Source organism: Brassica rapa, chromosome A05 (assembly GCF_000309985.2).
Source record: "Brassica rapa cultivar Chiifu-401-42 chromosome A05, CAAS_Brap_v3.01, whole genome shotgun sequence".
Lineage (NCBI taxonomy): Eukaryota > Viridiplantae > Streptophyta > Magnoliopsida > Brassicales > Brassicaceae > Brassica > Brassica rapa.
This window is the reverse complement of record NC_024799.2, coordinates 1,082,167-1,201,954: the sequence shown is the minus strand read 5'-3', so window position 1 is coordinate 1,201,954 and position 119,788 is coordinate 1,082,167. Positions and strand designations below refer to the sequence as shown.

General features: G+C 35.7%; 20 protein-coding genes, 3 long non-coding RNA genes and 1 other non-coding gene across 28 annotated transcripts; 12 read left to right on the top strand and 12 right to left on the bottom strand.

The window, feature by feature from the left end:
* The first annotated feature begins 6,090 nt into the window (after positions 1-6,090).
* LOC117134548 lies at positions 6,091-6,197 on the top strand. Its single transcript, XR_004458732.1, has one exon. It is a non-coding gene; the product is annotated as a small nucleolar RNA R71 (small nucleolar RNA).
* A 2,789-nt stretch (positions 6,198-8,986) lies between these two features.
* Positions 8,987-13,009, bottom strand: LOC103866540 (phosphatidylinositol 4-phosphate 5-kinase 5). The gene is made up of 8 exons (XM_009144483.3): positions 11,826-13,009; positions 11,539-11,706; positions 11,264-11,429; positions 11,055-11,171; positions 10,776-10,969; positions 10,556-10,686; positions 10,403-10,475; positions 8,987-10,315 (listed from the first exon to the last, which is right to left on the bottom strand). The coding sequence occupies exons 1-8, from the start codon at positions 13,007-13,009 to the stop codon at positions 10,027-10,029; spliced, it is 2,322 nt and encodes a 773-aa protein (XP_009142731.1). The 3' UTR covers positions 8,987-10,026.
* A 2,467-nt stretch (positions 13,010-15,476) lies between these two features.
* On the top strand, positions 15,477-18,512 carry LOC103866539 (amino acid transporter AVT1A). The gene is made up of 11 exons (XM_009144482.3): positions 15,477-15,844; positions 15,928-16,202; positions 16,318-16,532; positions 16,743-16,766; positions 16,849-17,029; positions 17,114-17,333; positions 17,442-17,577; positions 17,672-17,837; positions 17,917-17,960; positions 18,052-18,114; positions 18,216-18,512. Exons 1-11 carry the CDS (start codon positions 15,675-15,677, stop codon positions 18,309-18,311), a joined length of 1,590 nt encoding a protein of 529 aa, XP_009142730.1. The 5' UTR covers positions 15,477-15,674; the 3' UTR covers positions 18,312-18,512.
* A 3,075-nt stretch (positions 18,513-21,587) lies between these two features.
* LOC103866537 (sigma factor binding protein 2, chloroplastic) lies at positions 21,588-22,327 on the bottom strand. Its single transcript, XM_009144481.3, has one exon. It carries the CDS (start codon positions 22,254-22,256, stop codon positions 21,834-21,836), a length of 423 nt encoding a protein of 140 aa, XP_009142729.1. The 5' UTR covers positions 22,257-22,327; the 3' UTR covers positions 21,588-21,833.
* Positions 22,328-26,918: 4,591 nt separating this feature from the next.
* On the top strand, positions 26,919-28,972 carry LOC103866536 (F-box protein At2g41170). Of its 2 annotated transcripts, XM_033292536.1 has the most exons (5): positions 26,919-27,082; positions 27,113-27,809; positions 28,092-28,171; positions 28,235-28,479; positions 28,581-28,972. In XM_033292536.1, exons 2-5 carry the CDS (start codon positions 27,147-27,149, stop codon positions 28,766-28,768), a joined length of 1,176 nt encoding a protein of 391 aa, XP_033148427.1. In that variant the 5' UTR covers positions 26,919-27,082; positions 27,113-27,146; the 3' UTR covers positions 28,769-28,972. The 2 variants fall into 2 exon arrangements, with proteins under 2 accessions (XP_033148427.1, XP_009142728.1); XM_009144480.3 differs by having other exon boundaries at positions 26,968-27,809.
* Positions 28,973-29,401: 429 nt separating this feature from the next.
* Positions 29,402-32,399, top strand: LOC103866535 (rhomboid-like protein 18). Its single transcript, XM_009144479.2, has 8 exons — positions 29,402-29,623; positions 29,736-29,845; positions 30,794-30,934; positions 31,044-31,110; positions 31,318-31,469; positions 31,569-31,670; positions 31,774-31,881; positions 31,960-32,399. Exons 1-8 carry the CDS (start codon positions 29,599-29,601, stop codon positions 32,125-32,127), a joined length of 873 nt encoding a protein of 290 aa, XP_009142727.1. The 5' UTR covers positions 29,402-29,598; the 3' UTR covers positions 32,128-32,399.
* Positions 32,400-32,596: 197 nt separating this feature from the next.
* Positions 32,597-34,785, bottom strand: LOC103866534. Of its 2 annotated transcripts, none has more exons than XM_033292535.1 (5): positions 34,012-34,785; positions 33,673-33,908; positions 33,388-33,490; positions 33,080-33,309; positions 32,597-32,997 (listed from the first exon to the last, which is right to left on the bottom strand). In XM_033292535.1, the coding sequence occupies exons 1-5, from the start codon at positions 34,390-34,392 to the stop codon at positions 32,775-32,777; spliced, it is 1,173 nt and encodes a 390-aa protein (XP_033148426.1). In that variant the 5' UTR covers positions 34,393-34,785; the 3' UTR covers positions 32,597-32,774. The 2 variants fall into 2 exon arrangements, with proteins under 2 accessions (XP_033148426.1, XP_009142726.1); XM_009144478.3 differs by having other exon boundaries at positions 33,673-33,906; positions 33,995-34,767.
* A 359-nt stretch (positions 34,786-35,144) lies between these two features.
* On the bottom strand, positions 35,145-38,448 carry LOC103866533 (CDPK-related kinase 1). Its single transcript, XM_009144476.3, has 11 exons — positions 37,963-38,448; positions 37,525-37,655; positions 37,403-37,444; positions 37,218-37,326; positions 36,735-36,813; positions 36,362-36,658; positions 36,165-36,277; positions 35,977-36,084; positions 35,845-35,907; positions 35,600-35,767; positions 35,145-35,510 (listed from the first exon to the last, which is right to left on the bottom strand). The coding sequence occupies exons 1-11, from the start codon at positions 38,446-38,448 to the stop codon at positions 35,373-35,375; spliced, it is 1,734 nt and encodes a 577-aa protein (XP_009142724.1). The 3' UTR covers positions 35,145-35,372.
* Positions 38,449-44,796: 6,348 nt separating this feature from the next.
* On the bottom strand, positions 44,797-46,419 carry LOC103866532 (transcription factor bHLH106). The gene is made up of 2 exons (XM_009144475.2): positions 46,072-46,419; positions 44,797-45,494 (listed from the first exon to the last, which is right to left on the bottom strand). Exons 1-2 carry the CDS (start codon positions 46,363-46,365, stop codon positions 45,036-45,038), a joined length of 753 nt encoding a protein of 250 aa, XP_009142723.2. The 5' UTR covers positions 46,366-46,419; the 3' UTR covers positions 44,797-45,035.
* Positions 46,420-47,083: 664 nt separating this feature from the next.
* Positions 47,084-49,615, bottom strand: LOC103866531 (pentatricopeptide repeat-containing protein At2g41080). The gene has a single exon (XM_009144474.3). The coding sequence runs from the start codon at positions 49,402-49,404 to the stop codon at positions 47,449-47,451; it is 1,956 nt and encodes a 651-aa protein (XP_009142722.2). The 5' UTR covers positions 49,405-49,615; the 3' UTR covers positions 47,084-47,448.
* A 1,296-nt stretch (positions 49,616-50,911) lies between these two features.
* On the bottom strand, positions 50,912-55,328 carry LOC103866529 (ABSCISIC ACID-INSENSITIVE 5-like protein 3). The gene is made up of 3 exons (XM_009144473.2): positions 51,388-55,328; positions 51,234-51,305; positions 50,912-51,128 (listed from the first exon to the last, which is right to left on the bottom strand). The coding sequence occupies exons 1-3, from the start codon at positions 52,078-52,080 to the stop codon at positions 51,048-51,050; spliced, it is 846 nt and encodes a 281-aa protein (XP_009142721.1). The 5' UTR covers positions 52,081-55,328; the 3' UTR covers positions 50,912-51,047.
* A 287-nt stretch (positions 55,329-55,615) lies between these two features.
* On the top strand, positions 55,616-58,144 carry LOC103866528. 2 transcript variants are annotated; one of them, XM_009144471.3, is made up of 10 exons: positions 55,616-55,799; positions 56,105-56,290; positions 56,383-56,425; positions 56,503-56,529; positions 56,614-56,703; positions 56,800-56,966; positions 57,049-57,211; positions 57,283-57,605; positions 57,692-57,782; positions 57,870-58,142. In XM_009144471.3, exons 2-10 carry the CDS (start codon positions 56,127-56,129, stop codon positions 57,948-57,950), a joined length of 1,149 nt encoding a protein of 382 aa, XP_009142719.1. In that variant the 5' UTR covers positions 55,616-55,799; positions 56,105-56,126; the 3' UTR covers positions 57,951-58,142. The 2 variants fall into 2 exon arrangements, with proteins under 2 accessions (XP_009142719.1, XP_018514258.1); XM_018658742.2 differs by lacking the exon at positions 55,616-55,799 and having other exon boundaries at positions 56,080-56,290; positions 57,870-58,144.
* Positions 58,145-58,977: 833 nt separating this feature from the next.
* LOC103866527 (probable protein S-acyltransferase 2) lies at positions 58,978-61,216 on the top strand. Its single transcript, XM_009144470.3, has 5 exons — positions 58,978-59,303; positions 59,792-59,971; positions 60,049-60,354; positions 60,437-60,661; positions 60,733-61,216. Exons 1-5 carry the CDS (start codon positions 59,193-59,195, stop codon positions 61,108-61,110), a joined length of 1,200 nt encoding a protein of 399 aa, XP_009142718.1. The 5' UTR covers positions 58,978-59,192; the 3' UTR covers positions 61,111-61,216.
* A 630-nt stretch (positions 61,217-61,846) lies between these two features.
* Positions 61,847-65,020, bottom strand: LOC103866526. The gene is made up of 2 exons (XM_009144469.3): positions 64,807-65,020; positions 61,847-64,193 (listed from the first exon to the last, which is right to left on the bottom strand). Exons 1-2 carry the CDS (start codon positions 64,811-64,813, stop codon positions 62,134-62,136), a joined length of 2,067 nt encoding a protein of 688 aa, XP_009142717.1. The 5' UTR covers positions 64,814-65,020; the 3' UTR covers positions 61,847-62,133.
* An 8,922-nt stretch (positions 65,021-73,942) lies between these two features.
* On the top strand, positions 73,943-75,620 carry LOC103866525 (transcription factor MYBC1). The gene has a single exon (XM_009144468.3). The coding sequence runs from the start codon at positions 74,666-74,668 to the stop codon at positions 75,407-75,409; it is 744 nt and encodes a 247-aa protein (XP_009142716.1). The 5' UTR covers positions 73,943-74,665; the 3' UTR covers positions 75,410-75,620.
* Positions 75,621-77,855: 2,235 nt separating this feature from the next.
* Positions 77,856-83,210, top strand: LOC117134303. The gene is made up of 2 exons (XR_004458548.1): positions 77,856-79,382; positions 80,448-83,210. It is a non-coding gene; the product is annotated as an uncharacterized LOC117134303 (long non-coding RNA).
* On the bottom strand, positions 80,067-83,458 carry LOC117134300. The gene is made up of 2 exons (XR_004458544.1): positions 80,998-83,458; positions 80,067-80,922 (listed from the first exon to the last, which is right to left on the bottom strand). It is a non-coding gene; the product is annotated as an uncharacterized LOC117134300 (long non-coding RNA).
* Positions 83,459-85,064: 1,606 nt separating this feature from the next.
* LOC103866524 (WAT1-related protein At2g40900) lies at positions 85,065-88,560 on the top strand. The gene is made up of 7 exons (XM_009144467.3): positions 85,065-86,475; positions 86,567-86,629; positions 86,739-86,855; positions 87,008-87,242; positions 87,495-87,653; positions 87,763-87,914; positions 88,014-88,560. Exons 1-7 carry the CDS (start codon positions 86,288-86,290, stop codon positions 88,282-88,284), a joined length of 1,185 nt encoding a protein of 394 aa, XP_009142715.1. The 5' UTR covers positions 85,065-86,287; the 3' UTR covers positions 88,285-88,560.
* Positions 88,561-88,809: 249 nt separating this feature from the next.
* On the top strand, positions 88,810-94,486 carry LOC103866522 (cytochrome P450 98A3). Its single transcript, XM_009144464.3, has 3 exons — positions 88,810-91,735; positions 92,355-92,752; positions 93,198-94,486. The coding sequence occupies exons 1-3, from the start codon at positions 91,255-91,257 to the stop codon at positions 93,840-93,842; spliced, it is 1,524 nt and encodes a 507-aa protein (XP_009142712.1). The 5' UTR covers positions 88,810-91,254; the 3' UTR covers positions 93,843-94,486.
* On the bottom strand, positions 94,307-99,598 carry LOC103866523 (4-alpha-glucanotransferase DPE2). The gene is made up of 22 exons (XM_009144466.3): positions 99,366-99,598; positions 98,832-99,200; positions 98,636-98,753; positions 98,504-98,559; positions 98,170-98,424; positions 97,897-98,093; positions 97,734-97,812; positions 97,614-97,652; positions 97,409-97,528; positions 97,212-97,313; positions 97,049-97,132; positions 96,706-96,948; positions 96,506-96,631; positions 96,306-96,380; positions 96,104-96,175; positions 95,863-95,982; positions 95,637-95,734; positions 95,356-95,515; positions 95,162-95,260; positions 94,890-95,087; positions 94,711-94,804; positions 94,307-94,620 (listed from the first exon to the last, which is right to left on the bottom strand). The coding sequence occupies exons 2-22, from the start codon at positions 99,195-99,197 to the stop codon at positions 94,496-94,498; spliced, it is 2,826 nt and encodes a 941-aa protein (XP_009142714.1). The 5' UTR covers positions 99,198-99,200; positions 99,366-99,598; the 3' UTR covers positions 94,307-94,495.
* A 27-nt stretch (positions 99,599-99,625) lies between these two features.
* LOC103866521 (probable E3 ubiquitin-protein ligase RHC1A) lies at positions 99,626-101,790 on the bottom strand. The gene is made up of 2 exons (XM_009144463.2): positions 101,633-101,790; positions 99,626-100,869 (listed from the first exon to the last, which is right to left on the bottom strand). Exon 2 carries the CDS (start codon positions 100,770-100,772, stop codon positions 99,822-99,824), a length of 951 nt encoding a protein of 316 aa, XP_009142711.1. The 5' UTR covers positions 100,773-100,869; positions 101,633-101,790; the 3' UTR covers positions 99,626-99,821.
* Positions 101,791-105,043: 3,253 nt separating this feature from the next.
* Positions 105,044-108,932, top strand: LOC103866519 (stomatal closure-related actin-binding protein 2). 2 transcript variants are annotated; one of them, XM_009144461.3, is made up of 13 exons: positions 105,044-105,312; positions 105,705-106,012; positions 106,094-106,222; positions 106,308-106,400; positions 106,491-106,637; positions 106,725-106,793; positions 107,149-107,232; positions 107,314-107,497; positions 107,611-107,727; positions 107,822-107,880; positions 107,977-108,108; positions 108,192-108,341; positions 108,441-108,932. In XM_009144461.3, the coding sequence occupies exons 1-13, from the start codon at positions 105,249-105,251 to the stop codon at positions 108,465-108,467; spliced, it is 1,563 nt and encodes a 520-aa protein (XP_009142709.1). In that variant the 5' UTR covers positions 105,044-105,248; the 3' UTR covers positions 108,468-108,932. The 2 variants fall into 2 exon arrangements, with proteins under 2 accessions (XP_009142709.1, XP_009142710.1); XM_009144462.3 differs by having other exon boundaries at positions 105,271-105,409.
* A 7,019-nt stretch (positions 108,933-115,951) lies between these two features.
* LOC103866517 lies at positions 115,952-117,852 on the top strand. The gene is made up of 3 exons (XM_009144460.3): positions 115,952-116,497; positions 116,923-117,195; positions 117,396-117,852. Exons 1-3 carry the CDS (start codon positions 115,952-115,954, stop codon positions 117,660-117,662), a joined length of 1,086 nt encoding a protein of 361 aa, XP_009142708.1. The 3' UTR covers positions 117,663-117,852.
* A 251-nt stretch (positions 117,853-118,103) lies between these two features.
* On the bottom strand, positions 118,104-119,089 carry LOC103866518. The gene is made up of 2 exons (XR_632543.3): positions 118,841-119,089; positions 118,104-118,338 (listed from the first exon to the last, which is right to left on the bottom strand). It is a non-coding gene; the product is annotated as an uncharacterized LOC103866518 (long non-coding RNA).
* Between the last annotated feature and the right edge of the window lie 699 nt (positions 119,090-119,788).

Genomic DNA, 119,788 nt, shown 5'->3' with positions numbered 1-119,788 from the left:
CGTGAGAGCTGAGACAAGAAGGAATAAACATCAACTTAAATTAAGCTTTTGTCAACCAACACACACATACCTTTCTCATCGTGACCCATATCCACTAATAATAGCAATCCCAATTAATTCCAAAGGTTATGAGTCCACTTATGTTGAAAGGTTGTGTCTTTTGAAAAAGAAGTGTAAAGGATTGTGTCTTTTCTAAAAGTTCTATGTTGAAATGTTGTATCTTTTCCAATTAATTTCTAAGGTTGTAAATCCACTTATGTTGAAAGGTTGTGTCTTTTGAAAAAGTAGTGTAAAGGGTTGTGTCTTTTCTAAAAGTTCTATGTTGTAAGGTTGTGTCTTTTCCAATTAATTCATAAAGTTGTGAACTTCAATTATGTTGAAAGGTTGTGTCTTTTGAAAAATATGTGTAGAGAGTTGTGTCTTTTCTAAAAGTTATATGTTGTAAGGTTGTGTCCTTCTAAAAATAGTCTAAAAGTTGTGACTATTCACCAGTATCTTTTAAAAAGTGAGAAGTTGTGAGTATTAGAAGAATGCAACTATTCATATTGAAAGGTTGTGACTATTCAAATAGGCTTTAAAAAATCTATAAATAGTCTCTCCCATGCATTTTTCAAATCAAATTTTCACTAATCTACTAATAATAAAATGGTGAAAAAAATAATGTCAAAATTGCAACTTTTCATCTAAATAAGGTGTCTTTTCATCTCAAAGTGGGATTGTTTTTCTACTAATAATAGCAATCCCAATTAATTTCAAAGGTTGTGAGTCCACTTATGTTGAAAGGTTGTGTCTTTTGAAAAAGAAGTATAAAGGGTTGTGTCTTTTCTAAAAGTTCTATGTTGGAAGGTTGTGTCTTTTCCAATTAATTTCTAAGGTTGTGAATCCACTTATGTTGAAAGGTTGTGTCTTTTGAAAAAGTAGTGTAAAGGGTTGTGTCTTTTCTAAAAGTTCTATGTTGTAAGGTTGTGTCTTTTCCAATTAATTCCTAAGGTTGTGAATTCAATTATGTTGAAAGGTTGTGTCTTTTGAAAAATATGTGTAGAGAGTTGTGTCTTTTCTAAAAGTTATATGTTGTAAGGTTGTGTCCTTCTAAAAATAGTCTAAAAGTTGTGACTATTCACTAGTATCTTTTAAAAAGTGAGAAGTTGTGAGTATTAGAAGAATGCGACTATTCATATTGAAAGGTTGTGACTATTCAAATAGGCTTTAAAAAAATCTATAAATAGTCTCTCCCATGCATTTTTCAAATCAAATTTTCATTAATCTACTAATAATAAAATAGTGAAAAAAATAATGTCAAAGTTGCAACTTTTCATTGATGTTAGGAGTTTTCAAGGCTCCTAAGACAAATGTTATAGTATAAATGATTGTCGAACCAGTTCTGAGGGATATCAAAGCACTGAGAATGCAAATACTCACTTAATCTAAGTGCAACCAATGATTTAGATGGGTTTTAAGCTATGACTAAAACTAAAAAGCAATAACAGAATGATACTTTCTTGACTAAGGAAAAAGAGAACTCATGGGCATAGGGATTAGACCTTGGGTGATCAAGTATCGAACTAAGGATGGAAAATGATCAATCAAACTATCAACCTTAAGCCTAGACACAATTCTAAGCAAGCTCTATGTCTAGATGAATGCTCATTTGCTAACATATCTCAAACATCAAATGTCTTTGGTTGAGTAATATGAAAGCAATCATTACTAACAAGTCTATTAGCTATCTTAGCACCTTTAACAACAAATGTCTTTGGCAAAGTATACTAAAAGCCTAGGAGAGTTGTCTCGGGCATTTCATCGAACACCTTTCGGGTGAGAAATGCCTAAGGATCAACAACTGAGTGGCCAACTCAGAAGATGCATTATGATTACTCTACTAGCAAGGAAATATGAATGATCTACACTAAAACATCCTAGCTCTAACCTAATCACCCTTAATCTCCCTAACCCATGAATTCCAAAGGTGATTACTCACTAATCTCCATGATTCCTCTTAAACCCATATTGGATTTCAGATTAATCATGTAGAGAAATACAGGAAATAAAAGGAACACAGAATTTCAATAACAAAATTGATCAATTCATTCAAAGAGATCCACTTTCCAAAGGTTTTTGGTGGTTTTCTAAAAACAAAAGATGATCTGCCTCCTGGTGGCTTACAGAGTATTAAAACATAGGTTTAGAAAATAAAAACGTGCATAATGAAATGACCAAAATGCCCTTGAAAAATCACAAGTTCGAGCAGAAACAAAACACGGAGCGACCTCAGCCCGTCGCTCCGACAAGTCGCTCCAGGCTTCGGGAGCGACCTCGCTGTGTCGCTGCGAGAGGTCGCTCTGGGCTCGTTCTCGCGTCTCCGGGTGATGAAAACGCGAGCGACTTCTCCCTGTCGCTCTGGTATGGTCGCTCTGAGCTTCGGGAGCGACTTCAGCACGTCGCTCTGGAAGGTCGCTCCGAGGTGTAAATGTGTGTCTCCAGACGTGAAAACGCGAGCGACCTTGTGCAGTCGCTCTGGATGAGTCGCTCCGGGATGTGGTGCACAGCGACCTCATGCCGTCGCTCCGAGAGGTCGCTCCGGCAGTGCTCGTCCAAAGATCACTCTAATCACCTCCTTTTGAGCTCCAAATGCACCCAAATGTCTCCAGAAACTCCATGTGGTACTCAAATACCTGATAGAGACATATGCATGCAAAATGCAACCTAGACATGGCTAAGTCCTAATCTATATGATGAAGATGCACATGAATAATGGATAAAACAATGCAAATATGCAAGATATCAACTCCCCCAAACTTGTTCTTTTACTTGTCCACAAGTGAACTTTCTAGAACTCATAGGGAGAGAGGTTGAAGGAGGGAGCACATAGCCAAAAGAAACACAACTAGCACACTCTCTTATTACACTCTAGCTTCTCTAGGCCTATCTTAACTCTTTTTGTTCTTACACTCATCATCAAGCATCCACACATTCAAATCAACCAACTCTCACATTCATTAAGCACAAAACATCAGGTGAATTCTTGCAAATGGTCAGTTGGTCCAAGTCATTTGGTTGGGTAAGGGAAGGCTTTTATTCAAGTGATTCAAGAGGTTCAAAACATATTATCTTTAAGGTGGTTTACTCTCAAAACAAGTAGCCTTGACATTGCACATAATATATCTAAGAAAGGGACCAACTCATGCATACAATGCTCAATCTCCATTGTTCTACCCTTTTCTCAAACATACAAATCACACAATCATTTCCCAATGTCAAACCCAACTCACATCTCTCATCAAAAGATCCTAAGAACTTTAACTCCTTCTCTTTGAAATCTACAAGGGATTTTTTTCACAACCTCAAAACATTTCTTAGCTCCTAACAACTTTGCTAGCCCCCTTTTCTTTTTTTTTCTCTTTTTTTTTTTTTTTTTCTCTTTTTTTTTTTTTTTTTTTTAGGCTGGGGGCCAAGACTTTTCAAAACTTGAGCTAGAGGCTTCTATACTGGTCCCAATAAAACAATTCACTTAAGCACAAAGAGTCTATTCTTTTCCTTTTTCATTTCTCCCAAATCATAATCACAACACTCACCCCCACCTATAGCTAGACAATAGAGTGTCCAATCTAGCAAGAATGAAGATCAAGCATTGTCGTTCCCGATACTCTCAACATTATGCACATGTAAGACTTTCCGAAAAAGGCCTCACTCATCAAACAATGAAAGCTTAAAAGGAGGAAAAGGTTTTGGGAGTGGTCTACCACTAGAGTTTGTCAAAAAAGATTGGTATAAAAGATGTGACAACTCAAGTGTGTATAGCCATGACTCAGTACACAAGGGACCATGAGCAAGAAGCATTAAGTTCGTTCAGTTCAAATAAGGTTGTAGTTGGCTTCAAAGACTGAGTTTCAGCAATCAACAAGTTTCAGGAAGAGTTTTCAAGGCTCGAAACATACAAGTCTTTTTGAGAGGTGCAAAAGCTAGTCAAGTGCAACGTAGTGTTCTTTTCAAGGCATTCAAAATCATTGCTCCCAATGCAAGTGAATGCAACCTATATGCTCTAGACTCTCCTGAAAATGCAAATGATGCAAACTAAATGATTGATTTTTTTTTTTTTATCTATGCAAATAGGTATGCCATGCATGACTCAATGAAACAACATCAAAGCAAACATGATCAAATACTTGGTACCTCCCCCAAACTTGAGTTACACAGTCTCTGTGTCGTCAAGTAGAGAGAGATACCGAAAAGAAGACTAATATGCAAAAATGAAATGGTATATACAAGGGAGTGTGGTGGTTTACCTTCTATGGGGAATGAGTAGAGGGAGATGCTCCCTCCTCGTCGTCCTCAGGTGGTAACTCTTCAAGATGCTCATCAGCAGGAGTGACCATCTCTTCAATGTAGAAGGCTTGCCCGAACACAGTTGGTTTCCTCATTTTCTCCTTGATGTCAAAGTGGAGGATGTTCTCTTTACCCAAATGGAGATCAATCGTGCCTTCCTTCACATTAACAATAGCTCCTGCTGTAGCTAAGAATGGCCTTCCTAGAATCAATGGGTCTTGAGCCTCCTCACCCATCTCAAGCACCACAAAATCTGTAGGTATCTCATACCTTCCAATCTTCACAGGGAGGTCCTCTAAGATGCCCACAGGGTACTTCACTGAACGATCAGCTAACACCAGAGAGAGTCTACACTTCTTGTACTGAGTGAATCCAAGCTTCTTTGCAACAGACAAAGGCATCAAGCTGACACTAGCTCCCAAATCGCAGAGACTTTTCTCAAATACCATAGGTCCAAGAGCACAAGGTAGTGTGAAGCTTCCTGGATCCTCTAATTTCTCTGGAACATCAAGCCTCTGGATGATGGCATTGCACTCATGGGTAAGAATCATCATGCCTTCCATCTCCTTCTTCTTTGCAGCTACAACATCTTTCAGGAAATTGTTGTATTGAGGAATCAACATGAAAGCATCGATGATGGGCATTGCAACCTGAGCTTCACTCATTTGCTTCTCAAACAGAGCTTTGTACTTCTCTAGCAGCTGCTTCTTGAATCTACCAGGGAATGGAAGTTTGGGTTCATAGGGAGGAGGAACAAAAGAACTTTCACTTGCTGGAGTAACAACTTCACCATCCTTTACTGTCTTCTTCTCTTCCCCAACCTTTCCTTTACCTTTGGCTTCCACTATCTTCTCCAAGATCTCGTCATTGATCTTCTCATCAACAATCACCACTTCATCATCTATGTTGATGGCAACCCCCTCACCTAATTTCTCAGCATCCTTGGTGAGGGTTCTAGGAGGTAACTGCTTACCACTCCTAAGGGTGATAGCTTTGGCCTCCTTGGGATTTTGGTCAGACTTTCCAGGTAGAGATCCTTGCTGGCGATTCTGGTGAGTGTTCATGGAAGCAAATTGATTCTCTAAATTCCTGACTGTAGAAGCAAGGTGTGAGAATTTGTTGTTGAGCTCATTGTAGCTCCCATCAATCTTGGAATGAAGGTTCTTCAACTCATAACCAACTTGCTTCTCACTTCTAGTCTGAGACTCCAAGATTTGTTTCAGTAAGGTATCAGTGCTGCTCTCTTGAGGAGCAGAGGAACCAGACGAGGGGTTTTGCTGAGGCTGATAGCTGCCTTGCTGGTTGTTTCTAGGCGGATAACCACTCTGTTGGTTGTTGGGATAGGATTTCTGTTGGTAGTTGTTGTACTGAAAGTTGGGCTCCTTTTTGTACCAGCTACCATTGTTGTTGATGAAACACAACTCCTCTTGACCTTCCAAACCCTCAACCTCATTGACAGCAAGTGGATCTTCCTGCTTGGAGTTACCAACAAACTTCAGCTGCTCTTGGGTTGCTTTTTCAGCAATGAGGAGGTCGATCTTGTCTTCCAAAGCTTTGATCTCTTTCCTCGTCTGCTTATCATCTGTTCTACTGCCTCTGTCGTGGTCTCCACTGTAGACTGCATCACTCTTTACCATGTTGTCAACCAGCTCTTCTGCATCCTCCTCAGTTCTCCCCAAGAAGAACCCATTGCTAGCTGTATCCAGTCTGGCTCTGTACTTAGGAAGAGCACCACGGTAGAATGTGCTCAGCAAGCTCTCCTTAGAAAAGCCATGGTGTGGGCATTGAGCTTGGTAGCCCTTGAATCTCTCCCAGGCTTCACTGAAGCCTTCCAAGTTCTTCTGTTGAAAGCTGGAAATCTCGTTTCTCAGCTTAGCAGTTCTTGAAGTAGAGAAGAACTTCTCCAAGAATGCTTTCTTGCAGTCATCCCAAGTGGTGATGGAGTCGCTGGGTAGAGACTTCTCCCACTGACGTGCCTTATCCCCCAAAGAGAAAGGGAATAGCTTGAGCTTTAAGGCATCTTCGGACACACCATTGGTTTTTGACAACCCACAGTAGCTGTCGAACCTGTCCAAGTGATCAAATGGATCCTCTAGAGCCAAGCCATGATACTTGTTGTTCTCGATCACGTTGAGGAGTCCTGATTTGATCTCAAAGTTGTTGGCTGCCACAGCGGGTGCTCGGATTCCCAATCTATGACCATGAATGTTGGGGCGGTCGTAAGTGCCAATGGGTCGAGCTGCTCGCTGTTGGTTTTGAGGTATGTCTCCCATATCAGTACTCAATCTCTGCAAGTGAGCCTGTTGCTCTTCTTCTCTTCTATTTCTAGCACACTCTCTCTCTAAAGCTCTGATGTCTGCAGCTATTGGAACTAGGTTTGATGGACCCCTGCTCCTCAAGTTCATACACCTGTAGATTAAAGGGAGGTGAAGAAAGAGAATCAGTAACAAAAGAAAATAAAAATGACTTAGTCTCAAGCAAGTGACTAAATCTCAATGTTCAAATCTACTCAGAATTTGGCAACGGCGCCAATTTGATGTTAGGAGTTTTCAAGGCTCCTAAGACAAATGTTGTAGTATAAATGATTGTCGAACCAGTTCTGAGGGATATCAAAGCACTGAGAATGCAAATACTCACTTAATCTAAGTGCAACCAATGATTTAGATGGGTTTTAAGCTATGACTAAAACTAAAAAGCAATAACAGAATGATACTTTCTTGACTAAGGAAAAAGAGAACTCATGGGCATAGGGATTAGACCTTGGGTGATCAAGTATCGAACTAAGGATGGCAAATGATCAATCAAACTATCAACCTTAAGCCTAGACACAATTCTAAGCAAGCTCTATGTCTAGATGAATGCTCATTTGCTAACATATCTCAAACATCAAATGTCTTTGGTTGAATAATATGAAAGCAATCATTACTAACAAGTCTATTAGCTATCTTAGCACCTTTAACAACAAATGTCTTTGGCAAAGTATACTAAAAGCCTAGGAGAGTTGTCTCGGGCATTTCATCGAACACCTTTCGGGTGAGAAATGCCTAAGGATCAACAACTGAGTGGCCAACTCAGAAGATGCATTATGATTACTCTACTAGCAAGGAAATATGAATGATCTACACTAAAACATCCTAGCTCTAACCTAATCACCCTTAATCTCCCTAACCCATGAATTCAAAGGTGATTACTCACTAATCTCCATGATTCCTCTTAAACCCATATTGGATTTCAGATTAATCATGTAGAGAAATACAGGAAATAAAAGGAACACAGAATTTCAATAACAAAATTGATCAATTCATTCAAAGAGATCCACTTTCCAAAGGTTTTTGGTGGTTTTCTAAGAACAAAAGATGATCTGCCTCCTGGTGGCTTACAGAGTATTAAAACATAGGTTTAGAAAATAAAAACGTGCATAATGAAATGACCAAAATGCCCTTGAGAAATCACAAGTTCGAGCAGAAACAAAACACGGAGCGACCTCAGCCCGTCGCTCCGACAAGTCGCTCCAGGCTTCGGGAGCGACCTCGCTGTGTCGCTGCGAGAGGTCGCTCTGGGCTCGTTCTCGCGTCTCCGGGTGATGAAAACGCGAGCGACTTCTCCCTGTCGCTCTGGTATGGTCGCTCTGAGCTTCGGGAGCGACTTCAGCACGTCGCTCTGGAAGGTCGCTCCGAGGTGTAAATGTGTGTCTCCAGACGTGAAAACGCGAGCGACCTTGTGCAGTCGCTCTGGATGAGTCGCTCCGGGATGTGGTGCACAGCGACCTCATGCCGTCGCTCCGAGAGGTCGCTCCGGCAGTGCTCGTCCAAAGATCACTCTAATCACCTCCTTTTGAGCTCCAAATGCACCCAAATGTCTCCAGAAACTCCATGTGGTACTCAAATACCTGATAGAGACATATGCATGCAAAATGCAACCTAGACATGGCTAAGTCCTAATCTATATGATGAAGATGCACATGAATAATGGATAAAACAATGCAAATATGCAAGATATCATTCATCTAAACAAGGTGTCTTTTAATCTCAAAGTGGGATTGCTTTAAAAAATATTGGTTTTATTTAAGTATTGTGTTAGTTTATATAATAAGTGTTGGTATTTTATAAGAACTCTCCCAAAAATTAAAAAAAATATTATAAATGAGACGGGTTATATTAACGTAAATCAACATATATTTATTACAATATTCAATTTTCTGGATATTCATTTTCAATAAATAAAGCAGGTAGATAAATATACAAAATAACAATTACCAACATATAAATTATAATTGTTTAAAATTATAAACTAATAATTTTAATATTATGTCTTAAATAGGAAAAAAAAATTATATATCATGCAAAAAAATTGCATTTTGTTCAAAAAGTGGTTGAAGATAACTATCATGTGAAAAATGTATGAAAAAACTTAAAAATGATGAAGACATAATTGTATGCAATATGTGTTTTGATAAAAAAATTAAAGGAAACATTAAGGTTTATAAAATATATATATATTTGAATACTTTGTAAATCATATTTTAATCATCAAAATTAAATTTAATTATTTATATGATTTATTTTTTTTATCAGGCTATAAAATTATAAATTATAGATTATAATATATTCTTTATAAAATGAGTTCCCGTGCGATATCGCACGGGCTCTTTGCCTAGTTACCCATAATGGGGGACCAACAGAAGTACCAGTTCAGGAAAAAATTGAAGTATTAAAATTTTAAGCGTTCAACGTATAAAGAAAATATAAGACCTTTTTGTCAGAATGTAAAAACGTATAAGGAATCTAATCTTTTATTTCAACGTAAAACTTTAATACGATTAACTCAAAAGTTGAATTCAAAACCAAATTAAGCAGACAAAAATTTTGGAGAGGAATCAAAACCGGGCGTAGAGATTGATAGGACTAGGAGGATATGTCATACGATATGAAGAACTGTATTCTCTCGTAAGAATAATAGTTATGAACTTATGATACATTCATACTTATATTAGTGATATTTCCTAATCTAGATATTTACAAATATATGTAAATGTCTTATATAATAAATATAAAATATTTATTAACAATATCTATTATATTATATATTCTTCAATACCGGGGGTTTGATATTCCCATGAATACAAACATGCAGGATATCCTCCTTTTATTACGTTCTTTTATCACTAACGACTGGACGAAGTAAACCGAAAGATAGCCGAATCCAGACCGAGTTAGAAAAGAGAATAACCCATGCCAAAATCAAATGGAGAACTTGCTGTAATGTAATAACTAAGAAACTGAGAGACTTTGACTATGCAAAGAAGAAACTACACACATGCTGGGATAGTTGGTTTCTGGTGACCTAAAGCTTGGTGATTCAGATGATAAATGGTACCCAACAAGCCATATACCATCTCAAGATTGTGACAATCATTCCGCAGAGCCCTTGCTCAACATATATGTAAAATGACTTTGGTGTCGCATGTTTGTTTAGAGGTACACAAGAACAACTGAACTGAATGAATACATACTACTAATTAATACTCAAAAGGTAATTAATATAGATAAATAAATGGGAAATATTGGAATCTTTACTCTATTTCTTTATTGAAAAAAAGAAATAAATTAGGAGTCAAAAAATATAAGTAAAATTATGCATCCTTATTTCTTGGGATACAAGAAACCTAAAAAAAGCACAAAGACAATAGGAACCCTCTCTCTCTCAATTGTCATCAGTGAATACCTTGAAAATAAAGTCACGGAAACGCCTCGAGTATAATCTTGGATCAACTGCTGAAATAGAGGTAGGATCATATTGTATGCTCTTGTAAGCGTGTTCAAGCTTTTTGCTGATATCATAATCTTGAAGAATGTCAATAATACCAAAGATCATCACCACATCGTAGAACTCTCCCGTAGGCTCTCCCACAAGCTCAAGCTCACTGTCATTTTTCCTCATCGTTCTCTCTGCACGCGCTGGCATGTTGGTTCCCAGTCTGATACTAGCACACCTACAAAACATAACCAAAACCAATGTTAAGTGTTTCTCTTCGGAGTTTGAAAGGTGTTGGTATTGTTTTCTTGTGTTGTATTATTACCTTGAGGGTTCTGAAAGTAGGTCATCAACCTCTGATCTAGAGAGACGATGGCCTGCGTCTTCTTCAGATTCACCTGTAAGTAAGAAACCAATCTTATTTTTCCTTAAGTGAATGATTCAAAACCAAAGGTTATTTGATTTAACAGAAGCAAACCAATAGGTGTTTGAGCTCCAGAAGGAATCAGCTCTCCAGCGACAGAAGCTTCTCTGAAGTGAATCCCAACTAGAAGACTGTAATCCATGATCCTCTCCTGTTCTAAAAACTCGCAGTCTTTATCAATTTGCCTGTAACGAGGACAACAAGCCATGAGAAATGAAACAATCATGTATACCTAATGAAGAGTTGAGAATAGTGGTGTTCTTAAGTTCTTTACCTGATGAATTCTTGGTACCATGCTTTTTGCAATCTGAAAATGAAACCTAGGTCTTGGTCTTTTAAGATGGTGTTTGAGTCTATTTCTGATTCAGGTTTGTCAGTGGTTCGACCAAGAGATGATCCTTTCAGATCAAAGCGTCTGTGAACAGAGTACTTAGAACAAAACAGATTACCCATTATGACAAACCGCACCTGCATTAAACCAAGAGAGATATGAGATCAAACCAGCCCTTTCTAAAAGTCATGTCACACTAAACGCTAATGTTTTGTATCTAACCTTCTTTTGTGTTGGTCCATTCAATTTCACACAGTGTAGACCAAAGAATCTGATGACCAATGAGTTTTCAAATGCTCTAACATGGTTATAATATGCTGCAAGCATCCTTAGAAGCACCTAGACATCAAGAAGAACCAAAAAGAGACGTTTTAGTATATGCAACACAAGCACTTGGTAATATCAACCGATAACTTGAAAAAAAAGCTCACTTTTGTTTCAGACTTCTTCATTGTTTTTATCATGTAACGATCATCATTTGTTAAGTAAAAGAAGCTCCCACTTTTACCAGGAGATGAGAGTTCTCGGAGAGCATCATCCCCACAGATGGATAACATATAATCAGCTGGGTCTACTTTGAATAGCTTCCTCAAGCTCCTGGAAAAATTAAATCATAAGCAAAAGTACAACAATTTAAGCACAAGAAAGACATAACTATTAGCAATGTGGAAAAAAAAACAAGAGTAGCTTTTTAGGTATAATTAACCTGAAAACTAGTGGACAATAGTCTTTCCATTTGAACTCAGTAGATTGATGTGGAGGTGTGTACTTAGTTCCTTCACGTGGAAACCTCCTCCATATCTTATCTTTTGGATCAAAGGCTGAAGGCTTCAGATCAAGAGATGCAGATGGAGCTTGTCTTCCCACAGAATGTCTGTAGAAACAACATCACTAAACTTGACACCAAAAACACAAGCATTGCTCCAAGTGCATATATATAGTAACAAAGATCATATTATATAATTTATAATATATAGTTTCTCTAATTGGTACCTGATTCCTAGTTGTAGATTAAGCATAAGATCGTAATTGCGATGGCCTTTGGATATAGTCTCCCCTTGCTTCCTCCCTGCCTTTGGCAGTTTCATAGGCGCAGGGCTTGGCTTGAGACTATGAAGACCTTCAGCCTCCAATCTCATCAACTCCGCATCCAACTCCTTCCTCATATCAGCACCTCCTTCACTTGTATCATTCCCCCACATATTCATCTTCTCAAACGCTCTATTGTCTACACCCACACTTACCCTCCCATCAACTGACATCCTCCTAGGCTTCTCTATACGCTTAGAAGAGTTCCAAACAGAAAGTTTCTTCTGTGAAGGCAGCATAGGTACTCTCTCACCATTGCATATAGTGTACTCACTCAAATTATTGAACAAATCTTTAGGATCCCACTCAAGACTCCCTTCGTTTCCTGATGGATAATAAGTACCATTCATTTCCTCTGGATCTTTAGACCAGTTACCAACATAGAAACTCCCATCATCCCATTTATAAGTCCCATTACCTCTAGGGAACCCTTCATCCCAACACCCATCGTATCTATTCCCATTTGTCCATACAAAGCTCCCTTTACCAAAAATAGTACCGTTCTTCCACTCACCAGTGTAATGGCACCCATCGCTCCATTGATACTTCCCTTGACCTTCTTGTAAACCTCTCCTCCATTCACCATCATATGCATCTCCGTTTGCAAAACTCTTGACGCCATGTCCATGCTTCAGGTTCATCACCCACTGACCTTTATAAGCATCTCCACTTGGACCCGTGTATGTGCCTATGCCATCCATGTAACCACTTTTGAACTCTCCTTCGTACGTTGCACCAGATGGCCACCCGAACTTTCCATGCCCCATGGTTTTTCCATTGTACCATTCACCAATGTACATGCATCCGTCGGTCCATAGGTATTTTCCTTGACCGTGAGGGAAGTTGTCGTACCATTGTCCTGTGTAGTAGTCCCCATTGGGAAGTACTCTCTCTGCATGGTAAAATTCTTCTAAGCTGCTCCTGTTTGTGGTGGTCTCGTCATCATTTTCATCACTTGTGACATCGTGATCGGCATGTGGAGCTACCGATACTGTCCCAAAAACGCTGTTCGCCCGCTTCTTCGCTTGTTGGGTCTTTCGCAGGGTCACTTCCCATGCTTTTAGAACATAGCTTTGCTCCTTGCTCATTGTGCTAAAAAGAAGAAAAATTTATCTAAAAAGTATGTTATTAGCACCTAGAAACATGTCCTCATAAAACATGAACGTTCCTGTCTAGATAACGATCTTAAAGATGTACCACATACCCTAAAAATCAACAAACATGAGTGTCATAGATCTTTTTTTTTTTACAGATTAGGATTGAATATTGCTCTGGACCATGTTCCAAACCAAACAAAGAAAAAGAGGGTAAACAAATGGCCAAAAAAGAGTTAAAAGAAATCAAATGTCTCCGAGATTTCATCTTTTCTTATCAGTTTCTTTTTCAAACTAATTTTACCATTGTTCAAAGAAGAACTCGTTCATGTCCTCAAATCAATGAAAGCCTTGAAAATTAGAGAAACAAGCAAGGCCCTCAGATTCTCTATATTTAGCCTCTCCTTGCTTCTCTCACACGCAAAGACATATTTCTTATAAAATACAATGAAGTTTAATTTACAAGTAACTTCTCAAATTTGAACTTGTCAACGGTCAGAAACAGAGTTAACTTCTCAATTTTTCATGTTTTCGAAAACATGAAAATTCAGCTCCCACTCATCCTTGTTTCTATATATTTCAGATACACGCATAATCATCATCCAGTACAGATTCTTTTAAAACACAACGCAAAGCTATAAATAGTTAACAAATAGATTCGTATGTTTTTGAGCTTGGCGAGGAGGAAAGCAGTAGCTGAGGTGCAGATAAATATACAGAAAATAAATAAATAAGTCTAAACAAATAAATATACAATTATTATAATCACTTTTAGAGATAATATGAATGAAATTTCATGAAAATGTCATGTTTTAGCTCTCCTTTGCTTTGGCTTTTTCAGTTTATGGTCTAAAAACCATCGTCTTCTTGTTTCGCTGTTTTTTTGTTTGGTTTGTTTTTTCTTGCTTCGCTGTTTGAATACCCACTAGTTTAAGATTTTTTTTAGTATAGGAAAAGTTATATAATGAAATTGATGACTTTACCTCATAAGCTTCTTGTAAATTATCAACACTTGGCACCTTAAGTTGGGTACTACCGAGTCTTCTAATAATTTATCACGGCACATGGAATCTATCATTAGGTTGATAGTAGCATATTCATAATACATATCCTGATGCCGACTATTTGCCTCGAAAAAAAAATTCTTTTTTTTTCATGTTGTGACGCATTTGAATTATAATATTGAGAAATAAATGTTGGAGGCGTGACTTGTGACTTGTGAGAGGTGGGCTCAGTATCTGGGCATTTCCTGATCGATAAGCCACGTACCGGTAACGTGACAGGTGAACATAAGATCAAGAGAAAAAGTGGAGAGTTAGTTTCATTTTTTTTTTTGTAAACTAGTTAGTTTCATTTTCCCTATAAAGAAATAATATTTTCTTACTTATTTTAGGATTAGTTTATGCTTTTTTTAATATTCGGTCACTTTATAACTTTTGGAAGCCAAATTGTAGTAGAGTGACTGAAATAATCCGTTATTATTTCTTTTGTAACCAACAAATTTTTTTTTCTTCTAAAATGACATGCAACATCATAAGGAAGAGATTCTCCTGACTTTGCAAAATATCAACGTGGAAGAGACATGCATGATGCATATCTATCTTTAATAAGTCCACGTTTAAAAGTTCATTGGAGAAAGTTAACCAAAATACATATGCGTCAAAGGACAAATTGTTAAAAACGAAATGACCATATGAAGCTTTGACACTTGTAGAAAATCACATGCCACGACACAGAGATAACGTATTTCTATTTCTTACTGACAACGATTACAACTACACCCCATTCCCTCGTCGACTTCGCGTCACTCAAATCTTTTTTCTTCTTCTTAATTTGGACTCTTTTGAGACATTAAGATTCAAATCAACGAATGAGTTTTTAGTAAGTACTAAGCATAAGAATCCAGCAACATTCATGATGATTAATTAGTTGTTATCAGAAACAAAAAAGAACAAACAGATTTACAAAAATAAACTCAGTCTCTCTATGCTATGATAAAGTAGAAGTTGTTCATGTACTTGAGAAGAATACTAAAACATTTAACACATAATGGAATTTTGATTTTGAACATGTTAAACGCGATTTTACAGACGCGTGGACGGTGGTCCCACCGCAAAACCATCTCATCTCACCACTTGTTACCGTCTTAAATATCTTGCTTTTTTTTAATTGTCATCTCTTTCTTTAAAAACAAACTCTCTCAAAAATAATATATCTATATAATATAAATTTTCTTAATACAATTCAATTTTGTTATTAAAAAATTAAACCAATCAAAAAATAAGAAATATCTAAATATTCTTTTGAAAGTTTGTTTTAGTGAATTTTTTTTTCTCTTTCTTTACTACATTTTCATTATTTATAATCTTAAAATAATAATCTAAAATCTCCACCGTTGTTGCCAAGTCACCACTTCCCGCCTTATAACAAGGCAAGTAACTCGCAAAACAGAGTCAGATAATTTTAACTGTTTTCCATTTCGTCTCTCTCGCCACCTCCTCCTCTCTTCTCTTTGCAAACTCTGTTTCAAAAACAAAAACACCAATCAAAGTAGATCGAGATCTTGTTTGATTGATTTTGTTTCCTTTTTCTTGTATGATCTTTCTTTATATATCCTCTACCGTTTCTCTCCTTCTTTAGAAAAAAAAAACACTCGCAAATGGAGAAGAAACCAGAGTTTACGTTCGACGACGATGAAGACAGCAGCAAATACGAGAACGACAGCGAAACTGATCGTAGCGATGTCGCAGATCTTCCTGGTGACGATGACAACAACAACAACGACGAGGATACTTTCGTTTCCCAGGTTCAATGGCCTCAGAGCTTTAGGTAATAAATAATAGTAACGTTTTCTCTTTGTAAAGATCGTGAAAAATGTCATTACCCATCTGATCATGTTGCATTTGATTCAGGGAAACGACTGATTCGTACACGATAGCTGCATCACCAATCTTCGGATCTCTAAGGAGCAATCCGAGTTTCTACAATACGAGTCAAAAGCCGAGTTTCTACAGACAGAGCAGAAGTAATCTTGATGTTGAGTCTAAAGCTCCTTTCCTCCCTGAGAGGAACGAAGAATCCGACAAAGCCTCAGCTGCACAATCTGTTTGGTCTCGCAGAGGCTCATTTGCTGAAGAGTTAGCCATTGGAGGCTACGGCTGCAGCTTAACTCAAACCATTTTCAATGGTAACTCCAAGAAATATATATACATCATATAGAGTGTAGAACCGATAGTTTCCAGGGAGAAATAGATGTCACGCCTTGTGATTTTTTTATTCTATAACTTTGTACTTTGTTACAGCGATTAATGTAATGGCTGGAGTTGGACTTCTCTCAACACCTTATACACTGAAAGAATCTGGTTGGGCGGGGATGGTGATTCTTGTCTTGTTTGCTGTTATATGTTGTTACACTGCTACTTTGATGAAAGAGTGTTTCGAGAACAAGACTGGCATCATCACTTATCCTGATATTGGAGAAGCAGCTTTCGGGATATCTGGTCGTATTCTCATATGTGTAAGTCACTAATTAAAATTCCATAAATTAATATCTGTAAGATTTTTTTTTGTTATGCTGATATGTTTTGAATATGGTATGACTCGGTAGCATTAGTTGACTATGTGGACGTAGCTGATTTGATGAATCATGTTAAATCTCTATATCATTCTTATTTTTTCATTTATCTTTTTTCCGCATTGTTATAACATATGAAATGTTTTCTCGCAGGTGCTATTGTACACAGAACTATATGTAAGTGAACCTTTTTTTCTAAAGCTTGTTTCTGTATGTACAATGTGAATTTAATATAAATCTTTTTCTACTTATTTGGTAGTCATATTGTGTGGAGTTCATCATCTTGGAAGGTGATAACCTGACCGGGCTTTTCCCTGGTACATCACTGGATTGGCTCGGTATCCATATCGACTCTCAACATTTATTTGGAATCTTGACTGCTCTCATTGTTCTTCCAACTGTTTGGCTGAAGGATCTTCGCATCATCTCCTACCTCTCAGGTATAATTTAACTGCTCTTTTCTTTCTTGTATTACATCTATTTCTTTAGTCAAGAATCTTGAATCAGCTTCTTTGGTTCTACAGCTGGTGGAGTTCTTGCAAGTGTGTTGATAGCATTGAGCACGTTTTTCCTCGGAGCAACGAGCGGGATCGGGTTTCATCACACTGGTCATGCTGTGAAATGGAATGGAGTACCGTTTGCTATTGGTATCTATGGATTTTGCTACTCAGGCCACTCTGTGTTCCCAAATATATATCAGTCCATGGCTGATAAAACCAAATTCACCAAAGCAGTGATCATAACGTAAACCAAATAGATTATCAACTCTTATATAAGCTTTTGATGTTTTGGTCCAGTTTTTAAACCAAATAGTTTTTGTTGTTGTTGTGTGTGTGTGTGGCTACATTGCAGTTTCGCTTTATGTGTTTTGTTGTATGGAGGAGTTGGAATCATGGGTTATCTCATGTTTGGTGAAGCCACTTTATCTCAGATTACACTAAACATGCCAAAGGACTTGTTCTTTTCCAAAGTGGCTCAATGGACAACGGTTAGTTGTTTCCCTCTCCATCATCTTTGGAAGTTGCATTTTTATACACTAAACACTTCATCTTGGTTTTGTTTTTATTTATTTTTATCGTCAGGTAGCGAGTCCGTTTACAAAATTCGCTCTTCTGATGAACCCACTAGCTAGGGGTATAGAAGAATTATTACCAGAAGGAATGCCAGAGAACATATGGTGCTTTCTTCTTCTAAGAACAGCACTGGTCGCTTCTTCCGTTTGTGCTGCTTTCCTTATTCCATTTTTTGGTAAGAACGTCAAGCTTATGAAGTTTTTTATAATCAGCCTCAAGACTCATTATTGTTTTGGTTGCAAATTGGGTATTAGGTCTTGTGATGGCTCTGATAGGATCTATACTTAGTATACTTGTGGTTAGTATTCGTTATCTTTCTCTCCCTACTTCTTTGATATCCTAATAACATTGTTCGTATGAAGACACACATTCTTGTATGTGTGGGTCAGGCAATAATAATGCCAGCTCTATGTTTCATGAGGATAATGGGTAACAAAGCTACAAGAACACAGGTATATATGTCAACTGAGCTTTTAAGTCTCTTCTTGACAGTTCTTTCTTGGAAGTAATTTTGGGGGCGATTATTCTGACGTGTTGTGATATGTGATACCAGATTATTCTGAGTTGGATAATAGTGGCAATTGGTTTGGTAAGTGGGACCTTGGGGACATACTCTTCGGTTGCAAAGATCATTAAAAACTATGAATGAAGAAGCCACCATAGTCTCTCTTTTTTTGAGTTTAATGTTTATGTTATGCTAATAAAAATCTTCATTAAGATTAATTTGGACTTCAAGTAATAAGATTAGTGAAATTTTTGCTTTCTCAAAGTTGTCATGTTTGCTTTTTGTAATTTTATGTATTTTGAAAATACTATTTTCTTTATTTTGTGGCCATAATTCTTCTGCGTACACGTGATTGGTTATTTCATTCGCAAAACATTAAAACTTCAGCAAGATGACAGTAGAATATTGGGCCTAGCTTGTTTCAAAATTATGATATTTTCTAAGATTTCTCTCTCTACACCAGTTTTATTTTAGAGAGAATAAATCTTAGAAATTTTTTTTTTTGACTAAAGGTTTAAATCTTAGAAAATATCATAATTTAAGAATTGAAAAAATCAATTTTTGTTTCGAAATATGCTTTAGATAATTAATAAAAAAATATAAACTTGAATATTATATAATGGAAACTTTTTACTTAATCAAAATGTGCACATGATTAATCGAACAATTTTTAAAAAAATTAGTGCAAATATGAAACCAAAAAATTAGTAGTATTATCCATTAATGATCAAGCCTTCAGTAAAAACAAAAAAAAAACCCTAATTTTTCTCTCAAGCTCTCCTAGCGCCGCCAAGACTTTTGTTCTCTGATCTGGGTCTCTCCGGTGGCTGGTGCTCTTCGCCGGCGCCGGAGGAGACCCCATCCTCTTAGTAGTTGCTTTATTTTCTTCTTTGTGTCTTGTTGTTTGGTGTTGAAGCTTGATTTTCTCTGAAATGTACGAAGTCGAGATCTTGCGTTTTGGTGGGGTCACGGCGTTCTGCTTTCAGGTTAGCAGGAGGATCTTCAAGTGGTGAGACTCTGTGTGAGCAGGAGGTGCCCGTGTTTCTATCACGGGTTGAAGCAGCAATGCTTGTATCTTTATTGTTGTGCTCCTCGTCTCGAAGGTTGGTGGGGAACTTTTTCTAGTTCCAGTATCTTTGTTGTTTCAGCTCTGTTTCAGAGAGTTGGGTCCGGTGGTGCGTCTGGCGCCAGATCTGAGATCGGGGATCTCTTGACGGTGCGGTGCAGCCGCTTGGTGCGGAGCACGCGCTTTCGCTGACGGCATCACTGTACTTTCTTCAATTCTAGTTCTGAGTCTGTTCTTCCTTGTGCAAGATTTGAGTGGTGTTTGGGTTCTTCGTCAAGAGACCAGGAGTTCTCCTTTTCCCATCTCCAATTCGTCTCCACCTTGCTTTCGTCATCGATTTGGCTTCCATGATGTAGTCCTACTGTCTTGATACTGTCTGGTTTGTGGGTTTGGGTTTTTAAGGCCTTTATACAGCAACGGGTGAAGATAATTGCTTGGATTTTCTTGTTGGTTTATTCCTTATAATTGTGGAGTTTGCTAGGTGGGCAAATGTCTTCTTGGGAAAGGGTTTATCCTTGTGTGATCTTATCTTCTCAGAACATGGTTTCTATACCAGCTCTTCTATGGTATCTTGAAGCCTTTCCCTAATATCGGTCGGTTAATCTTGCTTGTTTCAGCTTTGATATTAGTTTGGTTATTAGTTGCCTTGATTGGGCTGTTGTTTCCAGGGATATATAGTTGTTCCGCTGGCTTAGTTTCCGGGGATGTACGGTTGTTCCGCCGGCTCTGTTTCCCTAGTATGGGCTCTTGTTAAACGTTGTTTCATGAATAATATAATTTCAGATGGAAAAAAAAAATCCATTAATGATTTGATCATTTACCCAAATATCCCAAGTCTCATCACAACCGACAAGACATGGTGGATGCCTGGATGGAAGTAACGAGACTTGAAGGTTGTCGGTCCTGCCAAATGTTGTAATTGTTCAACCAATAGTGTTTCATAAATACATACTATAAATATTTTCACTGTTAGTTGACTTTTTATTATTGCTAGATGACGTTTGTTATGAATATTGGTATTTCGTTTCTAATGAATGCAAGTTTTTTTTTGACAAAAGGGCTGTGATTTCATGGAATATCTCATGAGCGAGTCACAGTGACTTTCAGAAATTATAAAACAGTGGTTTAATGTATGTTCTGATATACGATGGATGCTCTTCTCTATGGAATTGGTGGTGTTCATATACCTTTATTGACAGCAAGGTACTTTCATTTGAATACAAACTTATTAGATTTCTTAAATCAGTAATATGATGGAAAGATGATGACACGTTATAGATAGACATAGAATTACGTATATAGATAATAAACTATGTACTAACAAGTCAATTCTTGTTGACAAATACTTATAAACAAGCTGGATTTATTGGCCGTGCGAAACAAGCGTCAAGACACTAATCATCCTTTTGTCAAACTATAAGCGGTTCCGAATGGATGCTACAGTCTACATCTTTTATTATACTGAAGAAGCTAATTCATATCTTACATCGCCTTCAATGATATATAATTTTCATCCAGAAATGTTCGATAAATTATAGAAAATCACCTTGAGGTTAACAGACTAATGTATTCAGGATATGAACATTGAGGACATTACATGGTACCTTGTAAGAACTAGAGTGTCCAGAATTTCAACTGAGAAAAACTTACATTTCTTTGTGTTTGTATTATGAAATATAACCTTTCACCGTGAGGAAAGTAATTATAAGCTTAAAAAACTTTATAAATTACAGAAGAACACAACCGAGTTAAGCAACATATTACTTTTGTTTCGGGGTTTTATGTTTTAAAATCGCAAAATAGTTACACAAACTGCATAAGACTTCATATATCCTAAATGTTCTACTATATTAGACTACTATATAACCTTTCACCATGAGGAAGTAATTATAAGCTTAAAAAACTTTATAAATTACTGAAGAACACAACCGAGTTAAGCAACATATTCTTTTGTTTCGGGGTTTAATGTTTTTAAATCGCAAAATAGTTACACAAACTGCCTAAGACTTACATATAAATGTTCCCTATATTAGACTACTCTATATGATTTCATGGAAATTTTAAAAACAACAATTTATTGCTACATAGTTATACTTCTATTACATAAAGATGGGGCCATCCAAAAATAAAAATCTTTCAAAAATCCAAAAAGAAAAGGGACACATCATACACCTATGATCTCTATCCAAATGTTCTACTAAAGTCCATAATGACATAAAAGCTTTAGATGTTTCTTTTTCCGTTTCATTCCCGATCATTTTCTGCATTGGAGATCGAACTGATTACAGAATTATTACCACCCAACTAACGCAATATGCCATATGTTTCAATAATGAAAATGTTGATACTGCATGTTACTTTAAAATTTAGATTATTAACCAAAAAATACAATATTTCTTCCTTGATGTGAAAACGATTTATTTACTCACAACCGCAAATAATTCGCCACAAACCAAACGAAATAAGAAAAACAGAACTCCATATGTTATAGTATATCCATATATATAGGTATCGACAAAACCCTAAACTATAAGACGATTTCTTCTTCTGATCGGTGTGACACCTTTTAAAATATATATATATATATATATATAAGATTTTCAGAGAGAGCCAATGCTCCCTAAGGCATTCACATTGTAAAACCCAGACGAGAAAAACGCAGACAGACCTGCCGACATTTGAGGAGCACTAAAAACTTCTTCATCCAGCGGTGAATAATACTCACTGACCCCTTCTTCCAACGGCTCAGGATTTATCTCCTCTTGTTGGGGATCTGCGGCGGCGTAAGTGGTGGGCTCCGGAGGTAGCTCGGCGGCGTCTTGACCGGTGAGTTCTTGAACAAGCTCTCTGAACTTAGAAGGGCAAGTCTCTACTCTCATGGGATTCGATATGTAACGGACTTTGATGGGTTTGTTATCGTTCGACGTCGTTGCCTTCCTCTTTTGCTTCGGTGGTTTTCTCGTCGGAGATGAAGATGGCTGTATCTGGTTTAAGCTTGTGAGCAACGCCGATGATGACTTCATCTTCTTGATTCTTTGTAAAGAACCTAAAAGGAAGAAGAAAAAGAATATCCAGAGTGTGAGGTCTCTTGTTTTAGCCTAAATATATAAATACTATAAGCTTCTTTTTAGGGAGGACAGTGGAGATGAATGCGAAGGGAAAGGAAGCAAACAAAAATTTAATGACAAGTGTCACAAATCCCATTGAGTCCTCGGCTGCTGTTAGCCGACGGCGCGTTCGCTCTACGCGCCATAATACTCATTTACTCACCGTTATTTGTCCATGTGATTAGTAGCTTTGCTTTAACAAGGTTGATTTATTACCTGTTTCTCTCTTTTAATAATGTAGGTGGACTTTTGATCAATAATGATAATAATGTAGGTGGGCTTGGTGTGGAATGTGGAGTTTTCATTTCTCTTTTCAGACCTATACATCAATGTTCTATTTTATAATTTATAGTATAAATACGGTACTATATGATATAGTATGTTGATATGGCCAATTTAAAATGCATAAACAAAACAAGATTGGTAATCTATTGATCATATGCTTATTTACATACATCAACAACAATAGTAGTGTTTTGAAATCGACTGTATAGGTACTTCAAATTCAAACCGTCTAAAATGATGATTTAAATTGTTTAATAGTACATAGACGTCCAAAATCCAAATCATTGTATTTATAATTTTTAGTTAAAAAAAGTTTATAATTTTTGTTTAATAAGGAAATTACAAAGAAAACATAAGTAACGATACATTAAATGTTTCTCTTTAACATATATTTATTAGTTACACAAAAACGAAATATTATGTCTCAGTTAACAGATCAACTTAATCAGAATTTTTCAAAGGCTTTAGTAGACTCCTCGACGTGTTATGTACGTGCGAAACAATCGCGTGACAGACAAATGTGACTGAAGTTGAAGTAGAAGCCGCCGTCGGCAAATTAGCCATCAGGGTCCACAGAAGCGCCACGTCTATATCGGTGAATTAGACACATAGACGCCATGACGTCACTCGGCCCGACGATAGTGATGTCACCACCTTAATTATAAAGTGAAACTGAAGACAATTACAAAAATAACGAAGACAGAGAAGAAAAAAAACAAATTTAACCTTCGCGGGAACCATGGAAGGTCCAGGACTCCACACGTAATTACGTTGATACTTAACCATCATGAATTAATCCAAATTAAAGTAATATTCTTGTTGACTCTTTTTAACCGACAAATTCGGTAGATACGCACCTTTGTGTACCTTTCTAATCCTTCTTTCAGTGTATCTGTTCAGCATGTTTAGCACGTTCTATGTTAAATATGTCTTTTACATTCGTTTCGTCTATTGTTTATTGTTTGCTAAGTTACCAGTTAAACTCATGAATTTACATCTTTAAAATTAATAGTCATGAAGTTAGGTACATCTTTAAAACTAATAGTACATCCAACAGCACTAATTATTACCAATAATCTTTGGACAAGAAAGATGATAAAACGAGATGGTGTACTGTTGATGGTTTGAAAATAATGGGATCATAAGATACTTGACATACCTTGCAACACAGAAAGATAAAATGCTAGTAACCTCTTCATCTGTTTCGACAACTTACTCACTTGGTATGTATTTAAGATATTCTTTTTTTTTAAGGAATGTTAAATTTATTCAAATAAAAAAAGGCTTTTGTACAAACTAATGCAACTTTAGTCTAGACTTGTGTGATTGTTTTGAAACAAATTTGTGGAGTGATTGTATTTACGATATTCAATTTGAATCAATCCAATTGGTAAGCATGGAATCTCAATAAAAAGTGTCTAGGTTTTTTTTCTTAGCAAACATAAATTTCATTTCAGAAAGAAAGTATTACACCTCCACAAGTGGGGAGGGAACAACAACATTAGCTAGAGGCGATTTAGCTACCTTCTCCAAATTCAACTATGACGTTGTAGACAAAATCCGTGCTTTAGTTTAGTGGATTTTAGTTACTTTTTCAAGAAAACGTGTATATTTTCCATATATCTATTAAACTTAAGAGTTATACATTTCAGTCAGCTAGTACTATTTTAACTATAGTTATTTTAGCGAATTTCTTTTGGCCGACTCCAACAACATAAGTTATTTGCTAGAACTTTCTTTACATATTAATTTTACACTTTCTTTGCAAATTATAAGACTAAACCAAATAGTAGTGTGTACTTTATGCGTAAATTTTCAAAAACGTTTTTAGTTTATCAAAACAAATTGCCAAATACTAGTATTTAATCTTGCATTGTAATAGTACAGTGTGATTAGGAAGAAAGAAAAAACTTATAATTTGAGAAGTGATTGACATTAAATGAAGGGGGCCCAAGTGGACTAGTGGGAAGAGGGAGGAGGCACTGGGGGGTATGTGCTTGTATGGTCAGGTCCTAATTAAAAGGACCCTTAAAATCGGTCTAATGTTAATGCGGGACCTCTAATCTCCCCCATCCCTTTACTCCTAATAATAATTTCGTTTAACTACTACAGTTGTACACTTTTTTAAGAAACGTGATGTGATCTCAGCGTGTTATTTAGGCTGGATTCTAAGAACATCTCCGTCCCCACTCCCTAATTTACTGTAAAATAGTGTGGAAAATAAAGTAACGAAAAAACAAAAAAGTGATTACTCCATAAATAATTCATAGAGAAATTTTTTTATTTTTTGTTTATACTCTATTTCCTACTCTATTTTTTGAGTAAATTATGGAGTGGGGATGAAGATGCGAAATAGTATAAGTATTGTGTATCAGTTCGCTAATCAAACGCTTCAAGAATTTGTTAATACTTTTATATTCGATACACATGTATACATTACCCGGTTTAAGGGTTTTCTTCTTAATGATAAATCGAAGCTTTATAGATCCCCAAAGAAGTCAAGTCACGGCTACGTAAGTAGACATAAGCTCTGTTCGTTTCTTCACGGCTACGTAAAGATAATTCCAAGTTTACGATTTAGCTCAATGCCCACAAAAGTTAGAAAAATATATATATCACGGATGATTTATTTTTTCCTCATGAGATAATTAGGTCTACTTTCTACACGTCACGCCGCAGTGAACATGCACGTTTAAAAGGAAGAAGAAAGTTAGTACGACCGCATATCGTTGAATTAAAAGAAAAAGCTAACACATTTATAATTATCAATCTCTAGCTAGCTAATGACCAACTATGTTGATTGAGATAAAATATTAATTTTGGCCTAATTAATTACAGAGATGGCAGTAAAACAACAACCGAATAAATTGTATAAACAAAAAAAAAAAGAACTAAACTGTAAACTAAAAAGTAAAAACGCTTTCGTGCATGGTTGCATGCATCATAAGGAGAACATGTATGTTTACTTTTAAAGTAAACGGATCGATCCAAAGCCAAAGGACTTATTCTGATCGAATCTATTAAGTTGGTACGTTCTCTGGAGTTATTGTCTACGAAGTTGATACGTTCTATGGAGTTATGTATTCTAAGACGTTGATTTGATCTCAAAGGAAGTCGTTTGGATTGATCCGTTTAAGTTTTGTTCTTTGTTATTCGTCGCTGAAAATAGCGATTACTAAATTTACGTAGGATCTGATCTTATATTTTGATCTATATGCTTTGACTATGTTTTGAGTATACTATTTTTTCATAGGATTAAATTAACTAATTCTAAATCCGAAAACACTACCCCCAAAACAGTTGTATGTTTTATGTTTTCTTGATTGAGAAGCCCATTGGACTGAATATAAAATCAAAACCTTCTCCATTAACGATTCTCAAAATCCATATCTGCAAAAGATAAATAAAAGAAGCCTATTGGACCAAATTCCAGTAGATAATTGTCCTGGTTTGGTAGCAAATTTGCAAATACATTTATTTAGAGATAGTACGTTAATTGGTAATCTTCAGAAGCAAGAAACATTTTAACAAGCTGATGGTAAGAACCTCATCTCCCTTTTATTTCACTTCCTGAAGGAATGAAATGGCTACGAGTTTAAAATACACTTGCATCAGAGACTCCTGCCGAAAGAGAAGGTTTCAGAAGCTTCAGTTTACTTTGTCTTCTTCTCCTGGTACTGCTGATAAGGAGTTCACCAATAACACCAGCTTAGGGAATTGTTTAAGGCCATGTGGGGCTTGAATTTACGCTTAGGTTATCTGTAACTTAAGAGCGTTAGATTCTCTACTTAGGAAATAAAAAAAAACTATTGTTTTTAAAACCTAATCAACTGCATTTGTCGTATAGTCCACGTCACTTTTAGTTGAATTACTACCCAACAGGAGTTGACCAAGTCGGTTCTGATTTCGTGAGATATTGGGTTCAAGATAACGTGGATAGACCCCTAAACCCACTTTTTGATCCATAATCTTTAAAACATATACACAAAAGTAGTTGGAACTTTGGTAGAATTAGTCTACACAAAAAAAATTAAGTCGTTGGAAAGGCGTTCACTAATCCAAAACATTATAAACTTCGATGTTGTTGATAGTTATGAATAGTTTAAAGATTAAGTTAGGTGCACCCAGCACCAGCTGTCACACACACGACAGAAACTCTTTAAGGCCATTGTCTCTCATGGTAATGCCAATGGAGTCTTAATGACCAAAACACATTGGTTCTTCCTCTGCCCCACCTAACTCTCACCAGTATTAATTTATTGCTTACCCAATTCAATGTTCTAAAATTTAATAGCCTCACAACGAACGAGTCTTTACAAATTTATAAACAACACTCCTTGCATATTTGCTTCATACTTGTAAAATACATAGGATACACACGCAAAGCATGAGCCACATGAAACAACTCCTTTTGAATAGCGTGTGAATCACCCTAAAGGCAATACAATATCCTTCAAGTCTCTCTCTCTCTCTCTCTCTCTCTCTCTCTCTCTCTCTCTCTCTCTCTCTCTGTAGAAACTAATGTTATTGTCACTCTATTCTCTCTCTTTCTCTTTTCTACACCATTTCTTGTTTTCAATGGAGAACAAGTACCTCAACATCCTTTCGTTTTGTTTTTCCAACACTATTTGTGGGTTACTCATAGTTTCTTGGCTTGCAAGAAACATTATCCATACTAATGGATTAACAACAACACTAGCATGGAGAAGGAAAACAAGAAAGAAGAAGAATCAAGATGATGAAAACAAAATGTCTCTGCTGGATTTGCCTGACTTAACCTTAGACTGCATCTTAGAGAAGCTCTCCCCATCTGAGCTATGTGCTATGACTTTTGTTTGCTCTGAGCTAAGGGATAAATGTGTGAGCGATCATCTTTGGAAGAAGCACATGGAGAATAAATGGGGGAGATTAATGGGTGATGCAGCGATTAAAGAGTGGAAAACTCATGTCGCCACATTAATGGCATGTCTCAAAAACTCGAATCCAAGCAGTTATAGAAGTAACACACAACAATGGAGGTCGAGGCTTGCTGCGAATCTTAAACCTTTTTCATGGTTAAAAACAAACCATGGTTGCCACAACAGAGGTTCTTCATCGTCATCTCCTATTGATTCTGTGATGTATTGGTACTCTAATCTTGAGAGTGGCAAGTTCTGGTTTCCTGCTCAGGTCTACAACAGAGAGGTAAAAACATTTCCAACCTATCTCTATTTTTTCTTTATTTTAGAGTTTCTTTAAGGGTTGAAAATAGTCTAATAATCGAATTACCCTGAATAAAAAACTTCAAGTTCTGAGGATTTACATGATACTTCCTCTATTTCAAAATATAAGTAGTTTTAGTATAAAATATTAATATTAATAGTTTTATTTATTTTTAATATATATGATCAACCAATTATAAAAAGTAACTATATATGTGAAACAACGTGAAACAAGGGAGTATAATATGTGTTTGGTTTGATGCAGAACGGGCATGTTGGATTCATGATGTCGTGTTACGATGCTAAAGTCAGATACGATAACAAGACTAATACATTTCAAGCAAGGTAAAGAATGACACTCTAGAAAACTTGTTTCTCTCATGTCACTGAATGTTTCTCACTATTCAGATACTCGGCGCATGGTCGTCGTGCGGCGGAGGAAAACGTGACGTGGCAGAGATTGAGACCGGCTCTAGTGGAGACAGAGTCACGTGACCTACACGTGTCCGACTGTTTGCAGGGACTAAGACCGGGAGACCATTTCGAGATCCAATGGAGAAGAACTAAAGAGTTCCCTTACGGTTGGTGGTTCGGAGTAGTGGGTCACCTTCACAACTGTGTCGGAGAAGAGAACTGCCGTTGCGTCTCTGACGGTAACATATACGAAACTTATCTTCTTACTTCAGAAACGTTTTGAGTCGTTCACGAGGGAATGAATAGATGTTTCTTGTGTGTGAATATATATATTGGGCAGAGAATGTGGTGATGGAGTTTAGACAGTTCAGACCGGAGTCGCCGTGGAAAACGACGGTGTTAAACCGGAAAGACCACCGTGAGACGGGAAACGAAGTCAGTGGTTTTTACGGTGGTGTGAAGAAACTGGGTACAGAGGAAGAGGTTTCTACGTGGAAGCGGTTGTGGCCTTCGCAAGTTTTGGATTAGTATTTTATTTAATTTAGGTGGGGAGTTTGCTTAAGAAGTAGCAATCTCATTTAAGTAAATTTGGAATTTCTACTTATACTGTAAACAAAAAAGTATAAATCAAAAAGAAAACAGGCTTTAGAGAAAAGTTTGTACATTGGCTTTGCTTGAAGAAAACATAAACAGAAACAGACTACTGGTCTAATGAAAGAAGGGTTTATCACACTTAAAACTAGAGAGCTAAGTTTACAAGAAAAAAGGAAAAGTAAGGATCTTACTTGTAATATTATTTAATTAATTTATAGCATATTCTGATAATTGTCTCAAAAGGATACGAAATATTCGTTCTAATAAAAATAAGATACGAAATATTCCGGATTGTTTGCTAATTTTATTTATTTATTTATAACTTATTTCTAAATGATAAATATACTATTTTTTTTTAGATTTTAATGGTAAACAAAATTTGAAGTGTAAAAATATTTCTTAACCACAATTATATGTATTTTTTTTTGAAGTGGTATTAGTTTAGAGTTACAGAAAATTATCTAACTTAATTTTTTTTATCTAACTTACATTTATATATGTTTAAAGTTAAATTATTATTTTAATATGTGTGCTTTTTTAAAAGAAGAAAAAAAACATCTTTTAGAAATAAAATTAATTTTATTATTATCTGATTGATGTTTGTTTGCATTGGAGAGATTACTGAAAATTCCTGGAAACATCCTTCCTTTATAGACGACTCGAGGAGAAACTAAACCCCTCTCGATCCATCTCCAAATCCAGATTCATTCAACGACGAGCTTCCTCAGCGATTATTGACTTTTTTCTGTTCATCTCCGATTACGATGAACGGAGGTCCTTCTGGGTTCAGTACGTACTCTCAGTGACCTAATCCTCCTTCTTTCGATCAGCTTCTGGGAATATCTTTTGTTTTCCATCATGGGTTTTCGATTTAACGATCGAAAGTTTCGAACTTTTGCAGATAATGCTCCGGTCACGCGAGCCTTCGTCATCACGAGCGTCCTCTTCACTGTCTTCTTCGGGATCCGCGGAGGAGGAGGTTCTTCATCCAAGCTCGCCTTGTCTTACCAGGTAGTGAATCTCCTTTCAAATGTCTCCTCTTATAGGTTTTACAGAAGGAACTAGGATCTGATTCGTTAGGAATCAACATCATTGTTTATTGTTGGGTTTCCACTTTAGTTTCAAAGGTTCTTGCTTTATTGAGTGGGGAGAAGCTAAATTAAAGATCTTTAGGATTTAAACAGATGGATTTGCTTAAGTAGATTTGGGCTTGAAGTCTTAACCATGATGTTTAGATAGTTTGATAACAGATAGAATACTTAATCAGATTTTAGGCTGTACATATTGACCATCATCATGTGTTAGATAACTTGCCTATCTGCTCATATGATTGTGGATGCCAATAGCCTTGCACCCTTGTTTTGGTGTCTCTGTAGAGTAACTATTATGAAAGTCTCTTCCTTTTTTTGTGAAAGGCTTGTAATTTGTAATGAAAAAAAAAACGATTTGTATTTATAATCTTCTGCCAATTTCATTATAAGGATACTTTTGAGAAGTTTCAAGCTCTTATAGGTTTTACAGAAGAACTAGGATCTGTATGTTACAATCACCATCATTGTTTATTGTTAGGTTTTCACTTTAGTTTCAAAGGTTCTTGCTTTATTGAGGGGGAGAAGCTAAACCCATAATCTTTAGGCTTTAAACAGATGGATTGCTTAAACCAGATCTGGGCATGATATCTTAACCATTATGTTAGATAATTTGATAATGGATGAGAACTTAATCTGATTTTTGGCTGCACTTGTTGACCATCATGTGTTAGATAACTTGCATCTCTGCTCATCTGATTGTGTATGCCACAATAGTACCCGGGAAGATGCTTGATTGTTTGAATTCTTCTTTTCGTTGTCTCTGTAGAGTAACTATTATGAAAGTCTCTTCTTTTTTGTGAAAGGCTTGTAATTGTAATTAAGAAAAAAAAACGATTGTATTTATAATCTTATGGCAATTTGATTGTAGGATGTTTTTGAGAAGTTTAGGATATGGAAGCTAATCAAATCGAGTTTCGCCTTCTCCTCCACCCCAGAACTGCTCTTTGGCGTGTATTTGCTGTACTACTTCCGAGTCTTTGAGAGGCAGATTGGTTCGAATAAGCACTCGGTAAGGAGATAGTTCAGCTTCGGTTCTTTCTTCATTGTAGATTTGGTTTGTCATTTCACTTATATCCTTTATCCTGGTAACTAGAAAGATGATTGTACTCGTTCTGCAGGTTTTCATCTTGTTCTCTGGGTTTGTGTCACTAATTCTACAGACCATCGTGCTATCACTCTTTAAAGGTATGTATCTTCTAATCTTCAAAATCTAAACTGTTTTGGTCAGTAATCGTAATGTACAGTAATGCAGACAATTGTAAGGGAATATAGTTAATGATTAAGCTTAAACTAGCCTGGTTACTACTAGTCTCACCTATCAGTGAAGTCCATAGGGAGTATTAAGATCGGTGATGATCTTTTGTTGGTTTCAAATTCTATTTATTTTTGTAGATACTTCAGCAAACCTACTGACATCTGGACCATACGCTCTCATATTTGCTTCCTTTGTACCCTTCTACTTGGACATTCCTGTTTCAAAGAGGTTCAATGTATTTGGCCTACACTTCTCTGATAAATCATTCATATATCTCGCTGGTGTCCAGGTAAAAACAGTACCATAAATGTTTATTTTTACAACTCTTTTTATACAGTAGAACCTTTTTCTTAACTAGACAAGTTACTCGGTTTCCATTTTTTTGTAGCTGTTACTATCTTCTTGGAAGAGATCCATGTTACCTGGTATTTGCGGCATAATTGCTGGTTCCTTGTATCGGTTGAACATCTTTGGTATCCGCAAGGCAAAGGTTATATGCCTTTCTTACCTTTTGCTAACAGCATCCATCTCCTCAAGTTAAGAGCGTTTGTCACTTTACTAACACTAGTTTTTGTCTAAAAACACTTTCACAGCTCCCTTGGTTCATAGCTTCTTTCTTTTCCCGAATGTCTTTGCCATCCTCGAGCAGCCATTCTCAAGCACCAAGAAGGACATCACCCAGCTTAGGTCGCCAAGCAGTGGTAAGGACGACATCCGTTTTTCTTTGCTTGAAACCCCATCTTCATTTGCCGACATGCTGTGTTTGAGTTTTTTTATAGAGATCTTATCAAGCACCGATACCGCCAAGTATAGAGCCATCTGAGGAAGCTATAGCTACTCTGGTATCTATGGGATTTGACCAGAACGCAGCTAGACAGGCTCTTGTACACGCAAGAAACGATGTCAACGCAGCCACCAACATTCTTCTTGAAGCACACTCTCACTAAACGTTTCATAGGAAATATTTGATTCGAGATGCAGAGGGGGGAGGTGTTCGTTCTTATTCTGCTGCGTTCTAACAACTGAAGTGGCATTGCCTTGATGATAATATGTTCAGCGAATGATCTGATTTGAATCCTCTTTTTCTTTCTTTTAGCCTTTTTTTTCTGCCAGTTGTATTTTAGGACAACATCTGTAGGTTGTGTCTATGTAGTGCACATTTGCTAGTCTTTTCTTGCAGATTTGAAAGATATATGGAGAGGCCATTCTATGATTTCAATCTTCATATCCTACTGATCTTTCACAGCAAACATAAGTTTGCTCAGTGTTCTAAAAGTCTGTTTAAGCGGATTTAAACTAAACAATTTTTTGAACAATCAGTTTAAGTGTTTAAAAAATCTGTTTAGATATCTGCCTAATCAATAATCTACTATAAAATGCTTAATGATTTTTTTGAACATTGAGTTTGCTAAAGACTTGGTAAAAGAATAATTCATTGTGAAAACTTGCTATAAACTATTATTAATGAGTTGATATACATAAACATAAGAAACAGACCAGGAAGCAAGAAAAAAATGCTCAACAAACTCTTTGCCTCTGGTAACACATTATACATACACAAATATGGTCTAGTATTAGGATCAGTGCGTAGTCTTTAGTTCTTCCTTGTCTTGGTCATGGTGTAAACTGGTATCTCCCAGTTCTTGTTCTTTTTTGGATCATCTGTTAAAGTAAGATCCGTTTCATACTCTCTAAACGTCTTGAAGAACGTCTTTGCGCCCATCATTACAAGCCTCTCCACCATGAATAACTGATAGTTGTTTTCGATTACAGGGTCCAAAATCTCACTGAAATTCGACGAATAAACCACTTTGTATCTGTAGTGTAAACAAGAGAGTCTTAAGCTCATCTTTACAAGAACATTCAAACAAGTAGTAAACCTATAAACTTGAGTTTTACCTAGCAGAGAGAGGAGAGAAGAATCCAGGGGCTCTCTCATTAGAACCGATGTAAAGAGTTCTCCCTGGTGGAATCTGCTTCTGTATCCTGGTCATGATAAACTCTGGACGCGTGTCTCTGTCTAAGTGTGGAAACTGAGTTCTTTCAACGTTAAACCTGTCTTTTCTTGTTTTTAGTTTGTCGCCTCGACGAACATGGATTGCATCATAGTCACCGAGTTGTGCTTTTATCTGTTCAACCCAAGATTACTTGCTATTAGAGCTAAAGACAACCTTCAAAGCTAAGATTGTATTGGAAACTTCATTAACCTTTTCAGCAGCATTTCTCAATCTTGGTGCTGCCATACTCGGCAGAAATGAATAAGGAAGCATGACGTTGCTACGATCAATTCTATCTTTGCACTCAACAAACCTAACACCAAGAAAGATACAAGAATCAACAATGCTCACAACCGGTCCTGGGTAAAGCCGAAAGAAATTTATATAGACATAAGCTCCCAAATATGTATAAATAATATTTTTTTTATCGAATCTTTACTAAATCGCCTACGGTCTCCAAAATCTCAAGGCCGGTCCTGGTCACATTGGTCTTACCATGCGAGAGGACTTGCGGTTCGGTTAATGAGCAAAAGATTTGCATAGTGGCTAGAGTCATTAAGCTCACGCCTACTAGCTCCATTCACATGCGCAATCCCACGCTCCTTCAGCTTCATACCTGTCGACAGCACAATGTGCCACGTCTTCGAGTCGTCCAAGATCACAGGGATCTTCTCAGAGATAAGGTCAACGTCATACAATGACTCCATCGCACAAGAACTCACTTCCCAACTAAAAACACACACACACAAAACCATAAAGAGACATGACCATCTCTTGTCTTAAAAGTTACCAAAACATAACAAAAGTAAGTTCTCACCTTTCATTGTCGGATGATCCATTGAGTACACCTTTCTTGTTATGTATCGGATTGATGCACATCTGAGAAGGCATTACGAACGTTCTGTTGAGAAACATGGCTTCTTCGAGAGCGCATCTAAGGCTGGACTCTTGGTGACCCAAACCAGCGCAGCTCTCGCAGTTCTTGCCGGGACAGTCGACTCTGTCTCCCCAGTACAAGTACTTGTCAGACAAGCTGTGTTGTCTCTTGGTGCGAGAAGACCTCGAGAAGTAATCAACTAGACCGGATCCTCTGGTGGAGAAGGACGAGGAGAAAAAGAGGAGGAGCAGTGCGGCGACTGCGAGGAGAGATAAAAGGACAAGTCTTTTGGATCCGTGAGTGGGTTTGGACCTATGGGTTTTGCTCATTGTCGCCATTGTAGTGATGATGAAAGGTGGAAGATGGGAATGATCTTTGAGATGGATCAGAGATCTGAAGGATGGTCCTCTACGGCGAATGTGAGGGGATAGGATCACGTGTCTACGGATGATTGCTCATGATCCAAAGATGTCTCAGTGAAAGAGTAGTCAACACGTAAAAGGTGTAGTAGCGCACGTATCTAGTAAGATTACAAAACATACAAAAGTTCTATCTACTGTCGGAGACTCTCTCAGATGTCGTTGTATCCCCATTTATGGATCGGATCCTTATCCCTTTCTACTAAGGGAAAGTCAACTGATTTTAAACCGGATCTAAACCAAATTTAAACCGATAATCGAAGGATACATGTTGGCAACTATGGACAACATTCGGATATCCTTTCAGATTCAAAGTGTTTTTCTGATTTTTTTTCGGATTGAATTTGATTAATAATATTTTATTTCAATTATATTTTTATAACTGTCTAAAATTTATTTGGTATACAAACTTATTTAGGATTCGGATAGTAATACTTCATGTTCGAATATATTTTATATAGTCCATTCAGATATTTTTACAGCTCGGATTGAATTGAATATTTGTATACACGAACCTAAAACAACGCTTAAAATGAAACGAAAAGAGTATTTAATAATCCATTCAGATATTTTATAATATTTTTACAGCTTGGATTGAATTGAATATGGATTCGGATTTTCAGTTTAGATTTAGATTTCAAAATTTTTTTTTCCAACGTCTAAAGAGTAAATGGAGCAATCCCTTTAAGGGTGACATATTCAATATGATTGTGTAAGAGATAATATGGAATGTCACATTCCTCTTTATCTGAAACCACACACATTACACACACATAATTATTGAATCTTTTAGACTCAAAATATTACCACATGAACACAAGAAGAAGAAACACAGAACTACACTTTTTTAGTTTGCATCTTTTTTTTTTCTCAATCTAAAAACAATGTTCGTTGCTCCTCTAAGCTTTATGTAACGTCCGAGAAGAAACGCCGTGTAGTAGCCTGACAAAACCCAAGAAACTAAGCTTCCCATCTGAATGTCTTATCCAATCTTGAAGCACAACGTGCACTGGTACTGATGGCCCCAGTCCTAGTTCCTGCAGTTTAACACACATTTTTCCATTAACAATCAATATGCTTAAGTTTCCTTCTTCTTCATGAGTAAGGAAGAGTAAGAGATTCATACGGATGCAAGTTCCTCAATCATGATGGGTCTATTCCCATCTTTCTCAAACAACTCGTAAGCACGGCGTGCGTGTTGCTCCCAAGTTTCCATTGCTTCCAGCTGATAAACGCTTAATGCTGATGCACAGAACTCTTCAAAGTCCAGCTTCCTGTATTGAAGACAACTTATCTGCATCCCCAAAAAAAAAGATTAAAACGTTTAATCACCAAACTTAAATAATAAAGCTTAGTCTCCCATGTCCTTACCATGTGAACAAAATCTAATACTCGTGAGTCTTTAGTAGCATCTGTTGCGGTCTTTACAATTGCCTGAGATTTGTATTATAAAAAACATTAAAAATCAGACAATTTTTTCCAAATGAAAAGATTAGAACTCACTGTTTTGTAATTTTGCATGGAGATATATCCATTTTTGCTTGGCCCCAACAATGTAAACTGTTCCCTCAGATAAGCTAGCTGTGGTACAGTCAATGTCTTGGCAAGAGCCTGGAACCATGAATAAAAAAACACATTTACTATACAGTTGCTAAGTAGTATTAGTCACAGCTTCTTAGAATCAAACTAACCTGCAAAGCAGATTTTCTCAAAGAAGTTGACATTATGTACACTTTCACAAGCTTGTATATGATCATATCCGACGGTATCTTAAGTTCATGGGAGCCAACTAGCCACGGATGACCTGAGGTAACAAAGAAGACACATGTTACATCATATTCAAATCAATGCTATAAGAGATGAAGTTATGATTATTATATATACTTACACAAAGCTTGAGCTGCTGTTAGTCTTTTACGGTAATCTTTGTTTAGCAATCTTTTAACAAAATCTACAGCATCAGGTGACAGTGAAGGCCAAGGAGCTTCTTCAAAGTTTGGTTCCGCCTTGAGAACAGCTCTAAAGATTCCGGATTCAGTACGTGCCCAAAAGGGTCTACTGCCACAGAGAAGAATATAAGCAATCACTCCTATACTCCACATGTCAGCTTCTGTTCCGTATGTACGGTGCAGAACCTCTGGGGCAACGTAATAAGCACTTCCTACAATATCATTCAACCTCTCGTCTGCAGAACATGTGTAAAACACTGTCAAGTTTTCACATTTAACAATGTCTGGTCATCATTATTGACATGTTCTGACCTGGCTTGACATAATCAGAGAGACCAAAGTCTATTGCTTTTAGAGGAGAAGTCTCATCCTTAGTGCTGAAGAGAAAATTCTGTGAGAGGAAAATGAACAAATAGAAAGAAAACATAAGCGTCATCATCACTCTTGCACAAACTAGTGGAATAATTCAATCTTTGTGTAACAAAGACTAATGGTAATATGATGGGGCCTAGAAAGTGAAGTGTCACCAAAAGTTAAAATCATTTCTTAAAAAATGTCACAATGACATTTCACACACATTAAAAAAATGATTTAAATACATTTATGTGTTCTTATCAATTACACCTATTTGACGAGATAAATAAAATTATTTATAAGATCAATACACTATGCAATTAATATTAAGCTAAAAGTAAGTATAATTTGCAATAAAATTCTATAAATGACATTTTTTATGTAACAAGAAAAAATGTTAAAATGACACTTATTCCGAAACAGAGAGGGAGTATAAAGTACCTCGGGTTTAAGGTCACGGTGAACCACACCTTGTAGATGACAGTAAGCTACTACACTAAGAATCTGAACCATAACTTGTTTAGCATCATCTTCTGAGTATTTGCCACCCCTAATATGAGACCAATCCCAAAAAATTCAATACATCAATATGCAAAGGGAGTTCAAAAGCCACAGAAAATAATTACCTTTGAAGTATTTTGTCCAAGAGTTCACCACCTTTACATAACCTGATAAAAAAACAAGAGACTGTAAGTATTTTCATCCAAAGATGATCAAATGAGGTTAAGAAAAATGATGTAATACTTACTCCATCACAATATAAACATTTTCTTCATCTTCAAAAGCGTCATAGAACTGGACTAAGTTCTTGTGACCAGTCAGAGCTCGCAGTATCTTCACTTCTCTACTAACATCCTCAATTGCAATTGCAGTCGTCATCTGCACTCAACAACAATATAACAACACTAAGCAATAGCATTTGAACGAAGACTGATAAAACTCTGTTTCATTCACACTCAGATTCAGCTTAAATCTAAAAAAATAATCAAACTTTGTACAATCATAAGCATGATCTCTTCGCCAACATTTAAAGTAGTTCCACGTAGATTCACATAGAGAAGCCAAAACAGAGCATTTAATGAAACAGAGCACAATCCTAACACATCAGAACAGAGCACTTAATGAAACAGAGCACAATCCTAACATTAACGGACACAACACTAACAGAAACTATTAAAGATCAAACCTTTGACTTAGGGATGACTTTAACAGCAACTTCCTGACCCTTCAAGCTTCCCTTTTTACCCTTGGCAGAGCAAGTATACCCAAAATGCCCCCGACCCACCTCCCCATCAATCTCGTAATGCGACGCGAAGTGCTTGGAGAACCCGAAGCTCTTATCAAGACCGATCTCGAACTCCTCCCCTTCGGGGATCGAGACCTCGCTGGGGGGCTTGGCGGAGGAGCCGTGGCGACGCGCGAGGAAGGCGCGTATGTGCTTGGCAGGGGAAGGAGGAGGGAAAGGTCTCTTGAAGATGCGGAGAGGCGTGGAGCTCGCGCTCGAGGAGACGGCGGGGGAGGATTTGAACAAGCTGGGTAAAGGGCTTGGGCTGTAAAACGGAAAGCCGGAGGATTTCGCCGGAGGAGGAGGAGGAGGAGGCTGAGGTTCGTCGGGAGCTGGGAGGCTCTGTTTTGATTGGTGCTCGATGGGTTTGCCGTGGCACATCCCCATGGCTTGAGAAGGGGAGAAAGATTGAGACTTTTCGATTCGAACGACGAGAAAGATAGAAACTTTCGAGAAGTCAGTTTAGGGATTAGATCACACGCAAAGAGGAAGGAGGAGGTGAAGGAGAGAAGCGAGATTCATACCAAAGAGAAGGGAAAGTTGAGTAAATACACTAGGCGAAGCAAAAGCAAAGTGTTCTCGAGGATGAAAAAAGAGAGAAAAGAAGATGCTTTCACAGTAACAACAAGAAGAAAAAAGGTAGAGAGAGAGAGAGGAATAAAGGAGATAGAATATAAAAAAAAAAGGAAGCAAAAGCTTTGATTGGTTTACTTTTTTTATTTTAATTTATTTTTAATGTAGTTTAGTGTATATATACATACCCCTCTTGCCATATCTTTTGTTAAATGGGAATAATGTGATGTTTGGTTGCCAAGAATGAAGGAAGAGTTTGTGATGTTTAGTAGGTGTACAACAAGATTAATATATATGGGTTTTAATCTTGTATTTAACTTGGTAACATAAATATAAAATTGGAGTTAACCAAGATGGTGGATAATAAAAGCACTATTTGGTGGCCTTTCCTTGCTAACATATGTGCAAAATTATTAGAAGTTTGTTTGCTATCAGGGCTATCATAATATAAAGAGATTTTAGATTTTAGATAGAGTGGGGAGAGAATAGACGAGTCTATAAAAAGAAATTTGACAAAGTATTGTCAAGACTCACGGCAACCTTATCTTTGCAGTTTGCACTGCCCAATTTGGTATTTGGTATAAATATAATTACATACAAAGAATCCAAAAAGGAGTTCTTGAATCATGCCAAACTGATAAAAGAGCACATAACCTCGAAGTTGGCACTTGGTAAAAAGAAATCTACCTAATGAAAGGCATAATTAGTTTTCTTATACTATATATGTTAGCAAATGCTTCCTCTCATACATGTAAAAAAAATTCTTACGTAAAATATTTATCTTTCAGAAGCAAAAAATAATTATATGAGATTTGCTTAATTTTTATTAAAAGCATTTTCAACTCCACTCTATATTTTATTCCAAAATGGAGTGATAGAATAATGAACAAAATAAAAAAAAATTATTCCTCTTATAGAGTAATGTTTTTTATTTTTTGTTCATTACATACGTAAACTTACACCCAAAATCCACATAACTATTTTAATATATGTTTCTTGTAGTTTTACTAACATGGATATTACATATTAATATACTATACAACATTCAAATTTCTTTGCATTTTTACAGAATAAAACATAAATTAAGTTTCTCCAGATTTTGGTTATTGGTTTCTTGCCACATCTCATTTCCAATTTTTCTTTGCCTACTCAAACTTTGAAAACAACATGTATGAATTTACTTACACGTCAAAACCGAGATGAATAGATTAATAAACAATAGTGTGGGTTTGGTACTAGCGTACTAGCCACTAGGCACAAATGATTTGAATACATCTATGAATTTCTTATCGTAGAAAACAAGTATCATCGCTGGCATAGTTTAATCAACCGAATGTTTGTTTTGTTTTAGTTTTTACATGACAGAGTGTTTTACAGTACAACCTAGGCTGTTTTTCTTCTGCTAATTAATGGGCTAAGTAGATTTAGAGGCTACACTATTTCACAATTCTTTCAAATATTTATGTTTACGCCGCAGTTAATCACGTATGGACAAAACCCACCTGATACCCCTAAGATAAGAAAATACATTTTTTTAATTCCGTGCATCCTATGATATTATCATTAATTATTTCATGGGGCTATACATCCTATGCAATCAATAGTCATCATTCGTTTATTTCATAAAGATATATTTTGTGTGTAATGCGTAAGATAGTGACTATCTCACGTGTATTACAATGAGTTAGAAACTCGATAGTTGGAAGGCAAATGATTTGAAGGATTCTTTCAATTGAAACGACTCTCTCGAGTGTTTATAAAATTCAGTGGGTTCTGATGTCAGTATGAAAAAACAAAACGAAATAAATACACAAGTTTCATCAAACAAACAAATAAAATTCGGTTTAGTTACGGGTTCTTATTTTTCTTAAGGGATGCGGAAGAGCCCAGTCAACAATACAAAAGTTTTTTTAAAAACATGGAGAAGAACCAAGTCAATAATAATTGAGTAATCATGTTCAAAGTATCAAGATGGCAAAATTAATAGTATTATACAAAATGGCAATATTATTAATAATTTGAATGTGTTAGTTAAGACATCTCCAATGGAACATTATTTTTTTTCTCTATATTTTATACTAAAATAGAATAATTCTGTTATAGAGTTAGATTTGTTCCTATATTTCACTCTATTATAACCTAACCTAAATAAGATTCTGAAAGTAAATGATAAACTAAAGCAAACAATGCCCAAGGAAAGTGGAAACCAGAGAATGCCTAATAACCGTCGGTGGCCCGAGAAGTGAAACTGTGAAAATAGACTGAACAGAAGATGTATTTTCTATGACAATTATTCTCTTCCATTTCATTTGCTTTGGCTATCTCTTTGCATTTCTAATTTCAATCTATATATGTCAATTCTAAAACAAATCCTTCAGTGTAATTTATACTTTTCTTAGTTGTATTCACTCAGAAAATTATCACAAAATTTTAAAAGGCATAGGTTTCGATTCAGTTTTTAGTCCCGTCCAATTCAAAAAAACTGACATTCCAGTGAATAACTTGGAGTTTTGTAAAAAATGTTAGAAAAATGATTAATTATATTTGGTAGCAGTGTTAGTGCCTTTGACGTACGGCATAGGCTTAGAGTAGAGACATGGTCTTGTAACTCAAAGTGTTATCGAGTTGTCATGTCAGAGTCACCGTCACAATGGACTGCTACTCAACTCCAATTTGGGCCTTTCTCTGGAAACCCTAAGAAGAGGGGTCCAAGTCTTTTTAGATGGGCTTCAATCCTCTATTATTCTCTTCTTTTTCTTATTTGTTCTTGTTTTTACTATCAATCCATACAAGAGTTTGGTATTGAAAAGAGGAACAGTTTGTTCATTACACTTATACAGAGGCGGCCCTCAGGGGAAGCAATGGAACCTCAGGCTTCCGGACTTTATTAATTTAAGAAAATCATCGGCCGAAAATTTCCAAAGAACCTTAAGTAGCCTAGTGGTTAGTGAAAGCCAAAATAGAGATGGGAGGTACAGAATTGAGAATTCTACACTAGCATCTCTTCTTGTGCATACATTTTTTACATATCCCTTTTTATTAAAGGTGAATTATTTAGAGTCTCTCCATAGTAATAGGCCTTGTTTTTTTATTGCTTCCGGTCTGAAAATATTAAGGGCTGGCACTGCACTTATACGTGCAGTGCAATTTTAAAAATCGAGAGTGATTGATTGTCTCAAGAGTTGAGTTTTTAAGTAGTAAATCTCGTACGAAACCCTAAACATATCTTAAAAAGTACGGTTGCATATATACAAGATTCAATTTTTAGTTATCAAAAGTTTCGAAGAAAAAAAAAAGTTTCGAAGAGACATGTTACGTATTCTAGATAAAGTAGTCACGCATATATAAAACAAGTTTATATGCAGGTCAATATAGATGTGTATGTATTTTAAATATTGTGATGTTTCGTAGTGTATAATTTAACTAATGGTTTTATTTTTAAATATCTATCAATTTCAATAACATTTAGATAAAATTTAAAGGTTATATATGTTCATAGTCAATATAGATTTAGACTTAGATAAAATTCAAATCAGTCGTATAAAAGATTTACGTTAGATCAGTCGTTTATTAGAAGTGTTGAACATGACTACATGTTCTGACATACTAACTGCTTAATTAAAAACTGCTTAAATAATTAAAAGTGTTTTTTTTTACCAAAAAAACTGCTTAAATAATTAAGCGTGATATATTGACAAATATAACAACAGAATTTGTTTTACAAGTCGAATGAACAAGTTAGTTATAGTTCATTTTCTGTAGAAGCTTTCTAAAACATTTGTATCAAAAGAAAACCAATTTCTGCATTAAAACGATACCGAATATTATGCTGAGGTTGCTACTTCAGTATTTTAGGAAATTCCCGGTAAACCCTGTAGTACGTGAAAAGGTTCCAACATTTCTGCGGGTCGATAAACAAGAAAACCTGAACAAGACAGACAGCAAGATCACATGAAAACAAAAAGAAAAACACATATTTGACGTATAATATGACAACTCATATTTGCTTGTTTGTGAATTGTAAATAAAATAAAGCAAACACACAAAATAGTAGTAATATTCAAAAATGAAATAGGATGGTCAAAATAGTGTGGTAAGATAAGAAAGGGGGGACTCACATGTTCACACGATGAGACACTAACGTGTGAGGTTAATGATTAATTTGTCACAATACCCATAAATGTTAAAGGGTTTTTTAAAAACTTGAAGGTTGTTCTACTATTAATTGAGACGAATTTCAAATTTAACTTTATTAATAAAAATAGTGCCAAAGCTATGAAGACTTCTATAAAATATACTTTTTGGTCGAGAGGTTAAGTATAGAGGGGACACGAGCTGCCCAAAAACCATCACGCTCCATGGACAAACTTTCTCCACCTTTTGTTTCTTCTTCTTCTCTTAGTTTTCTTCAATATACTTTATTAAATTCTCCAGAAAACTAAGAAACAATTATAAGAAAAAGAGAGAAAAGGGAGAAAGGAGAGTGATGAGAAGGGTCGGTCTTTTTTGTCTCATAGAGCCAATGGCCCATCAATTCTCCTTCCTTTTGTCAGTCCCCTTTTCTCACGCTTCTCCTTCCTTTAAATCTTTAATCCACACATTCTCATCCTATTCATGTTATACAACTCATATTAATTCACTAAAGCTGTTTTCGATGATAGGAGATCTCAAACCAAAACTCAAAATTTTGGGGCATTTCTCATTTAAAGACCTAATAATAACCAACCAATAGTTAAATACCACGTTAGGAAAACTCGAATTCTTATTCTTATAATCAATTCAAAATGAATTATTTATCCACTATATCACAATGAAATGATTTATACTTATAAGTTTCTTATTGAGTTAATTGATTCATATATCCTATTTTCAATACAAAACGTGTAATTTCCTATCCTTGTGTATATATCTCTTCAAAGTTGTTCAACTATTGAACCATTATATGTGCATGAGTATCCAATAGTTTATATATATATATATATATATATCTTCACGAGATTTTCAACACTAGACCACTAAATATACGAATACGAGTATTTAGAATCGGTGTGTGAATATACAATTTAGGCTATTCATCCACAACTATCTAAGCAAATGATCACTCATGTACTATATCAACTTTTTGTGGAAGCAATACAAATGATACTAGTAAAAAATTCATGTTATGGGAGATAACATATGTATATGAGTATCGGTGTGTGTAAAAATCCCATTAATTAGGTTATTCATCCACAACTATCTAAAACAAATGACTCATGTATTAGATAACCTTTTCTGGGAGCAATACTAATGTTCATGCTATGTAACAAAATGTTCATATTATGGGAGATAATCAGATAACATATATACGTAAATATTATATAATCCCAGGAATTTATACATGTTGTCTTCTATATATACGTACTTGATTAAAGAATGTAATTCGGGAGGATTTCGATTCGTATATCTAACATCTTTTTGTGTTGTCCATATTGTATATATTTTCTATAGGAATTAACACTAATTCTAAGGCCAAAATAAAGAAGTGAGCTATGCAGTCTTTACCACTCGAGTAAGAGCTTAAGCATATACAGTAGTATATACTTCTGTTATGCGTATGTGTACGCTTTATCCATATGATCCAAAAAGTCGAGACTAAATATTAGTAATTAATTCTTTATAAATTGTTGACAAAAAATATTAGTAATTAATTCTCTATAAATCTCAACTAAAAGTGTTTCAGTTCGTCACAATCTCATGTTATATATAGAAGTAGACTAAATACTCATTTATTTTTGAAGAAGTTGGATTATAAATTATTATATATAAATATGAAAAAGACATCAGAACCTGCTTATATTCTTCGGTCTAGAAAATGTTGTCGCATGTACACATATAGTAAGACATGAACAAATAAAGGGAGGAGAGACTGGATTCATTTGGGGACATATGTGACATAAGGGTCGCTTTGAAACTGCATGCAAACATATAGATCTCTATTCACCATGTACTTGTATACATTCACATATGTAGTGTAATATGTGGAAATATAGTTTCTTTTGTACTTCACTACCAATCACAACTATTACTAATTAGATTCTTCCATGTCGACAAATATCCTCACAATCTCAAAAACCTAGAAGTCCTCACACCAACAACTCAAACATAATTGAGAGTAAAAAATAGCATGAAAATATTCTTTATATATTATATATAATCTTTTTCTTGAAATAGGATAAGGAAAAAGAACACACCAAACCTACTTACAACATTTGCTTACATTCCCACGCTTATAACTAAAACCATAGAGCATATTATAAAGTAGGAACAATAAAAAAGGTTTTGGTAATTATAACCAAGTTAATTATGATCATACCCTATATAAAAATAAATTAAAGACCTTTTATTGTACTCTCATCATCTCACACCATTATGATTTGATCCAGCGCACGACGGCGTTTTGACCGTTCTCCACCAGAACTACGTTCCATCAGCGACTTGCTCGACCGCTCGAGTAGCGACTTAAGAGCATTTTGTAAGAAATGCACAGATTCGACCCCGTGCATCTCTTTGTCGGCAGCTACAACAAGAACACTTCTTGTCCGACCACCAAGAGTAACCATCTCAGCTCGAAGAGTCTTCATGTGAAGAGACTTAAGTATCTCCATAAGGTCAGGCAAGAGATCTGATCTGTCGTCACAACATAAAGAGGCTTTGAATATTATATGACCATCGTTTGAGTAGTCTCCATAGTGTAGAACGCTAATCTCGTCGGTCTCTGAAGGTAAAAGAGTTTGGTCGGATTCGGATATCTCTAGGGTTTGTTGTTTAAGTTCTTTGACTCGTTGAACCACTTTGGCGAGTAGTGTGGCTTTATCAGTCTGAAATGGAACACATGAAAATCTTTAGAAAAAAGGCTTTTCTGAGTTGTGGATCAAGAAGTTGAAATTTGATTCATATCATAACAATTTAACTGAATAAAAGCTTGACAACTTTCCCAAAAAGTGATATACTATTCCAACAAGATTCAGAAAAGGCCATGAAGCTTTTTGTTTTTTTTTTCCTCGTCTTCTAAACCTTCTCACTCTTTGCAAGTTTTAAATAACTAATATGACTATGCATACATGCAGTGAAAATTAATCAATGAATATATAATGAGAACTAAGGATCATCTTTGATAAAAACATGTGTGTTAGTAAGAAAGAGTATTAGTATGTATTTTAATCCTGTAACAATATATCAATTAAAAACTAGTATTGTTTTAATAAGAAAATTCATCAGCGAAAACAAAATCGAATGGAACATAAGAAAATTCTAAAGATGCAAAACCCTAGTATACCCATTTCAAACATTTTTAAAAATTGATAAGATGTAAGCATATGTATATATATATATATATATGAGGATATATATACCACATGAAAGAGTGTTAGTAGTGTATATAAAACTTTATAATACCTTGGAGTTGCAAGAGAGTACGTTACGCAGCTTGTTGAGATGAGAATTGATTCTCTCTCTTCTTCTTCGCTCAGCTTCTTTGTGATTCCTCAAAGCAGCAAGAGCTCTGTCTTGAGCCATCGTTTCTCCGATGCCAGAGATCGCTAGTGGGTAATAAGAGGACGTAGACGAAGATGACCCGCATAAGCTCTGCATAGTCGACAAGTAGTCGTCTGAGCCGCAGTATCCACCTCCGGAGATTTGGTTTCCAGAGAGGAATGAGTACAACATCTGATCTGAACTCTCTGGTTGCATCTTTTTAGTTCTTTCCTTTGCGCCGCCTTCTTTTTGTTTTTAATGGAGTTTGTGGAGCTTTCGGTGGGTTCTGTCCTAGTTTTATATACGTAAAAAGAGAGTGTGGAAAGTACTGTAGATTAATATTTATTAATATTATTACAACATTCTTTTTTTGTAATATGTGGCAGTGTATATGAAATTATTTTTGATTGTCTATATTATTAACGTGTATTTATTTTTCCGAAGAAATTCTAAAATTAAATAGGCTTAAGTTGGAGTAATTAAAAAATAGATAACCTATCAAAAATGATTTGTGCAATTGAAAGTAAAGCATGAGAAGAAAATATATGATGATTCTGGACTAATAAACAAATATTTTAAGTTTCCAAAGGATTAAATCACTTACTATCAACCAGATGATGGAGTTCATAGACCAAGCGAATGAGCGTAGACCCAATGTGAATCGTGCCGTTGCATTTATATGCTAATATCTAAAATGTTCTCTGCAATACAAATTTACTTTTTTGGTAAAAATACAGTGGTGAAAAAGTTACTATAGAGTTTGGAATATTTGTGAAGGGTATTTAATCAGGAGGTCATTGTCTTGGCACCATCATCAATGTATCATCATTCTAAATAGTTCTATGATCTATCAGATGATGTATTCGTAATATTCGTTAGTGATGTTTGACCGCTTTGTTTTCTCCCAAAGGCTAATTTCATCTTCTTTCTTTTTTTTTTCTTTCTAATTTCATCTTCTTATTTACGAAATTGATGTTGTTCCAACAAAAAAAAAAAGGAGTGGTCACTCATCAGAGTGTATGACAATACTCTTAGTTTATAACACATGTAAAGTCGCAATGTTATGATATATATAGTGTAGTGTTGAATAGAATTATCAAAAGTATGAACCGTTTCTCTTTCGATGAGGGTTTTTACAAATGGAGCAATCACACAATCTGTCAAAATTACAAATGATGTATGTAACCTCAGGTGACTAACAACATGGTACTTATGAATAATAACAAGAATCTGCAGTGTAAAGAATCTGAGTCATGTGACTAAAACCTTCACAACCTTTGTCTTACTACTACCCCCAAGTTACCAATAATCATCACAAGAACACTTCCCGTTAACGAAATGATGGAATCTACTACCATCTCTCAACGTGATCTCTCGGTTTTTAATCACCGATATATACTTGAAAGCAACATGGCAATCTCCACAAACCCGCAAGTTCTTGATTATTCTAATCGGCACACCTTCAGGTAACACCATGAGCGCAAACGCAACCGCTAGCTTCTCGCTGTGCTGCACCAAGTCCGACTCTTTCTCCTCGTCATCCATATCGTGCAACACCGAAGCTGTATCAGGCTTGTATCCTTTCACCTTCATCTCCAGAGTCAGCTCTTTGAGGTATGAATAAATCTCTTTCGATTGAGACTGAGAACGATCTCCCATCTTGAACCGGTACACTTCACCTTTGTGTTCAAACCAGCTGACTCCAGGCTCTTTCTTCACGTCCCTATCTCTCATTGACTTCCTCACCTCCGAGACGTCACGCCACCTCTTAGCCGAGGCGTGAACGTTCGCAAGGAGGACGTAACAAGAAGAGTCGTTAGGGTCAATCTTGAGAATCTCTTCGAAGGCTCTCTGCGCCGTCTCTGCGTTTTTGTGTACGCTGCACGCAGACAACAACGTTTTCCATATAACAGCGTCTGGTTTCATCGGCATGGACCTTATCTTCGCCTCGGCTTGATCCAAATCCCCTGCTCGACCGAGTAAGTCCACCACGCAAGTGTAGTGCCTTAAGCTAGGCTTGAACCCGTACTCTTCAACCATCATGTCAAACAACTCAAGCCCTTTGTCTCTCAAACCAGAGTGGCTACACGCGTAAAGCAAGTTCAGAAACGTGACCTCGTTGATCTCCATCTCCGTCTCCTCCACCATAGTATTAAACAGCTTGATCGCCTCTTCCCCTCGTCCATGAAACCCATAAGCAGAGATCATCGAGCTCCACATCACTTCATCTTCATCTCCACGTTCTGAGAAAGCTTTCGCCGCGTCTTCGAGACACCCGCATTTCGAATACATGCTGATCAAAGAACTCACCACAGCTACCACCGAGCTAGCCCCGATCTTGACAGCTTCCGCGTGAACCTGCTGACCTTGACCTCTAATCGCTAAATCAGAACAAGAACTAAGCACGGTTACAAAAGTGATCTGGTCCGGTCTATAACCAGAGATTTTCATCTTCTTATACTCACAAAGAACAGTTTCAGGACACCCCTCTTGAGCGTAACCCGAGAGGAGTGTGTTCCACGCAACCAAAGTACGAACAGGCATCGACCTAATCACACTTAGCCCATCTCGCAACTTCCCATTTCTCATATACATATGAGCCAACGAGCTGCTAACTACTGAATCCAACTCAAGCCCGTACTTAACCATATAGCCATGAGCCTGCTGACCTATGAACACAGACCTCAACCCAGCACATCCGCTAAAGACACTACCGAGAGTGTACTCATCAGACGAAAACCCTAATTTATGCATTTCTCTAAACAAAAGCAAACCCTCTTCGTTACTCTCGTACTGAATCAAACCCGCGATCATCGCGTTCCAAGTTGTGACTTTTCTTCCGTCAGACATTTCATCGAACACCTTCCGTGCACTAACCAAATCGCCGTCACGCACGTACCCATTGATTATAATGTTAGATGACATGTAATGCTTCTTGGACATGCGATCGTATAACGCCACGGCGGAAGGGAAAGCTCCGAGCTTGGAGTAGAGGGTCATGAGGTGGTTGCATATGAACTTGTCCGAGGAGAATCCGGAGACGAGGAGGAGGCAATGGAGCTGTTTCGTAGACGGGAGGGATTGTGTGGAGGCGAGTGATTTGATGAATGGGGTGAAGAGAGATGTGTTTGAGAAGATGTTGACTCCGAATCTATTGAAAGCTTCGCGGAAGTTACGCTTTGAGCATAGACTGGCTATGATGGTTGAAGAATCTGATGATAGTGGACGGAGAAAGGAGGATACTTGGTGTTGCATTAGAGAAGTAGCCGAATGGTATCGCTACTGATACGCCGGAGATGTCGCCGGAGAAGAAGAAAACGAAAATGGAGGGAGAGTGTTTTTTTTTTTCTTCTGCGTAAGTCAGCTTAATTGGGCCGTTACAAATAGCCCAATAAGTTTTATGGAGCAAGAGCGTGACTAACGGGGCTATCAGAGCGAAGTTTTTATCGGAATATAAAAAATTATTTTTTAATTTTTAACTAAAAAAATTAAGAATCGGCTCTTAAATATCTATAGAGTAAGAACATAATTAATAGACATTACTCTAATTTTTTAACCATTATTTTAATAAAAATCTATATATTGCTTAAATCATTGGACTAACCACTATAAATATCTATTCTCTAGAGAAACGGACAAAAAAAATATATCAAATCGTTTTTGACCATCATTCTGTGTCAGTGCAGGATGCAATTATGCAATTACAAAAATTATCATAATTTTTGAATTTTTTTCAAAATCTGAAGGTTAACTAACACCCATACGAAATTTGATTTTCGGTAAATACTCTATATAATGAAATTTTCTCTGTTTAGTATTGTTTAAAAATTTCTAACCAAATTATAAATTTGTATTAATGTATTATAAACTCTCTTTCATGGTACATGAGTATTGTCTTTAATTTTTTAATTGTTAATTTAGTAAAACTTCATATATTGTTTAAACTAGTAGACTAACATGAAATCTCTATTCTCTAGAGAAACAAAAGCAATAAAGATTCTAAACCTACAATCATCATATGTCACTTTAGGATGCAACTATTCCATAAAGCAAGATTTTTATATTTTTGATTTTCTATCAAAATCTGAAGTTTACGCTATTTGGTGTTGTTTAAAATTTTTTAACCACATTATACATTAATTTATGCTAAACTACCTTTCACGGTACATAGACATCCCTGAAATATTTTAACAATTAATTTAATAAAACTTTTTATACTGCTTAAATTAGTAGACTAACTGTTATAAAATATTTATTCTCTAGAAAAACGGACACAAAAAATATTTCAAACCTTTTTGATCATCATCATATGTCATTGCATGATGCAACTATGCAATAAAACAAATTTGTCATATTTTTGATTTTTTTCCTCAAAATCTAAAGGTTAACGCTCCTACTAAATTGAGTTGTTGGGGCCGAAGCTCTCTCAAGTAATCACCACTAGACCAGCCCGCGCTGGTTTAGCTTTATTAATCTATTATCTTATGTCTATGTATTTGACACTTCTGAAGTGTAGCCTTACCTGATTGTGTTTAGATGTCATTTTTATAGTTTCATAATTTGAGTCAAGAACTACAACAAAAATTTATTTCTTCACTGTAAGGTAATGTTGTTGAATACATAAATGAACAAGTGTTCATACTCAAAAGCTTGAACCAATATAGTGCCTAGATGCTTACACATATTTGTTGTGCCTGTTGAGGGTAACCAAAAAGCCATATCATCATGTTTTGGGCCTAAAAGAAGTTATAAACAAGTAGCAAAAGGAAATGTAGTTTAAGACATCGTTCTGAGTAAATAAAGTTTACATAATATACAAAGAACAAAAACAAAGTTGTCTCTCTCTCTAGTAAGAACCAACATAAAGAAGAACAAGAAAGAACCAAAGTCTCTTAAGATCAGAAAGAAGCAGAGCTTGTTCGCCTGAGCTTCCACTTAGGATCCGGTGGTGGTTCACTTGGCAGGATCTTCTCCACCTCCTACCATTAAATCAGATATTCAAAGCATAAAGAAACCACTTAATAAAAATGGTTACCATTTAAACGAAGTTACAACATAGAAACAAGAAGAGATGGGACTTTTACCTTTAGCCTCCGAAGTTTTTTGTTTTCTTCTTCTAAGCTTGAAACCTTGATCTCTAACTCATGAGTATAAACCTGCTCATCACCACAAAAATATTCAATATTATTAAACCAAATAACAAATAAGTTTGTTATTGTTTTCTTCATCATTCTTAACCTGCTTCCTAGCTCTTGAACGTGCTGCAGATTCTCTGTTCTTGATCATCTTCTTCTGCATCCTCTCTACAACCCTCTCCACAATATCTCCTCCTGATGGAGCCACTCTTTTCCTCCCATGCGCTTGTGGTGCATCACCCATCATCATATTCATTGGTGACACCATTTCTTGCATCTCACAAACCGGATATGGCATAAACCCTTGTTGTTGATGCTGAGGATGATGATACTGAATCCACGGCTCATTTGAAGCTACATTAACAACATTTTGAGGGAGTACAGTCTCAGTCACTACACCAGCTTTCAACAACAAGTCCTCAAGTGTGATTTCACCGAGTGTAGGCCGCTTATTATTATTACTATCTATCCTCTCACCATGAGGATTACCACTGCTTCCGTTCTTGTCATGTTGAATGTCTCTCCAAACCTCTTCAACTGTCTTCTTGCTGAGACCTCGAGGCAAAGCCAAGCTGCCTTGACGAGGGAGCCCTGCCTCTGTTGCTTCTGGTGGCTGATTAGTAGCTTCAGCAGACCAGACACTCTTGAGAAGCTCATCGAGATTCATGCTTCCTAATGGTTTTGCGGAGCTTCCTAAGTGGTTTTGAACCTCATGAAGCTTTAAACTATATAAAGAGTTTTGTCTAGGTAATGACTGAGAGATAGGCTCTTCAGCGTTTCCTCTAAGAGAACCCATATATCACCTCTAAACAGATAACTAAAATAATATCTATCTGGTATGAAAACTAGAAACCCTGGTCAATCTAAACACCTCAAAATCAAGTTGTTCTAAGCATCACTGGGAGAAGGACAGTATTAGAGATCAGTTAAAGGATTTGCATGCAGCATTCGAGGACTCACAACAGAGAAAAGGAGAGGAGACAGGAGCGAGCTTGTCAAGAAGTTGCAGATGGAGAAGAGAAAGAAATGAACTTGGGTTCAATCTTCTCTCTCTCTCCCTTATTTACACAAGGGAGAGAAAGAACAGAGAGAGAAAGAAAAGAAAAGTCTAAGCGATTCAAAGTGGTTTGACACTCTGATATGGCCACTTAACATAGAACAAAACAATAATAATCTTCTTATTGAAAGAGACCCTATTAGAAATGCTGACAGTAATAAAATGCTCACAATGCTCGTCTCAGCTATGGGAGAGTGCACTCTCGATCGTTAGATAACCAGAGCCGCAGTATTTTGATGAGATTTTTCTGCATGATTTCCACATCTCAACACTGAAGGTTTAATGCTACATGTGGATTTTATTCGGAATTTTCTTTTTGTGAGGTCGTGATTCTTGGCAAACTAACCATCTCAAGGTTTTCATGTTTAGATCACTTCCTGCCTAGTTGAGAATGTAATTGCTAGTCTATAGATTTCACCTCCCGAGCTCAAACATTTATTTGCTTCATTTCATGAAACTGGTGTAGCTTTGCACAATATAAAGCATTTTAAAAATGTTGCATACCTGAGCGCTAAATTTTCATTTTATTACAAGGTTTTTGCAGCTTAGTATATTTTCACAATATTGATGGTTGTACTTTGCAGGTCTCCGTGGCATTCGAATTATGTATTGGAACAGTGTGGAATTGTGTTAGACTCTTTTGTCTGAAATTTGTAAATGTTGAGTCTAACTCATACGAGGATTTTGTGTCTGGAAAAGCAGTTATTGATTTTGTGAGTGAAGCATGTAACAAATTTGCATTCTACTTTGAGGATGTTCTCTAGCTACATGGAGAACAGAAATTGAGAAGCTTGTTTTGTTTATTCTACAAAATTGGTTTGAAACTAAAAACATCATCACAAGGTTACGAGACGTGTTACCATGCATTCTACTTTACTTGTTATTTGTTTTTGTCATTTAAAAATAACTTGAACTTATATTCTTACACAACACATGTAGAAAATTTCTGCTTATGAGAAGTTAGTTCATGTGTGGTCAGAATTATGTCGCACAAATCAGTTAAAAATAGCTGATATCCTTTTGAAAGATGTTTTCATCACAAAAGATCTATTCATGGAAAGAGCAAGAGTTTTAACATGGAAAGCAAGTATGACAATACTGGAGCTGAACATTTAAAAGATTGTGTTCGTTATTTATCATAAGCAATATTTTTTTTTGTGCACTTTTTTGTGCATTTTTTTGTGCACTTTTTTATGCACTATCACAAACAATATCTATCTTGGTATTTACTTACTAACTTGATGTTTAACAGCTTGACTACCACTTATTTTTTTTTGTGTGAATGATTTCTTTGTCATTAACACAGGAAATCATATTTAATGAGAACCATGAGATTTGTGTTGCTTCCAACTTATTATTGCATATTTCTTAAGAGCATTATGCATCCAAGAAAATGAACCACATTCCAAGGTAACATCATTTAGTTTTGTCGATTTTGTTTATTCATTTATTTTTTGTTTCTAATGTCTATATTTGTCTTATGATGCTTTTTTTACTTATTATCTTACTTTTATGTGCACGAGTTTTCAATGACATTAACACCTCTTTGAATCTGGGTATGGATTCAGTCTAGTGACATTATTTCTCTGGAAAATGTGATTAATCTACTGTTCAATGTAATTGATTTAGTCTCAATAAAAGTAAACTTGTAGTTTTATCATATTATAATTTGTGCTCTTGGGATATACATTGTTTTACATATTTTCTAGCCTTTAATACTTTAATTTCCTTCCAATTTTAGAGTTGGATAGAGCTCCATCAACGCATATATAACTTGATGTTTAGAATCTTCAAATGAAAAAATGTAAGATTGAAGATCTCTTTGGCAATATTGTGGGATTATAGACGGCTAAGTCATGCATTATGTCATTGTCCAATAAATGATGTTGTCATCATGGGATAATCATGCTACTTTGGTGAAATATCAGAGTCAACAAATTTCTTGAAAAGTTACTTGCAGTTTTCAAAAGCAAAATCAATTGGGTTCGAGCTGAGCATACATGAATCAAGCATCACAATAGATAAGATTAACCGCACAGCTTCCAAACTAGTCTCAAGTGTAAGAAAATAAATGTATCTATTATTTTCTTTTAAAGTATATTGTTCGGCTAAAATGTGATGATTTTGTCTTCCATGATCTATTTCCCAGTTTCTTGTTTTGTTGTTGCATCTTTCTATTATGATATCTGTGAAAGAGAATGACCATGTGGTAATTTATACGAAGCAATATATTTTTTTAAATTATCAAAGTATCTCCAAAAGTAACTTCAAAATTTCAAATATAAAATTTTACATGCTCCAAAAGATTAAGTGCAAATTTTGATAAAACAATAAACAACACAAAGATAACACAACAAATTTGAAAACAATGATTTACAATGCAAGAAGTTCAACATGGTGGCAACTATGGACGGGTCAAAACACAGCAAGTCCACCCTTTAGATATACAAGTATCAAAACATAACTGAAAAACTACAAAATTCATGTAAACCTCCCCATTTGATAGTATTGGGCCTTAGATCATCATGTCACATTAATTGGACTTTTGAGGCCTATGTATGAACTGAACCGGGCAAATTTAACTTTGCCGGTTTAAAACATTCCTATAAACCGATAAAATAAAGGCAGGACTTTAGTCATCTCGTGGGTGGGTAAGTGTGCAAGTTGGGTTAAGTTTGGTGCCTCCCCCCAGGCACACTTGTTCGGTTTGTATCAACTTTATATCTTTTACAAAAAGCATCCACTAAAACTGTATTAAGTTTTCTTATAATATTTCAAAGTTTATGAACTTTAATTATTGGTTTGTAAGTTTCTGACAATTATAGAACTTATAATAGGGCATTAAGCATTCTGAGCTGGAAGGGGAGACAAGCAAAATGCCTACCGAATGATAAAACAAAAAATCTTTAACTAGGACATAAAGAAAATAAAAAATGTCACAAATCACACCAAGAACATAATATTTGTGAAAACTGAAAACAGAGTTTGTCATGGTTCAAAACCTCACTATAATATGATAGATGGAATATGCTCATTTAACGTAATTATACTAATTTTCCCGAATGTGTATCCTATAATGATCCTTTCATGTCTTTCACTTTATGGCCAACCCACTAAATTTCTAAATACAACGCAGAGAGAGAATAAAGTCGAGAGAGAGACCAAATCAATTAGACGGCAAATAATGCGAATAAATCAAATAAAATAACACCACCAAAAATCAATAATATTTGTATTTTGGAATTAAAAGAAAAAAAAAGGATTTATATGTGTGTTTCCAGAAGAACATGATATTATATCAATCGCCATAAACAACAATAAGAAGACAAAACGAACCAGCAACGCGACCTCTAAACGCTTCAAGACCTCTCCTTTCCTCAAAAGAATCTCCCCCATAAATAAATAAATCTTCAAACACACAGAGATAAACAAACCCATCGATTCTTCTGGAAATAAAGGTATGAAACTTTCTATCAATATGTTCGATTTCTCTTTAGTATATTTTTTTTGACAATGGTGCATATGTGTAACGTTTTCTCTCCATGTTGTTGCTTTAAATGAAAAAAAGACATTTACTTTTGATTGAATTTGAATCTTCCTGGGTTGGATGAATATTTCAGTTTTGTGGGGTCTTATTGTATTAATTACATTATTGTCAGAATCTCTAGTCCCTTTGAAACCTTTTTCCTATTCATCTCGTTTTAATTGAAAAAGACACAACCTTTGAATACTCAGGGACTTGTTTGGTTTTGGGTTTTGTCAGCTCTTTGCAGCTGTTGTGAAAGATGATGTTTTTACACAGCAGTGTTAGACATGGATTGTCATTGTCCCTTGGTGTCATCAGTGTTATCAGTTGGGGTGTGGCTGAGATACCACAGATTATGACTAATTACTGTGAAAAATCCACTGAAGGTCTCTCTATTGCCTTCTTAACAACCTGGATCATTGGGTAAGACAAGTCTTGTTTTTTTGCTTTCTTAAAATGTTCCTCTCTCTCTCTCTCTAGTGATGTGACAATATTTGGATTGGTTTGCTGTGTAGAGATATCTTCAATCTTCTTGGATGCTTGATGGAACCAGCTACTGTAAGTTAATCTTCAGAACACCCAATCTTGTTGTTTTACTTTTAGCTAACTTTAAATTTACAAATCTGTTTTTGCAGCTTCCAACACAGTTCTACATGGCATTGGTAAACTACAAAAAGAACCAAAGCAGCTTTGTTATTACAATGTTTGTTTGTTTCTTTCCTTTGATTTGTTTGATGTGTATGTAGTTATATACAGTGACTACATCAGTTCTCTTTGTTCAATCTATATACTACGGCCATATCTACCCACGGTTGAAGAACAAAAGAAACCAGATGGTATACTATTTGATTCAAGATTCTTTCTTGTTCTCAAGGATGTTAATAATGTGTAGATACTAAAACAGCTCTTGAGTATTGTATTGTTTGGTATAGGTTGAAGCAGAACGGATATCAAACATATGCAGTGATGCGAAGATTCCGAGTAGATGGAGGAATAGCTGCTCTGATGCTACTACTCCTTGTGGCGTTCAGACCACACCTATCACCATGATTCCTGGGAGTCACCGGACTAGTTTCACCGGAAGAGAACTATTCTACACGTAATGCCTGCAATTTAGATTCACTCTCATTGTGATTTGTGAAAGTTAGTTTGACGTTTTTTGCGTTTATGGTTATTGTCAGGTCGGCAAGATCTTTGTCGAGTAGTCATACACCACCAGCTGGATCTGTACTAGCTCAGAGAATGGCTCGTGGTCAAAGTGAACCAACTCTTGAAGAGCCTTTGCTTCCTGATGACGCCACGTTTCCTTCAATGCCTCCTTCCACCAAATCATTGTTATGCGTGGTTAGAGCCTTGTAACACAATGCTCGGTTTCAGTTTCTCAATTCTAAGTGGTTTCATTCTCTCTATTATAGGTCTCAGTGTTCATGTTTCTTGGAACATTCAACATCTCTAGCTTGCTTAGTGAACCAAGAACTATGGCTTTAGGAGAGAGTGATCGAGTATTTGTGGTTCGAGCAGCAAGAAAGCTTTTGCAGGTCACTAGTGGCAACTTAGCAGAACATAGCGGTGGAGAAAACAGCAAGATTGGGATGTGGTTGGGTTGGGCAATGGCATTCATCTACATGGGGGGAAGGCTTCCTCAGATATGTCTCAATATGAGGAGAGGACATGTTGAAGGATTGAATCCATTAATGTTCTTCTTTGCATTAGTTGGGAACATGACTTATGTAGGAAGGTAAAAGATCGATGAAATCTTTATTTTTGCTTCGAGTTTAAAGAATCTCTGGTGGGTTTTTTGAGCTTTCTTGTTTTTGGTTGCAGCATCCTTGTGGCCAGTGTTGAATGGTCAAAGATTGCACCGAATCTACCATGGCTTGTTGATGCAGGAGGATGTGTTATTCTCGATTTTCTTGTAAACAATCTCACTCTCTCTCGTCACCTTCTTTGATTCCTTTCTTTGCCACTGAGTTTTAACTTTGTTTAATTCTTTTTTTTTCAGATTCTGCTTCAGTTTTTCCACTTCCGGTGTCGCAAAGACACAGATTCTGAGAAGAAGTATGAAACAGCAGAAGCTGTTTAAGGCTTGGCTACTCACTCCCAAACATGGATGCCTTGAAGAGAAAACAGTTTTGGATTCTGATCTGACCAATCAAGATTCATCTCATTCTATTTTTTATATATTCTTTTACACAACATTCAAAATTTTGTGCTGATAAACAACTACTTGCTTGTTCTGAGTTTTAAATAATATTAGATGTTTTATGGTTTCAAATTCATCTCTTATGATATATATCACTGCTTGAGACCAAGCATTTAACTATGAAACTAGTCTGAACAAAGTGAAAATCAAGAGCATGAAAGGAAGTAACTCATTTTGAGAAACATAACTATGATTCAATTATCTCAAATTTATCCTAAATCGACTACAGACATGGTTTGGTGATCATTGATTGGGACGTAACTTAATAAAACTTTATGTGGTCTATAGAATACTTTGATGTAGATATGTATATGGTTTTAAATTTTAAATAAAAAATAAAAAATACTGCTACACACATATATATATTTATTTATTTATAATTCTTAAACAAATATTTAATTTAAGTATTATTTTATTTGTTTTAGTAATTTATAAATAAAAAATATTTTTAATTATTTTTACGAATCCGGATCCAGATATTCACGGGTAATGTAATATTTAGACGGATATCCAAAATCCGGATATCCGGAAGCCACAAATCCGGATCCGGATATCAAATCAACGAATCCGACAGCCCAATCAATTGCCGCATAGTCAAAAAGTTTAACTACTACTTGTAGTCTTTATGAAAAGTTTGTTAATCCAACAAAGATTCTGACTGACACAAGTCATACAAAGTACCCAAAAAAAAAAAGTCTGTTAGAAACAGAAAATGGCGCGTGCGGGAAAACAGCAATATCAGGTTAGGGTTTTGTAAGGTGGCGAGATATTAGGAGGTGACGTAGCTGTCAAGAATGCTATGTTAAGTATGTTCCAGAGAATGGATGTTGTTGTTGTTGTTGACGAACTTCCAATGGCTGAGGAGAAAGCTTTAGAAGGAAGAAAGAGAGAGAAACCATTTTCTTGAAAACAAACCTTAATTAGAAAAAACAAAGGAGGGGAGAGAGAAGAGAGAGTTTGGTGAAGAGGAGGAGAGGAGCCAAACAATCAGCGGCAGCGACTTGAAATCTCCGGTGGTTTCGTTCGCTGGCCGCGACAACAACAACAGACAAGCAATAGAAGACAATGGTGTTTATTATGTTTTGGTCGTTCCGTCTTTGAGTCTAAAGCTTTGAGAAGAATATGGGGAGGAAGAAAAGCAGTCATGTCCATAGTGCTCCTTCTGACGACGACAACATGTATTCTAAAGATTCTAAACCCAAGAGGATCTACCAACTCTGGCCTGGCAACAATGTATGTATATGCCTTTCCTTTGACAAACAGAGAAAAGTTTTTTTGTAATGTCCTCTTTCTTGCAACCCACGGATCTTCCTCTGTATTGGAAGCTGAGATTGGTGAATTAGGGTTCATTTTATTTTTCTCTCCTGAACTTAATGCCTGGGATCAATCTGATACGAAATCCTGATCTCTTTAAGTTTAATACATTTGATATGGTTATGGTCGGTCCTGAGATTTTAGAAGTTATAGATAATTTAGTAAAGGTTTCTATAAAAAATATGTTTTAAAAATAAATGTAAAAATTTTACTAAAATTTCTAGAACCATACACCAATGTTTCACTAGATATGCTTAGAACCGGTTCTGGATATGGTTTGGTCTTTAGCTCTTTAGCATAGTATCTAGCTATTTCTTGCCTCACAAGCATGACATGAAGTACTACTCAGTGTTTTGTCTACGTGAATGTCTAAATTGCAGCTTGACTTATTATGTTTCATGTTTTAGAAATTTTATTGTGGAGGGAGACTAGTCTTTGGTCCAGATGCATCTTCACTTCTTCTGACCACAGCTATGATTGGAGCTCCTGCTGTCACATTCTCCATCCGAATGGCTTTCATGATCGGCAAGCGCTACCCTTTGTTCCACACTCTTGTCTTGATGGGTTCCCTTTTGCTCACTGTCTTGGTAATAACCCTAAACCGTTACTTGCGTCTTAAGCCATGTTTGCCCTCCTGCATCTCTTTACTTTCTCTTCTTCACAGGACTTCACGTTTCTCTTCTTAACATCATCGAGAGACCCCGGTATCATCCCAAGGAACAAAGACGCACCTGAAGGAGAAGGGCTTAACAAGATCACTCAATCCTCAGAGTGGGTAAACAACAAGCTCGGTAGCACAAAGTTACCTCGAACCAAAGATGTGTTGGTGAATGGATACACTGTCAAAGTTAAGTTCTGTGACACTTGTTTGCTTTACCGTCCTCCTCGCGCCTCTCACTGCTCCATCTGCAACAACTGTGTCCAAAGATTTGATCATCATTGTCCATGGGTGGGCCAGTGCATCGCTTTAGTAAGTCAAAAATGTTTTTTATTTGAATCTCATGTAACAAAAACGTGTGTGAGTGTGTATATAAACGGCTTGTCTTTTGCAGAGAAACTATCCTTACTTCATTTGTTTCATATCAACATCGACACTCCTCTGCTTGTACGTCTTTGTCTTCTCATGGGTCAGCATGCTTGAGGCACACGGCAAGATGTTGTTAATGATTATTACGGATGACGCAATATTTATTGTTCTCATTGTCTACTGCTTCGTTGTTGTCTGGTTTGTTGGTGGACTCACTGTGTTTCACCTCTATCTCATCTGCACCAATCAGGCAAGATCCTTATATAAACTCTTGTCTGATTATTGCAGCTATGTTTTGGTTCTGATTGTATGTTTTTGCAGACAACTTATGAGAATTTTCGATACCGATATGACAAGAAAGAGAATCCTTACGGAAAAGGTCTATTCAAGAACCTATACGAGTTGTTCTTTGCTAAGATCCCACCTCCAGTGATCAACTTCAGAGACTGGGTTCCCGAGGAACCTGACGTGGAGGTTGGTTCCATTGCATCTGAGCTAGACAGAGCCTTTGGACCACGGGGAGAAAATAAACATGATATGGATATGGAAATTGGAGATTGGAAAGCTAGCAAGGGAGGTTTGGTTCTCCAGACACTGGAGTATGACAACAACAACAAAATTGAAGAGACTGTTAAGAAGAAAGGTTTAAGTGATGGAACTGCAGAGACCAACACAGTGTTTGATGTGAGATCGAGATAAGATAAAGAGATCTGTTGTGGAATCTTTGCGCCTGTAAAAATTAAAACCTTGATTGCTTGTGTAAACTACTTTCTTACTTCTAAAGCCACACACTTTTGTCTCCAAATAGTAAACGTTTTCAGATCAGAGAAAAGCTCAGGAGTAGTAGTTTTGGGCATATTATCCTAAACTCCAAAACCGAACCGAAAAAAAGGAGACCGAAACCGGATCCAAAGTTACAAAAACCCAAACAATTCCTATTTTTCTAAGAAAAAAAAAAACGAAACTGAACGAAAACCGAACGGATACTCCAATATCTTAAATATAATAAAAATATTAATTAATTCAAATTTTATATAAAATATAATTTATAAATAAAAATATCCAAAAAAATTATTTACTCAAATCTTTTTTAGATATTCCAGATTTAACTCGAGTTTTTGAAATTTTCGAGGGTTTTTGGCTTTAAATCCAAACCAAAAAACTGAACTATTTTTAATTTAGTTCACTTCGAGTTTTATAAAAAAAAATAGAAACCCAATCAGAAAAATATTCAATTCCTAAACAGGTCATAAACCACCCCAATCCGAATAATAGAAAAAACGAATTTTCCTAACCAAAAACCCTGATCAAATGTAGACTATTGCAGGGTCCTTTCTTGCATTGCAAGGTTCTTCATAACATTTTCTTTGTTGTCCCTCGCTCATAAGATACATCATATCATAAAGTGATAAAACCATTTAGGAACCAACACATGTAAAAAAAATACTGACGGATAGAGCATACAAGAATCATTACAATGAAATAATAGAGAATCACTTTCAAGATAACAATAATAACAATAATGAAGAAAAGGAACAGAACATTAACAGGCTGAAGGCAAACACAGAATCTAATCCACATCCCAAAGATACCTATACAAGATGGTCCCAAAACCGTAGGATACGTCTCATCTAGTGAAGCTTCTCCAGTCTCTCGGACAGGTTAAAGCAGAGAGCAGCACCTGAAAAGAATGTTTAATATAAAGACACACTCACATGGGCTTTAGCCTGAAGTTTCGATATCTTTCCCATGATCTTCCGAAAGATTCCTCTTCAATCTCCTCAACCAAATGTCACAATCCAAAGGATACGGTGTCCCACACAGACTATCAACGTAATCAGAAAAGGCCTTTAAAATGGTGGAGACATCACCAAGCTTCTGCTGTATCAACCTCTTGGACCAAGAGGTCTCTCTCCACTGAAGAGCTCCTTCAACCGAATCCAAATCAGGCAAGTCCCCTCCACAACAGAAGTAAAGCATGTAGATCAAGCTCTCCGCATCAGAGGCAGCACAAAGCTTCCCTTCTTGGAGTGCATAAGTCGATGAGAAGTGAAGATTCATCGCCGGTCTGTCTCTATCCTCGAGCACCGCGTGACCCCAACCTATTAATACAAAGTAAGGTAGCCTCACACCAGAGGTAACATAAACCACATTCTCCGGTCGGATATCGCCGTGGCGAATCCCACCTGAAGAAGAGGAGGAGAGCGCAGATAAACAATCATGGCAGCATCTGATAGCTTCTTCTGGTCCAAACATGCCTTCATTCACCAAATCAGCGACCGTCTCGCCGACGGGAGTGGTCGCAAGGATGGGAGTTCCGCACCAAGGGTGATCACAACGTCCACCTGAGCTCGGTTTCTGGCATTGCCCCGGGTGAATTACCCGACCAGAGCCGTGGAGCTCTGGCAAGTACTTGCTAGAGAGCCCTCTCTGCTTCATAACGCTTAATACTTTAGTCTGTCTTTGCACTTGGTACCATAAGTTCATGTCTTCCCAAGCAGGCTCAAGCTGAGAAGGAGGAGAGCCAACGTAGAGAAACACAGCCCTTCCTGAGTCGTCGTCATCCTCCACTGGTGATGCAATGTGATGAGGAAGAGACACGTGGCTAATCTGATAGCCTTTTTGGTAGTTTGAATCCTCCAACCACAGAACAGATCCAACTTCAAGCTTCATAGACTCTCCACGCTCTTCTTGTTCTTCTTGAACTTCGACGATTTCAGGAGACCTAAACGCACCGTTTTCGTTGAGACTACTATCCTCCCCCAAGTGCCTCTCCTGTCTTCTTGAGTGAAGGCGAGAGGTGTGGTCAGCGGCTAAGTCTTCAATAGAGTGCCTAGGCGGTCCAAAGAACTGCATTATACTGTGGTACGTAGCAAAGACTACCTGCAAAGTACCAATGTCTCCCCAGTTTGCATTCCCCAGCTTGTTCCATATCCTGTCAACCGGCGACACTGAGATCTTGGAATGGTTTTTAATCCACTCCGCAGCGCAGTCATAAACACTGTTCACGTCGAAGTCGAGTTTACTCACGTCCCCTTCCACTTTCACTACGCAGCCGTACTGCGTATCAGCCACGAGGATGAAGACACAGTTTGAGCTTTGAGAGAAATCCAAACGGCTGACGCTTCTCGCTATGAGTATACGCAAAGCATAGAAAAGAGCCTCCCCTAAGAGAGGTAACGAAGGTTGATGATGATCGCTCTCAATGTCAGGTCTTAGGAGAGCGAGTTCAAGAATGTGATCCCACTTCCCGTGCGGATGACGTGGATTCTTTAACAGAACGCCGGTTGCTGAAAGATCCTCGAGCTTCCCGAGAGCTAACGCTTGCTCAGCTTGGTAAAACTTAAGATTCTGATTGTACAGACAGCCCACGGAGAAAGGAACAGGCTCGTCCTCCTGGCTCCAAAACGCCTCCCACAGGGTCTTGACCGTTGCGTGGAGAAAATCCTCTATTGCTAGATATGCATTTGCCTCCACAGAAGTGGAGGTTGATGCGTAAACGGCGTTTGGCATTCGAGTTAGCTGCTGGAAGGAGACTCCTTCCAGCGCGTAGTCGAACTTTTGCAGCTCGACGAGCTCAAAAGGAGGGTCGAAAACCGGTTCATTGCTCTCTGAGTTTTGTAGTGATAGAGAGAACCAGTCTTGGAGCTTGCCAGTGAAATGCTGGCTGCTGGTGAACCTGGTGAGGAACTCTCGTCGGATGCGAGATCGGCTTCCTGATGAGACGCTTGATCGCTTTGTAGTTGTGCCAGACCCGGTGGATTCAAGGTCTGGTGATTTACCTGTTAAGAGAGGCAGTGGTTTCAAAAGCTTTAGTGACAAATCATTACAGAACCTGCCACTGTTTCTATTAGAGGGAAGAGAGTAGTACTTCAGTCTTATGGAACAGAACAAATGTAAAACAGATAGTGAGAATGAACAATCAATATAGATATAGCATCTTTTAGTATCAATCATTACAGAACCTGCCACTGTCTTTGCAATAACTCTTTCTATTATAGAGAACAGTGTTAGGATCCAAATGTGGTTTTAATAGTAACATAAACATATAAATTTTTGTTACTATTAGCTGCGGTGCGGTTTTGAATTGTCACCATTCGAAGCCTTAGATGGGACGAAATGGAACAAATCTAAAGCAGATAGTGAGTATGAAAGAATCAATAAATCTTTCAAATTTGAAGTTATTAGGGTAGTATCATCAAGTAGAATTCAATCTTTCTCAAGTCTATCACTAAAGCTAATGCTCATTCTAAAAAGGATGAATCAAACAGTGTGAGACCCAGTTCTAGACAAGCAAATTCAAAGTGAAAGCTGAGAGAGAATTGGGAAAAGCTTAGGGTTTCTTTTATCAGATGGGTAACAAGAAGGAGATCTGGTAATGAAGAAAGCACGAACCTTTCATTACAGAAGATGAGAGTCTTCAGCTTCTTCTTCTAGTCTCTGCTCTGTAGTTTTTCTTCGTCTTCGTTTAGGATTTCTCTCTACCTAAGCCTAGCTGACCTGTCTTTCTCTTTACCTTTTTTTATTGTTAGTAAAATTCTTTCTTTGGGTATTTTGTTTGGTTTTATATGTTTTATTTTATTTTTTTATTGCAAAGACAGGTCAAAAGTACGAAACGCTTAACCATTATTAAGTAATAAATTAATCAAATTAATAGGGGGGCGTTGAAAGACTGCGGTCTTACTGTATATTCAACATATATTCTCCAACTTTATTGTAAAAAAATAACATAAGGAAATTTAGCATTAAAAAGTGCATTAACTCGGTTTTCATCCGCAAACAGAATATGAATATGGCAAAGCCTCCTCCAATCATCTTTCCCAATAAACAATTTTTTTTTTCAATAAACAAAATTTTATTTCCTACATTAATTAAAAATTGTAAAAAATTAACATAAATAACTCGATTAATTTACCCAATTTTTATTAATTCTTTCATTAAAAATTACAAAAAATCTAAATAATATAAAAACAAAGAATCAACACGAAGCTGAGAACAACTAAGAATTTGTGCAACACACAGAAATATAAATCTAGTTTATAAAATTATCTAGTATAGTAGTACTAGTATATATATATATATATTATATCTCAAATATATAAAGTGGTAGATAGATTCTACAGACAAAACGTATACCGACTACACAGATACTGCTAGATTTCATCTGTAGAAAACATTAAAAATACTACAAAAAAAAAAGCCTAAAAATAAATGATTGAATTAAATTTATTGAGAGGTAGTTGAGTTTTAGACAACATTCTTAAGACTATGAGCCAAGCTTTTTTACCCAGTGCCGGCCGACTTATGTCTTTTTTTTTTCCATCAATTTTAATTAATTAGAAGGGACGAAGCCCAATATCCTTACAAAGGCCCAAAAGACCATGCCAAAGAAACTGAAACAAAATACAACAATGAGTTTAGCCCAAATAAACCCACCGACACGGATGAAAACCCTAGACACGTGTCGTCAAACCCTAGAGCCGCCTCCACCCGACGGATTCGCCGTAAACTAAACAGCACCGCATCGGAGGTAGGCGCTGCAAATACCTCCACCACCGGAGATTCTTCCACAGAGAGCAATAATCGGACATACCGAAATCTCATCTGTATCACCACAACACACTCGGGAGTAAATCCCGATCCCACAAACTCTGCTTTCTTCTCTTGTTATCTTCCTTGTTATCAGAGAGTTTCATCCTCTTCGGAGATCTCATCCAATCTGACCTAACCAACATCGTGAAGACAAGAGATACGACCAACCACCCATAAAAAAAAACAGTAGCTAAAACCCAAAATTCTACGGGTTCCAAGCCGGCAAAGTAGAGCTTTGAGAGCCTCTACCCTCCGGAGACAATAGCCGGCGACGACGGAGCTGTGTAAGCCTCTCCATCCCAGAGACAAGACCGGCGACGACGGAGTTGACGAAACCTCCACCTCCCGGAGAAAGACCGGCGACGACGGAGCTGTAGAAGCCTCCACCTCCCGGGATCGAACCTTGGTCTGGCGAAACATCTTTCCACCGCCGTGACCCTCCATACGACCGCGTCTTTACTCCAGACGCCGAGCCACCACGAAGACGGAGACTGGGCCAGAACCAGAGCTTAGACAAAGCGATAGATGAAAGGAAACGAAGGAAAAGCAAGAAAGAGACTTTAAACGAAGAAAAAAGGGTTCCGGCGATGGCACGGTCGCTCACGCGCCGGCCATACGCCGGACCCAAACCAGATCGCATTTCTCTCTCTCTCTCCAACCTTAGTGCTATTGATTGCAACCGGCCCACTTATGTCTACCTCTCCAAATTTATTGAATCATTTGCATAGTTCTCCTAGCTTGTCCCACTACATCATAGATAGTTGATCAAGATCTAAAAGTGATAATTCTGATAAACAAAGTGTCAGAGTGAGAAAATCATGTATGATCATGCATGTGATGTGATGGAATTTAAAGATCTGTTGGAATTGGCCAATTGGGTAACAAATATGCAAGAGAATTCTTCATGGATTTTAAGAAAACTACTACAAAACGACTATAATTAATATGTTAAATGGACTATACAATTTACTACTTTATCTTATTTTGTCAACGACTATACAATATATATATACCATTACAAAAAAAACACAACCATTTCTCTACTTTCTTGATCATTTTAACAAAATCGTGGTGGTAATTAAAGGAATAAAAACAGTATCTGGATTTCACAAAAGAACCTTCTTTTGTGCAAGGACTACCTCATGAATGTCTTACTTTTAAAATTGGGCCCTAAATTCAAAAATACATAAGCCCGAGGCCAGACAGCTACATGCTCTCTCACGTGAACAAAAAAAATACAATTTATAATTGGAAATAACGGTTATAGAGATAATCTAGCAAAAATAAAAACTGAAAATGACAAGTAATAACAAATTTATATTAGAAAAAAATAAAACAGCTAAAAAACAACGGACCAGAAACACGTCTTAGCAAACCAAAAAAATATCTGATTAAGAAACACCAAATCCGAACGTCTAATCTCGGGCGTTTTTGTTTTTGCCGCTTCTTAAGAACTTACCTTCTTTGTCACGAGCAATCACCACCGAACAAATAGAGAACAAGTCAAAAAGTACAAAAGGAAAAAGAGAAAGCCTCTCCATGACCGCTGGAGAAGCATCATCTAAATGAGGAAGGACGGTGACGACTAGGACGTGGTTGAGAGAGTTTTCTATTACGACAATTTTCTTAGTTGATATTTTCGAAAGTGAGTGTGATGTTTTGGGTGGAATCCTCCAATACATCACGGCGGGAAAAAGAAAGAAATAATTGTTACCTAATACCTAGTAATATTTGGAATACGCCAATGCAACTGACCATGTGTTTCTTACAAGTTTATCACCGAGTAAATCGTTGGAATGATTCGTGAATCTCAAAATTGGATCGACCGAATCATTTGTTTTTTTTTTTGGATACAGCTTAAATGCATACGATTTAGAAGATACCAAATTAAAATTCACCTAAGCTTGAATTCTCTACTTAAAACAAATTAAAATGTATGCTACATACCAACAGATAGTTGGCATACTAGATAAAATTCTTATATTACCTAACAGAAATTTATGAGGTCATGAGTTCAATTTCTGTTGGGAGAAGTCAGTTCTTCCAAGAAGAGTTGATGTGGAATGGTTTGAACCTCATCTTAGATGATGTGCATATTTTTGGACCTAGGACTTCTATACATTCAAAAATGATATATATATATATATATATGTACTGTGGTTGATAACATTACATTCATCAGAAAAACTGATATATGTGAACTTGGGATTTCAAACGCACCCCTACAAGTAGTTCAGTTGAGCTAATAATCGGTGAGTCTGGCGACAGTTGTACACACGTCTCTACTTGTAAACACAATTCGTTAAATTTGTTTCCATGAGAACAAACTTCTTATATTAACGTCAACTCACCAGTTAATTAACATAATTATATACAAAACATATCTACTAATAATAGGAATCCTAATTAATTCTAAAGGTTGTGAATCCCACTTGTTGAAAAGTTGTGTCTTTTCTAAAAAATATTAAAAAGGGTTGTGTCTTTTCAAAAGTTCAGTGTTATAAGGTTGTGTCTTTTCTAAAAATTCATATAAATATATTTTAAAAAGTGAAAAGTTGTGACTATTCTATAAGCATCTTTTCAAAATAACTATTTTTAAATTGAAAGAATGTGACTATTCAAATTGAAGAGTTGTGACTATTCAAGGTTAAAAATTGTGACTATTCAAGTTGAAGAGTTGTGACTATTCAAGTTGAAGAGTTGTGACTATTCAAGTTGAAGAGTTGTGACTATTCAAATAAATTTTTAAAATCTATAAATAGTCTTTGACATGCATTTCTCAAAATAATTTTTTTCACTAATTTAATTAATTATAAAATGGTGAAAAAGTTCTATGATGTTATTTATAAAAGTTTGTGTCTTTTAAATAGAGATTCTTGAGTATGATATATTTTTCTATATTATGTGTCTTTTTACATGAAATAATTATAAATTGTGAAATACTTATAAAAATCATAAAAGATGTATCTTCTCATTATAAACAGTTGTGAAATTGTCACTAAAGAACACATCCTTCTATTTGTACCTAATCGCTTTACTTTTTAAAAGTTGCACATTTTACTACTCAATACTCATACATTTTCAATTTGATTGGTTGTAAATGTCATATAGTTGCAACTTTCTACTGATTGTTATATATATATATATATATATATATATATATACATGTGTTTCTAATCGTTTAATTTTTTAAATGTTGCATACTTCCACTGTTATGAATCTCGCTGTTGGCCAGTAAGACTTTCATTAGGAAAGCTTGGTTATATTTCATTTCTCTGTGCTGAATCTTCTTATTAATACTTCCTGTTTTTTTTTCTAAACTTTTCAATAATTTTTTTAAAAAAATTTGTCAAGATAATTAAAATTGTCAAGTCAAAATTCAAGTTATGGCATATGTAAAAATATATGAATCAACATAATTATCTGGTTAAATTATATCTGGTCTAAAAAGTATATATCAAATAAAATGAAAAGGGGGGAAAAAGCAAAAGAAAAAACGAAGATAATAGATGCATGGGTGATCAAACGGCTCCGACTGATTAAAAGTAAGCAATTTAATAATATATAATATACATAAGTTTGAACTTCTCAAATAAAAAAGGGTTGCTATTATATATAGAAAAAAATACTTTCAAAATAATTATAAACAAATATAAAAAAAGTTTAAGATGTGTCTTTTCATTATAAAATGAGATATGTCTTTTTACTATGTAACTATTTGAAAAATTGTGAAAGTATGTGTAGATGTGTCTTACATGATAAGAATGTGTCTACACATCCAAAATGTGTCTCTTTAAGCTAAATGTAATATCTAAGAATAATTATTTCAAATATGAAAGTTGTGGCCATTCATATAGAATTTTGAGAGACTATAAATAGTTTATTTCTATATATATAAGTAATTCATTATAAATTTTAGTTATTTTATAATATTATATATTTATAAATTATGGCAATTATTAGTGATGATAGACTTTGGTGATGAACTATTATAACATTGGAACTTTTGGTAATGATATATTCGGGTGATGAACCATTATAAATTTTGGTGTTAACAATACTCTTATGTAATTATTGTGATGTTTGGCTGTTAACGTTGCAACTTTTAACTTTTTGTATAGGAAGTTAAGATAATTGGCAAATCATAATTAAAAATTGTTAAAAATTATAGATGTGTTTTTAACATCATCTCTAAAATGTATTAGTTTTAAGAGTTGTGTCTTTTTAATTAGTTTTAAAAAGATTAAAATATCCAAAATGTGTTTCTAAAAATTGAATAGTTGTGTCTTTTCATTATGCAATAAGGTGTTTTTTGTAATGATGTGTATATTCAAAATATATTGTAAATATATTATCTTACAATAAATATATCTCGAATTTAAAAATTGTAACTATTCATGTAGTTCTTTGCAAAACTATAAATAGGTCATATCTATAAATTTTTTTATTGTAAATCTTTCAGTGAAGAAAACAGGTTGTGTTTAGTTAACTGATTACAAATTTTTGAATATTTTCAGATGAAATGTTGTCAACAAAGGATAATAGGAAGGATCATTCATGTTTGGATAGCAAAAAAAGAAATCTAAAACAAAATTATAAAATTATTAGTCTTAATTTTTTTCTATCAGATGAAAATGTGTGTTTTTTTTTACTTCAAGTAGTCGTCATAAGCTACCTTATTAATTTAGAAAATGATTAAATTTGAATGTGTTTACTTTTAGTTAGTTTCAGTTGTTTTTGATATTCCTAAATAATTTAGCTAAACAGATAATAAGACATATATCTTATCTAATATTGACATATTTGTAATTTTAATACAACCAACCTACAAACAAAATATATATATTTTAATACCAAAAGTCAATTATATAATTTAGCTTTTCTTTATAAAATGAGTTCACGTGCGATATCGCACGGGTTCTTTGCCTAGTAAGAAATAATAGGCATGTCTAATAAAAAAATATCATTACCGTGTTTTTATCCTAATTGATTTAATGGTAGGTGGGTATCAATCAACCTAAAGGATACCTATACATAGGGGCGGATATGGCCATCACATGGTTCATGAATTAACTTGTTTTTTCCCTCAATAAAGAAAGAAAGATTCCCTGCTTTAAATCATTTTCCTTCTCTCCACTCTTTTAAGAATTTTTTTTTTTTTTTTTTTTGCTAAGAATGTTAATATCATTTACTAGTAATGAAAGTGATTACAAGTGGTGAGACTTGCAATACAAAGAGCTTCAAGAAGCTAATTTGGTTGTACAATCTGCAAAAAAGTTAAAAAAGCTTGTAGAACTTAATAGGACTAATCTAGTGAACTAGATTAATGCTAAAACTAAAGATGTGTTACTTTGCACTAGACACTTGAAGAGAAAATGACTGAGCCCACCTTAAGCTGGAACCTGCAAAAGGAATCAATAGGCATCAAAGAAGTCTGATAATCAGAGTTCCCCTTGGGCAGGGAGGCTGCAATCGCATTAGCCGGAAGAGGTGACCAAGCTCTGCATCAGCACATACAACGCTACCAACTCCAGGACTATCAACAACAGCAAGCCTTACAAGACTCATGACCTTCACGGTGTGGAAGCAGGCGGTAGGGAAACGGCAGAAACCGGCCACATACCAAGTCGGAAGGCTCGACGAGACTCAAAGAAAACCAGCTAACATCTTTGGGCAGCCATAAACAATCAAATGATTTGAGGACAAGGAGAGGCAGAGCTCTCAAAACAGGCGAGAGCTACGACGAAGGTGAGAGACTCCAGACGCCACGGCGGCTTAACTACGGGACAGCCCAAGATCCCTTGCCGATCTGCGAAGAGGAGGAGCTCACCGGAACCGAAAGCACTAAACGCACTGCTGTGCAAAGAGACAGATCTAGCAACAGAGTAAACCTCCACGATGGCCTCTACATCGTGTACCTGCAGGAGACAGAGAAGAGGAACCCACACAAACCAGTGGATAGCAAACCAACGACAAAGGGTTTGGAGAACGGTAAGGAAGGCTCCAGGCGAGGCAGCGACGCTCTCCATTCCAGACGAACCGTACGCCCCTAGATCTGACCCAGATCTAAGAAAGGACACTTTGTTGCGAGAGATCTCCGACTGGCACCACCAATCGCTTCAGTTTGCTACACCTCGCTTCTCCTCCAGCGGCTTGACGAACGCCCGTCATTGCCGTTGCAAATCACCGGTGAACCAGAGAAACCAGAGGAGAAAAGCATGTCGGTATAGATGGAGAGGAGAAGGATGGAGGACAGAGACAAAAAGAAGAAAGAAAAAGAAGGAGGGGTGGCGAAGAAGAACGGAACAGCAAACTTGCCGTCGATCTTCTCCACCGTAACAGGATTGTGATGTTGTCGGCGCTAGGTTAAAACGATTTGGGAAGGGAGAGACTCTAGAGAGAATATTTTCTTTCTCTCTCTTGGTTTTTTTCGGTAAAATGTTACAACATTGTAAGTTGCACAAAATAAAAGTTACAATGATTTTCCAGTAAATGATATTGCACAAAACAATATATCCTGTGCTTTTCTGGCCTTTTAATTGTGGCGCTTTTTAAAGTCCAAAATAAACAGATGCAAATGAAATCAAGGGGACAACTTTTGTCTGGTTTCACTTCTTGTCTTAGTACTTCGCAAGAGATTCCTTTTTTGTCTCAATTTTCTTTAGTATACACGATGGTGCTGGAGGGTTGGCCACTAGATTACTTTAATACATTTAACGTCGGCGGCCGAAGATACTTCATTTCATATGTTTCATATAGTTGGATATGTTTTTGATTTTACCCAAATAACCGAATGATCTACCACTGGTGAATTTCGGGTTATACACTAACTATCACTCAAAATGGCGTTTTAGACACTTTTTATTAGGGAGAAATGTTCAGTTTAAAGATCTTAATCGAATTTGGTTTTGGGCTCAAACACCCACATATGAAAATTGGATCGGCTAGGATAATATATTCCATATAAACGGCATAATAGAAATAATCCAAATCATTTTGTATTAGAAGCGTTCATGAATCCATGTTCGAATGTTTAGTTCTGAAAAAGTGAATTAACTCAAATTTTCGAGTGGATTTGATATACTTTTATTTGGATTCACATTCACACTTGGTTTTAATAATACACATCATTAATTTTTAATATAAAAACTCGATTTTCTATCCTTCAGCTAAGCTCAGGCTAAAAAAAAATTAATGTTAGCTATAAGAAGTATTTTAAATTCTCTTAAATTAAATAGAACTTGAATCGGATAAATTGTAGAATTTCGATGTCTCAGAATTAGCATCCTTAATTTCACATTACACGCCGAACCTAAAATTGGAATACTAATCATTCACACTACCCTAATGCATAGTTTATACCTAAAAAGCTAGTATTTGATTTATTTGTTAATGCAGATTGCAGCACAAGTCCCACTATCGACCCATACCTTTTTGTTACACTGTATCTAATACTAGTTTATTTTTAGAATGACATGTTAATTTCGAATATAAATATATCATCAACTTTTCTTCTATCACATATTAACAAGTAACTAAGGTTGGATATACTTTTGTAAAGACTTTTCAGAGTAACAAATTCAAAAGAAATTACTTATAGTTATAGATTGATAGTCAGATGGAAAAGCTATATACAGTGTACGCATGGTTAAACCCACTAAATGGAAGTTAATTTAATAGTTTAAAAAGTTAACCTAATCCATGCCGCTAGTGTGGAATCTCATGCGTACGACAAACCAATTGTACGACAGGTTGCTGTTTCTTAAAAACACCCACGCAAAGCATGACGCGTGAAAAGACACGTGTCACGTGGAAAGCCGAGAATCTTTCGGACCATAACTCCGAAACACATAAGACAGTGACAGATCCGAACCAAACAAAAAGCAAACCCTACTGTTTTTTGTCATCTTCTATTTTCTCTTCTCTTTCCCTTTCCATCACATTTAGGGAAATTAAATTTATGCTTTTCTTCCTCTGATATCCTTCATTAATAATTAAGAATTCTTCTTCTTAAAATTTAGCGAGAGATTCGGAGTTATAGTTATCAAGATTGAATATAGATTTCTTCTTTCTATCGTGAGCCTCTATGGCGCCGCGCTCTCGTTTATATAATAAGATATGACTTAGGATAACTTTTATTAAAATGATGTCGGCTCAACTATTGGCGCATTTTTATGCGATCTAATCTTTAATAGAATAGATTAACAACGAAGAGATCACATGAATTTAATACTCCACACCTTATCTTATACGAGTTCTTTCGAATAAGAATAATCACAACTTGGTCACGATTACAAATGTAAATAAATAAATAAAAGAACTTGAGGCAAACATGAACACAAATCTGGCAATTTGGACGCCATGAACCGAACCATATATGACAATGACAGATATATATGCTTATCAATATAATTCAACTTTTCTTGTTCTTATTTGTACGTATATTTTTATAAAAAAGAATAATCTATTCCAGTTCCATAACTCCATTAACACATTATTCAAGAGAAAAGAAATCAGCCAATCACTCTTCTTGTCTATATATATTTAGTAAAAAAATCACAATTAACTACTTTGTTCTTCTTCCGCTTAGATCCACCTCGAACCTCTCTCTCCTCCGCCGTCACATCCAGCAACTGTCACCGTCGCAAGAACACCTTTCAAAATGAGAGAGGAAACTCCGAACTGGCTCGTCAGATGGGAGGAGGAGCTTCCTTCGCCGGAAGAGCTCATACCCATCTCTCAAACCTTAATCACCCCTCACCTAGCTCTTGCCTTCCAAATAGGAAGCCACAACAATCACTCCTCACCTAAGAGAACCGTCGCCATGTACCACCAGAAGCTCCAGCCCGCCGCCACTCCAACTCCAACTATGATGAATTCTGACTTCGCGGTAGACTCATCAACTGATCTCGGCTCAGGAGGAGGAGGAGGAGGAGGAGAAGAGCCAGCGAGGACGCTGAAACGGCCGCGTTTAGTATGGACGCCGCAGCTGCACAAGCGTTTCGTGGACGCGGTTGGTCACTTAGGGATCAAGAACGCAGTTCCTAAGACGATAATGCAGCTTATGAGCGTTGAAGGGTTAACGAGAGAGAACGTAGCGAGTCATCTCCAGAAATATCGTCTCTACCTAAGGAGAATGCAAGGCGGGAACGGTAACGGAGTCTCCGGAGGACACGTCATCGTCTCAGACTCGGCCACTGACCGGCTCTTCGCGAGCTCGCCGGTTCCGGCGCATTTATTGAGCCATGAGTACTTGATGCCGTCTCCGTTGATGAACCCTTATTTAGGGAAACATGTGGTTACGCAGCAGAACCATGTGGTTCGTAATTTGAGGTATGAAGGTTCAGAGTATGGTAATGGAGATGGTGGTAGGAAGGTTCTTAAGCTCTTCCCTGCTGGAAATTAATAATGAGATTTGAATTATTTAACTTCAAATCTCTTATGAAATTAATAAATTTTAAGGTGTGTGGGATTATCTTTGTAATCTGCATTTTTCGTCAGGTTTTAATAATGTATTGTTCGTGTATATTTTTAAGCAAATGATAATTTACTCTTGTTTGTATGATGTTATCATCATTTGTATTCACTAGAATCAAGTGTTTTTTTTTTACTTTTAATATCTTCGTCCATCTGATAAATTAAATAATCTCCATGAACATGTACAAATGCATCATTTTCTTCATGTTTTTTTTTTCACACATAGTATCAAGGTTTTAAAATATACAAGAAATTTTTCAACTCATAATCATTCTTTGGTATCCCCCCTAATCAATTTTGATGGGTCATGGATGGATGTTTTACATGCCTTTCATAGCTTGTTAGTCAAGGTCATACTTACCTTTCTCTCTGTCTTCGAGAATTGCAATGCGGAATGCTTTGAAAGCTCTCCCTGGGTATATGGGCATATGGGTCTTCTCTGCCTATCAATGTTACCATTGATCAGAACTTGATTTTGATCTCTGCTATGACTACACTTCATCCTCCAATGAATAGTTTTAGAAGAAGAATCGTTACAACAGAACTAATTCAAAAATACAAGTTCTATATCTACCATAATGCCATTAGTAAAACTTTAAGACATACATCCTTTAAAGGTTTCAATGACTTCTATTTGTTGAAACTAGATATGTCCAAAGCTATATAGTATTTTACAAATCTTCCCGTTTGAAAGATAGCTACATTTTTATGATATGGTTTTAGGCCTCCAAAATGTTACTCGGCCTAACTCGAATGTAATTGCTCTCTTTTTTTTTGAACAAACAAGCATTTCATTTCAAACTAGAGTTTAGACTCCAAAAGTGGAGCTGCTTACAGACCCAGCAAGAGCAGTTTTTGCAAACAAATCTGCTTCCGAATTGAAATTACGAGTTTTACAAGGTATTCACCGGATCCAGATCCAGGCCTACCACCTAAAGCACAAAAAAGAATTATGCAAGAAGTTGGACTAATTCGAACAAAGTTTCTATAGGACAATTAATAAAATCAGATTTAAGCACTACACTACAATCTTAATTAGAAACTGAAATCATATGAATTAATAATAACTTATGGCGCCTAAAACACCAGTTCCATAAGTTTTATAGTCCAAGACCCGCAATGTCCACAGTGAACCGGCCCATCTAACATTGATATAGAACAATATCTGTCTTAGTGGCATTAACCATCTCGAGCTGTAGCCTTCACATAATGCAAGTGATTTGCCTAGAAGTTTCCTAGAGGATATATAATTAAGTAATGCCAGTGAAATATTCTTATATCGCATTTGTACGGTTTGCCAATTGGGTTGTTGTAAACATGACGATGAGAAGACTTTTAAAATATTTAAAAAAAATCATTACCATTGATCAGATCAGACCGTACAAACTACTCTAATCTTAATCCTTCCCTTTTAAAGTTGATCCTATTCTTCTGTATTTTGTTTTTTTTTTTTAGTTTATTTATTTGATAAACTATTCAGGTATTGTGTGTTTCTCGCACACTTTCTCGTGCTTTTCAAATTATGTTTTCCTTCTTTTGGTATAACAACACTTTCAACCTCTAGCAAAAAGAAAGAAAAACTTGTTCTTCATCATTAGCTAAGATCAGCTTTAGAAATAGACATGTTTTCTCATTAAAATGTAAAGGAGACATACTACTCCCACCACGCTCTTCCTCGATCGCTTGTTTGATACTCGCGTTTCTCATTTTGCTCTTCTTTTCAGTCTAATAATTAGAATAAAACGTTTTCTTGTTCTTTTCAAGGGCGTAAATTAAAGCTCAAAAACAATTAAAACACCCAATTGTAACCGTTACAACCATAAATTATATAAACAATCAATCAAGATAAATGCACGAAAGATCTAAATATTATAAACACTTCTAAGTGAATACATATGTAACGCTCTATTCATTTGGGGGTGTTCTGTTTCAAAGATAGAAACCCAAAGTCAACACTACGAGTATTAACGTCAAACCAATGCATATGCTCTGCTATGCGATCATCTAGCTCATTTATGCACGTATGGCCAAGAGCTTATAGGCCTCCTTTGTCGTCTCTCAAAATTACTCCCATTTGACTTTGTATATGTGATTTTGTGGAAAGGAAAAGGAGATGTTTTCAGACCTGGTTTCGACACGAACCAAACTTGGACTCTTACGCGTGTGCAGCAAGTAAAGGTCCCGTGGTATAAGGGCATCTGGTTCTCTGGATCAACGCCTAAATACTCGGTCATGGCTTGGATTGCAGTACATAACCGACTGGCAACAAGAGATAGATTGCTGCAGTGGAACCCTCAGGCAAATGCTCAGTGCTTGCTCTGCAATGCTGCTGTTGAGTCCCGGAATCATCTATATTTCACCTGTCCTTTTTCAGAGGTCATTTGGAGAGACCTGAGTCCCGGAATCATCTATATTTCACCTGTCCTTTTTCAGAGGTCATTTGGAGAGACCTCACTAAGAAACTTTTGAGGCAGAGCTACTCAAACATTTGGGGTCAGGTTCTTGCTTTGCTATCTACAAATACTATCTCAGGAGATACCAAGTTTCTTCTGCGATATGTATTCCAACTCTCTGTGCATACCATTTGGCTTGAGCGAAACGGGAGAAGGCATGGCACGGTCAATCGTTTCCCAAGTCTTCTTATCAAGTTCATCGACAAGCAAGTACGGAACCGAATCAGTTCTTTACGTGGACGAGGAGGAACAACTTTCAACAAAACAATGGTGGTCTGGTTTTCTACTAGAGACTAGGCTGCTGTGATTTATGAATGTTTCAAAAAACTATCTCTCGTATTAGACTAAAGTTGCACTAGTTGTACAAAAGCCTTTTTTGATTTGAATAAATTTAACATTCTTTCCAAAAAAAGACTTTGTATATGTGTGTTCTAAACTTATAATATATGCTGAAGAGACATTATTTCTCGTCTCAAATCTAATATCCATCCAACTTTTGATAGGTGTTGTAAAAGCATCTCTAATTTACCTATATATTTATAATAACATTTAGAAGTTAAATTGTTCAAATTTATTTCTATTTTTTCCTCTATTTATAGAAAATACCATTTGTCTATTTTTACTATTTATTTTGAAATTTTTATTTTTTAAAAATTATATCAGAACAAATCTCATTTATATTATAAAGTTCTTCTATTTCAGAAAATATTAAAATACATTTTATGTAAATTGTTATTGTTTTTAATGTAATTTTTTGAAAAAAAAACAAACAGAAAAAAGAACAAAAGCACAAAAATGATTTAGTAATTAACTACTTAGATTACTTAAATTAATTTCCATATATTTTGTATTTGCATTGAATCACACTATAAAACTCAATAAATGAAATCTACCATTTGTTCTATAAATCAATTAAATTCAATTCACTTGTGTAGCATTTAATAAAAATAACAAAAAACAATTATAAAATCTAACTATCACATCACACAAAAGTTATTAGCTAGTAATAGTAAAAAAAAAAATATTTTCTCTTATTTTTTTCTGGATTTATCTTTTGTTATGTATATATAGAACGAGATGTAATCTGGATACTGTTTCCATCCATCACTCACTAGAAGTAAGCTAGCGAGTGCGATTCCGGAGCGCGAGCCATGCGCCGGAGACTGAACACAAAAGAAAACGCAAAGCTTCATCCTTTTGTCTTTAAACCCCGTCCTCTTTTGTCTTTAAACCACCGATTTTTTAAGAAAGATCAACAAGACTTTTACCTGAGAGCCTTAAAACTAGACACGAAGAAACAGATCAGTGTCTTGAACTGTATAAAGATGGAACATATCGAAAAGACTAGAACGTTTCACAGAAGCTAAATCGAAAAGGTAGTGAGAAGGAGTACATAAGAATGACAACTAGAGCAAGAAGCAGAAGGAAGCCTAGAAGAAACAGATACATGTGAGTTGTACTCTTACCTGGAGCTCAACGGAGAGATTTGTTTCCTTTGTTTTTGTCAGAGATCAGCTGAGTTTCCATGTCCGTTTAAATCAAAGAAATACCAATCAAGAAAAGTATATTTATTTATTATCATTAAATATTTTCAGATTAGTAACTAAGGCCTAGTCATTTTTACGCATTGATGATAAATCAAATAAAATGTTTCTTTCCTATAAAGTGTTAATTACTTCAAATGAAACTTAATTAAAAGGGATCTATCTCCCAAGGAGGAGCGAGTTTTCATAAGAGAGTAAGAGACATTGCTATTGCTTCTGAGTCTAACAGAGCAAAGAGGGTGATACGTTTTATCTCATCACTCAAGAGGTGTTCCACGCTCGCTATTCTCTACTTGTTGCTTGGCTTTAAGGTTATCTTTATCAGAGTTACTGTCTTGATCTTCTATGATTAGATATTTAGATATAAGCAACAAGGTTTAGATCATTAGAGATTCTCATACAGCAGATCCATGAAGCACAAGTTGGAAACATTCGTGAACTTTCCAATTCATGACTTGGATTTGACAAAGTATGTAGCCAACAAAAATCTATCTCAACCACAACTCAATGAGCTCTATGCTTTGACCAACCATTACGGTGGTATGGGAAGCGGACACTAACACCCCACATATTGTTGCATCTTGATGTGTCTTAAATCTCTCCGTGCACCAGTAAAAACTCATCTTTCGTTGGTAAAATTTATTTTTTTTGGAAAATTACGGTAAAAGTTATCAGTTTAGAAAAAAAATTTTTTTCTAGATAAGTATGTATTCATATAGGAAAAAACCCGGTTTTTGAGGCTGCTATAAATACGGGTCTAATCGTTTGTAAGTTTATTCATTCACATAATAATAAAAAACTCTAAACGAATATTTGCCTCAATACATTTTTTGCTCTTTTTTACTTTTTTCAAATTAATTCGTCTTCACAACACATATTAAAGTCTATCTTTAGTTCTCCAAATGGTTGTTAGTTTGATTATGTTCCTCTGCTTTTGAGTTTCTTACTTTGGTTTTGATTTTCTCTGTAGCTTTTGGAGGAGAATAGGTGGTATAATTTTGATGACAGTAATATATCACATGTAAATGAGGATTATGTGAAGTCAGGTGCAGTTTATGTGCTCTTCTACAGAAGAAGTCTCTGATGCAGGTGGAAACATATACTTAGCATGGGAACATAATCTTCTTAGTTTAGTATCCATGAAATATAATTTTTCTTTGGACATTTACACTTTTTAACATGTTATATATATATATATATTTAATCTTGGTTTGATAATATTATTAACATGTCCTCAATCAAAAGGAAGAAAATATCACATATATGTGAAAGTTAATTTGATATATTTCTAAATTCAGTAATTAGCATTCTTATATAAAAAGTTCATTCATATTATATTCAATTAAACTTTATAAAGTAATACGATTGGTTACATTATTCTTGTTATATTTTTCTGTAACAAACGATTGGTTACATTACTGGACATGACAAATGAGATTCAGAATCTATACTATCTAGGGAAGGGAATAGAGAACACATCCTAAACCATACACTTGGAATGCAAGGGAATAGTTATCAACTTATCATCTTATTGAAAAAGATTCTTTGACCAAAACATTTTACGTTCCTTTCTTGAATTGTTACTATCTTTTTCTTTCTCTCTTTGTCGGCTCAGTCATTAACATAAAAAGCCCGTTAATAACAATACAAATAACATTCGGAAAATCCAAATTTTCACAATATACATTTGATAAACATCACCAAAGAAAGATAAAAAAAAAACAAAACAAGACTTGGACTACAACTAGTGAAATATATTTCTGATATATTTAAGAGACGACCCCAAGCCAATAAGATTGCCAAATTGCTCAAATTCTCTGCCATTTTCATCAAGAAAAAGAAAATCAAAAGACAATAACTTTGTGCAGACCCAAAGGTTTGTGTGTGGAAATGAAATTGCTGGAGGGTGATTAGATGACCATTTGGATTTGTTGCCCTCTTTCTTTTCCCATTTCTCTTTATTACCAAAAACGCACCCACACTTTTGACCCACATCCACTTTCTTTATTTTTCTTCCTAAATGTTCTATCAGATCATGCGTTTCTTTTAAACCCACCCTAAAACATATATTATCTTGAGCTTAATATTTATGTTTACACATATATAGACACACAAGTCTCTATGTAGATATATAGTCCCAACATTTTTGACGTTTGGATTATTGGATAGTTCATTATATCTGATGTACTGGAATTCTCTAATTTACAATTATATTAGTCTAGTATACAATTATATTCGAGTAAAATCCTATAATCTATAGTTTTGATATGAATAGTGACTAAATGCGCACTGAGTGAACATTAATTTTTTTGCTTCCACCGAGAGATATGATAAATTGGTAATCGTTACGGCTTTGAAGATCAATGATTATCGAACAATTATGATACGAATTTATATATCAAAACAAATAGTAAAAAGATAGAAAATGATGTGGAGATAGACGCCCGACAATATGCATGGTTCAGCTCGAATTTGGTATTTGAATCATTTTTTTTTTGCTAAATTATAAAGCTGAAAGTTATTTAATTAGATTTTCGAATGATATTTTACGTTAAAAAGTCGGATAATCTGCCAGACTGTGTCAGAGGGAATTTGTGTAGCATATAGTTCCCCAATCGCAAAGACGTATTATATTTGATACTGTAACTAAACCATGAGTTATCGACACGTTTCTCCGATGCATTTACATCCACATTCGCATGACACAAAAGTGAACCTTTTCATCTGTATTTACATTTTCAATTTATTTATTTTCTAAATAACTTTAAACTTTTATATGTCTAAGTAATCGTTATTCATATTTAGGTGATAATGCAAATCAGAATTTCATCTTTTACATAATAGGGTTTATATAAAACTAAAGATATGGAGCCTTATTTATAAGATGATTTATCAAAATGCATAGCCTACTATGATAAGTTCAATATACACTTGGTCTCTTAATTGTTTGTTAAAGTTGATATGTATCCAGCAGCATAGGATATACCGATATAAAACTAGTCACTTAGGACTCAAAACCCAATATTTCCAAACTAATATATAGACAAGTAAGCGCGAGACACGTTTTTAGATATGTATTGAATTTTTAGTTTAAAAATAATGGAAAGAACCTCCATTAAAAACGATGTAAATCAAGTGTCTTAGGGATGGAATCATTAAACTTTTTTCTGATTAGTTTGAAATGAAAATATTCATAATAATAATTCATATCAGTTCTCATCATAGATTAATATGGGACCTAGTATATTACAGTTGAATCTATCTAATTAACCTAATTAAATTTAAGATACGAATTGCACATAACCTTCCACACAACTAAGTAAAGTAGCCACTATTGTCCCTTAAAGTGGCAAGAATGCATATTATATATAAGATAATGGATGTTCAACTACTTATAAATTATAATTGAAGGGGTTGAGACATAAATTGATTCTAGATGCATATCTTTTTTTTTTTTTTTTTTTTGGTCAAACATTACTTCATTAACTTAAACGTTTAGAACTCCATTAGAAGAGGAGGTGTTACAACATAGGAAGGCATCACAAGCCAAAGAGTTTGCCATAACATAAGCACAACAACAAGATAAATGAGCATATAAAGCAACAAAGGAAAAGATAAGGGATCGAATAGCGAGTAAGATCCGGTGAACATCGAATGACCAACTCTCTGAAAGAAGGTTAGTGAGTTCTTGACAGTCTACCTTGTAGACAAGCTTAGAGATACCCATTGATATGATCACAACTAGTGCAACCAACAGGGTTAGACACACTGCAACAAAGGCAGAGAGGTCATAAATCCGAGAGGTAAAACCTTGTAATACCGGTGAGTCTTGAGTATCCAAATACGAGTTCGTACACGAACTAATGAAACGGAAGACTTCCATTGACGACACAATGCTCCCTGCAAAACTATCACCCAACCCAAGGGAAAGATTTTGAAGGTAGGTAGGATCCATAACGGAAAACACTAGGCTATCACAGCCCAATGAGTTATTGAGATATGGTTGGCTTTTCTTTACCCATTAAATTAGTATTATGTGGTTCACATTTTGGATAAGCAATTCTATCAACAGATCCGTATGAATATATATATATATATAGTCTATGCATGTACATAGATGCACTCACATATATATATATATATTTTTTTACGTCGAAAGGCTATTCTATTACTGCACTCACATATATAAGCATGGACTCTCACATATGTATATGGGCATTCTCATATATATACACAAATTATTTTCTATAAGAAAAGGAATCCACCAAATATAGTCAGTTTTTATTTGATTATCGTCTTACAAAATGTAGTCCAAATTGATTATGGGGTATGTTCCTGTTACCGGTGAAACTTTCAAATACGTAAAATTCAGTAACACTCGTCATCACAAGATGCGACAAACCACGTAATCATGTGATTTGATTGTTATTATTCCTTTTTTTTGAACTATTTGTTATTATTTCACATTGTCATTGTAATAATTGCTAGAAACTATAGACGATACACAAGTAATTGGTGAAAAAAATATACACGTAATATATTTTAGAATATTTTACACGTCTTGTTCTGATTATAACTAGCCGACTTCAAACGGAGAAAAAAAAAGAAGATATAAGAATAGTGACAACCACTTGAGGTGGTAGGATTGTGGGACGAATAGTAGTTTATAAACCACATGAGGTGGTGGATTTATATTTTTGTACGCAAAAAATATTTTATATGATTAGAAATTTGATATTATATTTTATCTATGAAATTATATCAACAAAAAGGGGTTAATAGATCATTTTGAAAAATACAGAGATACACATACATGTAACATGTGTAGCATCTACATTATATGTGAGAACTATTTATTCTCTAAACCGAACACATTGTATTTTATTGTTTCTGTATAACAGAGATAACTAATGTATAAACTGTTGTGTAATAAATTTTTATACAGTCATAGTAAACTTTCTTTTTTTAGTGACTTTCTAAATAGAAAAAGCATAATATTTATGTATTGTCAGAAACAAAACCACTATTGAAGATAAACTACTTCTAAAAATTCAGTCAGAAAAAGATAAACTACTATACCTATGATATATGCTCTAGTTCACGTTTATCATGTATAAGTTTTTAGTATTTATTTGGTCATGTAGATCAAAAATATCTGCCTTTTAAATTTTCTTTTAGAAGAGATTGAAATCGATAACAGACAAGACATCCAACAAATAATTTGTCCAGTAGTTTACCAAAAAAAAATATTTTGTCCACTATATTTTTTCTCAACAGAAGAACGCACTTTCAGATAAAATGGTATATATTTGAGATATGGGTCCCAAACGTACGTAAGATTGAACCCATTTGATTGTTGCTACCACGTGGAATTCACTTTGTCAACTTGTGTTTCTTCACTGATTTAACCTCTCAAGATCGATCATTTGTGACCACGAGTCTAGGAATTAGGATAGACGTGTCCCCCCATGCGTCACACTCCATGTATATAACCCATATTACAACGAATCTATCTTAATGTAGTGTTTTGGTTGGTCGATTTTCAAATTCCTACTTTACGTTAACCAAAAAAATGTTATACTACTACAAAGAAAAACAAAGTGAAGCAAGAAAAACAATCTGTATAGGTTCTTAAGATTGATATATTTCTTGACTCCTCCCGACGTGACGAAATGATTTATAACACTCCACAATTTAGGCGTGTTACATTTCAGTAACACTCCACAATTTATTGGTAAATATTCTATATATGAAAAACCAACAAACTTAAGTTTGTTTTAACCTTCTTTGCAAAAGGGTTTGCCTTGCCATTGGTTTTACTTGATATTGACGTGTTTGTCATATTTTATATAAATTATAACCAAATATAACCCTAGATTATTTTGGCAGTAAAATTCCGGTAGAATTATTCTATAAGCTTTTAGTTCACCACAACTTTGACAACCACGACCTTAACGACTGTTCCCAGTTGGTTAACATCCGTACATGAATCAAGAGTTAGGCCAATAGCATGAATAACTAGATTTATTACTTGATATAATTACATTTCAGTGTCATATGTATGAACTAGACGTCGACATACACACACATATATACACATTTTAGAAATAACATGCTTCAAATTGTGATTGGCTGATTGTCATTTATATATTTGTATAGAACCAATAGGCGTGATTGCATATGTTTTTCTTTTGCTTTCGCATGTTCTACCAACAATAGGATCATCTTGAATATTATCGTTTATGCCGCTCTAATTGCAATATAAAAAAAACATAACACGAAAAAAATATCTAGAAGCATAATGTTGTATCTACCATATTAAACAAAACAACTATTTTCTTCCACATCAATCACACTACAGATCTCAAGTTTTAATAGCCACAAGTTTTATTTACCTAATATGATTGGTTTCACGAAGTCGTATAAACCGAATATTTATATGTAGAATGTTCTATCCACTTACTTTAGAGATAACATGATACCCAATTGTTAATCCGAATCAAACCGGAATAATTAACACCAACGTCATTAAAATAAAATTTAATAACAAATATAGAAAAACAAAACAAAAGGAAGAAATGAGAAAACACTGATCACAATTCCGAATATTATGATATAAATACAAAGAACCTCTTACCACTTGGTTCCCAGGAAAAGCACATTCTATAAGTGTTTTCTCTCTCTCTATTCCTCGCTCATTTCTCTTATATACAAACACTAACTTTTGATATTTTTAACCTCAAGGATCATAAAATAACACCAAAGTTTTGTTTCATTTTCTTGTCTTGAAACCTAACAAAGCAAATCGAGATGGGACTAAGGATGTCAGAATCAGCTAAACCTTACTTTGCAATGGTCTGTCTTCAGTTTGGATACGCCGGTATGAACCTGCTCACTAAAACCGTCCTTGACCGCGGTATGAGCCATTACGTTCTTGTTGCATACCGCAACGCTTTTGCCACAGCCGCGATCGCACCTTTCGCATTTCTTTCTGAAAGGTAAAAAAGAAAACAAAAGAAGTCCATATTGTTTCTAAGATATCATTGCTTTTGTGCGTTTGTAATATTTATGCGTTTGGGAATTTTGTAGGAAAGTGAGGTCAAAGATGACATTTTCGATATTCATGCACATATTTGTTCTTGCTCTTCTCGGGTTAGTCTTCTTAAACAATCTCTAAAACGTTTTTTTTTTCTTCTTGTTGAATCTATGAAAACTGTTACATGTATAAAACTAATTAACAAATATGGCTTTATACAAACAGGCCTGTAATTGATCAGAATCTATATTACATCGGTCTGAAACTCACATCTCCGACGTTTTCCTCCGCCGTCAGCAACATCGTGCCCGCAATAACCTTTATCCTCGCCACTCTATTCAGGTACATACATAAAAGCTATACTTTAATAGTATTTTCATACGTGGATATGCACCAATTCGTACGTAGATGTATAGTACAATCAATATGTCACGAGATCAAAAAATTATGAAATACTGATGCGTTTTATTTAAAAATATGAATATAAAATATAGGATGGAGAAAGTGGAGATGAAAAAAGTAAGATGCCAAGTAAAAGTAGTGGGGACTTTAGTGACAGTGGTTGGATCCATATTGATGATATTATACAAAGGTCCTTTCATCAATTTCTTCCGATCTCACCTCACCACCACCGCCACCGCATCTTCGCCGCTGGCCGGTGATTATTTTAAAGCCGCCGTCTTCCTCCTTCTCGCTTCCCTCTCATGGGCTTCCTTCTTCATTCTCCAGGTATAATTTATTGATCCAATCTAAGAGAGTAGCTAGTGTTATAGTTTCGTGGGATTTTGGTTTAGACTCTTAGATTGTGTCTAAGGTTTACTATATGTTAAAATTATGACTGGATTACAATATTGAAAGAATAAATTTCTCATGATTTAAAAAGAAAACACTCATGATTTTTTATTTACACAATTTGTGATAGGATATAGAAAGATATATGGATCTAACTAACGAGAACGTTATATGACTTCTTTTTGTTAGGCATGGACTTTGAAGAAATACGCAGCCCATCTCTCGTTATCAACCATGGTGTGTTTCATGGGAACGTTACAATCCTTAGCCCTGGCCTTCGTAATGGAACACAATCCTTCTGCTTTGAACATCAGTTTTGACATGAACCTTCTAGCTTCTGCCTATGCGGTCCGTTCTTTTTCTTTAAACTTCACCACGGTTGTACATAACAACACATCAGTTCACATATTAGAAATGAAATTGACACTTATGTATATTGTGATTGGTACGATTACAGGGAATAATGTCGTCGAGCATAGCTTACTACGTTCAAGGACTTATGATGCAGAGAAAGGGACCTGTCTTCGTCACTGCTTTTAACCCTCTTGTTGTCGTCATTGTCTCCATAATGAGCTTCTTCGTTCTCGGCCAAGGAATCTACCTAGGAGGGTACGTTAGCAACAACCGGTTCATTATGATATATATTTGGTTTAGTCTTGGTTCATTCGTGAAATTAATGTAAACCGGAATTTATATTTGAACTTTCAGGGTTATTGGACTGGTTGTTTTAATGGTGGGAGTCTACGCCGTGTTATGGGGCAAACACGTAGACGATGATGACAAAGAAACACGCTGTGAAGATAACATTTTAGTTGCCGTTAAGTGTTGTAGTGTCAATAGTGATCTCTCGATGATGCCAACAATCGATGAAGTTGATGAGGATGTTGAAAGGGGTAAAGTTCAGGCGGTTGAGAAGGAAACGTCGCTGGTGGTTGTGGTTTTTTGCCGTGAAAATGTGGATAACGTTTCACGATGCTAATTAGATGGTTTTTTGTTTTTGTTTGAGGCAAAGTTGGGAAGAAGAGTAACTTGTTTTTGATACTTGTAAGTTTGAATTCCTTCCCCTGCTTCAAAAGTCCTATTTATAGTTTTGACTTCTTAGAGTAACTAAGGATTCTATGTACCATCCATTTTGATCGTTAACTAGCTATAAGCTTTGTAAATCACTGCATTTGGTATTCACACGCTCTACTACATATCATTATATTGTGGGTTAGTGAAGGTAGATATCAAATTGTATTTCTTATTTTTCCTATGTTTCATAGTAAGTGTTGGTTTACAAGCTTGTTTCAGAAAAAGAAGAAGAAGGGTTGTTGTATAAATCTAAACCTTTCTCTAAATATAAGAACCAATTTAAACCTATTCAACCAAACATATAAACCTAATCGATATATGATTTTAGATACGAAGAATCAAAACGTTTAGTTACTTCCTATCAAAATAAAAAACTATTGCCTTCCTCGCATCATTCATTTAAAGCTATTTTCACAATAATCTAAATATATGTAAAAGTATTATTTTTATCATGATTTCTCTTGTTTACTTTTAATCAAGGCTATTAATACATAATTTTATTAGATTAGACCAAATTTCATATTAGTTTTGTATTTTAAAATTTTGATTAGTTTTTTTTAATTGTTGAATAAATTCAGGTAGATCATGAACGACAAAAAGGATTTCCTAGCTAATAATTTTACATCAAGTCATAAAAAGCCTGTAAAAGGAAGACTTAATTACAAGATAATGAAGGAAATTGGTTCCCTTTGAGAAGTTTGTTCTTGATACCATTATGAATTTGATTATTCTAGTTGTATTTTAAATTTTGCTGCAATAAACAAAGTCAATGTATGGTAAAGTTTCCAACTTTTGTTTTTGTCAAGTTTCCATGTAGATCATATAAACTCCAAGTCAACATAACAGTAGAACTCTGAACAAAAATACTGAGAATCATACCAACTGCTATTGATGTTTCTCGTCCCGGAGCCCATTAACTACCGAAGAAAGTTAAACCTTCTATGAAAATTCAATCCATAATCTCTTTTGATCTGGCACCAACTTATGATCGTGGGATTAGTGATTTCTATTACAAAAATCAACATTCTCCAAATGTGTATCACTAAAGCAGACATTTCAGTTAATAAGAGTTTTTTTTGTTTTTGGCTAAAATGTTAATAAGAGTTGTTTAGCCAAGATATTTGCACCGCAAATGCAGACTATTACATTCAACATCAATGGTGTCAACTAATATAACTTAATCTGACTAAATCAATCCATAAAGTGACAAACCGATTATGTATGTGCTTTAAAAAGGTTAAAATGCAATTAGAAAATCAAAATTTATGATTGAATTATATAAAAAAGTTATAGATTGCTTTTTAAGGTACTGTTGTTGTTGTGTCACAGTTAGAATCAGATTTATATAATATATATCTGATAACACTACCGAATCAGATATGAATAATTGAACTCACTTTAAGGTATATAAAAATCACAAGACTCTACGGAAACATCAACAAAAATTAATAGTTTTAACGTCTCACCAAACCCACTCACCCACCTATTCGACTGGTCAGGCCTATTTTTCTTTCGTTATGAAACAAAAGAATTAAGAACTAGCCCTGGAATCACATGGCCAGACTAGTATATGGGTCCTTTAAATATTCTCAGTAGATTTGCAGATAATTCAAACTTTTCACAGTCCCACGTCTGGCAATTAATCTTGTAACCAATTGATCCATTAGAGATTTGGTAAATAATTAGACCTTTAATATTTTTTATAATCAAAGGCCCAAGCATATTTGCTTCAGTACTTGATTTCACTCGGGGCTTTGAAGCAATATAATTTTCTCCTTTGCACAGTTACACGTGCGTTTCCTTATTAAAACCTAGCTAACATGCATGCATGTGTTTGAACACTGATAATGCAATAATGCTTAACATTCAAGTGAAAACATTTTGCTAACAATAAACGAAACGAACAATTTCTCATAAACTATTTAATTCAAACGTCAACAAATTCTGTAAGATAATACTATTTTCACTAATATCATAATAGTGTAAAATTATGGAAAAATAAAATCTTCACTAACTGTAATATGTAATATGTATGAAAAGCTGCAGTAACAAAAATTGCAGCTCAGCTGCTAAAGCAAATGGATTTTTAAGATAATACTATTTTCACTAATATCATAATAGTGTAAAATTATGGAAAAAAGTCTTCACTAACTGTAATATGTGTATGAAAAGCTGCAGTAACAAATATTGCAGCTCAGCTGCTAAAGCAAATGGATTTCACCTCAATTGATTAGATAACAAGTGAAATATCAAAGTAAATAATGAAATTTGGTTTTCTCCTATAAATTTCCACAATAGTAAAAACGGTTAAAACCTTAAATCTAAATATTGATAATCAAGACAACTTTTATCTTTCTCTACCAACCTTCCCCTAAATCAATAATCGACATTACCCACATTTTGTTTGTGCCATGAATTTCGCGGTTTAATTCTATATTTTCTTGTTTTACATTTGAAATATGATAGTTACTAACAACAGTAAAAAGTTAGTAATGTAGTATTCTTTTTTCCATAATGATAACTTTCACACATATTAAAAATATATTGAATTTATATCATAAACGCATCATTTATGAGATTTTAATCAAACTTCAACAAATAATAGTTTAATAAACTCAATTAATTTTTCAAAGTTTGTATTATTTTTAGATAAAATGATTTTATAAAATACAAAAATTATATTTGTGAAACCATTTTTTTCTTCTAAAACATGACACGGAATCAGTATTTTTTAACAAACAAAATAAATCGGATTACCAACTCCCTCCCTAATATAAATCAAAGTCTCGACCAGATCTGTCTAGAAAGTGAATTTGATTTACACATTTTTCCATTTTTATAGTAATACTCGATTTAATCACTGAAAAAAAAACTCATGTCATGGTTTCTTATAACGGCGGCCATTGCCGCAGTCGTGTCTTACAAACTGATCCAACGGCTAAGGTTCAAGCTCCCACCGGGCCCACTCCCTAAACCAATAATTGGTAACATCTGCGACATAAAACCTGTCCGGTTCATATGCTACTATGAGTGGGCACAAACCTATGGACCAATCATATCGGTTTGGATAGGTTCGATTTTAAATGTTGTCGTATCTAGTGCCGAGCTAGCAAAGGAAGTGCTCAAAGATCACGATCAGAAACTCGCCGACAGGCACCGGAACAGATCAACGGAAGCATTCAGTCGCAACGGTCAGGATCTAATATGGGCGGATTATGGGCCACATTACGTGAAGGTGAGAAAAGTTTGCATGCTTGAGCTCTTCACACCTAAACGACTCGAGTCACTTAGACCTATCCGTGAAGATGAGGTCACTGCCATGGTCGAGTCCGTCTTCAGAGACTGTAAACTTCCTGGTACGTCATCGTTTTCAGATCACCTTATTTGATTAATATTATAATTTTTTAAAAAACTAAAAATATTTTATTAAAAAGTATTATATATACTTGAAAACCTAATTTATAAATATCTTTTTTTGACAATTTATAAATATCTTAATTAATTATTTACCGATATTTATAAATGAATTATCACTTATTTTAAAATATAAATTTTAGTAATTTATTATTATTTACATTATATTCAAGATAGAAGTTTCCCAATAGAATTGCTGAAAATTCTATTTTATATAATTTAAAATATTTTTAAAAATTTAACATTTTACCAAAAAAATATATTTTAAACATAGAGAAAAACAGTAAGTGATATTTAATTATGATAACCCAATTTTAAAATATATTAAGTTAAATATTTCGAGATAGTTAATAATATTATCCACGTGCTACTTAGGGAATTAAGGATCAAATATAATATGTTGTTATGTTGTCTTTGTTGTTACTTGTTATCAACCTCAAATATATTTTTATGATATGCTTGTAAATTATCTTAGTTATGATATTGTTATTTAGTTATAAATTTGTAATTCAGTAATCAATATAGCTCTTTCTCCATACTGAATTTATTACATATCCTCAGAAAACATAACCAAAGGAATACAACTGAGGAAGTACTTAGGAGCGGTTGCGTTCAACAACATAACGCGGCTAGTGTTCGGAAAGCGCTTCGTGGACGCGGACGGTGTGATAGACGAGCAAGGGCTTGAGTTCCACGCCATAGTGTCCAACGGTCTGAAGCTAGGTGCTTCACTGTCGATAGCTGAACACATCCCCTGGCTCCGGTGGATGTGTCCGGCTGATGAGAAGGCGTTTGCTGAGCATGGTGCTCGCCGCGACCTCCTGACTCGAGCTATCATGGAAGAGCACACTTTGGCCCGTCAAAAGTTTAGTGGACCTAAGCAGCATTTTGTTGATGCGTTGCTTACGTTGAAGGATCAGTATGATCTTAGCGAGGACACCATCATTGGTCTTTTATGGGTATGTTTTAGTGCTTATATGGACATGAATGGCTCTAGACACATCCGGATGGTTTTAACTTTAAGGAATTGATATACATAGATCGCATAATCCCTAAAATATTGAAAGTGCTTTTTACTAAGATTAAACTAAAAATAATATGGGGATATAGATATTTGTTAGGGAAATTTTTTTTTTAAAATATAAGCATGTTTTCACATTTCAATATACTTTTTGTACTTATTGAATATTGTATATATAACCAATAAAATAATACATATTTTTTATTGGTTTGTTGAATTTAAACATTAAATGATATTTTTTAAAAACTAACGAATATCTTAAAACCGATGCTTTTAATTAAAACTACTTATATATATAGAAACGGAAGGAGTAACTATTTAGACACTTTATTACGTATAAATTGCGTGTTTCTCAAGTTAGGGTAAATGGTGTGTCTATGCAGGATATGATCACGGCAGGGATGGACACGGCAGCGATATCAACAGAATGGGCGATGGCAGAAATGATCAAGAATCCAAGAGTGCAACAAAAGGTGCAAGAAGAAATCGATAGAGTCATTGGCCTTGACCGGATCTTAACCGAACCAGACTTCGCTAGCTTACCCTACCTGAAATGCGTGGTTAAAGAATCATTCAGGCTGCACCCACCAACGCCTCTAATGGTTCCTCACCGAGCCAGAGAAGACGTCAAGATAGGAGGCTACAACATTCCAAAAGGTTCAAACGTTCATGTGAACGTTTGGGCGGTGGGTAGAGACCCGGCCGCATGGAGAAACCCATTAGAGTTTAGACCAGAGAGGTTCTTGGAGGAAGATGTTGACATGAAGGGTCATGATTTTAGGCTGCTTCCGTTTGGAGCAGGGAGACGAGTTTGTCCTGGTGCACAACTTGGTATCAGCTTGGTGACTTCGATGTTGAGTCATTTGCTTCACCACTTTGTTTGGACACTGCCTCAAGGGACTAATACAGATGAGATTGACATGTCTGGAAACCCTGGAATAGTTACTTTCAAGCGTACTCCTGTTCAAGCCGTTGCCACGCCTCGGTTGGCTTCGGATCTGTATAAACGTGTGCCTTTTGATATGTGAATATGTCTCTCCTCATCTACCTTCTTGTGGTGCTACGGATGATGATGGTCTTGCTGTTTTTTCCGTATGCATGTTTCTTTTGCGCTTTATTATGGACATAAGCAAATAAACCATCTTCTTTGTCATTGAGTTTAACGATCTTCAAACCAACAGAAAGCCAATATAAATAAATAAATTTCCAGGGAAACATAAAGTTTCTTGATTACATAACTTATGGACTGTTACAAACTTACAATACATTACACACACCAAGCTATCTCAGACTTATTTACATCTTGCCTCATGCCCCACTTGTGTAACTAGGAAAACATATACTTCCTTGCATTATTCAATGTTCACAGAGGTATACCAACATCCAGTGTTCAACTCAACAAGCATCATGTGACTTTTTTTTTACTCAAAAATCAAAATGATTTAATATGGTACCTTTAACACAAGACTTTATGGCATTTAACACGACTTTATTTTGGATGGTTGACAACAAATACAGAGTTTTTTTATACCTTATGGTCTTCATGGACAAAGAAGATGAGAGCTTAGTACTACATTTGAGTGATAATAACGAATAAGCAACATTTTTGTAACAAAGATTTGGTAGCTAGATATCAGATAACTTATTTTTCATGGGTTTGGCTTTGTTGAACCAGTATAACTCATTTCTTGTTGTTAACGTCTTCACCAGAAGCAGGAACGGATCTTCCGCTGCTAGAAACGAGGTTCTTAATGGTTGATTTCAAGTCTACGTCCTTCATAAGCGAGTCCAACGTCACGTGTACGCCTGTGTTCACAATTAAAAAAAAAAGTTGACATCTCAATAAAGTTAAAAGCTGGAAACCTTCTGAGCATTTTCTTTTGTGATAGTACTTACGGTATCTCCAGTAATGTTTGGGGTTTGTGGGGTCATTGATCGTCTCTTCCTTTGCAGGACGTGCAGTGTACTCTTCCTTCAGAGCCAACATATCCTAATTGTTCCCGAGACAAAAACAAGCAACTGATAAAAGGTTCTAAATCTGAGATATCGGATGCATTGTGGTTCTGAATGTATACCTGAAGTGGGAAAATAGCCCACATAGATGGAGCCTCAACATGTTGCCTCAAGATAAAATGGGTTATCTCTGGAACACACTGACTTGGAGGGATTGCATCTAGGCCAATCACTTCCTTGAAGTAACGTTGTCTTCTCTCTTCGTCCTCTTCCCACCAAGCTCTCAGTGTAGAGCAGTCGTGGCATGAAGGAGCACACACCTGATACAAGGAGACGGTGACTCACTTAACTGTTCAAAGAGTGAAAGATATAATTATGAGGATAGAGATCTAACAGTCATGTAGTCATAGTTAGATGGAACCCCAAACTCCACATCGGACTCACTAGGCATGCGCTGGATGCGCAGGCCAACCAAAGCCAGTTCTTTCATAACCTGAGTAACTATAGATTTTAGCATCCTCTAACACATAACATAAGTAAAAAAGATAAGCTTGATGAATCAAGAGTGAAGAGAACTGAGTAACATACAGGATGTACACAAGCTGGAACGAGACCGAGATCCTCCCCACACGCTAGCATATTAGAAGAATTTAATAGAGCAGGCAAGGTTTTCAAAGCATTTTTTCTCCATAGATCCTCTTGGCGATGGAAATAGTAGTCATAGTATAGTCTCTTCAGAACATTTTTGCTGTATCAGAAGAGACCTTAATCAGAATTTCCCATGTTGATGAAAAATTAAGAAAAACACAGCAAGATCATAATAAGAGCAGACAAGGATCTATGTGATGAGGAAAAGGTATTGAAAGTACCTGTGATCATCCAAATCCTGGAAACTTGAAGTATCTTCAATGTTGAAGCGAGGATAGAATTTTCTTGCATCCTCTGGATCTTTGATCAGAACAACATTCTATGAACACAAATTCAACAGAAATAAACAACTGAGAACAGAGAACTCGAGAGAGACATAAAAGTGGGCAATATCATTTTGTGATTAACAAGGAGAAGAAAGATAGAAGCAGTTGTGGACTAGTTTACCCTTAAAATGTCAAAGACATCACGACGAACTTTGTCTTCGTTTTCTAGCAACAGAGACTTTGCAGCTAATGACTTCAGTTTTGCTGCAATCTTCTTCTCTGTGTTGCAGTCCTCCTTGAACTATATCATGATTAAAGGAAACATATTAAGAAAGGTTAAGATATCAATCAACCGAGGAAAAAAAAACCATAAACTTTTTGACAGAAAAGGAAAGCTATCTCTAGATGGGGATTGTACTGACCTCGTACATGTCCTTCTGAGTTTCATTAAGAAAATTAGACGCAATAAATGGCCAGAAATCTCCAAATTTCTCCTGAAGGAACAGAACAATGACATACATCAACAAAAAAACATTGAAAAATTTATGAGGTAATGGTTGTGCCTTGAAATCTCACAAATTCAAACTTACTAAGCTGTAATGAAAGCAGATCATTACAACTAACCTCAAGAAACTTCTTCTGGACATAAGGCTTGCTTAACCGATCAAAATCCCATATTCCCTCTTTTTCTAACTCTTCCTGCATGAAAAGCACTATGGTCATTTCTCCTTGGTTTTAAATGTAGTTCAGCTGTAGCTATAAGCTTTTGAAAAGTAACCCTCAAAGCCAAGTTTATTTGAACTGTAAGTACGTAGCTTGTGTACCTGACTTAATGGAATAGATGGACGGAACTTCCCCACTAAACCAGTCATAGAATGAGCTGGAAGCTCCCAGATACGGAAGAATCCTAAAATATGATCAATCCTATAGGCAGTGAAATAGTTTCCCATCTGCAAAGCAAGTACACAATGTGGTCAGACCACAGATCTTGCAACTGTCGCTGTTAAGGACACTAAATGCCAACCTGTGTTAAGCGAGCACGCCACCAACCATAGTTGTCTTTTGACATTTCCTCCCAGTTGTAAGTAGGAAAACCCCAGTTCTGACCATTTTTGTCAAAATAGTCTGGAGGCGCTCCTGTTGACGTATTCATGCGAAACAGATTCTTGTTAACCCATGTGTCGACACTGTTTCTGTCAACGCCAATAGGTAGATCTCCTTTCAGCACGACTCCTCTCTTCCTTGCATATTCAGATGCTTCTGACAACTTTTGAAAACGGAACAAGCACATACTTTTAAATGAAAACAGCTAATAACCAACTTGGCCACAAGAATGGAACATAACAAGATGAACAGAAGATACTCACCTGTACATGTAAGTGGTACTGGATGTAGTAGTGGAAGCATATAGTGTTGTAGTGCAAGCTGTCCTTGGATGTTAATTTCTCAAGCTGCGGCATGTTTTATTTGAAGATGTGAGAAGTTACTGAAACTATCATAAGCTTAAACAATATAAAAAGCATATAATACCTTATCTTCTGTGTAGTCAGAGAAGGTACCCCACTGGCTATGATCTGAAGTCTCGAAGAAGTCACGGAGAAAGCAGAAAGCTGCATATGGTTTCAACCAGCCCTTTTGCAGGGAAAAAAAAACTCAGTCAAATGAAAGCTGAAGTGAGCCTTTGGAGGCAGAAGATTCTTTACAGGTAACAGATTTTAAAAGCAAACCTCGTTCTCAGAGAAGTATTTCTGGAAAGAGCTTGAGCTCAACGTCTGGTCTTTCTCGAGGTCAAAGATCTTCTTAGCAATTGAAAGCTTAGTTTCCATAGTAGCCTCATAATCAACATCCTACGCATAACGAATCTTTAAATCATTAAGTACTTAACGTATGACACAACATGTTAGACACAAACAAGAACAACTAAAGCATTACATTCTTGTCCAGTTGCTTCTTTGCCTTCTCAATTTGTTCCTGAAAGGAAACGCAAAACGTCAGCTAATTTATTTCTCAGGAGACTTGTTCTTTCAGGATAATATAAGTGTACAAAGTTACCTTTATGTCTGCTGGTAAACTTTCAGAGAGAGCCTGTACTCTAAGATATAATGGATGCAATGCAAACACAGATAGGGAACTGCAAAGGTGAATCAGACGGTTCAATGAGACATATGTATAACTAAGTAGAGAATTGATATTCGCCAAAGTGATAATAGCTTACCTGTAAGGATACGAGTCCCACCACATCTTATGCACGGACGTGTCATTTACAGGTAAAAGTTGTACTAGATGCAACCCTGAATCTACAGACCAGTCAACAAGCAGCTTCAGATCGAGAAACTCTCCCACACCAACGTCATCTTCTGATCTAACGGAGAACATTGGAACTGCAACACCAGCACCCCTCCATGGCATTTCCTACAAGTAAAAGTTAATTAACTAAGACAACACTGATCCTGTCACACCAGAAGCTAGTTCATAATCTGTTACTTACTCGAAACAAACCGTCTGACATGACAATGTACTCCTGTTTGTTACTGGATGAGTGAAGCGTAAGCTCTCGATTGCCACCAGATTCAAGACCTATGCTACCGTCTTTCGGAACTTTACAGTATCTATATTTGATAGGAAACTCTGCTTTAGGGATCAAGCAATCTCCTTCCCACATGGAATCACCAACATAGCTGAGTTTAAGTCCACTTTCAACTTTCCATTTCCCCAACTTCCCTGAGGTGCCTAGAACATACACCTGGCATGTCATAATAACCGATAAAAAGAGTTAGCAACAGACATAACATCAGACCCAAAGAGCATAGAGAAAGACATACCGATGTTCCCTCTCCAACATCTGGACAGCAGATTTTGAATTGGACAACAACTGAATCTGTTTACAAGACAAAAACAGTCGTAAGCTCCACAAAAATTAGCCAAGAGAATCTATTCACATAAACAAAGATTACCATCTTGATCAGACTTATTCTCAAACACCCCTAGAGGTTTCCCTACTTCCACATCACCAGTGTTGCGGAAGATAACATCTTTAAAGGCGCTTCTAAACGGGAGAGCTTGATCACCACTCTGAAAATGATAAAAGATTTCAATAGAAAATTACAAAGAAAACAATCGTTCCTGCTAGACATTGTTTTAAGCCCAAACCTGCCAGAGATCACGAAGCTGTACAGACTCTCCACCAGTCAATGCCTCAGGCACAACGAGTTTCCTCTTCATCCCAAACTCGGTCCTCAGCACATTCTTTAAGTCATCCACAACATAGTAGCAGTAGTCACAGGTAAACCCAGGTGGGACAGAAACAGAACCGCTCCAGACGAGCTGGTCCTCTTGCTGAGAGGGCTTAAGAAGCAAACCTTTTTTAACATTCCCGGAGCCAAGTCCAGGAGCCGAGCCACAGACCAGAAGGCTCTGCCCCCAGTGAGTGAAGTACGGTATCCAGAAGCTAAGGCTAACCATTGGCTTACTCGACTTGACGGTGGTGGTCAAAGAAAGCGTTCCTAGATTCATCATTCCCTAAACAGAAGAAAAAAAACTAATAAAAATCAAAACTTTGATGAATTAACCTATAAGCACAAGATCCAAGAACCATATAATCAAAAGTGAAAAGTCAAGAGATCATTTAACACGCAAAGCCAGTGGAGTAAATCGAAAATCACGGGAAGAAAGTGATCAGATCACCTTTGGTTGTTCAGACCGTGAATCTAGAGACGAGTGGTGAGTGTTGTTGGTGAGTGAAGAGGAGATACTGTTTACTATATATGCTCTCTCAGTGACGTGTACTGATCATTACAAATCAAGAAAGAATGGCTTTTTCAAGGAAGATATTTTTAGTTTCGGACAATAGCTTTGCAGTTTGGACCGTTCATTTTTTTTTTTTTAAATGTCACGCTCAAGAGATAGCTCTGCACGAGAGCCTCATTCTTGTCCAGACATTTTCATTTTATTTGTTTTATTGAATTATCAAACCCAATTAACACTGGAAACATAAAGCATGTTTTACACAGATGCAAAAGATCTACAGTAACACTTCCCCATTATTTATGTTGATAAGAGAGTAAGAGTGGAAAGCACAAGGACAAAGACGCACAAACACAAACATAGTGAGACCAAACTTTTTAAAACTTTAGCTCACCTTTAGTAATCAAAAGGCCAGCCACTGTAACCCATATGTGACTGCTGTTGCTGTTGCTGGTGATGATAGTTATGGTTCTCATCAGTTGTCTCAGAGTTTCTTGCACCTCCACGGTTTTGAGTGTTGTTGTTTGAGCTTGAACCAGACGACCGGAACGGCCACAAGGAAGAGAAAGGATTCCTCCTTTCATTGCTGTTACTACTACTTCTGTTGTTTCTGGTGGTAGTTCTGTTTTCATTGGTTGAAGAGCCTCTAGCTGATGGTAACTCTTGTCGACAGACCGGGCATGAGTTGTGCTGAACCAGCCACGGGACGATACAGTCAGAATGATATACATGGTTACACGGCATCTGTTTCGCCTCTGCTCCCAACTCGAACTCCTCTTTGCACACAGGACAGTTCGAGTCCGACGACCTGAGATGCCTCTGCGCTATCTTGACGGTTGGCAACGCATCTATCGAAGATCTAGGAGCAGGCGGCGGGCCGCGGCGAGTAGAGACGCCGGTAGAAAGCTGCTCAAAGAGTTCCTCAAGACCAGGGCCGAAGAAGTAGTCGCCAGTGTTACCAAGCGTGATGCCAATGCCAGGAGAGCCGTTGCTGAAGAGAGCTTCGACTGCATTGTCTCTATAAGGAACCTGACCACCAAAGATCAACAAAGGAGCTAAGCCGGGGAAGCTTTCAGGACGGGAAGGGATGGATCTTCCTCTGAGTTCTCGGTCGGCTAAGCGGTTTCTCATAAAGGCGGAGAAAGCGTCCATGAGATCAAAAGCGGGATCACGTTCTGCGACGTCCCTGTGAGATCTAAAGATATCAAATGGGTTGGCTATGGCTTGAGGTGTGTCAAGCTCCTCAACGAATCCTCCTCCACAATAAGAACATACAGGGTCTGGGGCGTGGAGACGGACAGCACGTTGGCATCTGTGACACCAGTGGGTGTTTCTACCGCTTGACATATCCTCAGCTTTCTCAAAATAAGATTAAAAAAAACAACGAAATCCACTGGTTGAATCGAATCCCTAAGAAGAAGCTTTAGCTCATTTGATAATCAGCCTGCGGAAGTGAGTACAAGTTAGTAATCACATATCCACATTTTGCCAAGTATACAATCCTGGTCCGGCTTTGCATTAACCTCAACATACTGAACATTACAAGACTCAATTACAAGTCCATAGTCCATACTTCACTAAACAGAGAATAAACATCAAAAACATATGTTCCACCTTATCAAGAAGACAATCCAAAGACTCTAGCGACAATTGCAATATACCTTAAAGTGTTGCACATTACAAGATTCAATTATAGGTCTTACTCTCACTAAACAGAGAATAAACTGTAGAAAAACATAAGTTCCACCTGATCAAGAAGACCAAAAATCAAGAAACGAAACCGTAGTGTTGGCTTCAAAACTATATTATACCCAGGTTTGAATCTTTCATACTCTCTCATAAAATCTAGCCCAAAACACACACAATTTATGATAGTACATCACTCAATCAACAATGTTTCATACTCTCTCATAAAATCTATCCCAAAAACTTATAATTTAGAATGGTATATAAATAACTCAATCAAGAATGGTTAGGCACTACATAGCATATCACTCAATTAATTAAAAGATGATCAATTATGATGGTGAACACAGAACATATCATTCAATCAAGAAGAGTCAGGTAATACAGAATCTAGCTGCTAAATAATAACACACAAAGACTGAACACAAAGTTTTCAGCTTTGACGGTAATTGGGGAAATTCAATTCAGTGATCTGAGCAACACAAAATCGAAGATACGAACGCAATCAGAAGATAGAATACCTCTTCGTGTAGAATGATGGATTTGGAGGAGGAGGAGGAGAATCTGAGAGACGAAGGAGGAGAGACCCTAGCGAGAGGATTTGGGGGAGAAGACGTAGAGGAACCACTCTAGAATCATCTCTCTTCCCTTTTTTTTCTTACACTGTAATCAATAGGGGTGGGCGTTCGGGTACCCGTTCGGGTACCCGTTCGGGTTCGGGTCGGGTATTTCGGATTTTCGGGTATTTCGGTATAGAGGTGTAGAACCCGTTCGGGTATTTCTGTACTTCGGGTCGGGTTCGGGTATTTTAAGTTCGGTTTCGGTTATTTCGGATCGGGTTCGGATATTTAGATTTTGAAGAAAAAAAAATGAAAATTTTCATTTCTCAAATTTCTTGTATTTAAATATATAACTTTTCACTTAACTATTTTTTATTTTTAATAGATTGCATGGTTAATATATTTGGACATAACATTTTCAAACTAAAAAGACATTAATTTGGTTATTGTTTTTAAATTTTAGATGTAACTTTTTGTTAATTGCTGAAATAAGAAGTTTGACATGCATTTTAAGCGAATAGCAAATCATCTTCTACGTAATTGTATGTATATCATATGAATTTAAAGTATGTGTAGTATCAATATAAATATTTTATATAAAATGAAAGATGTAAACTATAAATATAAGATTAATTATCATATGTTCGGTTATTTTCGGATATCCATTCGGGTTCGGATATTACCCGTTCGGGTTCGGATATCCAATCTCTCCTAATTCAATACCCGTTCGGATATTTTGCTACTTCGGTTCGGATTTCGGTTCGGGTTTTTCGGATCGGGTTCGGGTGCCACTTCGGATTTCGGGTAAAATGCCCACCCCTGGTAATCAACAAGACAACAACACTAACACCAGCTCCCAAATTGCCACGTGTTTATTGTTGTCCACTAAAATAAGTGATGCATTGTCAATTGGGCTTTTTTTTATTAACTATGATCATCAGTTCTGGTTAGTAACCCTTATTTGGGCTTTTCGTAGTTGGGCCGAGAGAACTTTAACAAATGTGAAAACAAGCCATGTTATTGGGCCAAGACTTGAGAATACATTCATTCATTGACAAAACTAATTACCTTAAACGACAAGCTTTTTTCTTTTTTACTTTCATCAAGTGTGATCATCAGTTCTAGATCACACATGGTTTTATTCATGATTGTTGAAATCCAAAGTTTCGCATCTCTAATATGGCCAAAGTTGAATATAGCTTCTTTTTTTTAACTACTACAACTATAAAGCAATCACGTGGAAGAATTTTCTTATCAACCATGAACAAATGTCAAAGACTGTGAACAAACTAACCAAGTCCGTGATTTTATCTTCTTGGATTCCCTTAGTTTATAGAGATACTTGTATATACATTTCGGATCTTCAAATGTTTTTTTCTACCCTTGAAGAAAACGACTTGTTTCTCAACTTTATGTGTCGACAAAATTGAAAGGCCTTGATCGTTCTAGTCTATATAATTATAGCTTATCTTGATGCATGGGTATAAGTATAGTCATCTGAACTCATATGCAATTTCTGATTAATTTTTTTCTTATAATCAAAATATGGTCATTTCGCTAATTAGCTTATAGCTTTTTAGACAAGAAAAAAAGAGAGAGAGAGAGAGAGGATGAAATAGAAGCATTTCCTAATGGGGATTTTATTAGAGGGCTTAACTAGAAATGTGAAAGGGCTTAACTGGAAATGAAAAAAAAAACACAGCTCATGTTGTACTGTTTGTTTCTGGATTGGACTGATTCATAAACGTTATAATTATTTCACTTAAATTATAGAATAGAACAAAACAGGTAATGATTATAAGCGACAACGGTTAATGTAAAACTGTATCGGACAACGACTTTAGGTGGATATGGAGAGGGGGATGTAGAAGTCCTCTTCACGTTCACCTCATTGATTGATAGTTTCTCTCGTTGGTGAAAATATCAAACATGTTGCATTTTGACCTTTTTAACTAAAACCGTTGGCTTTTCAAGACAAAGATTCCACCAAGTGTATTATTATCCATATCGCATCTTCCATGTGCCTCGTTGCTTCGATTTTCTTGTGAGGCAAGGTAAGATTGCAAGATAATGGCCAAGTTAAACTAACTTAGAGAGTTTATTACCAGGATTAACAACTCATGATGATGAAGTTACATAAGAATATATATTTTTAACTTGATTTTGCCTTACACAACTTGTGGGTATCTTTGTAGCCGTCTAAATGAAAACATTCCGAAACGTGCATGTGGTTGGCTTTTGTTCGTTCCAGTTCCACTGTACTTCATGAATATGTCCCGTTCGCTACTTTAACTTTACAGCTATATTTAGCTAATCAATGTTGAACCAAAAGATGAAGAAAAAGCTAGCACTTCATATTTGAATTACGGTGTCATAAACAAGTAAACAACTCAATATTTCTAAGTAAATTTCATTCTTTCAAAATATAACCGTTCAAGTCAACTATTCTTTATCACATGCTTGGACAATACATTGATGTTTATTAAATAAAGATTTGAAAGAGAGTTTGGTAAGTTGCAACTATCCATTTAATCAACATAAAGGTTCCTTTTCATAAATTAATAATTTAAAGTCTCTTTTTTCTGAACCTACCAAGTTAGATTCCATGGATAAGAAATGTAGGATTGGTAGTACAGAGTATTGCATGTTCTATAAATCTAAATCTAATTCCTTTACCAATAATTGTGCTTCTTTCAGTCCAAAAAATAATTCCACATCTTTGGTCACTAAGCAACAAGTATTCTAGCATTGCATCTTTTGTCTATGTTTACCAACCATACTCAAATAATATATATATATATATATATATATATATATATATGTATACATATATAAATTCTTTCATGTAAAAAAAGAACAATGACTTCAAAGTGGCTTATTTCTTCTTGACTATTTAGTCTTTGGATTATTACATATATATAATAATATGACCATATTTTAAGATAACAGGAATCCAAAACTAGATAATCAAAAATCTGTAAATCATTTCATAAGTGTATCAATATTTTTAAAATAGTAACATAAAGACTGAACATTTAAATATATCATAAAAATTAAGTGGGTGGCTTTTGTTATAACGGCTATCTAAATTGGTGGCTATTAAACTATACAATATAATAATAATAATATTAAGATACATTTTTCTCAACAACAAGAAAAGTGGCATGGAATGGAACCCCACAAGAGATTAAGAATCAATACTGTATTATTTTATGTCAGATTGAGATAATTAGAGAGGATTATGTCACGGACAAATAATATATATTCTTTTTGATCAAAATTTTTTTTTATTTATTTATTTACTTTGAGCTTTGAATAATATAATAAACAGAAGGAAAATAATAATAAATGGCTCGTTAAAGAGCCATAATTAGCTCCATTAAACAGAGAAGGTCCATTTTCTCCCAGGAGGAGGAGAGTGGGAGCCACAACAGCGATGCAAACACAGAGGCCCGACGGCGCGTGAGTCTCAGAACAGAGAGAGAGAGAGAGTTATAAAAAGAAACGTTTTCTTCTTTTGTGCACTCTTTAACGATGATGGCGTGAAAGTAAGAGAAAAAGAGAGAAAGAGAAAGACATGATGATCAGTCAAACGAGCTGTTTTTGGGAAGAGAGACTCAAAAATTACAACAAGACCAAAGGTGTTTGTCTCCTTCTTCTCTCTGTTTTCTTGATCATGTTCTTGCATTTTCTTCTTCTTCTTGAAAAGTCTCTGTTCTTGAACTGGTTTAAAGAACTGTAAGTTAGTTGATTTATATGTAAATGTTGTGAAGATCATATCCGATTCTTGCATCCTGATGAATCTTCTTGTATCATCTTAAATTGGTGATTTTTTGGCTGCATGAATTAGAAACTTTATGTATATGTAATCTAATATGTTTATAGATTTCCAAAATATTTCAAGTTTTATTATCAAAATTATTGTTTTATCATCATTTTTTTATCCTTGTCAGTTCATGCATCTTTTCTATTGGTTGATTATTATGTGAAGACATGTTACAATTTAATTTAATTTTTTTTTTTTGGAAAGCAGATAAGATTCCGACAATGACTAAAGTATGTCCTGAAATGCAAGAAAAGAAAGTGTGTGAAGCAGTAGTGGTAGTTGAAGCAATTTCAGCAGATGTGAGCTTTGCTTCTAACCAGTTTCCATCATACAAGCTAGGACCTGATGATCAGATTGTTGATGAGCCTAAAGAAAATGAAAAACATCCATCTGTTAAAGATGTTGTGGACAAAGAAACAGGAGATTTGTCAGATCAGCACAAGCGGCTTTCAGTTCGTGACCTTGCTTGCAAATTCGACAAGAATCTAGCTGCAGCTGCTAAACTAGTTGATGAGGTTCCACCATAACAATTCTCTATCCTTTCTTTGCCATGTGTCTGCTTTTAGATGAGTACCTAATGTGTTTGGAATATTTAGGCAAAGTTGAGTGAGGTGACTTCATTGGAAGGACATGTTATGCTAAAGAAACTTAGAGATGCTTTAGAATCCATGAGAGGTCGTATGGATGGGCGTAACAAGGAAGCAGTTGAAAAAGCTATCTCTATGGTTAGCTTTTCTTTACTTGTGAATGTTTTTAGAAACACTTGGTTCCACTTTTTAGAACACTTGTTTTGTTGTTTTTGTCTTGTAGGTTGAGGCTCTAGCAGTTAAGTTAACTCAACATGAAGGTGTGTTTATTCAAGAAAAGACTGAAGTGAAGAAACTGGCAAGCTTCCTCAAGCAGGTAAGTCCTCATGTGTATACTCTATTATCTTCTTCTAGCATGGTTACTTCTTTTGACAGTGATCTTAAAGCTGATTCATGGTGTTCTTAGGCTTCAGAAGATGCAAAGAAGCTGGTAAACCAAGAACGGTCGTTTGCTTGTGCTGAAATCGATAGTGCAAGGACTCTTGTGATGAGACTTGGAGGAGCATTTGAAGAACAGGAGCTTTGTTCTAAAGCTTCTCGAGCTCAGGAACCGGTATGCATCAACTTGAGATCAATCTTCCTTTTTGTTCTGACATCTGAACTGGTAAATATGAATCAAAGTGATGTTTCATTTCAACAGAATGTTGAAAAATTAGTTGAGGAAGTTCAGGAGGCTAGAAGAATCAAACGGATGCATCAACCAACCAAGGTCCAACTACATTTCTGTGCTTCAAATAAATATCTATTCCCCCTATTTCATTTTAAATGATGTTTTAAGAATTCTTTTTTAGTTTTAATGATGTTTTCAAGTTTCCATACAAAAATTAAATGTTATTTGGTGTTTGTGACCATTTGCATGAAGTATAACTTTTTTTGGTAGAATTAGTTATAAGTTTTGTTTTATGCAAGCTAAATTTAATAAAAATTAATATTTTTTTAATTTGTGTGCAAAAACCTTAAAATTCTATTATTTTGAAAGAGAGGGAATGTAGACCAAAGCTTTACTTCATGGTTTTGATGAGTTACATTTAAAATGTTATAAACTGAATACTTTATAATTTAAGGTGATGGGCATGCAACATGAGCTACATGATTTAAAGAGTCAAATCCAAGAGAAGTCTGCATATTCCATTAAGCTTCAAAGAGAGGTATACATTTGTGTCTTGGCATCTTTCAACATATTGCTATAGCTGGTCTTTCTCAACAAAACCATTTTCTCTATCTCTTAGATAGCAATAATCAAAAGAGCCGAAGGGTCCAAATCATGTCCTTATGTTCTAGATGGTGCACAAACTCTTGGCTCGTGCCTAAAGATACATGCCTCCTCAGATAGTAATGCTTCAGATATTTCCAAATGTTCATTCCAGTGGTACCGTGCAGCATCTGAGTCTAGTCGTAGAGAAGCTATATCTGGTATTTGCCATTCTCTTACTTTCCTTTCACTATTTGGTTTTATACATAGTACAATATAGCATAGAAGATTCATTCACATATTGAGCAACTTTCGTATATATTTTCTATCTCAGGTGCCAACCAATCAGTATATGCTCCAGAACCATATGATGTGGGGAGGGTAATACAAGCAGACATTCTTTGTAACGGTCAGAAGTTCACTGTTACAACAGAGGGTCCAATTAATACTGGTTGGTGTTACAAGAATTAACTTTATATTTTCTAGTACCTTATGCAAAGTCATCATACAGATTAAAATGGCTAACTTGATCATAATTTCTACAGCTTCTGGCTTGCAATCACGTGTTGAATCACTCATGCGAAAATCTAACAGTGAATTCACCGTAATGGTTACAAGTTCCTTTTACTTCATAAAAACATTATTAAACAGTCTTGAGTTCTTGCTCTAATTTGACTTGACGTATTTCGCTTCTTCTCAGGTGGTTATATCACAGATGAATGGGCAAGATCATGTATCGCGATCTCACGTCTTTACTGTCGGAAAGGCGAGGGTAAAGCTGTCTCGAGGATGGATCACAAAGGCTAGAGAAATATATTCAAACTCCATGCAGGTAACCTAATTAGAGCTCTCTTTTTGGTTTTATTGAAGTTTTTTTTCTTACAAGTTTAAATGGTTTGGTAACGTTTGTGTCAGTTATGTGGAGTGAGAGGCAATGCTAATGCTCCTGCAAAAGCATTGTTCTGGCAACCAAGAAAGGGTCTAAGTTTCTTGCTGACTTTTGAGTCAGAACAAGAACGTAATGCAGCTATTGTTCTCTCCCGTAAATACGCATATGATTGCAATGTGAGTATAACCTGAAAAATAGATATCCGATAGTTCTGATTCCATTCTCTCTTGTTATAGAGAAGTTCTGTTGTGAGCAACCATTTTTGAATCCTGCAGGTTACTCTGGTTGGGCCAGACGATTGAGCTAATAATGAAGGGAGTACCAATTTTTTTTTATATCAAGTCTCCTGAAAGTTTTTTTCTAAGCTTGGCGATTTGGACTGTTATGTGTCTGTATGTGTTTTTTTTTTTTTGTTCAAGTGTTTGTATGTGGTTAAGGTGGCAAGTTTAGCTTGGGATTCTCTACTGCATAGTTCGTGTGTTACTGCATAGTTTTAGGCAGGAAGCACATTGTGTGTTTTGGCATGATCACTAGTGTGAGGTGCTTGGCATTTTCTTTTATTTAATTTGATTGGGTTGTTTGTTTTTGTTTATTTGTTTGAGTGTTTTTTTGGTCCAGCTTTGCTACTTAGAGTTTTTCTAGTGTGAAGTTTTTTTGTATGTAATCACAGAACAGAGTTTCTTTTTTTTTTTTTTTTTTGAACAACATCACAGAACAGAGCTTCATTCATTCATAATTAGTGTAATAAAAATGAACAAAAAAATATTGTATAAGTTATGTATTAACTCGTGATCATCTGACGTTGCAGACTAAAGAAAATTGTGTGGTTTTAGATATACATCATGTATGATATTATATATAAATATAACTAATTTATATAACTAAATAATTTTTAAGATGTAATTTAATCTTTTTATGGCAGTGGGTATATATGCCAGGAGGATTCGACTTACCTACCAGCTTAATTACCTCTCCCAAGTGTCTCCATTTCCATTGATCCTCTATATCGATCACATTCATGAGTCCTGAATAATAATGCGAAGCAGCAACAGCTGGATCCGTATGGCTGCATTTATATCTGAGACTGAATATGAATATATAAAGTGGTGTGATTACAAAATTGTTTATTATTCAGTTTTTATTAATTACTTTCTCCGTGGTGTTAATCACATTGAATATGAATATATGTGCCTAGGTATGAATCTTGATATGTACATAGAGTCCCAATTAATAATGCAGGTCTTTCACTCGAGTAAACATGCAATGAATCAGATCTTATGTAGTCTCGCCAATTATATTTACATAGTCATGTTTATGTACAGAGGCTTAGAAGATTGGTCGGAGTATGAATCTGATTTATCTCGAACGGTGTTCCATCTCTAGCTGCCCCATCTCTCCCCCGTTCAGAAGATCAAAGTTGCATCTGTAAATTGTGAGCCCAAGAAATTTTGAGTGAGCAGTGAGCCCAAGAAATTTTTAGTGAGCAGTGAGCTGAGAGTCCGCTAGATTAATATCATAGCAATAGAAAGAAAACTCTATATTTAGAGGAATACATATCAATCTTCTTTTTTAAGAGTATACATTAAAAATATATAACCATTTTCTAGAATTGTTTTATTTATAAAAATTAAAGTAAGTATGAGATGCTCTAACAATATCTAAAAAGTTCTTAGCATATGATTTTTGATTAAAACTTTTCATTAATGTTTCATTTTAATTTTTGATAATGAGATATTAAGTGACTTAATGTTAGGCGTATACATTAAAAAGAAATCCATCTTTATTTTAGAGTTTATCTTTTTCAAAGAGGAAATGGAGTTTATCTATTTTATACTCCTATATAAATAAAAAAGGAAAGAAGATAATCTTACTTCTTTTATATCCGCAAGACTTCATTCATTGGTCCAATGAAAAAGGAAATGTCATTGAGTTGCATTATATCAATATATTAATTCTACACTAAAAGCTATAGTACTTTCGAACAATTGGAGTGATCAAGTTTCAAAAGAAAAACAATTGGAATGATCACTTTCGATTTGCATTTTGTGAGAAAACGGCTCCTTGTACAGTTATACCTAAAATGGAAAAATCACATTGGAGAGAAAACAAACCATATTTAGAAACAAAAGGATTTGGTAAAGGAGATTTGAGAACCCCAATACAGTCACTTTGGTCAATGCGCACCAATAGTAAAAGAAAGATTAAAAAACACCTCAGCGTCCGAGAGAGGGAGACATGGACCAATTATCACTTAATTCTGTTTAAGTTTAAAATGGAAAGTAATCTCGTAACCATTGAAGTATGAAAAAGGCAAGTTGTGGACGAACGTCGAGTACCATTTTCTTGTATTTCATGCTCTAGATTTTCATGTGGTCGAGACTTTCCGGCACCGTTACATGAAAATGAGCAACATCACATCGAAAAGAAAATATGTAATTTAATATTTAATGTATATGAGAACTCATTTTACATATTTTTTGAAAAAGTACTATACTTCTCCATATCTCAATGGAAGTTAGAGAACTTTCAATGGTTAGAAACCATAAAGTTTTTTTTTTTAATATTAGTATTAAAATTATTTATTTATGCTTTTTTTTTAAACTAGTTAGTCATCTATTTGAATGATATGTGTCCTTTTAGTATTCCATAATTTCTTAAAAACTCATAACTAAGAGCTTTTGTTCATTATCTCTTAATTTCATTTTTTTTTTCTTTAAATGTTAAAAATTCCTTCTAATATTACCATTGGAGGTGCTCTTGTAATATGAGATATACATGCACAAGTTCTCGATATACATGAAGCTTTAAACGTGATGAGTTTCGGGAAATTAAAATATATATATTTGGGTTACACGTAAAAAGATGAAACATCTTGTCCGCAACCACCGGCCTCAACTAAAATAATGTATAAACCCTAATTCATATATATTGTTTATTTATTCCATTCCTTCGACCAAATGATGCTATGATGATGCCTTTTCTCTTAAAGATATTGGTTAGTTGGAGATCACATGAGGCTGAATTATCCATATACAGCCAGTGGCTGCGATTCCATATCTGTATTATTGCAGACAATACATGAACCACACAAATACCTTTGAAGTTTGAAGGCAATATTAAATAACAACTCGAGATCGTGCACGAGGTCTATATATTATTTCTATGCGAATGTTAATGATATACACATCCGAACAACATCAAATTTATATTCTATTCTCAACTATATATTCATCATGAATTCATGGTGCTGACTTACTAAATCTGTGTGTTTTATAATCGCTCTATAAAAACTAGTTCAGAATATGCCTTCTATAGGATTTAGGTTTAATCCGAGACTACGTATGTGATTTTTTTAACTCGTATGTGAGGTTGTGAGCCAACTATCAACCAAAAAAAAGGCAAGCCAATTAAAAACAATTACAACAGACACATTAACAACTTTATTGATAGGAATGGCTGGCTTGACCCTTAGGCTTTTTTAACACAACATATTCATCTAAAACTAAAGTTCTACTCTAACTTGTTAAGAACATAATGTTATTTACTGTTAATTTTACTCTGGTTTGACTTTAGCTTGGAGCCTTCGACGTGCCTTACTTTCTTGTCTCAACAAATGTACGAAGCAAATGAAAATATCCAAAAATTTGCAATGTAGAAAATAAAAAAAAAGAGTTGAAATCGAGCTATTATAACCAAATAAATAATCAATTCAATGTGAAATTTAGTATCTTCTCGTCTGAATGTCAAGGACGATGTGTAGCTGTGAACCATTCATGCTCCATCTCCAGTCATCGGGAACATAAAAATTACAAGTACAAAAGTTACTTATTTTACAAAATTACAAATAAGGCAAGAACACAACCTCTCTCCCCATATACTGTATATATATGTCATTTCAATTACCAAAAACGAGAATACGCCTATTCAAGAAAAAAAAAAGTTGTCCAGAAAAAAAACAAGGGAAATTTGAACCAATAACCAATAAAAAAATTATATTTCACTAATTAACCATTTGTTTCCCTCTCTCCTTCTTTTTCTTTCTCTTACTACAAAACTAATATTTTCTTCCAATATAGTTATTCAACAAATTAACCTAAAAAACAACACCATTTTAATTGTATCTATATACCGTAGATTGTATATATCTCCTTGGAATTATAAGAAGAAAGCTTAAAGCATGATTAATGGAGATGTTCTTAACGGAATATAAGAAACCGTTTCTTAACTTTTAACTAAAAAAATTAATAACCCTCTTAAATAAGATATTTAAGAGCCGGTTATTAGCTTTTTTTAGTTAAAAGTTAAGAGACGAAACAGTTTCTTATATTCCGCTAAGAACTACATACTAAGAACCCCCATTAATGATGCTCTTACTTGTAAATATGACTACCTTCGAATGTACAACACTATCTAGTGAGTAGTTGCTAGATTGTCTGACATCAAACTCTAAATCACATGGTTATGTTCTTTGACTAATTAGATTCATCAGAGAGAGAGAGAGGTTAAAATCGCAAATCCGTATTCAATTCAAAGTCAGTGATGCACTTGTGATCAACATGCCTAAAATGTGAATACGTTGTGATATATTAACAGATAACGAGAAAACTGAAACATGTAGAGAAAGAAGGAGCTCCCTTCAGTCCAAACACAGATAAAGAGAGACGAAAAACATCTCCCGCATCATTCACACAGTCACTGTGGTTTAGATCTCTTGTTTTTACCAGAGTGTTTGGATGAATGAGTCGGCAGATATTTCTACCCTCTTGTTCTATCCACGATTGGACTGAAAGAATCTCCTGCTATATCTACCTATTTTAATCTCGACTACACTTCTGAACACTGAAAGACCACTTTTAATTTATATAACCAAAACTATTTTGGGTTCAGTTGATTCTCAGAATTGTATCAAACATATATGGACTTATTTCTGCTAATAATGGGCCTTCGACAAGAAGACAAATGTGACCAAGACAGCTTCCTATGTACTTAATATTGAACATTTAGTTTTGAAATAGTATTTGCATGTGTTTATAAATGCATCAGCAGTGAATTAGAATGTCAGCCAATGTATGTATTAGAATGTCAGCCAATGTATGCATATCATATTTCTCTATTATGCATGTATGGATTAACTTACAAGGGTTGGATTCTGATTGTTATGTGTGAAACTCACTGGAAGAAGCAAGCTTTACTGTGAAGAAGCAAGCTTTACTGTGCAAGAAAGACAACTGATGGGTCTTGTCAAGAAGAGGATGCCAAGAGAGAGGGACAAAGGACGAACTGTTCATCAAACATTGAAATCATAATAACACTATTAATGTTCTTTTAAAAATGATGTGAGTGATGTAAGCCCCGAGCATATGAAGTTAAGAACAGTCCCCATATTAATAACATCATTAATAATAACTACTTGAAAGTAAATATATACATAAACAGACGACAGGTCCAAAACATGTGCGGAAAGATGCCACAATAGTCATTACAGATCATGAGGACATAAAATAAGAAAATATATAGAAAGACTAGCTAGTTAACAAACATAAGTTTGTTTGACTACTTGGTAAATACAATTATCTCATAAGATCATCAGTTTATGGAAGGTGCAAGAGATTGGATTCCAAAATCAAGGTCAACAGTTTCTCAGGTATACAGAATTAAGAAAAAAGTTTCTTCATGGTCTAGACAAGGGGGAAAACCCTAAAATCCAGATATTAATGAAAAGAGCCTAATTTTGTTTATCTTTCTTGTGGGCTGAAGTAAATGATTTTATTAGAACTAAAGTAAGTAACAGATGGTAATAGAAGATCATAAGACGAGGTAAAGAAAAACCTAGAAGATATTAGATCTTAAGCAAGTCAACACTAATGGTAGATGTGATGATAAAAAACCTCTTACAGTGGATCTTGATTGAAGTTTCACCAGCTCTGATTTAACTGGACCTGTGTGCAAACCCTAGCTAGCTCTCTTTCTGAAACTTCTCCCAACCGAGTAGTGCTGAAACTATAAGTGACGAACAGTAACTTATAGAAAAAAAAAGAAGTAGGTGGATGTAGCCACTAGCAACTAGCTAGGTTTTAGCAAGTGGTGGTTCAAAGAGAGATGGTGATGATAATGATGAATGATGATGATGGTGGTGATGTTGGGTCATTGTCTTCATGGGAGTCAGGGAAAGCTAACTGATTCTTCATCTCACCATATCTTACATACATAGATAGAGAGAGAGATACTGACATATATAGATCTTGAAATTTTGTACTGTTTTTAGGTTTTTTGCCGCATATTTATTGTGATTTTTGATGGGAGAGAGCTATTAAGAGGTTCATCAGCCAGCATTTTAAGGTTCTTTGGTGTTATTTTTAGATCAGATTTAATGAGCGGTGGTAGCGCTCGAGAATTTAGATAATGTTTTCAGATAGTCACGTCTATTTGTTTATTTATTTAAGCTTAGGTTAACGTGTGGGCCAGATATGAAATAGTAGTATGCCTAGAATTCATATTATTGCACACTAAGGACGATTAGTGTGATATTAAATAATTAGTCCCAGGAAATGATATTCTTTGTGAAAGAGCTATAAGCCATGTGCACAAAAAAGAGCTATAAGCCTATAAACATCCACAAAGCATTAATTACTGAAAATTTTTAGTCATTCAGAAGTCTTACATGTTCAGTATGGAGGCATTTTATTGTTCCATATTGAACTTTAAAAACAATACCAATAGTTGATCAAGTTTTTTTTTTAGTGTTACAAAAAAAAAAAAATTGATCAGGTTTTTCGTTACATGTATAAGATCTTTACAAAATATTCATGTTGGTAAAACTAAATGATAAATAATTAACTGCTTGCTGTCTTTTTTTTAAACTGCTTGCCACTAATAGTTTTTTTTATAAGCTCTATCGACTGATTCGGTCGGTCCTGAGAGGAACGCATTTAGTGCTATAGAGTAGATTAGTCCGAAAGTGTACCACACTGACTAACGTGAGTTTGAAATACTTTTCGACTAATGCAAGAAGGTAGACCGTTCATCTTCCACCATGTAAACCATTTTGACCGAAGTCCAAGCTGGTCAAGTATTGATAATTTAGTTCTCGATGGAAATTGAAACCAAGACTTGCCACTAATAGTTACATCTCATAGTACTCTTTTGTAACGAATCTTATCCAGCTATTCACAAATGAGGCTAAACTTAGGCTAATTAAATTCCATATAGTCTCAATCAGTTCCAGTATTGTTTATTTATTGATAATGTAGAAGAAAAAAATAATTGAAGACACCTTGGTATATAGTCACATGTACACAGGTAAATAATTAGAATATCATACAAGGTTTCATCATCTCTCACTGAACCATAAATATATACGTGAGTGGGTGTGCCCTGCGCATTCATGATTCATATAAGATTTTCCAAATTTAGATATAAAAGATTACGTAGTCCTTCCCAGTAGCATCACCACCACTCAACACTCAAGAAAACATTAAAAATGACAAATTTACCCCTGCCAAGTGCCAACCCGTCATCTGCGAACCAGGCATGGGACTTGTATAACACTTGTTGGGCCCTTTGTAAAAGGCTTTGTTTCCGATAAAAGCCCAGTAACTATAAATGGCTTCTACCCGACCCGGATAAGCTATCCCAATTCGGATCATCCGCCCGGGTCTTCTCCGATTCGATCACCAACGTCAGGAAAAAAAAAATCAGAAACTCAGCAAAAAGACGATAGCTTTCTTCGAGAAATCACAACCCTTTGACTCCTCGATCTCAAATTCGAAACCTTTCTGCTATAAGGATGGTGAAACCATCGGATTTCAAAGCAATCCACGGCTTTATCCGGTCGCATTACACCCGGGTCAACCCGGTCACCACCCACCGGTCAAACCCATCGAGCAGTATCGCTTCCCACCTCCACACCAGGCTCACCTCCTTCCACAGCTTATCCCCCAAACCCACTGGCTTATCTCAGCTCCTCTCTCAAAAGCTTCAACCTTTGGGTTTGCCACGTGTGAAAAACGCGAGCTTTGCGTTTGCGTTTAGGTTCGTGTCCACTAAGAGCTCTGGGTTTCGTAAAGTCGATGGTAGCTTTGCGAGGAAGGTTGTTGACAAGCCCGTGAAAGCCGTTAGCTCTAGCTTCGCTAGGTACCGTGAGGCTATGGGTTTGCACGTTGACGCGTTCTGGAAGAAGAACAGTCTTGTTTTGTATGGAGCTGGTGGTGTGTTTGTGTGTATCTTCCTTTGGAGGATTATGTTTGGGATTGCTAGTACCTTTGTTGGGCTCTCTGAGGGTATGGCTAAGTATGGGTTTCTAGCTCTCTCCTCGGCCATTGTAGCGTTTTCTGTAAGTTTACAATGTTTGAGACTCTCTCTAGTGTTGACATTGTGGTTATTGTTTGATAGTAGTGATTGGTTCAGTTTCCACAAGGACTTATAGGAACGTTCTGCTTGTTAGCTAGTGTTAGTGTTCTGTAAGTTTTATCTGTTACAGTGGTTGGTTTTACAATGTTTTGCTCAGTGCCATGAGGAAAAATGAATTGAGGCTTCTATAGTGTTCACATTGTGGTTATTGGTTGATACTGATTGGTTTAGTTTCACAAGTACTTAAGCTATAGGAACGTTCTGCTTGTTAACTGATGATCTTGCATCATCTATCATCTATCTATTCTATTAAAACAAGATCATGATCCAACTATTTTAATACAATTATTAAAACTTCTTATTAATCATTTAAGAGAAGTGTTATACAACTATTTTTTCTAATGATAGGGACTATACCTGCGGTCAAGGTTCACAATAAATCCGGATAAAGTTTACAGGATGACAATGAGGAAGATCAACACAGCAGCTGACATTCTGGAAGTAATGGGTGCTCCTCTGTCAGGATCAGATTTGAGAGCTTATGTGATGTCAGGTGGTGGCATAACCTTCAAGAAATTCAAGCCAACGATTAGGAGCAAGCGTTGCTTTCTCCTGTTCCCCGTTCAAGGCTCTGAGAGAAAGGGACTTGTTAGCGTCGAAGTTAAGAAGAAGAAAGGCCAGGTTCTTACTTTCTCAACTCCACATTGTGATATTTAGGATTCTGATAAGCTTTCATGAAGTTTAGCTGCTCAGGTCTTAGTTATAGAGGTCTACTATCTCTAGCCTTGGACTGCATGTAGCAGATTAAGAGCTGTTGTGAGTTGGTTAGATAATGAGTGGTGAGACTCTCATTCATTAATCTTTCTGGTTTGTTTCTTTAGTATGACATGAAGCTTTTGGCGGTGGACATTCCAATGGCCTCTGGTCCTGACCAACGGTTATATCTGATTGGAGATGAAGAAGGGTACAAAGTCGGTGGTGGTTTGATCTCTGAGCTAAGAGACCCTGTTGTGAAAGCCATGGCAGCGACTAAGGAGTTCGATAACCTTGACAGAATTGAAGAGGAGGAAGACGCTGAAAGAGAACTTCAAGAAGCTGAAAGAAAGCACCGTGAGGAGATTGAGAAGCTCGAAAAAGAGAGCTCTTAAAATTGGTTTTTTTTACTTCACTGGAATACTTGAAAACGTTTCTTTCACATCTTCACTGGTTATAATAAAAGAACAACAACACCTTGTATCACCAAAGACTCTTTTGTCTTGTATCAGAGTATGCTACACTGATCTGTGATCTACATTGATGTAGAATGAGTAGCAATGGACTACACTTCTGAACCATTTACTTAACTATGAATCAACAATCAATTCATTGCACATCAAAACCCTGCTTTGTTTTTCAGCAGCTGTGTTGGTTACATACTGTTTAATAGTCTCAATCTGTTTGTGTTTGCTTCCATTGGGGGCATGCCATCATCACTGGAGTCTATTTCACCTTCAACGTCTTGCTGTGAGATGGATATTTGAGAGCTTTCATCAGATGGAACTGGCTTGATCATACACGTCTACTTTCATAAGGTAATAGTACCAACAACATACGATTGAAAAAGCAGAATGTTATAAAAAGCAAAATGGATGCTTATTCATGTGTTATAACATTTGAGAAGACAAAAAAGTTTACACTGAAGTCATGAAACAACAAAAATCCCCAGGAAAAGAACCAAAACTTTATTCAATCACATCCCAAAGAAAAGTCTACATCTTGGTGATCCCATCAGTTCTCTTCAGTTGCTGGTTTATCAATGAACGTCTTCTTTATCCAATCAAACGGCTGCAAACAAATTTGATGTTAAGATACAAAAAAAAATGAAGTCAGGACTACTTAAGGGACTAATTAAACTCTTCACAACACCAAAATACATATACACAGCATTGTCACTGTCAGTAACTAAAAGTCTAAAAGAGAATGCTTTTAGCATAAAAGATGGAAACATCAAGTAGAGTAATTCATGTCCAAGTGGTATCCTCCTAAAGATCTAGAGCCTAGAAGCAAAACAGGAGACTAATCTGAATGTAATTGCTTGGAATCAACTTAAATCTACAACCACATAAGAGACTTGAATCAAAGCCTTTCATGAAATTGAAATGATATGTATATGTAAGGATGCAATCTACATCAAAGTTACAGCCTTTATGGGGAATACTATATCTATCTAACGAGATCACTTGTAAAGTTTTCATCTTTCGTCGAAATCAAGCTAGCAATTTCACCAGGAGACATAATCCGTCAAACCCAATTTGAAAATCTACGAGTAAGAGGCTGATTGGCTTACTTGGACGACCCAGATGGCGCCGGCTGCGGCGGCGACACCCCATCCCACGGCGGCTTGGATATCCGCCGGTTGGATCTTTGGGAGCTTGGGCACACCTCCTGGCATCACTCGCTTCGATCTCTCGCTTTTTTTAAGGTTCGCTATCAAATCGACTTATCCCCACGAAGATCCTTAAACGAAATGACGATAATCAATGAGAGATGCCATTAAAGGGGTTACAGACTAGTCAAACACTGCGTGCCGTTCTACGTGTAAAACTTGAACAACGTGCCGTTTATAGTGTTTTCGTTTTTAAATTTTTTTTTTTTGTCAACGTTGTTTCTTCAAATTTAATCCCTAAAGCAATCAATATCAAAAGCTATGTTATAGCACAGCTACATTTCCTTCATGATTAGCGTTACACTACCTCTCAAGTCTCAAGTAACAATTGTTATGGAAATTATGGAGAGAGCAGCATTCTCTTGGCGAGATTCACGTGGCTATAAAGTATAAACAACTGACCTTGATGCGTTTGGGCGGTAATACATGTATCGTGGAGTAGATTCAAATGGATTATTCTGAAAAAAATAGTATTCGTAATTCGTTTTATTTTTGTCATTGGTTTGTTCTTGAATAACACCAAGTGGAGTAATAGTAAATGGTTAGTAACGAGTTAGTAGATATATAATGGTCAATATATATGAGACTTCTGTACTATAACAGGTTCGTTTCGATGAGAAGACACTTCTCACAATGTCACGATATGTTTCGCCGGAAGTTTTCTTTTTACAAAGGTTTCAAATTTTAGCGAGAATGCAATTTCATAGAAGCATGATTCATGTTGAGTCAGTTTACGGGAAACTAAGTCTAATTGAATTATGACATTATTTATATATTTGTACGTTTTTAATCATTTGACTATTCTATTCCATACCTTTTTCATTCTATAATGTTATCAACTGGGACTAA

Bases quoted from the DNA above. Each gene is read 5' to 3' on its own strand.
- LOC103866540 (XM_009144483.3), bottom strand. From the start codon at position 13,009: ATGAGCAAGGAGCAAAGCTATGTTCTAAAAGCATGGGAAGTGACCCTG. The intron at 11,172-11,263 runs GTGAGCTTTTTT...CTTGATGTCTAG, and splicing joins TGAAGAAGTCTGAAACAAAA to GTGCTTCTAAGGATGCTTGC. The intron at 10,476-10,555 runs GTTTGCTTCTGT...TCTTACTTACAG, and splicing joins TGGAGCTCAAACACCTATTG to GTGAATCTGAAGAAGACGCA.
- LOC103866539 (XM_009144482.3), top strand. From the start codon at position 15,675: ATGGAGAAGAAACCAGAGTTTACGTTCGACGACGATGAAGACAGCAGC. The intron at 17,334-17,441 runs GTAAACCAAATA...GCTACATTGCAG, and splicing joins ACCAAAGCAGTGATCATAAC to TTTCGCTTTATGTGTTTTGT. The intron at 17,578-17,671 runs GTTAGTTGTTTC...TTTTATCGTCAG, and splicing joins AAGTGGCTCAATGGACAACG to GTAGCGAGTCCGTTTACAAA.
- LOC103866537 (XM_009144481.3), bottom strand. From the start codon at position 22,256: ATGAAGTCATCATCGGCGTTGCTCACAAGCTTAAACCAGATACAGCCA.
- LOC103866536 (XM_033292536.1), top strand. From the start codon at position 27,147: ATGTTATTGTCACTCTATTCTCTCTCTTTCTCTTTTCTACACCATTTC. The intron at 28,172-28,234 runs GTAAAGAATGAC...CTCACTATTCAG, and splicing joins ACTAATACATTTCAAGCAAG to ATACTCGGCGCATGGTCGTC. The intron at 28,480-28,580 runs GTAACATATACG...TATATTGGGCAG, and splicing joins CTGCCGTTGCGTCTCTGACG to AGAATGTGGTGATGGAGTTT.
- LOC103866535 (XM_009144479.2), top strand. From the start codon at position 29,599: ATGAACGGAGGTCCTTCTGGGTTCA. The intron at 31,111-31,317 runs GTATGTATCTTC...TTATTTTTGTAG, and splicing joins CGTGCTATCACTCTTTAAAG to ATACTTCAGCAAACCTACTG. The intron at 31,470-31,568 runs GTAAAAACAGTA...ATTTTTTTGTAG, and splicing joins TATATCTCGCTGGTGTCCAG to CTGTTACTATCTTCTTGGAA.
- LOC103866534 (XM_009144478.3), bottom strand. From the start codon at position 34,392: ATGGCGACAATGAGCAAAACCCATAGGTCCAAACCCACTCACGGATCC. The intron at 33,491-33,672 runs GTAAGACCAATG...TCTTGGTGTTAG, and splicing joins ACCGCAAGTCCTCTCGCATG to GTTTGTTGAGTGCAAAGATA. The intron at 33,310-33,387 runs GTTAATGAAGTT...TGGGTTGAACAG, and splicing joins TGAGAAATGCTGCTGAAAAG to ATAAAAGCACAACTCGGTGA.
- LOC103866533 (XM_009144476.3), bottom strand. From the start codon at position 38,448: ATGGGGATGTGCCACGGCAAACCCATCGAGCACCAATCAAAACAGAGC. The intron at 36,814-37,217 runs GTACTTTATACT...TTCCTCTCACAG, and splicing joins ACCGTGACCTTAAACCCGAG to AATTTTCTCTTCAGCACTAA. The intron at 35,908-35,976 runs GTGAGTTCTAAT...TACAAATCTCAG, and splicing joins CCATGCAAAATTACAAAACA to GCAATTGTAAAGACCGCAAC.
- LOC103866532 (XM_009144475.2), bottom strand. From the start codon at position 46,365: ATGCAACCAGAGAGTTCAGATCAGATGTTGTACTCATTCCTCTCTGGA. The intron at 45,495-46,071 runs GTATTATAAAGT...GTTCCATTTCAG, and splicing joins TACTCTCTTGCAACTCCAAG to ACTGATAAAGCCACACTACT.
- LOC103866531 (XM_009144474.3), bottom strand. From the start codon at position 49,404: ATGCAACACCAAGTATCCTCCTTTCTCCGTCCACTATCATCAGATTCT.
- LOC103866529 (XM_009144473.2), bottom strand. From the start codon at position 52,080: ATGGGTTCTCTTAGAGGAAACGCTGAAGAGCCTATCTCTCAGTCATTA. The intron at 51,306-51,387 runs GTTAAGAATGAT...GGTGATGAGCAG, and splicing joins GTTCAAGAGCTAGGAAGCAG to GTTTATACTCATGAGTTAGA. The intron at 51,129-51,233 runs GTAAAAGTCCCA...ATTTAATGGTAG, and splicing joins AAAAACTTCGGAGGCTAAAG to GAGGTGGAGAAGATCCTGCC.
- LOC103866528 (XM_018658742.2), top strand. From the start codon at position 56,127: ATGATGTTTTTACACAGCAGTGTTAGACATGGATTGTCATTGTCCCTT. The intron at 56,530-56,613 runs GTAAACTACAAA...ATGTGTATGTAG, and splicing joins CACAGTTCTACATGGCATTG to TTATATACAGTGACTACATC. The intron at 57,783-57,869 runs GTAAACAATCTC...TTTTTTTTTCAG, and splicing joins GTGTTATTCTCGATTTTCTT to ATTCTGCTTCAGTTTTTCCA.
- LOC103866527 (XM_009144470.3), top strand. From the start codon at position 59,193: ATGGGGAGGAAGAAAAGCAGTCATGTCCATAGTGCTCCTTCTGACGAC. The intron at 60,355-60,436 runs GTAAGTCAAAAA...TGTCTTTTGCAG, and splicing joins TGGGCCAGTGCATCGCTTTA to AGAAACTATCCTTACTTCAT. The intron at 60,662-60,732 runs GCAAGATCCTTA...ATGTTTTTGCAG, and splicing joins ATCTCATCTGCACCAATCAG to ACAACTTATGAGAATTTTCG.
- LOC103866525 (XM_009144468.3), top strand. From the start codon at position 74,666: ATGAGAGAGGAAACTCCGAACTGGCTCGTCAGATGGGAGGAGGAGCTT.
- LOC103866524 (XM_009144467.3), top strand. From the start codon at position 86,288: ATGGGACTAAGGATGTCAGAATCAGCTAAACCTTACTTTGCAATGGTC. The intron at 86,476-86,566 runs GTAAAAAAGAAA...GGAATTTTGTAG, and splicing joins TTCGCATTTCTTTCTGAAAG to GAAAGTGAGGTCAAAGATGA. The intron at 87,915-88,013 runs GTACGTTAGCAA...TTGAACTTTCAG, and splicing joins CAAGGAATCTACCTAGGAGG to GGTTATTGGACTGGTTGTTT.
- LOC103866522 (XM_009144464.3), top strand. From the start codon at position 91,255: ATGTCATGGTTTCTTATAACGGCGGCCATTGCCGCAGTCGTGTCTTAC. The intron at 91,736-92,354 runs GTACGTCATCGT...ACATATCCTCAG, and splicing joins CAGAGACTGTAAACTTCCTG to AAAACATAACCAAAGGAATA. The intron at 92,753-93,197 runs GTATGTTTTAGT...GTGTCTATGCAG, and splicing joins CCATCATTGGTCTTTTATGG to GATATGATCACGGCAGGGAT.
- LOC103866523 (XM_009144466.3), bottom strand. From the start codon at position 99,197: ATGATGAATCTAGGAACGCTTTCTTTGACCACCACCGTCAAGTCGAGT. The intron at 96,949-97,048 runs GTGAGTATCTTC...CGTTTTCAAAAG, and splicing joins AGTACCACTTACATGTACAG to TTGTCAGAAGCATCTGAATA. The intron at 96,176-96,305 runs GTTAGTTGTAAT...CTGTTCCTTCAG, and splicing joins TCCAGAAGAAGTTTCTTGAG to GAGAAATTTGGAGATTTCTG.
- LOC103866521 (XM_009144463.2), bottom strand. From the start codon at position 100,772: ATGTCAAGCGGTAGAAACACCCACTGGTGTCACAGATGCCAACGTGCT.
- LOC103866519 (XM_009144461.3), top strand. From the start codon at position 105,249: ATGATGATCAGTCAAACGAGCTGTTTTTGGGAAGAGAGACTCAAAAAT. The intron at 106,638-106,724 runs GTATGCATCAAC...TCATTTCAACAG, and splicing joins CTTCTCGAGCTCAGGAACCG to AATGTTGAAAAATTAGTTGA. The intron at 107,881-107,976 runs GTAATGGTTACA...GCTTCTTCTCAG, and splicing joins AATCTAACAGTGAATTCACC to GTGGTTATATCACAGATGAA.
- LOC103866517 (XM_009144460.3), top strand. From the start codon at position 115,952: ATGGTGAAACCATCGGATTTCAAAGCAATCCACGGCTTTATCCGGTCG. The intron at 116,498-116,922 runs GTAAGTTTACAA...TTCTAATGATAG, and splicing joins CGGCCATTGTAGCGTTTTCT to GGACTATACCTGCGGTCAAG. The intron at 117,196-117,395 runs GTTCTTACTTTC...TTGTTTCTTTAG, and splicing joins TTAAGAAGAAGAAAGGCCAG to TATGACATGAAGCTTTTGGC.